Source organism: Enhydra lutris, unplaced genomic scaffold (assembly GCF_002288905.1).
Source record: "Enhydra lutris kenyoni isolate GAN:26980312 unplaced genomic scaffold, ASM228890v2 scaffoldscaffold3, whole genome shotgun sequence".
Classification (NCBI taxonomy): Eukaryota; Metazoa; Chordata; class Mammalia; order Carnivora; family Mustelidae; genus Enhydra; species Enhydra lutris.
The window spans coordinates 59,629,750-59,756,413 of NW_019154087.1; the positions used below are offsets into that span (position 1 = coordinate 59,629,750).

The window sequence follows — 126,664 nt, forward strand, 5'->3', positions numbered from 1 at the left end:
TAGGCCTTACAATAAAATGCCTTGACATCAATTTAAGCTGTGGTGATGACTGAGACTTTAAGGAAGAGAAGAAATTCCTCCCAGGAAGCAAAGTAGGTACCTGACTGACCATGAGGGAGAAAACCAAATGGAGAGGTGATCACTGAAAACATAAATTTTAGAGGTGCCCCTCTTTATGGTCATCAAAGACAGCTGAGGAATCTGTGTGGCACTGATGGAGAAAGTGCATGTCCCCAGGAGGTATGAATTTAGTTTAATAAATGCCTGTGGCCATGGATCCCACTGGGAAATCCATTTGCCAATGTTTAATTAAATAAGAGCTCTTGGAAGAATTCACTGGACTTCTGAATGAAACCAATTAAATTGACTGCAGAGGTCACATAAGGAAGGTAGAAGTTCCAACGGATGCTTTTTTTAAAGAGCCCAGCACTATGCTTTCTAATAAGTGAAATGAGTCTTCAGTCACTATCAGTAATGACTGGAACTCCAAATGTATAATGAATATTGAGGTATTGTAGTGTGGCTTTAATGTATGTAGAGATACCTGTTACATTAATTTATATTTTGGGTATCTGTGAAGCAAGAGATTTCCAGAGTTCTTTATCAAAGGGAGAAACTCTTAGGCCACAACCCAAGAATATGTAAAAATGTATAGATGGACCAATTAATGCTCTGAGCATCCATGATGAGATAACCATCTAAAGTTTGGTCAAATAGGCTAACCCTTGGGTCTTCTCCTTTAGCAGGGACAACTTAGTTAAGATATGGGAAAGCAGCAGCATTCCACTGAGCTCCATCACATACAGTGATGGAGTCCATCTGTAAAACCTACAAATTTCCAATTCTGTTTACTCAGTTTTGTTCTCCAGGTAGCCAGAGTGTCTGGGAGAGAGGTGACCTCCTCCAACACAATGGCATCTGGCAAGGGACTAAGAAAAAGAGATAAGGAGGACTTGTACAAGTGGGATGTGCCAGAAAGCCCATGTTTGGCTCCATCCTATAGCAGGGAGGCCTTGGTTGCAATTCCAAGTTTGCGAGGTATTGCTTCCATGACCCAAAGTATAATGGGCAATTGAGTACATAAGGTCATATGCTCTGGGTCTATAAAAGTCTCTATTTCCAGGAGATCCCAGTGCGTGGCCAGTAAATGCCACTCTAATAGTATATAGTACAGAGCTAGGGAAGGGTAGTATTTTGTAGCAGAAGTTCATGGGCAATTCATGGACCTCATAGGTGGTCCAAAGACTCTGGGAGTTATAAGAGGAGGTTGTTAAAGCATTTATAGTAGGGAGTCTCTGAAGACACTTATGGGGTGCCTCCTGATTTCAGTTTAGATAGGTTTCAAAACATTTGTTGGAGGGGTCCCCATTTAAGGTGGACTGACTTGCAAGTTAAAGTATCGGTAAGACTTAAAAAACAAAGTAGAATATGCTGCATCCAGACCCCCCCAAAAACTAAAAGTTTTTAGACTTGTATTAATATTGTGGGTGCTATGAGGGACAATAGCTGGGTCATGACATTGCCTGAGATAGAGCAGCCCTCAAAGCTCACAAAATAATTTTCAAGAATGTCATCTGTGTATCAGGACCTTGCACTATGTGTGGAGCAATGGCCCATCCCCATTTTTGTAAGCCACATTGCTAGTATTTGTATGTCCTGAATAAACATATAAAATGAATAAATTAATCTCCCCATAGCTATACATAGATAAGATCTAGCCTTCAAAGACCGTGTGCAATGTCAAGGCTGCTGAGGTACCCCCTGGATACCCTGGTAGAGAGTATTGTGACTAAGAGACTTTTGAAATAGGCACTGAACAGAACATAATTAACTATTTCTATAATGCCAAGTTATTTCGTGGCTGTTGATTGGATGGAAGGAGTAATTTTAACAATACTGAGTATTGATTATGAAGGCCTTAATGAGGAGGACCTTAATGCTGTGGACCTCACTAAGGTTGTGGTAACCCACTGTGAGGAGCCATTCCTTCTTTTCAAGTTTAGGAATATGCCAAACTAGGCTGTTACATGGAGAAACAGTGAGAATGATCATTCCTTCATTCCTTAAGTCACATATAATTATGTCTTATGCTTAAATTCCTGAAAATTATTTGTCAAAGGTATAACAGTTAATACTATATTGTTTTGTTTTTAATTTTTTTCTCTGATAATGATGTGATTGTTGTTTCTGAAGCTTATCTGACATGTGACATTTTAAGGAATTTCAATATTATTTTCCCAGATATAATAGATTATTTTTAACATCAATGCTTTCTTAAAATCATAATGCCAGCATCTTTCATTACAAAGAGAATTCATTCTCTACGAAATTTGTTTAGGTTTGAATTGTGTGATCATACCCTCAATATTAAATTTACAAATCATAAATAAACATATGGTATTAATAAATTCATATGTATGCCTATGGAAAAGCATCATGTCAACAATAATTTATTTGCTTCTTTATCCTGCGGAAATAAAACATTCCAACAAAACCAGAGACGCAGGTATGAAATTAAAACGAGCTTACTGGATCTGTGATATTTCTTTTTAACACCTGTTGATGAGTCAATGAGAGGAAATACAGGGGGCTAAAGATATGCCAGCTCTGTAGAAATTCTTTCCCAAAATAGTGCTGAGCAAATTGTTAGTTCTACAGAAGCAGACAATGAACAGACCTCAGGATTTTGTGTGGCAGAGCAACTGTCTTCAATGATTGGAATTTTTTTAATACTTAATTCCTTCTTTGGTCCAACAGCTGACTTCCTCCTTTACCATGCTTTTCCTTCCTTTCTGTTTTCCCAAGGAGTGACAGCCACATTCTTTTACATTAGAATTTCTTTGGTAAACAGCTCCAGAAATTGTTATACAGCTGTCCCTAGTTGTCTGGCAGAGACAATTCCACTTGTGAGTTTGACATTTCCTTACTAAGTATCTCCATGAGGCATGTACAATGCAAATTTTAAGAGAAAATGAAGGCTATCAGTTTTTATTTAGATCAGATAAGTTTGAAAGCCATTTTTAAATATCCAGTTACTGTGATAGTTGTGCCTTTCTCCTCTAGTGAAGAAAAAAAATTAAAAAGCCTCATTCAGGGGGCACCTGGGTGGCTCAGTGGGTTAAGGCCTCTGCCTTCAGCTCAGGTCATGGTCCCAGGGTCCTGGGATCGAGCCCCGCATGAGGCTCTCTGCTCAGCGGGGAGCCTCCTTCCTCCTTTCTCTCTGTCTGCCACTCTGCCTACTTGTGGTCTCTCTGTCAAATGGATAGATAAAATCTTTAAAAAAAAAAAAAGCCTCATTCAGTCAAGTTTTTTGTTTCTCTTTATATCAACTCAATTTAAAACATTAAAATCTTCAGTCATAAAAAGGTCTACATTTTTTAATCATGTGCTCACATTGTAAGTACATGTGATTTTCTTCTATTTTCCATTAGTATTCTATGAGTTTTTTCTATGCTATTACAAACACTTCAAAAATATCACTTCCTATAACCACTTTAAAATTCCATGAGTTTATTTAGTCATTCCATAAATTAGGGATTTATGTTGTCACCCATTTTTGCTATTATAAATAATGTTCAGATAAACATGATATCATATAGGTCCTCAAAATAGAGTAAGATGGGGTGAATCAAAAGATAAAAACTTTTTAAAGTGGGAGCACTTAAAGTGTGTGAAAGCTGATCTATTTATAGAAGGACCTAAAGATTTGCAATTCCACAGACAAAGCTGGCATAGAGTAGAGGACACTTTCTTTCAGGGATTTAAAATCAATAAGGGTCATTTTTAATGTTCTAGATGAAAACATACTAAATTCACGTGAACTTATTTCCCCCTCTATAATCCAGTTCCCCCAGACTTTCTAGTGATTCATCTGCTGTCTTCTGGATTTGTGTCACTAGGTGGAAGCCTTTCTGGTTTAGTTTTTATGAACAAAGTGGGGAATGGGAAGGTAAACTTTATCTGTGCCTTAGACATTCTTTCAACCCTGTTTTCAGCTTCTATCTCATTCCCACATATATCCATAGTTTGCCAAAATTAAAAGTACTTACAAAGAAGTGCCTGGTGCCTTCAATTTCTGGATTTCTCTGGGGCTTCATAGACAATTCATTTGCTTCTCATCAGCATCTCTTTGCACAGGGCTTTAAGTTTTTCCCTTCTCTTCTCTCTGATTGGTTGATTAATCAGCTGACTAATGTTCTGCTCTCTAATTTAATTAGACCACTCCTTCATCTGTTTATCATTTCCAACAATTTTGTTGGTTTCTGGAATCTTCTACTATCTCCTACTTCCAACTTTATCCTTATAGGTTTGTATTACTATATGTGGGGAGTTCAGGAGGGAAAATCATGTGTTCAACCAGCCAAGCTCACTATGAAACTATTTTACATAAGAAATTCAATCACCTAGATGTCCATCAACAGATGAATGGATAAAGAAGATGTGATACACACACACACACACACACACACACACACACACACTGAAATACTATGCAACCATTAAAAAAACCAAAATCTTGCCATTTGCAAGGAAATGGATGGACTAGAGGGTATTATGCCAACCAAAATAAGTCAGTCAGAGAAAGACAATTATCATATGATCTCTCTGATATGAGGAATTTTTTTCCCTACCTACCCCCCACGACCTCCCCAAAGGGGAGGTCGTGGGGGGTAGGTAGGGAAAAAAATTCAACAAGAAGGGATCATAAGAGACTCTTAATCTCAGGAAACAAACTGAGGGTTGCTGGAGGATGAGAAGTAGGGACAGGTGGCTGGGTTATGGACATTAGGGAGGGTATGTGCTATGGTGAGTGCTATGAATTGTTTGTGTAAGACTGATGATTCACAGACCTGTACCTCTGTAGCAAATAATACACTATATGTTAATAAAAAATGTTTTTTAAAGAAATCCAATCAAATGTGAGTATGAAGTATTTAAATAAAGAAAGCCTCTGTAATTAATTCTAAGTTAACATAACAGAGTCTTTTTAACACACGACTACCTTGGAGACAATGCAGGTTCAGTTTCAGACCACTACAATAAAGCAAATATTGCAATAAAGTGAGTCAAATAATTTTTTAGTTTTCCTAGTACATAAAAAAGTTATGTTTACGCTATGCTATAATCTATTAAGTGTGTGAGAGCTTTATTTTTAAAAAAATGTATATGCTTTATTTTAAAAATACATTATTGCTAAAAAAAAAAAATGCTAACCATCCTCTGAGCTTCCTAGTGAGTTGTAATATTTTTGCTGGTGGAGGGTCTTCCCTAGTGTTGATGGCTGCTGACTAATTGGAGTGGTGGTTGTTGAAGGCTAAGGTAGCTGTGGCAATTTCTTTAAAAAGAAACAAAAACAATGAAGTTTCCTGCATCAGCTGATTCTTCTTTTCATGGATGATTTCTTCCAAAATTGGGGTCAGTCCTCTCAAACCTTGCTGCTGCTTTATGAACTAAGTTTATGAAATATTATAAAGCCTTTGCTGTCATTTCAACAATCTTCATAGCATCTTCACCAGGAGCAGATTCCTTCTTAAGAAACTACTTTCTTTCTTCATCCATAATAAGCAACTCCTCATCTGCTTGTTTTATCATGAGATTGCAGCAATTTAGCTACATCTTCAGGCTCTATTTCTAATTCTAGTTCTCTTGCTGTTTGCAGTTCCTTCCTCCATTGAAGTCTTGAAACCCTCGAAGTTCAGAGTTCAAAGTTCAACTTCTTCCAAATTCCTGTGAATGTTGACATTCGACCTCTTTCCATTAATCATGAATATTCTTAATGACATCTAAAATGGTGACTCCTTTTCAGAATTTTCAATTTACTTTGTCCAGACCCATCAGAGGAATCACTGTCTCTGGCAGCTATCGCCTTACCAAATGTACTTCTTAAGTAATAAGACTTGAGAGTCAAAAGGGCTCCTTGATCCATAACCTGTAGAATGAATGTTGTGTTAGCAGGCATGAAAACATTAGTCTCACTGTCCATCCCCATCAGAGCTCTTGGGTGATCAGATGCATTATCAATAAGCATTCAAATTTTGAAAGCAATCTTTTTTCTGAATATTAGGTCTCAACAGTGGGATTAAAATATTCAGTGAATCATGCTGATAACAGATGTGCTATCATTCAGGCCTTGTTATTCCATTTATATATAATATATATCTATTATAATTATATTATATTATATTATATTAATATTATAATATATATAATAATATATTATATGGATATATAGATATATCTATATATCTATATATATATATATATAGTGGCTGATTTGATCTTCTATCCAGACCACTAAAATTTTCTCCATCTCAACAATAAAGCTATTTGACTTTCTTATCATTTGTGTGTTCACTGAAGTAGAACTTTTAATTTTCTTCAATAACTTTCTTCTTTGCATTCACAACTTGGATGTTTGCTTGAAGAGGCCTAGCTTTAGACCTATCTTGGCTTTCAACATGCCTTTCTCACTAAGCTTAATTGTTTTAGCTTCTGTTTTAATGTAAGAGACATGACCTTTCCTTTCATTTAAATACCTAAGGACCATTGTAGGGTCATGAACTGGCCTAATTTTGATATTGTTGTATCACAGGGAAAGGGAGAACCAAAGAGAGAGATAGGGGAATGGCTCATCAGTGGGACAGAACACACAACTTATTAAGTTTGCCATCTTATATGGGGCAGGGTACGTGGTGCCCCAAAACAATTATAATAGCAACACCAAAGATCACTGGTCACAGATCACCAAAACAAATATAATAATAATGAAAAAGTTTGAACTATTACAAAGAATTACCAAAATGTGATATAGGGTACTACTGGAAAAATGGCACCAATAAACTGGCATGATCCAAGGTTGTTATTACTCTTCAATTTGCAAAAGATGCAGTGTCTTGGAAGTGCAATAAAGTTAAGTGCAATAAAACGAGGTATGCCTGTGTATTTCTGCCTCTTAGATATGGTTCTGCTACCAGATGTCAAGACAGAATTGTTTTTGTTTTTATTGCCTATATTTGCTACTTGAGGTATTAAAATATTAGACTACATTACAAGGAGATGCTACAGAATAGGTGAGATATTGGTTGTGGAGCGTTTTTACAACTACAGGAAGGTTTGTACTCATCATGAACAGGTCTTACCTGACAGAATATATTTAATCGGACACCCTCTGCTGGCTTATGACCTCACATTTATTAGCTATATAAAGAAATCTTTGACCACACTAATCTTAAATTTATGTTATTTATAAGTATTTGTAATCTCATTTAAGATATTGTTAATAGATGAAGTAAAATGGAAAGATGAGTTGTTACAAACAGAATTACATCAATTAGAGAATTCCTTCAGCTTTTTATCTTGACCCTTTTTATCTAAGACAGAATCTGAGAAAGCACAAATTTAAAGAGTAAATAGTTTCCTGTAAAAAATATGCAAGTTGTGTTTATCTACTCATTCAATCATTGATTCTTTCAACAAACATTATTTGGATGCTCTTGATGTGCAGGCTACAATGTAGCAAAATGGTTTAAGTTCCATGCCTCTATGATTCCTGTTTCATCATCTTGTTATAAACTGTGTCCATAATAATCATCATCATTATATGATCATTTTTATGTTGATGTGAGTAAAATGGGTAGCTATTTTTAAATAGCTACAGAATTACCATTTTAAGGCAATCTGCCACTTGAGTTAAATTTATAAGCAGATAGCAGTAGATTATAAGAGCATTCCTTATAAGTGTCACTTTTTCTACTTGAAATTACCCATTGTACTTTTAATTGTTTAAGAACAGGTTAGAAGTTTAGAAGGGCACGTTTCCTAGGAACTCAAAATAATCAAACAGTTGTTTTTTGGAAAATTTGAAAAAGAAGAAATTTTCTCTGCAGAAAACTTTACTTAAAAATATTGCATCAAATACAAATTTAAATAACTACTTTATAAATTAAACAGGAATCCCTTGATTGCAAATGACAGAAGCCCACTCAAATTAAGTTAGACATGAAAGGAAAATTTGTTATTAAGATTTTGCAGTGTCTCACAAAATCCAGGAACTGGAATTTATCTGGGTTTCAAGAGCAAATAGTACCATCTTTGCACTGATAATTATATCAGACTATCAGCATCAGTACCTAAGACACTGTTACAAAGAGTAAAATATTCTCATTCCTATCCATACCTAAACTCTCTCAATGGCCAGGGATATTGCTCCTGGGATCATCCCCTCTCTCCCATTGTGACATATTAAATAATGAGCCCTAACTGTGTCCATGTCTTAATCCCTAGAATCTGTGACTATAGTCTTATATGGCAAAAGTGACTTCACAGATGTAATCGCATTAAATTCTTGATACAAATAAATTATCCTGGATTATCTAGGTAAACCCTAAATATAATCAGAGTATCTTCATAAGGGGGAAGTGGAGAAAGATTTGATTTCAGAAGAAGGTGATGTGACCACGGAAACAGAAGGATTTGAAGATGTTACATTTGCTGGTTTTGAAGATTGAAACGGGGCCATGAGCCAAGGAATTCAAGGAAAGCAACTAAAAGGCTGGAAAATGCAAAGAAACACTTGCCCCTAGAGTTCAGAGACAGCAGAGCTTCCTGGCACCTTGATTTGGGCTCAGTGTTACTCATTTCAGACAACTGGCTTCCAGAACTATAGAACACCTTCTGTTGTTTTAAGCCACCACACTTGGGGTGAGTTGTTATAGCTGCCATAGCAAACTAACACCCTGTGCTTCATTGATTTCTCCCTCTAATCTAATAAGTAACTAATAAATTAATAGCATTCAAGCAAGCTGTTAATTTGGCCTTTAAAAAAATTCACTTAATCTCATAAATGACCCTATTATGGATCGAATGTGTCCCCCCCCAAATTTATACGTTGAAATCTTACCCCCCTGAATGTGATCTGGTATTAGGAGGTAGGGTCTTTGGGAATTAATCAGAATCAAATGAGGTCATAAAAGGGGACCCCTATAAGAGTAAAGAGAGAGCTTGCTTCTTCACTCTGCTCTCCACTATTTGAGGATAAAAGAAGTCAGCAGTTTGTAACCCAGAAGAGAGCTCTCACCAAAACCTAAGTATGCTGACACTCAAGTCTAGGACTTCAAGCCTCCAGAACTGTGAGAAATAAATTTCTGTTGCTGATAAGACACTCGATCTATGGTACTGTCTTACAGTAGCCCAAACAGACTAAGACAGACTCCAACTGTCAGTCCAAATCTCTGCTTCCTTTTTTGTGGAAGCCAAAAGTTGAATTTATTTACTCGACTCGACTCTACTTGCTTCCAGTCTCTCCTTAACTTCATCGCACATTTATCTTGATCATTCTCTTATTAAACTGTTTATCAAGGAAAACAACCTCCACTTGCTAAATCCATCCACATCCTACTCAAAGGTCTACAAGGTTGATTATTCCCTCCTTTAGAAACACTTTCTTCTCTTGACTTATAGGACATGACCCTCTCCTCATTTTTCTTCTATCTCACTGGCCACCCTGTAGTCACTATTTCCAGCTCCTCCACTGATTTCCGACTTTACAGTGTTGGACTGAACCCAGTCTCATCTCTCTTCTATTTATACTCACTCATGGTGGTCTAACCTACACTTGTGACTTTATATATTATTTAATTACTCACATATTTTTACCTCAAGCTCCAATCTCTACGTTCAATATATGTTCATTTGAATACTTAATAGGCTTCTCAAACTAAATAGTTCCAAAACAGAACTCTTCATCCTTCCATATCCCCATATCTGCTCTTCTCTATTTTACTAAATAGTTCCCACCTCAACACAAGGAAAAATCCTACAGGTCACTTTTGTTACCCCTCTTAATCTCATATTCCTTGTATAACCTAACATCAGATTCTTTCAATTTTACTTAAATTTGGCCAATTATCTGAAAATGCATCCATACTTAAGCTAAATACGGGTGGCTAAATACCACACCCTTCCAATTGCATCCAACCTAATCTAAGCCCTATGACTATCATGGTAGTATGCCTCCCTTCTTATCCCCACATTTTGTCTATTTTCATAGTCACCAGAACCATCTTTTATAAATGCAGATCAGATTATTTCTATAAACTGGCCAAAATATTCAATGCTTTTCTTTAGTATTTAGATTCTACTACCTACAAGCCCTACATTCTATGGTCTTCCTGTCCCTCCACATTCATCTCTTACTATAATTTTTGCTATGCTACAGCTCTGCTGGCCTTTTTTTCTGTATCTTGAATTCAAGTTTATATTTTCCTCAGGGCTACTGAGCTCCTCCTCCTTATGCCTGGAATTTTTTTCCCCAAATGATTGTATGACTTCTTTCTTCTCCTATGTACTTGTTTGTTTATTATCTGCCTACCCCAAAAGAATACAAACCCCTTAACAGTAAGGAGTTTTTTCCTATATATGGTACTTATTTATGTCCAGATTCTAGATCAATGTCTGACACATAGGAGGTGGTCAATATATACTTATGAATAAAGGAATGAACTAGAGACTCAAATTCTGTCAATTTTCTCTCTATGAAGTATTTGTTTTTACTATTTTTCTTCTTTGTGCCAACCAATCAACTCTATTCTGATCCAGAGCGGAGAGCCTTTCATTTCACAGCTTCTTCCAGCAAAGAAATATTATCCAGTTTGGTATTTCTGTGTCCAAAAAAATCCCAGAGAAGGAATTTGTTAAGAGAGAACTTTCACATTATTAAAATAAATGGAATATATACAAAACTGTGAGTTCTCTGTGAAATCTCTCTGTTAGATTGCTCTTTAAGGTTCCTAATTAAAAAATAAAAGCAAAGCAAAACAGAAAGGGGCCTTCCTATTGACTTATTTCAAATGAAGAAATATAATTATGATTGGAAACAACTACTGCCAATAATATACACCCAAAGAGAGGTCTGGGAAAAGGTTATTAGGAAGACTCCTCCTCTTTGAAAGAGATCCTGTACCCTCTATTATTCTTCCAAAAGAAAAGTTAACATTGGCTTAGGTATCAGAAAAAAAGTCTTTGTCTCTCAAACAAAGGCCAAAGCTAAGAAGTTAAAAAGTAACATGGTAAAATATTAAGTTCATTTTGGGTACAGGATTAAACAAAACAAAACAGAAATCCCTATGGTTTTCAGGTGTCTGTTTTTCTAAAACTGTTGTCTCTGTGCTTATATACTTTTTTTTTTTTGCTTTAATTTTTAAAGCAGTTTTAGATTCACAGAAAAATTGAGCAGAAGGGACAGAGATTTCTCAGATAGTCTGGTCACCATATACACATGCTTTCTTCAGCTATCAAAAATTCCACACCAGTATGTATTTGTTATAATCAGTGAGCTTACACTGACACATCATTATCACCCAAAGTCCATAATTTACATTAGGGTCCACTCTTAAGTATTAGGTGTTTTATGGATTTAAACAAATGTATAATGATACTTATCTACCCCTATAGTATCATATAGAGTATTTCATTGCACTAAAAATCCCCTGTGCTCTATCCATTCATACTTTCCTTCCCTTTAACCTCTGGCAATCAACGATTATTCCATTGTCTCCACAGTTTTGCCTTTTCCAGAATGTCATATAGTTGGGATCATATAGTTTACTCCTCCTCTGATTGGCTTCTTTCACTCAGTAATATGCACTTAAGTTTCCTCCTTGTCTTTTCAAGGCTTCATAGCTCATTTCTTTTTAGTGCTAAGAATATTCAATTATCTAGATATACTGTAGTTTATTTATCCATTAATCTACTGAAGGAAGGACATCCTGGTTGTTTCCAAGTTTTGACAATCATGAACAAGCTGCTATAAACATCCATGTGTAGGTTTTTATTGTATATAAGTTTTCAGCTCCTTTGGATAAATACCAAGGAGTATAATGGTGGGGTCTTCTGCTAAGAGTATTTTTAGTTTTATAAAAAATTGCCAAACTGGGTGGCTCAGTTGGCTAAGCGACAGACTCTTGATTTTGGCTCAGTTCATGATCACAGGGTCCTGAGACTGAGCTCCAGGTTGGGCTCCATGCTTAGCGGGGAGTCTGGCTGAGATTCTCTCTCTCCTTTTCCCTCATTGTCCCTTCCCCCACTCATGTTCACTCAATCTCTATAAATAATCAAATAAATAGATAAAATCTAAAAAAAAAGTTGTCAAACTGTCTTCCAAAGTGATATACCATTTTGCATTTCCACTAGAAAAGAATGAGTGTTCCTATTGCTCCACATATTTGCCAGCATTTGACATCCTTAGCATTCAAGATTTGAGCCATTCTAATATGTGTTTAGTATATATCATTATTGTTTTAATTTGCAATTCTTTCATGTCATATGATGTTGAGCATCTTTTCATATGCTTACTTGCCATTTGGATATCTCCTTTGGTGTGTTGTCTGTTCAGGTCTTAATTTATTTTTTAAAGATTTATTTGTCTGAGAGAGAGAGAGCACACCAGTGGGGAAGGGACAGCAAGAGGAGAGGCAGAGAATCCTCAAGCAAACTCCCAGCTGAGGGCAGAGCCCAAAGCAGGGCTCCATCCCATGACCCTGAGATCACAACCTGAGCCAAATCCAGAGTTGGGCACTCAAAGAAACAAATCATCATTAAAACTACACTGGATGTTTCATTTAAAGACTGTCTATAAATACTGATTATAGTACTATAAGCAACAGAAGAAAATATAAAAGCAACATGGAAAATTGCCATTTAAACTCTTAATTTCAGAATTTGTAAATGTCAAAAATAGTTTAGGCAATATAGTATTTATAATTTATATTTAGTCTAATTAATTATTATTTAATTTAATTAATAATTAATTTATATAACATATTATGTAATTTATATATTATTTATAATTTATATTTATAATTTATATTTATAATTTAAACAATATATTAGGCCAGACTTAGGTTGGTAGAATTATTTATCTGATCATTATCTTTAGCAAAGTTCCCATTACTTCATTCTATTTATTTCTTTTTAAAATTTATGTAACATCTTTGTAGAAAAACAATTTATAGATACTTTAGAACTTTACTGAATGTCCATGTCATTCATTTTAACACATTTTTGGCTCTCTTTGGAGGAATCAAATGTCAGAAGGAATGTATAAATCTGCTGGCAGAACTAACACTACCACTACTCAACAAATTAATATTTGCTTAATCCCTGTTTCTCTGTGTCTAGAATAACTAACATTTAATTTATATTTTATACATGAAGAAAGTTGACAATCAATTGGTGTATGTAATATAAACGCCAAGAAATAAGGATCAAATTTTTCCATTAATGGACATGTCTATAATATACTTATTTCTATGATTTTTGTGGCAAAAACACAAAAGATCTATATACTTAAGTTTTAAATGCATAGTAAAGTATGTTAACTAAGCACAAAGTTATACAGAGATCTCTAGAACTCTCTCATCATTCATGACTGAAATTTTAAATCCATTTTCTATATAGCTTTTTTGCCCATTTTTTAATTGAGTTGTTTTCTTATTGTTGAGTTTTAAGAGGATTTTTTTTTCTTTTTGGTGTATTTTGGGTAATAGTTTAGCAGATGCATCTTTTTGCAAAATTTTTCTCCCAGGCTGTGGTTTGTTTGCCTTTACTTTCTCTTGCTGGTATCTTTCACAGAGCTTAAATTTTTAATTTTAATGAAGTCCAATTTGTCAAGTATTTCTTTCACAGATTGTGCTGTTAATGCCATATCTAAAAAGTCATCACAAAACCAAGGTTATCCAGATCTTCTGTTATTTTCTAGTAGTTTCATAGTTACGGGGTTTACATTTAGGTCTATAATCCATTTTGAGTTAATTTTGTGAAGGGCATAAGGTCTGTATCCAGATTCATTTTTTACATGTGGATGTCCAGTTGTTCCAGCACCACATGTTGAAAAGACTATCTTTGCTCCATTGTATTTCCTTTGCTCCTTTATCAAAAATTAGTTAACTATATTTGTGGGCATTAATTTATGGGAACTCTATTTGGTTCCACCATTCTATTTGTCTATTCTTGTCAATACCACTTCTTAATTAGAATAGTTTTATAGTAAGTCTTGAAGGTAAATAGTGTCTGTCCTCCAATTTTATTTTTCTCCTTCAATATATTAATTCCTATTCTGGGTCTTTTACCCTCTTTATATAATCTTTAGAATCAGTTTGTCAAAATCCACAAACTTTCTGGGATTTTAATTGGGATAGTTTTAAATCTATAGATGAAGTTGGAAAGAACTGACATCTTAATAATATTGAGTCTTCTTATCCATGACCATGGACTATCTCTCTATTTATTTATTCTTTCATTTCTTTCAACTTAGTGTTGTAGTTTTTTTCATTGCAGATCTTGGGCATATTTTATTAGATTTATACCTAAGCATTTAATTTAGAGGGGCACTAATGTAAATGATATTGTGTTTTTCATTTCAAATTCCTTTTTTTTTTTTTTTTTGCAGGTATATAGGAATTAGATTGACTGGCTTTTAGATTGACTTTTTATATTAACTATATATCCTGCAGCCTTGCTATAATTGCTCATCAGTTTTCAGCTGACTCATATTTTCTACATAGAGAGTTGTCATCTGTGAACAGGTCTTCCTTCTCAATCAGTATACATTTTATTTCCTTTTCTTGTATTATTTTATTGGATTGCACTTCCACTATGATGTTGGAAGAGAGTGGTGAGACATGCTTTCTCTGTACCTATTGAGATAATCAAGGGATTTGTCTTCTTTAGCCTGCTGATATGATGAAGTACATCAACAGATTTTCAAATGCTGAACCAGCCTTGTTTAATGGTATAAAATCCATTTGCTCATAGAATATAATTCTTTTTATACATTGTTGAACTTCCTACTATTTAGTTGAGGATTTTGTCATCTATGCTCATGAGAGATATTAATTTGTAGTTTTCTTTTTTTATAAGGTTTTCCTGTTTGGTATTAGGGTAATGTTGGCCTCACAGAATGAGTCAGGAAGTATTCTCCCTGCTCTGTCCTCTGACAAGGATTTTAAAGAATTGGTATGGTTTCTTTCATAAATGTTAGAATTCACCAATGAACCCATCTGTACCTGGGGCTTTCTGTCTTGGGAAGTTATTACTTATAGATTCAATATATTTCAGAGATATAAGCCTATCCGAGTACCTATTTCTTCTTGTATAAATTTTTTAAAGATTTATTTATATATTTTAGAAAAAAGAGAAAAAGAACAGGGGAAGGGGCAGAAGGAGAGAGAGAAAATCTTGAGCAGACTTCCCACTGACACAGAGCCTGATGAAGGGTTCTACCTCATGACCATGAGATCATGACCTGAGCCAAAATCAAAAGTTGGACAGCTAACCAAGTGAGACACTGAGGTGTCCCTCTTTCATTTCTAATGTTAGTAACTTTTCCTCTCTTTCATTTTTACTTAGCCTGGCTAGCAACTTATTGATTTCATTGGACTTTTCAAAGAACTAGTTTTTGATGTCATTGATTTTCTCCATTAATTTCCTGATTTCAGTTTCATTGGTTTCTGTTCTAATTTTTATTGTTTCTTTTCTACTGATTTCTTTGGATTTAATGTGTTCCTGCTTTTTATAGTTTCCTAAGGTAGAACATTAGAAAATTGATTTTAGAAATTTATTTTGGAAAAAAAATTTTTTTTTATTTTGCAACGTAGGCATTCAGTATTATAGATTTCCTTCTGAATCAATGGCTTTACCGCTGCATCTCATCATTTTTGATGATTAGTGTTTTCATTCTCATTTAGTTCAGAATATTTCTTAATTTCTCCCGAAATTTCTTTTTGGACTTTTGTATTATTTAGAAGTGTGTCACTTACACATATTTTGGGCTCTTTTAGGTATTTTTATTACTGATTTCTAGTTTAATTCCACTGCAATCTGAAAACAGACTTTATTTCTATTCTTTTAAATTCATTAAAGCATGTGAGTGGCCCAGAATGTAGTCTACCTTGGAGGATGTTCCATGTGAGCTCAAGAAGAGTATGTTCCATGTGAGCTGTTGTTAAATGAAGTAGTCTATAAAGATTAATTTCATTCATTTGACTGATGGCATTTTTTAGTTCACATATGTCCTTACTTATTTTCTGCCTACAGGATCTGTCCACTTTTAATAGAGGGATGTTGAAGTCTCCAACTTTAAGAGTGGATTTTCTATTTCTCCTTACAGTTCTGTCAGTTTTTGCCTCACATATTTTGATTATCTGTTTTTAGACACATACACATTAAGGATTGTTATATCTCCTTGAAAAATTGACCCCTTTCTCATTATGTCATGCTCTTCCTTATTCCTGATGACTTTGCTTGCTTTAAAGTTTGCTTTATATGAAATTAATATGGCTACTCTTGCTTTCTTTTAATTAGTGTTAGTGAGATATATATTTTTCCATCCCCTTACTTTTAATCTATGTGTCTTTATATTTAAATTGGGTTTCTTGCAGACAACATATACTTGAGTGTGATATCTTACAATATACTGTCTTTTACTATTGTATTTTGACTATTGACATTCAACATGATTATTCAAATAGCTGGATTACTATCTACCATATTGTTACTGTTTTCTGTTTGTTCCCCTTGTTCTTTGTAGCTATTTTTGTCTTTCACTCTCTTTTTGCCTTTTGTGATTTTAATTGAGCATTTTATGATTCCATTTTTTCTCCTTTCTCAGTTTATTAGTTATATCTCTCCTTTTGCTCCTTTCATTGGTTGCCCTTGAGTTTGAAATACATATTTATAACTATTCCAAGCCCAATTCCAAATAACATTATGCAGCCTATGCATTATGAATACCTAATAATAACAAAATAATCCCAATTCCTCCCTTCTGTCTCTGTGTCATCATTGTTGTGCATCTCACTTATATATAAGCACACCTATATAGTCATACATAATTGAATACATTGTTACTATTATTATTTTAAACAAAGTATTACCTGTTAAATCAATCAGGAACAAGAAAATTTTATTTTTTAAATATATTTTGATATATTCTACTTCTAGAAAATTATTCCAAGTAAATAATCAAGTTTATGGAAACTATTGTTGTACAAGGTAAATATTAATTTATTATTTAGGATCCTTTCAATTGTGATAATAATAATTACCTCATCTTTGTTTAAGAGGAAAAGAACAAAACATTATGTTGGAAAGGACTGACAAAGATTCTCTTTTTTAGCAAACTCTAGCCAGGCTCCCTTGAGCACTCTTCTCGACTAGACTTAAGCTTGGTCTATAAACACTTGAACAAACTCTAACATAGTTCCTTTTTTTTTTTTAGGGAAAATTTCATATTTTTAATTAAAATATAATGTATTATTTCAGGGGTACAGGTCTGTGATTCATCAGTCTTACATAATCACCACAACATGTTCCCTCCCCAATATCCATCACCCAGCCACCCCATCCCCCAGCCTCCTCCCCATCAGTAACCCTCAGTTTGTTTCCTAAGATTAAGAGTCTCTTATGGTTTGTCTCCCTCTCTGGTTTCATCTTATTTCATTTTTCTTTCTCTTCCTCTATGATCCTCTGCCTTGTTTCTTAAATTCCATTTGTCAGTGACATTATATAATTGTCTTTCTCTGATTGACTTATTTTGCTTAGCATAATACCCTCTAGTTCCATTCACATCATTGAAAATGGCAAGATTTCATTTATGATGGCTGCATAATATTCCTCTGTGTGTCACAAAATAATTTTATAACCTCATTTATTTCTTCCTCAAAGCTATTCCTTTTTCTATGTAGTTCTAAGGTTTTTACCTGTATTATTTTCTAAAAACTTATTTTAACACCTCTCATTGTCTACTGACAAATTACCTCAACTTTTGTTTATCTAAGAAAATCTTTATTTCTCCTTCACCTCTGAAGGATAATTTTGCAAGGAACAGAATTCCAGGTCAGTGGGTATTTTCTCTCAACAATGTAAATATTTCATTTCACTCTCTTCTTGTTTGCATACTTTCTGAGATATAATTCTTATTTTTATCCCTCTATAGACAAAATGTTGCTTTTTTTCCTCCTGCTGGCTTCTTTCAGGATTTTCTATATATATTTGCTTTTCTATCATTGAAAATTATATGCCTAGGTATTGGGGTTTTTTAAAATGTTTTAGCTTCTTGCTGTTCTCAAAGCTTCCCAGATCTGAGCTTTGCCATCTGACATTAATTTGGGGAAACTCTCAGTCATTATTGTTTCATATATTTTTCTGTTCCTTTATTGCTTTCTTGACCTGGTGTTCCCATTTTGCATATGTTACAGCATTGGTAGTTGTCCCTCACTTCTTGGATATTCTGGTGGGTTTGTATTTTTTTTTTCAGTGTTTGTTCTCTTCACTTTTCAGTTTTGGAGACATCTATTGATATATCGTCAAGCTCAGAGATTCTTCCTTAGTTGTATCCAGTCTACTGATAAACAGATCAAAGTCATTCTTCATTTCTGTCACCATGTTTCTTATCTCTAGCATTTCTTAGCAGTACCTTCTTTGGATTGTCATCGCTCTGCTTACACTGCCTCTCTTCTCTTGCATGCTGTCTACTTTACAGCTCTTAGCATATTAATCATAGTTGTTTTAAATTCTCGGATTGATAATTCCAACACTGCCACCAATTTTGGTTCTGTTCCTTGCTCTGGCATGTTAATTGTTTTTGTTTGTTGTTGTTGTTGTTGTTGTTTGAGTTTTTTGTTTCTGTGGGGAGGTTTGTTTTGTTTTGTTTTGCCTTTTAGTATGCCTTGTAATTCTTTCTTGGTAGCTGGAGTGATGTAACAGCTAAAAGGAGCTATTCTAAATAGGTCTTTAGTAATGTGGTGGTAAAGTGCAAGGGGAAGAAAAGCATTGTACAGGCTGATGATTAAGTCTCAGTATTTTTGAGATCCTAGATTAGGTCTCAGTATTTTTGAGATACTAAGCATCTGGACTGTGCTCTGCACAAGCATTTTTTTCTTCCTCCCATAGGCAAAACAAGATGGCTTAAGTGGGCTAGAGTAAAGTATTTCCTTTCCTTCAGATAAGTTACACTCTGATAACACCCTTAGCAGGTTAGGCTATGGATAACTAATTTCTCCTGAGGGCAAACCTTGTTAAAAACTGCATGCTCTGATCTATTTCAAAAATGGTTCCTTTTCTTCGCATCCTGCCAGAAACATTGGAGATTTTCCTCTAATATATACAATAAGACCCTAGTCAAGCTCCTGGATAGAAGACTTACAAAAGCATGGAGGAATCATCCTATTCCTGAGTCCCTCTGGATTTTAAACTCAAACTTTCTCACACCACCAGTCTTCAGCAATCTGTAGTCACAATGAAGGTTCTCTTACCCACTCTCCAGAAATTTGTAGTCACAATAAAGGTTTTCTTACCCCAGTATCGTTTCCCACTGAGGTTTCTGCTTTGGTACTTGGGTTCGTTGTAATTCTCTGTATTTGTCTGACTGTTCAGTTTGGGAGACAACACTTTTGCCTGTAGCCTTACTCTTCTTAGATATCCAAAAAGATTTTGGATTTTTTCAGTTTATTGTTTTTTATTTGTTGTTAAGATAGAGTGGAAGCTTCCAAGCTCCTTACAGGGGGGAATAGGAAACTGAAAGTTTCCATCCATTTACTCTTAATCTATATGTATCTTTACATTTAAAATGGGTTTCATATAGAAAATTCATATATGATTCTTGGTTTTGATCCACTCTGACAAACTCTGTCTTTTAATTGATGTACGTAGACCATTGATTATTTGTTTATTTATTTATTGGAATGGGGGTGGGGAAAGGCAGAGAGAGGGAGACAAAGTCTTTTTTTTTTTTAAGATTTAATTTATTCATTTGACAGACAGCGATCACAAGTAGGCAGAGAGGCAGAGAGAGAGAGGGGGAAGCAGGCTCCCTGCTGAGCAGAGAGCCCGACGTGGGGCTCGATCCCAGGACTCTGGGATAATGATCTGAGCCGAAGGCAGAGGCTTTAACCCACTGAGCCACCCAGGCACCCCAGGGAGACAAAGTCTTAAGCAGACTTCTCTGCACTAAGCAATGAACTTAATGTGGGTCTCCATCCCATGACACTGGGATCACAATCTGAGCCAAACCAAAAATCAGATGCTCAGCCAAATGCACCACCCAGGCACTCCTAGACCATGGATGTTTAAAGTGATTATAGATATAGTTGGATTGATATTTACCACATTTGTTACAAAGAGTTTATTTCAAGAAAAAAATTAGGATTAGCCAAAAGAATAGTCACAGCAAATTTTGGCAAATGCCTAATATAAACCAATTATGGATAAGTTTTTAATAATTATAGGTTTTCTATTTCTAAACAGGGTGAAACACTGGTGTTTCTCTAAGCCTATGTAATGTAAGTAATCTCATACTATAGGTGTTGTCTTGGTAAGATATCCTGGATCATAGGAGAGGTTATTTCTTTCTCCCAGAGAAACAAATGTTCTTTGTTCATGGTCTGGGTCTAAAACATATTTTGTAGTCTGTAGCTTAAGACTAAGGTGCAGACAGATCATAATGAAAACTAAATACCTAATGCATACATGTATACAAATTAGCTAACAAAGTTAGCACAAAAAGCCTAAAAGTAAATAAATTAAGCATTCTTTATCTCTTTATGAGTATCCAGTCCCTTATTATGTAAAGTACAATAATATCAAGTTATAAGTTAATTATTTTCTTATATATAAGAATATATATAGATATATAATAGCTATGACAGATATAATAGATACAAGCATAGAATTTGTATCAACAACCTCATTTACATAAAAAATTCACTTAATGATGGAAATTAGGGAGAGTACATGCTATGGTGAGTACCATGAATTGTCTAAGACTGATGAATCACAGGCCTATACCCTGAAACAAATAATACATCATATGTTAGTAAAAAATTTTTAAAATTAGCAAAACAAGAAATTCACTTGAAGTTTGCTACTTAAAACTGTCTTAAAACTGTTTTTTATATTTTTAAGAATCATATTTCCTAATTTATAAATCAACTGCTTATAAGGCTCACTGGAGAGATTTCTTCTCCTTCATACCTTCAGGGTACTATATTCATTTGTCACAGCCTTAGTAGTATTTAAATATTCATCTGCTTATGTTATGGTTATAATTTCCTCCTCCTCCTTCTTCTTCCTTTTTATTTTTTAATTATGACACTACTGACAAAGTAAAAATCTTTTCTCAGTGACATATAAATCCTTCACTACCAGGATATAGAAAAGTATACTTTTGTCTCTATGAGAAGAACAAATAAATGTAGAAACTAAAAAAAAAAAAAAAAAAAAACCTCTGTCAAAGTTATTAGAGAACCAGTTGAATCCACATGTTCTGCCTTCAATAGGAAAGGAGTTTATAATTATGCTAAGCAGCTGTTTTAGTTCAGGCTACTATAAGTGAATACAACAGATGGGTGACTTGAATAACAAATATTTATTTCTCATGATTCTGAAGGCTAGGAAGTCCAAGGTCAGGGTGATTAGGTTCTGGTGAAGGCCTGCTTCCTGATTTATAGATGGCTCTCTTCTTACTGTAACTTCACATGATAGAGAACAGAAAGAGGATAGTGAGCTCTTATGTCTCCTATCCTAAAGGTACTAGTCCCATTCTGAGGACACCACTCTCATTATCTAATTAACTCCCAAGACCCACCTCCTAATAACCTCATATTGGAAGTTAAGATTTAAACATATAAAATTTGAGTGAACACAAACATTTTGTCCATAGCAGTGGCTTTCTTATAATCTCAGATGTCTTCCTACATAACTAAATTACTATTCAGAATTGATATGGGTCTTTTGTGATTTATGGATTATTAATGAAAAAATTTAGTAGGTTAGAAACATACTCAAAACTTGACATTGTGGAACTAAATTCTGCTAGACATTAAACATAAAATTCTGCTAAATGTAACATTACCATTTCCTGAGTCACTACTCTATCCCAATCATTTTTCATATATTATATGTTGTCATTTAATCTCAAAACAACTAGAGGTATGCATTTTTACTCCTATTTTGCCAAAAAGGAAGCTAAGTTATATTTCATAACTTAGCCAACATCTTTCAGCTGGATAGTCAAGATAATATTGAATTCAATTCTGTTTGACTATAAAATGAAACATTTTTCCATTTCATTGCATACATTCAAATATATCTTTCTAGCAAAGGGATGAAGACCACATAATTGGGCTTAAAAATTCCCACAATGAAATTCTGAGTGATTTGGACAGATTTTAGTTTAAGTGTGTTGAAGTTTTTCACAGAAGATTTTGACTGTTTAAATGCTAAGAGCACAGTGTCTTGTTAATCATCACATAGTTCATTCGAGTAATCATTATACAGTAGAAAAAAATAATAAAACCCCTACATTTTGATTGACATTCATTATAAGGAGATTGACAGAATTAATTACCCAGAAAGCCATGCAATGTAAATATGTAAGGAAAATGCATAATATGATAATAAGATGTATATTTAACCTATAAAACCCTTACAGAATACAACACAGGTGTTAAGAAAATATAGAAATTCTCTTTCATGCAGTTCCCAAGTTTACTTCCTCTAAACTTGCACTATACATTTGAAAGACCACAGAATCCATGCTGTAGCAGAAATTATTCTACTTCTATTTTTCTTTGCATACATATATCCTTCAAGTCATCTTTTGGATTTCCTAAAACTGACCACTATTTTTGAAATTCACAGTCACCAATTAAATGAAAGAAATTTCTGTCCTTATCCATATTTTAGAACTAGGAAGTTGATGTGAACAAGAATGGAGACAGAAGTGAACAAGAATGGCTCTCTTGTCCACCTGACATTATTCAAGCATTGAAAGCAATTGTGATTTGGTTTTGTTATCAAACTCTGCTTAAAACACTCTCTTACCATTCCATTTTTAACCTATTTAATACACTCTTACTTATTCTTTAAGATCTGGTTGGAAAATTACTTCTTCTACAATGCTTTCTCTGATTCTAAGTATGAGCCTTAAAGTTATTTGTGTTAACATAGTACTTTGTGTGGTACTTATCACACATGGTTGCCTATAAGATAGTTTCTGATACTGAAGTATTTGGAAGACTGCCCCAACATAGACATACTTTAATAATTTAGTGGCAAATAAAAATAATACTGACTAAACAAGTTATTCACCCTGTTCCAACTCCTAAAATATGTTTAAAGCCTTTGGAGCTTCTCAGGCTGCTCAAAGTGGTTGTAGCTTTGTAAACTATGAGCCATTCAGTAATCTACTAAGGAGAAATACCCCTAGTGGGCAAAGCAAGGCCTTCCTAAGACTCTTACTCTCTATAGAGAGTTTTCCAAAGGCTCTGACTTAACTCAGGACAATGAAAGCCACAAACATATTTTCACAAGCAAGGCCTCAAAATAAAGGTTCTCAAAAAAGTTGAATTTACTCAGAGTTCCAACTCTAAGATCATGAAAAAGGAAGATCCTGAACTCATGTCCTCCAAGGACATACCAAATCTATACCTATTTATGAAGGAACTCCTCCTATGAACTGAGGGCTGAGATAGAGCGACCACATGGAGTATGGCAAGAGAGATGGAAACATGATAATGAAGGGAACAACCCCCACTACTATTGCTGTGAATTGCAATGGGAGAATTAATACTGAAAGACCATGAGCAGATCCGCCTGCTCTGGGACACACACACACAACACACACACACACACAAAGATGAAGTTTAAAAAAGCAGCACGCATATAAAAGAGCCAATCCTAGAACTCCACCAAACAGCAGGAGATCCATTGGAACTCTCTCTGGGTAAGAGGGGCTGGTGAGCACCACAGTTCATTTTCCCTCCACCTTGATAGTATGAACATACCAAGGTGACAGACGCACAAAGCACCTTGGTATACTCCAGGCCCAAACCACATCAGTACCAGATAACTTGCTAGGATACCCACAGCACACACAACGCTGGGATCTCCTGGCTCATGCGTGATTCAACTACAGCCAACCCTCAAGGGTGTCCCCTGCACGGAGCACCCTGGGAACCCCTGGCCCATGCCCACCTCAGTTTCAGCTGTTCCACCAAGGTACACCCTGTGTAAGCAACCAAGACTGCCCCAGTCCAACACCTACTTCAGCTTCACCTGTCCTGCTAGGGTGTTTTCTGCTCAGAGAGCCCTAGGACCACCCCAGCCCATGACAACTTTGGCTACAGCCACCCCATGAGGTCAGCCCCAGCCATCCTATGAAATCACCTCCAACACATGCCAGCCACAGCTCTAGCCAACCACCCTAAGTTAAAAGACCAACACAGGGCGCCTGGGTGGCTCAGTGGGTTAAGCCGCTGCCTTCCGCTCAGGTCATGATCTCAGGGTCCTGGGATCGAGTCCCGCATCGGGCTCTCTGTTCAGCAGGGAGCCTGCTTCCCTCTCTTTCTCTCTCTGCCTGCCTCTCTGTCTACTTGTGATCTCTCTCCGTCAAATAAATAAATAAAATCTTTAAAAGACCAACACAGTCTACACAGGGAACAACCATACATGAGACCATTCCTTCAAGTTTAGAAAAAGTAACTGTCCCACCTAATTCATACAAACAACACAAAAAGAAAGCAAACCACAAAGACAGAGGAATATGTTACAAATGAAAAACAAAGACAAAACCTCAGAAAACAGAGATAAGCAATATGTCTAATAAAGAGTTTAAAGTATTGATCATGAAGATGCTCACTGGAAGGGAGAGAAGAGTTGGAAAATTACATGAGAACTTTAACAGAAATATAGAAAAAAATAAAAACAAACCATTCAGAGTTGAAGAATACAACAACTGCAATGAAAAATACACTAGAGGGAATCAACAGTAGTTGATGCAGAAGAACAAATCTGGAAGACAGGTTAATGGAAAGCACCCAAGCTGAATAGGATAAAGAAAAATGAATTTTTAGAACTGAGGATAGAGCAAAATGGCAGAGGAGTAGGAGACCTAAATTTTGTCTGGTCCCAGGAATTCAGCTAGATAGTTATCAAACCATTATGAACACCTACAAACTGAATAGGAAATTAAACAAAAGAATAGCAGCAATTCTATGAACAGAAAAGCGAACACTTTCTGGAAGGTATGATGTGTGGAGAAGTGAATCTGAGGTGATATTTGGGAAGATAGACCGCAGGAGGAGGGAGCCTCTGTCAGCTGGCTACTGGGAAATGACAGCTACATAGCACAAAATCGGAAGTTTTAGAAGTTGGCTCCCCTGTGGAACATTGCTCCGGTGACTGAGCTTAGGGGGAAGAGTGGAATCTGCACTGCGACAGTGTGGTCTCAGGACCCTTGGGGTCACAGAAAGATCAGGGGTGCCTAAGTGTGACAGAGCTCCCAAGTATTGGAGCAGGGAAGACAGAACCAAAAACAGAGCCAAAGACAGAGCCAAAGAGTGGGCTCTCAGTTCAGGGTTCCCATAAACCATGGTCTGTGGCAGTCAGGCTACTGCTCTTTGAGCAGGGACCCAAAAAGCAGCATATCCAGGGAGACCCCCCCTTGCTCCCAGGGAGGAGCAGCATGGGAGTGCACCACAGGAATCAAATGGGATTCGAAATTCAAAATGGGGTCGTGTGCCAGAGATAGAAATATTTGGTAACAGGCTGGGTGAGCAGAGAATGCAGCCAGAGACCAGGGAGACAGAAGTGACTGACAGCTTATCTCTGAGGGCTCACTGAGGAGTGGAGCCCTGAGGAGTTCTTGGCTCCTCCAGGGCCAGAGATTCGAAGGCCACCATTTTCATTCTTGTCCTCCAAAGCTGTATGGAAAGCTTTTAGGGGGGGAAAAGCTACTGAGAGCAAACCAGAGCAGATTACTTAGCCTGGCCCCAGCAAGGGCTGTGCAATTTTGCCTCAGGCAAAGACATTTGAGAATCACACAACAGGCCCCTTCCCCCAGAAGACCAGCAAGAACATCCAGCCAAGACCAAGTTTATCAATCAATGAGAACTGCAAAACGCCAGGACTAGGGGAATACAGCACATAGAATTCATGGCTTTTTCCCCATGATTCTTTAGTCTTTCAAAGTTAATTTTTTTAATTTTCTTGATTTTTTCTTTTTCTATGTTTTAAAATTTTTTTTCTTCTTTCCTTTTCAACCAAAATCTTATTATCAATTCCTTTTTTAAAATCTTCTTTAATTTTCATTTTTGCAGTCATATTCTAACCCTTCATTATATTTAACTTTACTTTTGTGTATATATATATATGTTTTTCTTTCTTTAAAATTTTGGGACACAGTTTCTTCTAACAGACCAAAATATACCCTAAATGTAGTGTATGTTTTGGTTCTAGTCTCCAAACTATGATCACATTCTCTCCTCTTTTTTTTTTTAATTTTTTTCTCTTTTTTCAACAAATTTCTCATCTTATCAATTCCTTTTTTAAAATCTTGTTCACAAAAAAAAAATAAATAAATAAAATCTTGTTCACTTTTCATCTTTACAGGCATAGTCCTTCCCTTCATCATATTTACCCTTATTTTTGTATCTATATAAGTTTTTCCTTTTTAAAAATGTTGGGAAGAAGTTTCTTCTAACAGACCAAAATACACACAAAATCTAGTGTGTGGCTTTGTTCTATTCACCAGCCTGATCATAGTCCTTTTCTTTTTTCTTTTTCCTTTCTTTTCCCCCAATTTCAGGTCTCTTCTGATTTGTTTAGCATATATTTTTCTGGAGTCGTCAGAACCCTTTTAGCATTTTGTTCTCCCATTCATCTATTCTTCACTGGACAAAAATGACAAAATGGAAAAACTCATCTCAAAAAAAAAAAAAAAAGAACAAGAGGTAGTAACAACTGCCAGGGACTTAATCAATATGGACATTAGTAAGTTGTCAGAAATAGAGTTCAGAATGATGATTATAAAGACACTACCTGGGCTTGAAAAAGGCATAGAAGATACTAGAGAATCCCTTTTGGGAGAAATAAAAGAACTAAAACCTAACCAAGTCAAAATCAAAAAGGCTATGACTAGATGCAATAAAAAATGGAGGCTCTAACTGCTAGGATAAATGAGGCAGAAGAGAAAATTAGTGATATAGAAAACCAAATGATGGAGAATAAAGAAGCTGGAAAAAAGAGAGATAAACAACTACTGGATCAGGAGGGGAGAATTCAAAAGATAAGTGATACCATATGACAAAACAATATTAGAATAATTAGGATCCCAGAAGAAGAAGAGAGAGAGGAACAGAAGGTATTTTGAAGCAAATTATACCATAGAACTTCCCTAATTTGGGGAAGGAAACAGGCATCAAATTCCAGGAGGCACAGCGAACCCATTCAAAATCAGTAAAAAGGGCTTAATACCCCATCATCTAATAGTAAAACTTACAAGTCTCAGTGACAAAGAGAAAATCCTGAAAGCAGCTCAGGACAAGAGGTCTGTAACCTACAATGGTAAAAACATTAGATTGGCTACAAACCTATCTATGGAGACCTGGCAGGCCAGAAAGGACTGGCACAATATATTCAGAGCACTAAATGAGAAAAATACGCAGCCAAGAATACTATATCTAGCTAGGCTGTTACTGAAAATAGAAGGAGAGATTAAAAAAAAAAAAAAAAAACTTCCGTATAAACAAAAACTAATAGAGGGACACCTGGGTGGCTCAGTTGGTTGAGCGGCTGCCTTCAGCTCAGGTCGTGATCCCACCATCCTGGGATCGAGTCCCACATCAGGCTCCTTGCTCAATAGGGAGCCTGCTTCTCCCTCTGCCTGTGCCTGTGCTCACTCTCTCTGACAAATAAATAAAATCTTTAAAAAAAAAAATAATAGAATTTGTGAACACCAATCCAGTCCTACAGGAAATATTGAAAGGGGCCCTCTAAGCAAAGGGAGAGCCTAAAAGTAATAGACCAGAAAGGAACAGAGACAATATACAGGAACAGTCACCTTATAGGCAATACAGTGGCACTAAATTCATATCTTTCCATAGTTACCCTCAAAGTAAATGGGCTAAATGCCCCGATCAAAAGACACAGGGTATCAGAATGGATTTTAAAAACAAAAACAAAAACAAAAACAAGACCCAATGATATGCTGTCTACAAGAAACTCATTTTGGACCCAAAGACACCTCCAGACTTAAAATGAGGGGATAGAAAACAATTTATCATGCTAATGGACAGCAAAAGAAAGCTGGGGTGGCCCTATATTAGATAAATTAGATTTTAAGCCAAAGACTATAATAAGAGATGAAGAAGGACATTATATCATACTTACAGGGTCTGTCCAAAAAGAAGATCTAACAATTTTAAATATCTATGCCCCTAACATTGGAGTAGCCAGTTATATAATCCAATAAATAACAAAAGGAAAGAAACACATTGACAATAATACAATAATAGTAGAGGACGTTAACACTCCCCTCACCAAAATGGACAGATCATCTTAAGCAAAAGATCAACAAGGAAATAAAGGCTTTAAATGACACACTGGACCAGATAGGCTTCACAGATACATTCAGAACATTCTATCCCAAAGCAACAGAATACACATTCTTCTCTGGTACACATGGAACATTCTCCAGAATAGATCACATCCTGGGTCACAAATCAGGTCTCAACCAGTACCAAGAGATTGGGATCATTCTCTGCATATTTTCAGACCACCCTTGAAACTCGAACTCAGTCACAAGAAGAAAGCTGCAAAGAACTCAAATACATGGAGACTAAAGAGCACCCTACTAAAGAATGAAGGGGTCAACCAGGAAATTAAAGAAAGTTTTAAAAAATTCATGAAAACAAATGAAAATGAAAACACAACTATTCAAAATCTTTGAGATGCAGCACAGAGGAAATTTTATAGCAATACAAGCCTTTCTCAAGAAACAAGAAAGGTCTCAAGTACACAACCTAACCCTACACCTAAAGGAGCTGGAGAAAGAACAGCAAAGAAAGCCTAAACCCAGCAGGAGAAGAGAAATAATAAAGATCAGAGCAGAAATCAATGAAAGAGAAACCAAAAGAACAGTAGAACAGATCAACAAAACTAGGAGCTAGTTCTTTGAAAGCATTAAGATTGATAACACCCTGGCCAGACTTATCAGAAAGAAAAGAAAAAAGGACCCAAATACATACAATCATGAATGAAAGAGGAGAGATCACACCAATACCAAAGAAAAACAAACAATTATAAGAACATATTATGAGCAACTATACACCAGAAAATTTGACAATCTGGAAGAAATTGATCCATTCCTAGAGACACATAAACTACCACAACTGAACCAGAAAGAAATAGAAAACCTGAACAGACCCATAGGACCAGAACAGACCAGCAAGGAAATTGAAGCAGTCATCAAAAATCTCCCAACAAACAAGAGTCCAGGGCCAGATGGCTTCCCAGGGGAATTCTACCAAACATTTAAAGAATTAATACCAATTCTTCTGAAACTGTTCCCAAAAATATAAATGGAAGGTAAACTTCCAAACTCATTTTATGAGGCCAGCATTACCTTGATCCTAAAACCAGACAAAGACCCCATCAAAAAGGAGAATTACAGACCAATATCCCTGTTGAACATGGATGCAAAAATTCTCACCAAAATACTAACCAATAGGATCCAAGAGTACATTATTCACCATGATCTAGTGGGATTTATTTCTGGGCTGCAAGTTGGTTCAACATCTGTAAATTAATCAATGTGATACAATACATTAATAAAAGAAAGAACAAGAACCATGGGATGCTCTCAATAGGTGCAAAAAAAGAATTTCACAAAGTATAGCATCCTTTCTTGACCAAAATGCTCCAAAGTGTAGGGATAAAGAGTACATACCTCAACATCATCAAAGCCATCTATGAAAAACCCACAGTGAATATCATTCTCAATGGGGAAAAACTGAGAGCTTTTCCCCTAAGGTCAGGAACACAGCAGGATGTCCACCAACACCATCGTTATTCTACACAGTACTAGAAGTCCTAGCCTCAGCTATCAGATAATACAAAGAAATAAAAGGCATCTGAATCAGCAAAGAAGTCAAACTCTCACTCTTTGCAAATGATATGATACTTTATGTAGAAAGCTTGAAAGAATTCACTCCAAAACTGCTAGAACTCATACAGAAATTCAGTGAGGTGTCAGGATATAAAATCAATTTACAGAAATTAGCTGCATTTCTACACACTAACAATGAAACAGAAGAAAGAGAAATTAAGGAGTTGATCCCATTTACAATTGTATCCAAAACCATAAGATACTTAGGAATACTCTCTCTCACTGTCTCTCTCTCAAATAAATAAATAAAAAGGAATTAACCCTACCAAAGAGGCAACGAATCTATAATCTACTGTCTATTGCTACCTGGAGAAATCTACACATTTAAAGCAATCCCTATCAAAATACCATCAACTTTTTTCACAGAAATGGAACAAATAATCCTAAAATTTGTATGGAACCAGAAAAGACCCCTAGTAGCCAGAGGAATGTTGAAAAAGAAAACCAAAGTTGGCAACATCACAATTCCAAACCTCAAGCTCTAGTACAAAGCTGTAATATCAAGACACTATGGTACTGGCACAAAAACAAACACATAGATCAATGGAACAGAATAAAGAACCCAGAAATGGACCCTCAACTCTATGGTCAACTAATCTTTGACAAAGCAGTTAAGAATGTCCACCGGAAAAAAGACAGTCTCTTCAACAAATGGTGTTGGGAACATTGGACAGCGACACACAGAAGAATCAAACTGGACCATTTCCTTACACCACACACAAAAATAGACTCAACATGAATGAACAACCTCAATGTGAGAGTGGAATCCATCAAAATCCTTGAGGATAACACAGGCAGCAATCTCTTTGACCTCAACTGCAGCAACTTGTTCCTAAATACATCACCAAAGGCAAGGGAAGCTAGGGCAAAAATGAACTATTGGGACTTCATCAAGATAAAAAGCTTTTGCCAGCAAAAGAAAGTCAGCAAAACCAAAAGACAACTGACAGAATGGGAGAAGATAATTGCAAATGACGTATCAGATAAAGGTCTAGTATCCAAAATCTATAAAGAATTTATCAAACTCAATACCCAAAGAACAAATAATCCAATCAAGAAATGGGCAGAAGACATGAACAGACATTTCTGCAAATAAGACATCCAAATGGCCAATAGACACATGAAAAAGTGCTCCACATCCCTCGGCATCAGGGAAATATAAATCAAAACCATAGTGTGATACCACCAGTCAGAATGGCTAAAATTAATATGACAGGAAACAACAAATGTTGGCAAGGAGATGGAGAAAGGGGAACCATCTTATGCTGTTGGTGGGAATGCAAGCTGGTGTAGCCACTCTGGGAAACAGTATGGAGGTTCCTCAAAAAGTTGAAAATAGACCTACCCTACAACCCAGCAATTGCACTACTAGGTATTTATCCCAAAGACACAAATGTAGTGATCTGAAGGGGCACATGCACTGGAATGTTTATAGCAGCAATGTCCACAATACCCAAACTATAGAAAGAGCTTAGATGTCCATCAACAGATGAATGGATAAAAAAGATGTGGTATATATATACAATGGCATATTATGGAGCCATCGAAAAAATGAAATCTTGCCATCTGCAATGACGTGGATAGAACTAGAGAGTATTATACTAAGCTAAATAAGTCAATCAGAGAAAGACAATTATCATATGATCTCACTGATACGAAGAATTTGAGAAATAAGTAAGAGGAGCATAGGGAAAGGGAAGGCAAAATGAAACACGACAAAACCAGAGAGGGAAACAAACCATAAGAAGACTCTTAATCTCAGGAAATAAACTGAGGGTTGTTGGACTGGAGGGGGGTGGGAGGGATGGGGTGACTGGGTGATGGACATTGGGGAGGCTATAGCTATGGTAAGTGCTGTGAATTGTGAATTGTGTAAGACTGATAAATCACAGACCAGTACCCTTGATATAAATAATTCATTATATGCTAATTTAAAAAAGAAAGAATTGAGGATAAGTTAAGGGATGTCTTGGACAACATCAAGTAAACAAACATTCACATTATAGGGATACCAGAAGGAAAAGAGAGAAAGGGGCAGAAAACTTATTTGAAGAGTAATAGCTGAGAACTTCCCTAACTTTGGGAAGAAAAGAGAAATCCAGGTTTAGGAAGTACAGAGAATTCCAAACAAGATAAACTCTAGGTGGTTAGATGCAATAAATGAATACTACTGAAGTTGCAGTTGCAGGATACAAAATTAATACACAGAAATTGATTGTTTCTATACCCTAATCACAAAGTAGCAGAAAGAGAAGTCAAGAAAAACAATTCCATTTACAATTTCACCAAAAAGAATAAAATATCTAGGAATAAACTTAACCAAGGAAGTGAAAGACTCTTATTCTGAAAACTATAAAACACTGACGAAAGAAAATGAAGATGACACAAATAAATAGAAAAATATTCCATGCTCATGGATTGGAAGAATTAGTATTGTTAAAATAACTATATTAAACAAAGCAATCTACAGATTCAATGCAATCCCTATCAAAATACCAACAACATTTTTCACAGAACAGAAACAAATAATACCAAAATTTATATGGAACCACAAAAGACCCCAAATACCAACAGTAGTCTTGAGAAAGAACACAGCTGGAGGTATAACAATCTCAGATTTCAAGCTATACTACAAAGCTGTAATAACCAAAAGATACTGGCACAAATACAAACACACAGACAGTGGAACAAAACAGAGAGCCCAGAAACAAATCCACACTTATATAGTCAATTAATCTATGAGGGCAAAGGATGCAAAAATATAGAACGGGGACAAGACAGTCTCTTCTATAAATGGTACTGGGAAAAGTAGAAAGCTATCCAAAAGAATGAAACTGGTCTACCTTTTAGCACCACATATAAAAATGCACTAAAAATGGAATAAATGCCTTAATTTAAGACCTGAAACCATTAAATTCCTGGAAGAAAACTTAGGCAGTAGTTTCTTTGCATGAGCCTTAGCAATATTTTTTTCTAGATATATCTCCTCAAGCAAGGGAAACAAAAGCAAAAATACACCAAAATAAGAACTTTTGCACAGTGAAGGAAATTATTAGCAAACAATAATGTAACATACTAAGTAGAAGATATTTGCAAATGATATATCTGATAAGGTGTTACTATCCAAATTATATAAAGAACTCATACAACTCAACATCAAAAAAGCCAACTGATTAAAAAATGGGCAGAGAAACTGAATAAACATTTTTCCAAAGACATACAAATGACCAATAGACACAAGAAAAGATGCTGAACATTACTAATCATCAAGAAATGCAAATTGAAATAACAACATGCTGTCACCTTACACCTGTCAAAATGGCTAGAATCAAAAAGACAAGAAAAAACAAGTGTTGGCAAGAATGTGGAGAAAAAGGAATCCTCATGCACTGTTGATAAGAATGCAAAGTGGTGCAGCCACTGTGGAAAATCCTATGAACGTTCCTCAAAGAATTAAAAAATAGAAATATCATAGGATGCAGTAATTCCACCACTGTGTATTTGTTCAAAGAAAACAGAAACAATAATTTGAAAAGCTATATGCATCCCTTTATTCATTGTGGCATTATTTAAAATAGCCAAAATATAGAAGCAATCCACGTCCATTGATAGATGAAAGGATAAAGATGTGGTATATATCTATATCTATATATATGAGAATATTAGCCTTAAAAAAGGTTAAGATTTTGCCATTTGTGCAACATGGATATACCTAGAGAGTATCATGCTAAGTGAAATAAGTCAGACAGAGAAAGACAAATGCCATATGATTTCACTTATATGTGTGAAATCTAAAAAACAAAGCAATAAACAAATACAAAGCAGATATAGAACCATAAATACAGGGAATAAACTAATGGTTGCCATGAGGGAGGAAAGTGGGAGGGATGGGCAAAATTGGTAAAAGGGAGTAGGAGATACAGGTTAAGTTACAGAATGAATAAGTAATAGAGATAAAAGGTACAGCATAGGGAATATAGTCATTGGTATAATGGCATATGGTGACACATGATAGCTACACTTGGGGTAAGCATAGCATAACATATAGATTTGTTGAATCACTATATCATACACCTGAAACTAACATAACATTGTGCGTGAACTATACTTCAACTAAAAAAAAAAATTAGACAAATTTAATTTTGGATTCAAGTGTGATGAATAAGTTATATTATCAAATTAAACAACTGTGTGCAAAAACTGTAAGAATAGTTTTAAGAAGATGCTTGTTGTTGTTAAGGGTTGATTGTGTCCTCTCCTCCCCAAAATGCATTAAAGTCCTAATCCCCAGTATGTCAGAAAGTGACCCTATTTGGAAATATGGTCATTGAAGATCCATTAAAATTAAGTCGTACTCTAGTAGGGTGAATCCTTAATCCACTATGACTGGCACCTTTGTTAAGAGAAAGTCTTGCAAACACAGACATGCACAGAGAAAAAACAATGTGAAAACACAGAGGAACAGACAGCCATGCTCCTGGAGTGATGTGTCTGTAAGGCAGGGAACACCAAGGACCACCAGGAAACACTAGAAGCTAGAAGAGGAAAGAAGGATTCTTCCTTAGAGCTGTTAGAGAGAGCATCATCATACTCACATCTTGATTTTGGACTTCTAGTTTCCAGAACTGTCAGATAATAAATTTCTGTTGTTTTAAGCCACTTCAAAAATAAATAAACATTCTTTTAGATGTTACATAAGCAGACACTTGAGCATCACTGCTTTACATGAGATGTGACTATGTGCCCTAGAAATGAAATGAGAGCACAAGTGTCAATCTGTATTGTTAGATATTATCAAAATGGAATTTATTGCTCACAGTTCTGATTAACCCTAAACCCTTCTGACACTCTAACATTTTATCCAGAACCTCTCAGAGTTTTGAGTGATTTGTACTCTACCCCATAGACTCCTGTCCAGAGGACTCACTGGGGACTTGAGTGGTAGCACTATGAAGTCTATAATCAATATAGGAGAAATGTGAACTAATTCCTCTTGCTTTTCCCACAGCAAACGTGGAGTGCTCAAAATGAGAGAAAAGGGGGTGTCTGGAAATTTTCTACAAAGGAGCAGCGTCCCTCAAGCCGACATAAATGAAAAAAGAACGAAATCACTCTGGCTTCCAGGCCATCATTCTCATGGACACTGCTACTAATATGCCTGAACATGTGCCATGTTTGGTGGCTGAGGTCTTACAGAGGCTAAATAGCAGAGGAACTCCATTCTCTCATAAATATGTTTTATCCATCAGATGCATTCTCCACTTACATGGTAGACAGTGTCAGGCTAAAGCAAATCACTGTTTGTATTCCCTGAGAGACAAATGGTGAAATGACCAGTCTTCCTTCTTTGCAATTCATTAAATGAGGCACAGTTGGGAGTCTTCACATCTTTTAACCTGTTAAGTCTCTCTATATTGGATGAGTCACATTAGATCTTAAAATCAAAATTGTTAACCCTGTAAAACTTACTCTAGGTCATGCCACAGTGGATGACATTCATCATGTTTTTTCTGTCATGTTCTCATTGCTCCACATAATTGACTACTTTTGTTCACGCTGTTTCTTATATCCATAACTCTTAGGGAAGTACAAGGCTCATCTTTGTCCTTTACTCCAATTAAGAATATAGTAACCCATAGGGGAATCCACGAATCATTTCCATAACTCAACTATTTACATTATTGTAGCTTTTTCTCTATATTTATTTTCCCTAGAAGATTCTGATCTAAATTTCTAGAAAAGGAAAATAATAATAGAAGAAGACAGTGATATCTGTATTAATAGAACTTCCTGCAAAAAATGTTCTACTCTGCTATGTCCGAAGTATAAATCATTAGCCACATATAGCTTTTGAGCACTTAAAATGTGGCTAGTGCCACTGAAGAATTTTATTATTTATAATGAAATTTAAGTAGTGACTACTATAAGAGTGACTACTATAAAATGGTCTCTTATAATGTTATACAGTATTATAGCTTAGACTTATATAGTGTTTACCATGTGCCATGCACTGTTTTAAGAACTTAACACTAATACTCTCACTTAATTCTCCAATGGGGAGAAGTAATGTTATTCCCTTTCATCTCACGGAAAATGAAATTGAAACACAAAAGTTTCAGTAACTGACAAAAGATAGCATAGCCAATAATTAGCAGGGATTTAGACCCTGTACTCTGCTTCCAGAGTCTACATTTGTAACCATAAGCTACCCTACCAGGAAAAAAAAAAAAAAAAAACAGTGACAGAAATAGTATCTATTTTTTTTAGGGTTTCTTTTTTTTTAATTTTTAAATTTTTTTATAAATATATAATATATTATTAGCCCCAGGGGTACAGGTCTATGAATCACCAGGTTTACACACTTCACAGCACTCACCATAGCATATACCCTCCCCAATGTCCATAACCCTCTCCCTACCCCCCTCCCCCGGCCACCCTCACTCAGTTTGTTTTGTGACATTAAGAGTCTCTTATGGTTTGTCTCCCTCCCATTCCCATCTTGTTTCATTTATTCTTTTCCTACCCCTAAACCCCCCACATTGCATATCCACTTCCTCATATCAGGGAGATCACAGTTGTCTTTTTCTGATTGACTTACTTCGCTAAGCATAATACCCTCTAGTTCCATCCACGTCGTCGCAAATGGCAAGATTTCATTTCTTTTGATGGCTGCATAGTATTCCATTGTATATATATACCACATCTTCTTTATCCATTCATCTGTTGATGGACATCTAGGCTCTTCATAGTTTGGCTATTGTGGACATTGCTGCTATAAACATTTGGGCGCACATGCCCCTTCGGGTCACTACGTTTGTATCTTTAGGGTAAATACCCAGTAGTGCAATTGCTGGGTCATAAGGTAGTTCTATTTTCAACTTTTTGAGGAACCTCCATGCTGTTTTCCAGAGTGGCTGCACCGCTTGCATTCCCACCAACAGTGTAGGAGGGTTCCCCTTTCTCTGCATCCTTGCCAAGAAATAGTATCTACTTTTATAGTGTCCATTTTCTCCTTCATCTCCCACATTTGCTGATCTAATTTTCTAGCCTTAATATGTAGGCAACCTTCACTCAAAATGGTTCATGAATGACTTATTTTCCTCTTCCACTATCAAGTTAATGTTTGGTAATCATAAAGTTCCTTTCTTTGGAAAACAAAAAGCATTGTCACACTCTGCAGAGGGTCTGAGCATTAAATACTCAAGGTAATAGAGCTATTCTGTAATAAGCTCCTTCTACCAGAGACTCTCTAAAGCAAAGTTATTTACTTTTTAAATTATTCCAAACTGGAACTAAATTTTCCTTACTGATTCTTGACAAAGGAAGTCTATATTCATTTCTCATGTTCACCAACTTGGAAGCAATTAGTAGGAAAAAAGCAAAGTCTTCTAACACTTTTCAGTTATACACATGTAAAGAAAGCAGCCTTAAAATCCTCCAGGAGCTCATCAAGGGTCAACTACAGGCAAAATATTTCTCAGAAAGACCTCTCCTTTTTTTTTTTTTTTTAATTCATTTGAGAGAGAGAGAGAGAGAGCATGCAAGAGCACAAGCAGGAAGAAGGGTCAGAAGGAGAGGGAGAAGCAGACATCCCCCTAAGCAGGGAGGACAATGTGGACTCAATCCCAGGACCTCAGGATCACAACCTAAGCTGAAGGCAGACACTCAACCCATTGAGCTACCCAGGCACCCCAGAAAGTTCTTGTTTTTTTTTTAATTTATTTAAACAATTAACTGCTTAGTAAAATGATTGATTGCATCATTGTTTTATAGGTTAATACTCATTTACTGAAATGAGCAGTTACTTTATTCATCTGTGAAATTAAGGTAAAATTCTATTTGGTTTCAACCAACATCTATAAATACAGGTAACTTTCCTCTTAAAAATCTACCTTGATTCTATCTAATCAAAATCACCATTTAACTAGGATGCATGCCCTAAACTCATTTTAAACTTATATCTACCGCAAAAACTTGAGGGGCATATTTAGAGAACAAGTAACAAGTTATTACAGCACTAAGAGTATTACTTCATTATTTAGTTCTGCTTATGCACCAGTGCTGTGCTGCACGTTTTCAAGCACTTGTATTTTACTGCAATTAGTATTTAGAACAACCTATGGAGGTGGCATTTCATCTACATTTTATAGAAGAAAGATCTAAATCCCAGAGGTAAACTTGCTTTAAGTTAGGCAAGGAGTAGGTAAAGAAATAGATGTAGCTTGTACTGTAATCTAGATTAGCTTCCAAATTTCATACCTAAGCACAAATTCTTTCAGAATCAAAAGCAGTAGTTTCTTTAATTGAAATAGCATAAATGGAAAACTATGACATTAGAAATATTCTGTTTTTTTCTGCTACAAGTACTGTTTTTATTATTCACTTAGTATTTTCTTTAATTTATTCACACCCTGCACTACTCCAAGAATTAAGGTATTTTATACAGGTGAAGATAACATAAGATAAAATAAATCAAAATATGGTAAAAAGAAAAAAAAAAGAAAGAAAAAGAGCATAAAACAGGCCACAAATTGTACTCAAATATTCCTAGCAGCCACATGTGGAAAGAAAACCTCATCAGTTAACATACACATTTCACATTGTTTATGAAATAAACAGTTATTTCAGCAAAAAAACCACTAAGAATCTCTCAGTAAACTCACAAAAACACCGTGTGAGGGGTGCCTGGGTGGCTCAGTGGGTTAAAGCCTCTGCCTTCAGCTCAGGTCATGATCCCAGGGTCCTGGGTTCAAGCCCTTCATAGGCTCTCTGCTCAGCAGGGAGTCTGCTTCCCCCACCACCCACCTCTGCCTCTCTGCCTACCTGTGATCTCTGTCTGTCAAATAAATAAATAAAATCTTTAAAAATTTAAAAAAAAAAAAAGAAAACACTGTGTGAGTATGACGAATAAAGCCTCTGGCCAAATCCTTACATTGACAGTGTGACAATTTTCCTAGGGCTCTTTTTCATCTGTTTCTCTCTATCCATGCATGAACAAAGGCCAAAGAAAAGGACACTAAATTCAATTCTGCAGTAGGGCCAAAGTAATCTGTTGATATGTAATTACTCAGTATTACACAAATATTACTGTTATACCTTCCATTTTCCTGTTTCTGTGCCAGTGCTGAGCACTGTGCTAGGGGTACGTGTGCTACTTATCATGGACAACCTTGTGCTGTGAGCCATCTTCTCCCACGTGCGTGCCACACATTCCAAGCTAGGGGGTAAGCTCTTTGAAGGCAGCGATCATGTCTTCTAACTTTGATTTTTACACACAGTTTTCACATAGTCATTACTCAATAAATCTTTGTTAACTGACAGATATAAAAGTGTTATTCCCAAATTGTGGCACATGAAACAAATAAGTACACGAGAGGATTTAATATGACACATAAAGCATTAAATAATATTGTCAGTTTTAAAAAATAAAAATTCCCCCTTCCCAAATCTCTTTAATGCTTTAGTATCCCATTTGTAAAGGTGATTAGTTATCAACTTACAGATATTCTTTTTCATTTTATCAACACTATCACTAAAAGAGTATCAAACGCAGTTGTTCATTAGCTATTATACTTTAAACCAACCAAAATGATATATAAGGTGATACAGAACAATGATATATAAAAGATCACTAGTTTCTACTACATCTTCATTCATAAACACATTTTCTTCATACACAATGCTCTCATTATACTTTCCAAAAATAAGATAATGAGTCAAAAGCTATAGGTGCTGGTAAAAAAATTACCTGAACTCAGTGGAAAGAGACTGACAGCAGTTCTTTCTAGGACCACCTGGTGCTAACATCCTCTGGGGGAGCCAAGAAACATCATAGTGAACACCATTCAGCTCTTCTTTTAGCCTAGGAACAAGCAACATATGGATTGAATGCAATCCCTCACCACCACCAGATGAAAGCTCACTGATCTTGTTCCATCTCCATGAGAAATCATCTCCATGAGATGGTAACAGAAGATCAAGGTTAGATGGCCCCCTTTCCTTCTTCTCTTGTTGCCTCAGACTTCCTGTCATGGTTGAGCAATTTCAGTTTCATATGATATAAGCTACAATAGAACAGAAATAAATTGTTCAATTGCACAGGTCAACTTGCTGTTGTTATTGCTACCTTAAGAGCACAAAGAAAGTCTAATGTAAATGCACAGCTCAGAATCTTAACCCTAGTCGTCTAAAAACTTTAAAAAGCCTAAGTCTTTATATCTATCCCCAGACATGAGTCAAGATTTAAGAAGATTTCAGAGGTAGAGCCTTGCAGAAGTCATATGGGGTCAGAGCACACTGTAGTGGTTATGTTGCTTTCCAGTTACTCCATTAATAGCTACTGAGAACAGAGGAAGGCATGTAGCCCAAAATGATACTTTTGCCAAGTACTCCTAGCCACTGTACTCACAGCCTGTTAAAGTTAACCTGTCTAGGGAGCACCTGGCTGGCTCAATCAGTAAAGGATCTGACTCCTGATCTCAGGGTTGTGAGTTCAAGCCCCATGTTTGGCAAGAAGCCTTGTTTACAACAACAGCAGCAACAAAAAGATAATCTGTCTGGAACCTCCCTAAGAAGAGTAAATCATTAAAAAAAAATTTACAAAATACTATGCAATTAGAAAGTGATTGGGAAATCTATGTTGAAAACATGAGAAAATCTAGAAAGTTTTAAAAATTATGTGTCTTCATAGTGTATCTATTCTCTAGGCTTGGAGTCAGGTATGGAGAGAGGCCTGAAGGGCAGGAATGTGTACTATAACATTTAGTTTGAGTCAGTGCAAAGCACATGAAAAGTTACATAATAAATTTCTATTTGAAAACTTCCATGAAATAGAATCACTTCAGCTATTGATCATCACAGCTCAGAGTCTATGAAATCATTTCCATTCAGCCACTCACTCGGGCATTCAATCTACAAATTTTTCAGTGAAACACTATAGCTAAAAGCATTAAGCCTTGCAATCAGACCATCTGAATTTGTATCCTAGCCAGACAATTACTAACTATGAGTTCTTCAGCTATTTAACCTCTCTCTCCCTCTCTTTCCTCATCTATAAATTGAGGATAATCATAGTATACTTATTATCAAGATGTTATGAAAATAAAAAAAGAACTTTTTAGTAGCAAGTACTGTCTACAGTGTTAAATGCTCAGCATATAATCGTCATTGTTATTCTACAAAGGTATATATTGAGCAGCTTTTAGATCTAAGGCACTGTGAGCTAGCTATTAGATAATCCAGAGGTGAAAAAGCACAAAATTTTCCATCATAAAGTTTGGAATCTAATTTTTTACAAAAAGATAAAGAAAAAACAAAACAATAACAGCAGGCTAACCATCATTGGTGTTGTTTTTTAAAACACGAGTCATATATAAGCATATATAAGATTACTTCCAGAAAGAGAGATCATAGAAAGACTTCCGAATTCCCTCATTAGCAGAGACATGGAAGATGAATAAGATCTATAAATCTATAGTTTAGCATCTGGGGTGAAGCATTCTAAGTACAACATACAATACATATTGTGAGGATGTCTTCCAGGTGAAGAAAGTGAATCTAGGCTAGAGAAGACCTTGAATGCCAATGTAAGAAGTATGAAATGTATTTGTTTCCAGTAAAAACACATTGAAGGCTGTTGAATAGAAGATGGAGAGGATGAGAATTATATTTTAGGAAAATGAATGGAAGAGTAGAATCTTGAACACAGCATAATGAAAAAACCACCCATTGGCTAATGTCTTTGTACCTTTGAGAAGCAAGTTGAACCTAATCATCATCATCATCATCATCATCATCCAGTCAGGGAACAGGATGGAAAAGGAGGAGAGAAAAGCAAAAGAAATTAATAAATCCTCACACATTCACAATTCAGTGTCCCAACTAGGATATCATAAATCTTCCAACTTACCAACCAAGCATGAAAAAAAGTTATGTCAATATTTTCATGTTAGTAAAGGGTGTCTCTTCCTGGGACGCCTGGGTGGCTCAGTCATTGAGTGTCTGCCTTTGGTTCAGGTCATGATCTTGGGGTCCTGGGACTGAGCCCCGCATCAGGCTACCTGCTCAGCAGAAAGCCTGCTTCTCCTTCTCCCACTCCCCCTGCTTATGTTCCTTCTCTCGCTGTCTCTCCATCTGTCAAATAAATAAATAAAATCTTAAAAAAAAAAAAAAAAAGAGGTGTCTCTTCCTTATTTAGACTATTTGGCAACCATTAGATTCTGACATGAACAAGGGGTGTCCATACAGTTGTAGCTGCTCTATTAGTCATGGAGAAGCTAAGAACAAGCAAAGTAGGTAAAGACAAATCTCTAGGAAAAACATAATAATTAGCTAACCAAAAAACCCAAATTAGAATTCTCCATTACTTTCTCTCTAGAGGTAATTACTAAACTTTGAATGTCACAGATAACATTGAGATTCTAATGCAATCTAGAAAAAAGTATACACTCAAAATTGTTAGGGAGAAATGCAGTCTCCCATGAATGTTTAGCATCCATGCTTAGCATGAATGATTACCATCTTCATGTCCACTGACCCAAGATTATCTATTGTAAAAAACATATGTTGAATTCTATGAAGATTAATTGAACCACTTTCCAGTTGTGAAATACATTAATCCCTCTAATAGGTAAATATGGCTTTATACTTAAAATATGTAGTGCAGCACATGAATGAAAATGATCAAAATAAACATCATGTTTTATAGAACCCATATGCTTCTCTAAATCACTGTATCTCTCTTTGTAGAGCACTGAAGAGAAAGAATGTCCAAATTAATGGACATATAACGATTGGAATATAGATAACTTTAAAGGAAAATATAAAAACCCTTATACTTCTTCTATATCAAGCTTACCAAGTCTAACTTCATATGACTGACTTGTGTGCAAGTAGTCATTAAGAAATTGGAGACACAGACTTTATTTCAGAAATAAATTTTCTTTTATAATTTTGTCTGCCTGTTTCTAATACTGTTCTACTGATTGTAGCCACCTTAAATAATAAATATGCAGATTATTTAAGCAAAAAAATGGAGCCAGTTACCAATAATTTAGGCACCTTAAGCAAAGGTAATTCCTTAGGTCTAAAAATTTATGCTTAAGCACCTGTGCTTAGGATTTAAATTATAGGAGCTTGAATTCTAGCACCATCACTTCCTAGCCATGGACTCTGGACAAGCTTCTTAACCTATCACTAGGAGGTCTGCCTCCCCTCTCAGACTTCATCCCTAAATGAATAATCATCCATGAACTCACAAAAAATAATATAATTATTACATCAACATTTATAGCAATTACGGCCCTACTAAACCTATACTTTTACACACGACTAACATACGCAAGAGCGCTAACCATGTTCCCCTCAACAAATAACATAAAAATAAAATCACAATTTGAAAACACAAAAAACATAATTCTTTTATTCCCACTCATTTCTTCATTTTAAAATGGAGGATAATAACAGTACCTTCTTCATAAGGTTGTTAAGAATTAAGGGAATTAATATATCTGCCATGAAGGAAACACTATATAAGTATTTGTTGTCATTGTTGCGATTATTGTGATTGTTGTGTGCTAGGAAAAGCCAAGTCTGGTACAAAAAAATACTTGATATCCAAATAATATAGCTTTGTTGTTCTTATGACCACCATCTATAGGGTGGAACTATGTTAAGAAGCCTCAAGGTCAATGGCTGTGTCCAGTTATTTCCCGTGGCTTTACTTCTTGGATAAGAACAAAGAAAAATGAAAACAATATCACTTCAGATGACACTTGAGAATTTTTAGAAATTTTTATACACAGTTTCAGACCTGGCTGTGGGAGATCTTGATTTTCTTTTGGGGAAGAGGTGGTCCTTCTCTCTTCCAGGAAATATATATTCAAAAAAAATTTTAAAGAAGTGATAGTTGCTGAACTTTCAAAGACAAGGTAATAAATTTATCTGAAATTTATAAATGTTATAGAAATAACCCTTAAAACCTCAGACCATATAGATAGTATATAATTTATTCAAATCATAATAACCATTCTGTCCAAAATGAAACCTACACTTACTTAATGAGAAGCTTAGGATTTCTTACAGTAGCTGAAAAAAAAAACAAAGGAATACTGGATCATGATAAAGAAATGCTCCCCAAATTTTCCTCCAATCTCTCTGCCAAGAATTATGAACCTAGTAAAGAAAAAAAAAAATCTATCAGTTGAAAAGTTGATTTGCAAATGGTAAAAGGAAAAAACACAGAAGAATGAAATAGTCAGGCAGTTTCATATGATTGCTCAAGCCTAAATAAAGTGCATGGTGATTCAGGCAATACAGACCACTGATATTTAACTCTTCTTCAATCTCAACTAATATATCATTAATTCATATAAATTCCAATTCTGAAAACTGAGGAAACTGAGGCCATGTTTCCCTCTCCATTCCTACTGGCATTCAATCTACCACCACCTGGATTTCTACAATAGCCTCCTGACTGTTTTCTTTGGTTCCACTCTTCCTCTATACATGTCATATTGTAGCCATAGAGGATTTTTACCATAAAATCAGGCCATGTCATTAATTGAAGCCCTGCAGTGTCTTTCTAAGCATATAGAGCAAACTGCAAACCACTTAGCTGGAAGTGTTTCACTCTGACACTCTTTGGCTTCTACTGGCTGTGGCCCCTGGAAAGCCCAGACATGACAGGGGTAGGACAGAAAACAGGTAAAGGTCTTTATTCTATTATCTCACTCCCTAGGAGGTCAAACTTGGCTGTCTATGTTCTCCCATAAAGAGCACTGCCCTTAACAAAGAGGCCATATTTACAAACCCTCTCTCTTTTTGAGTTCCATACTGCTTCCTCCTCTCTTTACACAGTAACAGCAAGGGGCTGGTACTATTTCTGGATTACCACATTTCCCTTGTGGTTTTCCTCACACAAACATCTGTAAACAGCCTGTATAAAAACACTTCTCTAAATACTATGCAATTTGCAATATGCAATCTGTTTTCTGTTGATACACTGGCTGACACAACAAAATAGTGTTAGCAGATAGTTACTAGATAGTTTCAATCACACAGCCCCACATTTTTCAAATTAGAAATTATTGGGCATATGAACACTAGGACATCGACCCAGAGACTTAATACTGAACCTATCTCATCAAATATAACATATCTAATTGTTTTCACCCATTTTTAGCAATGAAGAGTAAGCAGCAGAATTTCAAAGCAAGCAGGCACCATAATAAGTATCTAAAAATATAAACAATTAGGGTAGCTAACTATACTGAGCATTTATTTTGTCAGGCACAGTAATAAGAAACTAAAAACTACAAGCTGATGACCCACTATATATACTTACAGATAATTAGGATAGACTATTGCCACTGAGGAAAGTTTCATTTGGATCCAGTAATCTCTGATATTTATAATTTACGTCCTTCTATTTGTGAGCATTTAGATTAATGATACTGGAAAAGTGTATGCTCTATAATGGTTGCTTTACAATTTGCTTAGTCTTAATTGTTTACCTACAAGTCCAGTAAGGGGAAAAAAAATCTCTATGATTTACCCAACAACAGAAATGCCATTATTTTTAAAACAAGTTTATTATGAATATTCTTAAATATTATTTATAAGAACAAGAATTATAAATGGAAAAAAAGAACCTAGGTAGTTATTGTATAATGTTTCAGGTTTATTAAATCTATTTGAATCCCTTTACAAATTAAAATGCGATATAATAACCTATCACTTGAAATTTCATGTAAATGTCCTTAGGGAATGATGATCCTAGTTCTCACTCTTTAGAGTAGAACAACTTTAACTCTTCCCTGTAACAATTACATTTCTTATAAACTCAATGAAAGTATTTCCACAAGGATTTGTGACTCTGCAGATTCCCAATAAAAGATAGATATAGATATATGTGTGTGTGTGTGTGTGTGTGTGTGTACTGATAATAATAATTATAAATTCATTAATATGCCATACCTGACAGTTTAAGGTATTATAATGGTAATCTCTTGTGAAAATACCACATAGAGCTCTGCCACAAGGTTAACTTTTTGGTAAAATGATTCTCAACAGTGCTGCTACTTGACCAAGGGTCTGACCAACAAGAAAAAAGACCCATTAGTCACTTAAGAGAGAACAGACATAAAAACCTCAAACAACAATAGACTTTGTCTGCCAGTGTATTGTTCGATGAGTCTCAAAAGCTTAGTCCCTTTCTTGTCCCTCAGTATTAAATAGCTATATTTGAGTTACTTGACTAAACAAATAAGCTTAAGTGATAACACTCAGTGAACAGTAAAATGGAGATAAACAAGGCTTTATCCAAAGGAAAATCCAGGAAAAGATCCCCATACATCAGGAAAACCTTCCCACAAGATCAAGCATAAAAAGGTGTGAGTCAGTAAAGGCAGATGCTTCTGAATCTAAGCATAAAGCCTAATCTGAGAGGAGACATCAAGATCTGAAGACCTTTCTCTTGCCCCTAGTTCTAAGGAAAGTGATATTACAGCCTTTGAAACTGAAAAAAGAAAATGCAACTTAAAAAATAAAGTGACCTAAATCTACCACATGACCATATGAATTATTTTTAAAGGAGAGATTGAGGAATGAAAGAAAATTCAAGTCACTTCAGTGCTACTTTTATTAGTGTAACATACACAACTATCCCTTCATTGCTCTCCTTCAGTACTTTCTCCATGCAGTAGTAGGAAGCACAGGCTCTGCGTAAAGACCTTGAGCAACAATCACTGCTGCTCATTCATAATTACCCACAACATCAGGGAGCTCACTGCAGGATTCAGAGCACCATCTTTTGTCAAGAACGTGAAGAGAATTTTACCAAAACAAAGAGGATATCATTTGTATTCTTCTCTTCTTCACCTAGATTATGCTATATCCAGAACTTTGAATCTCTGAAGATTAGGTGTGGTAAACATTCAGAGAAATGATTGAGGAGAATGCCTGATTCCTGAAGTCATCACTTCAGAAAAGAAAGTTTGTTTTACATTTTGGCCTGGAGGGAGGGTTTTCTTTCTGAAAAATGGAAAGTGAGGCTGTGTGAATCATCCTTTTTAGTTTTCTAATTATTTGGTATTTCATAAGTACAGAAAAAGTTTTGCAAAATTGAATTCCAATTAGTAAGGCCATGTTAGTCTAGCTTCACATATAGATAGATATCAGTATATCTTTTCCTGATGATGGAAATAAAAAGGCCAAGAAGGAAAAAAGTCAGTGATTCATCATTCTCTAGTTACACTCTTTGGACACAGAAGAAAACCATCTTCTACCTTTGAGGACATGTGAGAATGTTTCACCAGACATTCATCACTAGGACCCATGCTTATACCATATCAAAATGATGATGACTTGTCAAAGAATCTTAATACTATCTGATTGCTGTATGATACGCAGAAGATGGGAAAACATACCTACCCATCCACCCTCTTTGCTCAGTCCCCTTCCAGAGACATGCTAGAGTGAACTGATTAGAAAAATTATAATGTATGTAGGAATAATGAAGAATGTGTGAGTGTCTTGTGATCCATAGTGAAATGAGGAACTGTTCCTCCTGCTTTAGGAAAAACAGAAAAGTAGTTTCTGACCTCCTACATGGATACATTTTATTCTCATTTGCTAATCAATATTTTTCAATTTTAAATAAATGTGTTTAAGAACAACTAAGATAGTGGGAGTCCAACATACAACTGTCTATGGAGCCTTCACATCTTTCTCTTCAGTTTAAATGTTTTAGCCATTTTCCCACAACTCTTCTATGTAAATTCATGACAAAATTGATCACTTTAGAAAAAGTTAACTTTCTAAAAAATGCCTAAATTGGATGATGATAGTTTGTATCACTAGCAATCAAAAAGCAAAGAATGCACAATCAGAATTATCTTTCTTATCCATTCATAGACAATATTTTTGGAACCTAGATATGAACTCCCAGTTTAGACCACCCAATTTGCCTGTACATATGTACACCTACATAAAAGTTTTTCTGTTATTATCGGCAATATTTGGAAGCTCCTCTAGGCTGATGCAACTCAAAGATGTCTATGTGACTCAATCAAAGAAACCAGAGGTGGGTTTTTTTTCCCCTTAAAGCCTTTACTTTGAGACATGATGGAAAAATCTTACATGCACACATAGAAAAGTAAGACATGATCACAGTTAAAAGTGAAGACAATGTAGGAGCACCTGGTGGCTCAGTCAGTTCAGTGGCCAACTCTTTATTTGGCTCAGTCATGATCTCAGGATCCTGGAATCAAGCCCCACGTCAGGCTCCATAATGAGCAGGGAGTCTGCTTGGGGATTCTCTCTCTCTAACCCTCTCCCTCTGCTCCTCCCCCCACTCATGTGTGATGAAGACAATCTAACCAGAAAGCTTTAATGCCTGTAAGATAATGTTAAAGCTTAAGTTCTGAGTATGACGTGCTATGAGAATGAAAGGAATAGTAATTAGTATTCCTTGCCTTCTTCACTCTCTTCTTCAACAGAATCCACACCAACTTCCTCATAGTCCTGCTCAAGGGTAGCCATGTCCACCCAGTTCTCAGAAAACAGTTCCTCCATGCCCTCACCCACATACAAGTGAACAAGGGCATATCTGGCATATGCAGGTCAAAGTTATGAGCCAGGACAGCCCAGGTCCCAGCAATGGTGGAGGTGGTGCTCAGCATGCACCCAGCTCACTGTACTTTGGCCAGGTCTCCACCAGATACCATAGTGTGAGGCTGAAAATTAATGCCAACTTCGAAGCTAGTGGGGTACCAGTCCATAAACTGGATGCTGCACTTGGTTTTGATGGTAGCAGTGGTGGCACTAACATCTTTGAGAACCATATCACCACAATACAACAGGCAGTAAGCCATGTATTTACCATGGCAAGAGTCACATTTCACCATCTGGTTGGCTGGTTCAAAGCATGCATTGGTGATCTCTGTTACAAAAAGCTGTTCATGGTAGGCTTTCTCAGCAGAGATGATGGGCATATGTGAGCAGAGGGAAGTGAATGTGGGGATAGGATACCAGGTTGATCTGGAATTTTGTCAGGGCGCCACCAAATCTGAGGGAGGCAGTAATGGTTTATATATTAGATGAAAATTCATGGGCACCTGGGTGGCTCAGTTAGTTAAGCATCAGCCGTCAGCTCAGGCCATGATCCCAGGGTCTTAGGATCAAGCCCCACATCGGACTCCCTGATCAGTGGAGTCTGCTTCTCCCTCTCCCACTGCCCCTCCCTCCCCAGTTCATGCTCTCTCTCACTCACTTTCTCTCAAGTATATAAACAAAATCTTAAAAAAAAAAAAAAGAAAGAAAGAAAGAAAAAGAAAGGTCATATTCCACAAGCTTGTAATTGACCTTCTTGATGAAACAGTTTCAAATGACATTACACGAAATATAAAATTTTATGTAAATACAACATGTAAAGACACAGTAAAAAGAAGCTGAAAAATCACACTAATTTGAAAACACAATGATTGTTGTCATTACCTGCCACATGTCAGAAATAAAACCCAGGACCTTGGAATCTCGGTTTTTTTCTCTCGTCTCACATCAAGTAATGGCCCATATATCATAGTGTAAACCAAGCTGGTCCAGTATCACTTCAATATTTATTCTTCATCTCTTGTTATCTGCTATTATTTTAACATAGAGTTTTATCTGAAATCATCTTAAACACAAAATGGAAAAAACATTTAATATTTACTGAGCACACCCACACATAACACATTTTTACCATGTTGTCAAATGGTGTAATATTTAAGTAAGATGAGTTTTATCACCTAAACCATCATTTTGGGATAAATAAAAAAGCAGATATTAATGTTAAAAACAAAGTACATCTGGAATTGGAAGCTAGTAGCCTATTAAAGACTATTCTTGGTTCTCACAATTTGTAGATACAGTGCCATAATCGAGTAGAGGATTCAGTCTTATTACTAAGAGGCTTCAAAGTGTCATCTTGAAATCATTTGATATTTAAACTCTGATTCCACAAAGTGTCCATACAAATTTTCTAATTCTAATATGCTTCAAATTTTGGTAAATGGGTTACCAATGAATAGTCTCAAATCTGCTATATTATAAATTAGAATCAGTAAATATGTTCAGTTGCTAACTACATATAAGATACTTCATTAACACCAATTAATTTTTCTACTGTATTAAAATTGATTAAAAATTAAAAGTAATGAGACTTTACATTTACCCTCACGGCTGGATTTAAAGAGTCAAAGCATTAAAACCTAAATTCTTTTTTTTTTTTAAAGATTTTATTTATTTACTTGACAGACAGAGATCACAAGTAGGCAGAGAGAGAGAGGGGGGAAGCAGGCTCCACACCAAGCAGAGAGCCGGATGCGGGGCTCGATCCCAGGACCCCGAGATCACGACCTGAGCCGAAGGCAGAGGCTTTAACCCACTGAGCCACCGAGGCGCCCCTAAAACCTAAATTCTTAAGGCTTTGGCTACAAATTGATTATGTTCCTCTTCTAAAATCTCTGGGTATTTCTCCAGGAGCAAATAGATCCTTTTTATCATTTGAACAGCTAGAGTTAACCTTTTCAAATTTTGTCTTGTTAAAAAAAACAATAAAATTGTCATAAAGAGCATCAGTAATAATTTCTTTATCACTTATGTCAATAATCTAGTCAACCAATCAACTTAATCTGATTAAATTCAATTCTGCTTGCCTTTAGCAGAGGTTTTAGAGCACTAAAAAAAAATAAAATAAAAAAAATAAAAACAAACTTGGAGTGCTTACGTGCCTCAGTCAGTTAAGCATCCAAATCTTGATCTCAGCTCAGGTCTTGATCTGAGGGTGGTGAGTTTGGGTCTACATGGAGCCCACTTTAAAAAAAAAAACAAAAAACTCATGATTAAATAAAATTAATATTCAATCTACCCACACTTCCCCATCATCTTAAATAACTTCGAAATGGCTGTGTAAGTGTACACCAAAAAAAAAAAAAGGAACAAATTTTGTGATTCATAGCAGAAATAAGAGTCACTTGCACTCAGCTCTAAACAGGTTTCTACAGGAAAATAACATAATAACCTGCACATAACATGCATATCTTCTTTTCTACATGCACAGAAAAAAATCTTTTGACTTTAGTTATCTGATCAAAATAGAGCAACATTTTCCAAGGCCTATTCTTGGCCATATACAGTATTTGCTTTTAAGGAACAATCAGCAGAAATTCTGAATCATGGAGGGATAAGATAGAAACTCACCATATCCCAATCATTCTGTACAAACTCTCATGTTCCTATACAGCCTCTTTATTTCTATACAACTACTAAGTATTTAATATAAAGTCAGGGATGTTGTAATGCCCTCTCTCTTCAACAAGTATTCCTGGAATATCTGCTTATGCAGAAGGTGGATGTATGCTTTAAGAAGGTACAAAGGCATTTAACATAGTTCCTATGTCCAGGGACTTTCAGTCTAGTGGGTGAAACAAGGGATTGCTCTTGACCTAGATAATTAAGAAATAAATTTATAATTCAAAGTCCAACAAGGGATAGAGGCAGGAGGGTTCCACAACTGAAGTAGTTGAGAAGCTTTCATGAAAAAAGATGGACCATAAACTGAATTTGGAGGATGGATAGAATTTAGGCAGCTGAAGACAAGGAAAAAGGTATCTATAGAAGAGACTGATAATTGCTACCTCCTTATCTCCATATCCATTAACCCATTCTTCCCTATCACTGCCTATATTAAAGGACAGGGCAATGGGCCCAACAAAAAGCCTGTATTTTCTAACAACCCTGTGGGTATGTATGGCTTTGTAACAAGTTTGGCCATTGAGACATAAGCAGAAATGGGTGGAATTTCTAAGAAAGCTCCTTAAACAGAAAATACAACTGAAATTGTACACATTTGCCTTTCTTTTCCTCTTCTAATTTTATTCTGAAATATGGTCATAATGGCTGGAGCATCAGCAGCCAATGAAATAACCTTAAGAATGAAAATTCATCTATGGATTAGCCTTAAGAATAAAACCACACACCAGCTGTGGTGGAGCATGATAGAGGAGCCTATGTCCCTTGTGACACAAAGAGTGTCCACAGCAGCAATAAACTCCTTATCTCTAGACTTCCTTTTCCTAAGAGAGAAAAAAAAATTCTCTTTTTAAAGCCATTGTCAACTCTCTGTTAGTTACAATCAATGCCAATTCCTTATATAACATTATGGATAAGTAAAAGTACATAGGGTAAGGCTTGGAGACGGACATTAGCATGGTACACGTGGACTGAGGGACCAGCTTTGCTGGATAACAAAATGATGAGCTTCAAGGGTGAATACTGTGAAGAGTCATGTGGCCCTACATACATCCTTGAAAAAGTAGGTACTACTCAAGTAGGTACTACTCAAGACAGGATGATTAAGTAGAATTACTTGAAAAAGAATTGTCAGTTTGGAAATGAAATGACATGTGGTAACTTCAACTACTATCAAAATTACCTCTCTATTCAGTCCCATTTTTCTCTAAATTTTCCCTTAGCTGTCACTTTCACATTTCAATCTTCAGGAAAATAAAGAATAAAAGCACAGGCTATCTGAGTCACATGAGTAAATAATACCTGAAAATAGTATGCATACACTTCTCATATATATTTCACAAAAAATGGCTCTACTACCTGTTGGACACATTGATAAAATAGATCATGGGGAATCACAGAAACTTTAGGGAGCATGTAGAAGCAGGCAGGACCCATTTCTGCTCAACTCTCTCTGCTAGACCATAGTTTGTAAATGTTTGTTAATAGACATCTACTGTCCAGTAGCTACAGCTCTCAAAGGGTTCTGAAAACCATTCCCTTTCCCTATTCCTATCAAGAACTATAAAAGGGCTGAGATTTCCACCTATCTGCAATCTACTCTGACTTAGTCTCATGGATGCTGGAAAAAAGACATGAGATGCTCAGGTCAGAAACAAATAACTTTATTATTCACACTATAACCAGCACAGCATAAACACTGTGTGTGTTAATTCCCTGAGTCTATGTTCCACAAGGGAGACACAGGGCCCATGTACAAGCTATATTCATAGAGTGGGTTTATGTCACAACTAAGAAAGGTACTTAAAAAAAAGCTTTAAAAAAACTCAAGTCTTTTTTTTTTTTTTTAAGATTTTATTTATTTATTTGTCAGAGAGAGAGAGGGAGAGAGAGCGAGCACAGGCAGACAGAATGGCAGGCAGAGGCAGAGGAAGAAGCAGGCTCCCTGACGAGCAAGGAGCCCGATGTGGGACTCGATCCCAGGACGCTGGGATCATGACCTGAGCCGAAGGCAGCTGCTTAACCAACTGAGCCACCCAGGCATCCCAAAAAAAACTCAAGTCTTTTATAATGGGCTGCAAGAAAACCTACACCTTTGCCCTGGAGGAAGACATTATTTTTATTACACTGGAGACTAAACAAACCTGGTCTTTAGAAGACAAAATTTCTATTTCCCAAGTCTGTTCACTATACAAGATCCTTAAAATCATAATCTAAAACAAAAGCTGTCAGTGCTTTTGCTCTCGGGGCATGCAGAACAATAAGAGACATATGGAGAATCACTTCTCAACAGCAAATTTCACATCTCCCAGGTAGTGATGGCTTCTGTTCATTGATGCACCCTGTTGCCATTGCTGTGCCTCATCTGCTTTGATGGTCCCCTGAATGCTGTCCACAACTTTGGAAAGAGTCCTTTTTTCACACTTTCTTCAATTTCTTTTTGAATGTGCCATTTTTCCCCATTGAGATCCCCTCTCTTAACCTCTGTGTAATGCTATTATCCATCTGCAAAACAGGGACAATAATATCTTAGAGGTTAGTACTTTGAATAAAATGAGATAATATATGTAGTTTTAGCATAATCTTGCATTCCATAAATATACTAGAGTCATTTTTAAAAATTTTTTCCCTTTGAGTCAGACTTTGCATTTTGTTTTGTGATTTTATCTTTTTTAAATTTTAAATCCAATATAATTAACATACAGTGTTATATTATTTTCAGGTGTACAATATACTGATTCAACAAGTCTCCATATTAGTCAGTACTCATTGCAATAAGTGCACTCTTATTTCCTATACCTATTTCTCCCACCCACCTACCTACTTTCCCTCTGGTAACCATCAGTGTGTTCTCTGTATTTCAGAGTCTGTTTTCCAGTTTGTTTTTTCTTTGTCCATTTGTTTTGTTTTAAATTCTACATATGAGGTGGAATCACATGGTATTTGTCTTTCACTGTTTCACTTAACATTATCTCTACATCCATGTTGTTACAAATGGTTAAGATCTCTTTCTTTTTTATAGCTGAGTAATATTCCTTTGTATATATACTACATCTTCTTTATCCTTTCATCTATTGATGGACATGGGTTGCTTCCATAATTTGGCTATTATAAATAATGCTGAAGTAAACATAGTGTGCACAAATCTTTTCAAATTTATGTTTTTTGTTTTCTTTGAGTAAAAACCCACTAGTGGGATATAATTCTAATTTTAATTTTTTGAGAAATCTCTATACTGTTTTCCAGTGGCTGCACCAATTCACACTCCCACCAAGAGTGCATGACTGTTCCCTTTTCTCCACATCCTCACCAACACTTGTTTCTTGTGTTTTTGATTTTAGCTATTCTGACAGGTGTGAGGTGATATCTCATTGCGGTTTTGATTTGTATTTTCTCTGACAATGAGTGATGGTGAGCATCTTTTCATGTGTCTGTTGGTCTTCTGTATGTCTTCTTTGGAAAAATGTCTAGTCGTGTCTTCTGCCCATTTTTCAATTGGATTATTTGGGATTTGTGAGTGTTGATTTTTAGAAGTTCCTTATGTATTTTGGATACTAACTCTTTATCAGATATGCCATTTGAAAATAATTCTCCAATTCAGTAACTTATCTTTTAGTTTTGTTGATTATTTCCTTTTCTATGCAGAAACTTTTTATTTTGATGAAGTCACAATGGTTTTGCTTTTGTTTCCCCTGCCTCAGGAGACATATCTAGGAAAAAAAAAAAACTGCTACAGCCAAAGTCAGAGAAATTACTGCTTATGCTCTCCTCTAGGATTTTTATAGATTCAAATCTTCCATTTAGGTCTTTGAGTTTATTTTTGTGTATGGTATAAAAAAAACTGGTCCTGGGCGCCTGGGTGGCTCAGTGGGTTAAACCTCTGCCTTCGGCTCAGGTCATGATCTCAGGGTCCTGGGATCGAGCCCCGCATCGGGCTCTCTGCTCATCGGGGAGCCTGTTTCCTCCTCTCTCTCTCTCTGCCTGCCTCTCTGCCTGCTTGTGATCTCTGTCAAATAAATAAATAAAATCTTTAAAAAAAAAAAAAAACTGGTCCGTTTTCATTCTTTTGCATGTAGCTATCCAGTTTTCCCAACACCATTGTTAAAGACACTGTCTTCTTCCCATTGCATAGTCATTCCTTTTTTGTCAAAGATTAACTGACCATATAATCATGGAATTGTTTCTGGGCTCTCTATTTTGTTCCATTACTCTGTGTCTATTTTTGTGCCAGTACCACACTGTTTTGATTACTACAACTTTGTAGTATAATTCGATATATGAGATTGGGATACCTCCAGTTTTGTTCATTTACAAGGCTGCTTTGACTATTTGGGGGTCTTTTGTGGTTCCATGCAAATTTGAGGATTGTTTGTTCCAGCTCTGTGAAAAATGCTGTTGGTATTTTGATAAAGATTGCATTAAATCTATAGAGTACTTTGGGTAGTAGCGATATTTTAACAATATTTGTACTCCCAATCCAGGAGCATGGATTATCTTTCCATTTGCTGTTTTATAGTTTTCACATGTTAAGTCCCTTCATCTCCTTGATTAAGTTTATTCCTAGGTATTTTATTATTTTGGGTGCAACTGTAAATGGGACTGTTTTCCTGATTTCTCTTTCTGCTACTTCATTAATAGTGTATAGAAGTGTAACAGATTTCTGTACATTGATTTTGAATCCTGTGACCTTACTGAATTCATTCATCAGTTCTAGTATTTTTTTGGTAGAGTCATTAGGGTTTTCTATATATAGATCATATCATCTGCAAATAGTGAAAGTTTTACTTCTTCCTTACCAATTTGGATGCATTTTTTAAAGATTTATTTATTTGACAGAGAGAGAGAGAGAGAGCTTAAGCAGGGGGAGTGGCAGGCAGAGGGAGAGGGAGAAGGAGGCTCCTTGCTGAGCAAGAAGCCTGATACAGGCTTTCATTCCAGGACCCTGGGATCACGACCTGAGCTGAAGGCAGATGCTTAACCTACTGAGCCACCTAGGTGGCTACAATTCCAGTACTATGTTGAATAAAAGAGGTGAGAATGGACATCCTTGTCTTATTACTGATCTTAGGGGAAAAGTTCTCAGTTTTCCACCATTGAGTATGACGTTTGCTGTGGGTTTTCATATTTGGTCTTGATTATGTGAGGTATATTCCCTCTAAACCTACTTTGTTGAGAGTTTTTATCATGACTGGATGTTGTACTTTGTCAAATGCTTTTTCTCTACCTATTGAAATGATCATGTTGTATTTATCCTTTCTCTTATTGATGTAACATGTTGATTGATTTGTGAATACTGAATACCATTGCATACCTGGAATAAACCCCACCTGTTCACAGTGAATTTTTTTAATGTATTGTTGGATTCAGTTTGCTAATGTTATGTTGAAGATCTTTGCATCTATATTCTTCAGAGATATTGGCCTTTGGTTCCCTTTTTTGGCAGTGTCTTTAACTGTTCTTGGTTTCAAGGTAATGCTGGCTTCATGGAATGAATTTGGAAGCTTTCCTTCCCCTTCTATTTTTTGGAATAGTTTGAGAAGAATAGGTATTAAGTTTTCTTTAAATGTTTGATAGAACTCACTGTCTGGTGACAGTCTCTGATGCCATCTGGTCCTGGACTTTTATTTGTTCTGAGTTTTTTTATTATTGATTCCAATTCATTGATGGTAATTGGTCTGTTCAAATTTTCTATTTCTTCCTGATCAGTTTTGAGAAGTTACATGTTTCTAGGTATTTTTCCATTTCTTCAAGGTTGTCCAATTTGTTAGCATACAATTTTCCATACTGTTCTCTCATATCCTTTGTATTCTTTGTATTTCTGTGGTGTCATTTATTTCTCCTCTTCCTTTTTTTTTTTTTTTAAGATTTTACTTATTTATTTGACAGAAAGGACACAATGAGAGAGGGAACACATGGAGGGGGACTGAGAGGGGGAGAAGCAAGCTTCCTGCTGAGCAGGGAGCCTGATGTGGGGCTCAATCCCAGGACCCTGGGATCGTGTCCTGAGCCAAAGGCAGATGCTTAATGACTGAGCCCCCAGGCACCCTTATTTCTCCTCTTTCATTTGTGATTTTGTATTTGAGTCCTTTCCCTCTTCCTCTCTCTTATGAATATGGCTAAAGGTTTATCATTTTTTTAAATCTTTTCAGAGAAACAGTTCCTGTTTCCTTGATTTGTTATAGTGTTTTTTTTAATTTCTCTTTTATTTCTGCTCTAATCTTATTTCCTTCCTTCTACTAGTTTGTTCTTTACTTTTCTTTTTCTAGCTCCTTTAGGTGTAAGGTTAGGTTGGCTTACTAAAGTTTTTTTGCTTTTTTCTTTTAAAGATTTTATTTATTTATTGGACAGAGAGAGATCACAGGAGAAGGCAGAAAGTCAGGCAGAGTGGGAAAGCAGGCTCCCCACTGAGCAGAGAGCCTGATGTGGGGCTCCATCCCAGGACCCTGAGATCATGACCCGAGCCGAAGGCAGAGACTTTAACCCACTGAGTATCCAGGTGCCCCAAGATTATTTTGCTTCTTAAGGTAAACTTGTATTGGTATAAACTTCCCTCTCAGAAGCACTTTTGCTGTATCCCAAAGATTTTGATCCATTGTGTTCTCATTTTCACTTGTCTTCACATATTTTTTTTAAATTTCCTGTTTGCTTTCTTGGTTAGCCCTTTCATTGTTTAGTAGCATGTTATGTAACCTCCATGTGTTTGTGTTCTTTCCAAACTTTTTCCTGTGATTGATTTATATTTTCATAGCATTGTGATCAGAAAAAAATGCATGGTATGACATTGATCTTTTTGAATTTGTTGAGACTTGCTTTGTGTCCTAATATGTGATCACTTTTGGAGAACGTTCCATGTGTACTTAAGAAGAATGCGTTTTTCTGCTGTTTTAGGATGGAATGTTCCAAACAAATCTGTTAGATCCATGTGGTCACAAGTGTCACTCAAGGCTACTGTTTCCTCATTGATTACCTGTTCAGATGATCTGTCCATTGATGTAAGTAGGATGTTAAAAGTCCGCTTCTGTTCTTGAAATTCTTTCAATTACTTCGTTATCAGCTTATGTTTTTAGGTGTTCCCATGGTGGGTGCATAAATACTTACAATCATTATATCTCCTTGTTAGAGAAGTCCCTTTATGATTGTGTTTTAAAGTCTATTTTGTCTGATATAAGTATTGCTACTTTCCACTTTCTATGCAATTCCATTTGCATAATAAATGCTTTCCCATCCCTTCACTTTCAATCTGCATGTGTCTTTAAGTCTAAAATGATTCTCTTGTAGGCAGCACATAGTTGAGTCTTGCTTTTTTCCATTCCATCATCCTATGTCTCCTGATTTGAGTGTTTAATCTATTTACATTCAAAGTAATTATTGATGTGTACTTTTTTTTTTCTTAAAGATTTTATTTATTTATTTGAGAGAGAGGCAGTGAGAGAGAGCATGAGCAAGGAGAAGGTCAGAGGGAGAAGCAGACTCCCTGTGGAGCTGGGAGCCCGATGCAGGACTCAATCCCGGGACTCCGGGATCATGACCTGAGCCGAAAGCAGTCATCCAACCAACTGAGCCACCCAGGCATCCCTACTGATATGTACTTCTTGCCACAAAGTGTTTTGAGCCCTTCATTCCCTGGTGATAGAGACTCAACACCAACAATCTCTAAGCAGACATCAGACAAAGAAGTGGGATAAAATTTTCTATTTAAAAAATAGAAATCCCTCACTAGATGTGGAATTTAAGAAATAAAACAAATAAGCAAAGGGGAAAAAAGAGAAAGAGACAAATCAAGAAACAGACTCAACTACAGAGAACAAACTGATGGTTACTAGAAGGGAAGTGGGTGGGGGATGGGTTAAATAGGTGATAGGTATTAAGATGTGCACTTGAGATGAGCACCAGCTGATGTACGGAATGTTGAATCACTATATTGTACACCTGGAACTGATACTGCATTGTAAGTTAACTAATTGGAATTTAAATACTTAAAAATACTCAACATTCCAAAACAGAAGAGAGAAAGAAGAGAAAGGAAAGGAAAAGACAAGACAAGACAAGACAAGATCCCAATAGGCAATGGATGACCCACATACTCTTGGAGGAGTTGTAATTTATTCCATCTCCCCAAAAGCTGGATCTAACATTTAATTCCCATTTTGCCTGAATTGCGGTGTATACAGCACTTCATGAGAAGGAGGAGAGGCAGGGTGGCCTGTGCCCTCAAACCACATGTCAGGAGCCAGCCTCTGGGGTAGGGGGAAGCTAAGCAAGGTCTCTAAAGATGACTGCAGATGGGGGTGACTTCTGAACACTCTTTTCACTCTGGTCCTTCTGCTTAAAGTAAAGCCTGAAACTCTGCCCCAAAATGTCCCATCTGGTCACCCTCAGCCAGGAAGAGGTGAGATCTGTGGGATGAGGTAGAGCCTCTACAGCCAAAAAAGCAGGTGTTCCGGGGAAACACAGCTTGACGGACCTTTGAAACAGTTCTAGGAGACAGACCTCACAGCAGTGCCAAGAACCTTTTAGGGTTATTGGTGGATGATTTACCAATGTTATCTAGAAAACCTTTTGCAAAAGTCCTCTATCTCTAAATGACATGCACTTCCTTGGAGTCTTTTTGCTCTTAGTTTTTTTTGTTGTTGTTGTTAGATTCAGATCTGGTAAGGAAAAGGAAAAGTCCAGTGCTCCATTAAGAATTTCCTGAAATTGAGGCACCTAGGTGGCTGAGTCAATTAAGCATCTGCCTTTGGCTCAGGTCATGACACCAGTGTCCTGGGCTTGAGTCCTGCATCAGGCTCCCTGCTAAGCATGGAGTCTGCTTCTCCCCTGCTGCTCTCTATCTCTCACTCATTCTCTCTCTCTCAAATAAATAAAATCTTAAAAAAAAAAAATTTCTGAAACTGGCAGAAAGGGGAAATATTTTCATATTGGGGGGGGGGTTCCTTTCCTAATAATAAAATTTCCTTTATTTTAGACTTTATTTTTCATTCCCCAAAATATTTCCATACCCATTCAAATTTGGTAAGGCAGCTATGATAAATGCCTTTAGTCATCAGTTTGGTATGTGCTCTCTCAAATATTTAGCATTGCCGACCTCAGAAGGGAGTTTTAATGAAACAAATGTCTTTCTTTAATTCCCAACCATGAGACCAGGAAAAATGTACTGAAGCCTAATGAAATCCTGTCAGTGAATGATTGCCAACTGGTATCTTCACAAGCAGCAGCATCTAACAATTTGTTCAATTATAAACATAGTTACATTACCTGATCCTTTTCTGCATGATCTTTTTCTTTTTTTTTTTTAATTACAGGCATTTTATGTGTGCCCACAAGTATATCCCTGGGTAGGGGACAGAAAGAATATTCCCTTAAAAAGGAAGAAAATAGGTATAGAGGAGACTCATTCTTACAGAAAGGAGACTGTTCTTATATCTTCAATCTAAAATAAATCCCCAATAGATCAATGGTATAAATAATTTAAAAATGTTTAGACACCTTTCAAAATTCATGCAAAATAACAAAGCTGATGAGTTCATTAGACCAATTTTTACCAACTATATGTAAAAAGACTTCCATTGAAGTAACCAAATGTTTCTTTTAACTTAAATTCAACATTTCTTATTAATTCTTTTTATATTTTCTATTTGTTTATTTGACAGAGGGAGAGGGAGAACACAAGCAGGAGGAGTGGCAGGGAGAGGGAGAGGAAGAAACAAACTGCTGAGCAGGGAGCCCGATGTAGGGCTCAATCCCAAAACCCTGGGATAATGACCTGAGCCAAAGGCAGATGCTTAACTGGCTGAGCCACCCAGGTGCCCCAAAATTCAACATTTCTATTTTTTTAATTTAAAGATTTTTATTTATTTGTCAGAGAGAGAGAGAGAGGGAGAGAGCGGGCACAAGCAGGGGGGACAGAAGGCAGAGGGAGAAGTAGGTTGCCTGCTGAGCAAGGAGCCCAATGTGGGACTCTCTTCCAGGTCCCTGGGATCGTGACCTGGGCAGAAGGTGGCCACTTAACAGACTGAGCCACCCAGATGTCCCTCAACATTTCTATCCATGCTCCTAATCCTCTCATGCCTTAGATTCTTTATCAGATAAGTCTATCTTCTAATATCATAAGGAGGATAAAATTACTAAATTCCATGTAATTTTCTCAGAATTTCTAGTGTCAAATAAGTAAAATAAAAACTCATTTACGGGGCGCCTGGCTGGCTCAGTGGGTTAAAGCCTCTGCCTTCGGCTCGGGTCATGATCCCAGAGTCTTGGGATCGAGCCCCACATCGGGCTCTCTGCTCCACAGGGAGCCGGCTTCCTCCTCTCTCTCTGCCTGCCTCTCTGCCTACTTGTGATCTCTGTCAAATAAATAAATAAAATATTTTAAAAATTAGAAAATAAAAACTCATTTATAAGCAAACATAAGAAAGAAAAGCAGGGGAAAAAAAGCTCCAAGGAGACAAACATACATCAGGTTAAGGAAAGTAAAATGATTTTTAAAAATTAGGTAAAATATATAGAAACTACCTGTAATATTTCAGTTAGCTCTACTAGAGTCCTCTTTTCACTGGGTAGTTTGAGTTACAATGATTTTTGAAGAGATTGATTCTAATAATTTTCCATAAAATTGCTCATTACTCTTATTCTTTTTCACAAAATCACGAATGTATTGGTCTCTAGATTTTTCTGAAATAGAAAGACTCAAAATACAGAAAGTACTTAAAATCATTACAATTATGGATATATCTTCACTATCCCAAACCAAATCACCTTCTTTTATTATTATTATTATTATCATCATCATTATTATAACTCCAAAACAATAATTTAGTCTACCTTTGCTAATGAAGTCAGATTATAATATGTTAAAAAATAATTCTTTATCTAAGGAAGAGAGACATCTGCTCTGCTAAAGTCCCACACCAAGAATACCAGCACATGCAAGTTCACTGAGCTGAAGGAAAAGATAAATCGTCATGCTGGAAAAAAGCTGGAAGGTGGTCCCAAGTTCTTGAAATCTGGCGATGCTGCCGTCATTGATATGGTTCCTGGGAAGCTTATGTGTGTTGACAGCTTCTCTGACTATCCTCCTCTGGGCCATTTTTGCTGTTCTTGATATGAGACAGACAGTTGCTGTGGGTGTCATCAAAGCAATAGACAAGAAGGCAGCTGTAACTGGCAAGGTCACCCAGTCCACCCAGAAAGCTCAGAAGGCTAAATAAATATTATCCCCCAGGACCCGCCACCCCAGTCTTATCAGTGGTGGAAGAACAATCTCAGAACTGTTTGTGTCAATTGGCGATTTAAGTTAAAAGTAAAAGACTAGTTAATGAGGGGCGCCTGGGTGGCTCAGTGGTTAAGCCGCTGCCTTCGGCTCAGGTCATGATCCCAGGTCCTGGGTTCAAGCCCCGCATCGGGCTTTCTGCTCAGCAGGGAGCCTGCTTCCTCCTCTCTCTCTGCCTGCCTCTCTGCCTACTTGGATTTCTCTCTGTCAAATAAATAAATAAAATCTTAAAAAAAAAAAAAATGCTTTAAAAGTAAAAGACTAGTTAATGATAACCAATGCATGATAAAACCTTCAGAAGGAAAGGAGAATGTTTTGTGGCCCATGTTTTGTGTTGTGTATGTTGACTGAAGTTTTATTAGTTTTTAAAATCAGCACATTTTAATGGAAACAAATTTACCAAAAATCTGTTACAGAATTTTAAGATCTATTAAAACAAAAGTTTAATGAGAAAAAAAAAACAAAACCCTTGGACATTACCTCTATCATTTGGTAGGAGAAGAGGCAGGTAGGGGCAGAATCAAATAATTTATCCATTTAGAACAAAGGTCAATAAACTAAGACGCACAAGGCCAGGTTTCAAAAACACCTATATTGGTGGGGGGGGTGGTTCCCCTCTTTGGCATCCTAGCTGGTTACATCTTAGATGGTTATATAAGTACCTGTATTATAGTCTCAATTTTGTCTCTCGGCTTGCAAAGCCTAAAATACTAAAACAAACTTGCCCTTAGAAAAAGTTTGTCAACCTTGATCTAGAATATTCTGACTACCATCAGCATTCCCAAAAAGAAAAACCACCACTCTGGATATAGCCAGAGGTTTAGGAGCTTACAGCTAAGAGAAGCTACTATCAATTATCTTTCACCATGTAGAAATTCAAATGGCATAGAAAATTTCAGCAAGCAAGATTAAACTCACTCTAGACCTAAGGAACACTTTTTACAAACAAAAGATACAAATGAGCTTGAGTTATTGTTCCTTTGTTTTTTTTTCTGTACCTATATCTATATGATCACAAAGCAAACCTTTTTGGAAACATATACAAAATCTTGATAGCTAGTTATATAAGTGGGTATTTATATATTCAATTAGCATGCTCACTATATGTATTTATAGATTTTTTTGGAAAGAGGTTGTATCAGTCCTGAGAAAAGTGAGAATAAACATGTGATTGGAAAGAGATATACTAAAAACAAAGAACAAACTAGAAAGAAAAGACTCCCTAATCTATTTTCTAAAGGCACATTTTTAACGGCTTCATAGGCTTCTCTTTTTGCAGGTTAAGTCCCTCCTTATTATTGAGTTTCGGTGGGCACAATTATGCTGGTATTTATCAGCACCCAATCAAGTAGACAACCGTTAGCATGAAAACAACTGAAATGTCTAAGAAGGCTATGGTTGTATCAGCATTATTTACTTCTGGGAATAGACAGACTCCTAAAAGCATAAATTATCTTTCTTACTTATAACAACATCTGATATTGTTAGTGGAAATACCATGTATGTGTACTTTCTAATAAAATGAATACTGTTGTATTTGAAATAATAGATAGATCTTCATGCAGACACAATACACACTAGGCAATACAGTGTGATTTTCTTCCAGATCATATACTTTCTGAAGTACTTCTATTATATATATACTAATCTCATTCAAAATATAATTTTTATTTATAATATAATACTTTTTCACTGTTCAATGAAGAGCTGAAAAGGCAATTTATTTAAGCTCGATTTTAATATGGTCAAAGAACTCACCATCAAAATGACACAGTCATAGTCATGGCCAGGTCATCACTAAGGGGTCTGTAAGCAAGCCAGTTCAAAAGTCCATCACAGTCCTTTTGTATAACCAGTAAAGTAAAAACTGGATCATCACAAAAGATGTATGTATGTATGTATGTAATAAATTTATATATTATTAACTCTATTAACTCTAACCCATTTCTCAAACAGTCCCAACAGTATTCAGTATTTACGAAACTGAATATAGGTGGAGTATTTTTATTATAAGTTTAAAAATATACAGACTTTTACCTGGTCATGTTCAAATCATATTAAAATATTAGATATTATATTCACTTCAATATATTATATATTATAGTCACATTATTGTATCTAATTTGCTATATCCAGATACATAATACACAGGTATTCTGATGAGACATTCATTGCACAAGTTTAGTTTATAGCACTAAATTCGGCACTTTGTTAACTCTCTCTCTTAAGAAAAGGGAAATCCTTCATCATGTCTCCAATAAACTTTTAACTACAGGAGACATCACTGGAATAAAACCCAAATGAGTCATCTTTCCCAAGAAGATTTTTGTAAACAAATATAAAATTAAATTAGGAGGAAATACACAACTATCCTTTAAGAAGTTTTAATGTTATTTTCAAATCTCACAAACACAATATTTTACATGCATTTGATTGATGTTTACCAAGTTAGATCTTCCCAATGATGCATTCCTTACACCAAAAATTCTGGAGCAAGGCAGAATATAAAGAAATAGGATAAAGCCATACAGATAGGTAGGTATGTAGACAGTTGCAGATAGATCAACAAATAGACAGAAAAACACATGGGTTTTTCATTTCCAAATACTTGTTTTTATTGTTTCCTATGTCATGGTAAAGAAATAATAGCACTTGAAAAGAGTTGCTCAGAACTGACCCATACACAGGCCACCAAGAAAGTAAAATGACAAAATAAATAGAAAAAGATTAATAAATTGTTTCATCCATCATAGAATACTCTTCAAGGCCTCCTTGAATTTTTAGTTTCACGTTTCCTACATATGGCTTATATGCTGAATATGGATGATGGATTAATGGGATTTTTTTGTACATATCAAAATTATAAACACAAATTTTAATCTTTCTCCTCCCTCATTCCTAAAATTCTGGACAATACCCTTCTATCAACATATCTGAATTTTCCATTTGTTTTTCTCTTACATCTCTGATATTCCTCTGGGACCATTTACTTCCTTCTAAATTACAACCTATACAAATACCTTTAATGAGAGGGTGATGCTCAATAACTCAGTTACTGAGTTGTGGTGTCTGAAAATATCTGTTATTTCACCTTCTTAAATTGGACTTTTTCTGAGTACACTATCTGCCAAAAACGGACTTTTATTTTGTTTTGTTACTTAAAAGACATTACTTCATTTTCTTCGTTTCTACTGTTGCTGTTAAGTCAACTAACAGTTTAACTTTTTTTTTTTTATTTCACAGAGAGAGAGAGATCACAAGTAGGCAGAGAGGCAGGCGGGGGTGGGGGGAAGCAGGCTGCCTACTGAGCAGAGAGCCCCATGCAGGGCTCAATCCCAGGACCCTGAGATCATGACCTGAGCTGAAGACAGAGGCTTAACCCACTGAGCCACCCAGGGGCCCCAACAGTCTAACTTTTATTCCTTTATAGGTAACTGTTTTCTGATTCTTTGAAGAACTTTGTTTTGCTGCTATTGTATAAAATGTCTTATTACATGTTTGTGTGTGTGTTTGCATATTTAATGTGAGATTGACTAAGCATCTTGAATTCAAATATTCATGTCTTCCAATAAGTCAAAAAAACTTTCAGTCATTATCTTTTTGAATATTGCTCACCCTAATACTGCCTCTGTCTTCTGCTTCTGAAACTCCAGTCAGACATGCGACTGACTCTAGGTATCCAAAGACTTAGGGATATTAGAATGTTAGAGTTGCTTTATCACATAAGATCTGTTCACCCTCCCATGAAGACGCAGAGGACACAACTTTTACCCCAGCTGAGAAATAAAATTGTGAGGGTAGCCCCAGCTATCTTGAATAGCTGCAGTTATTCTTCTCTGAAGGTCAGAAATTATTATGGAAAATGCTTACTAGAACCGGAATCCCTAAATGGAATGAGGATAATTGTATCCTGGGTGGCAGGGGCTTACTGGCAGCATTTAATCCCCACAGACAAGGTAATCATGGGTACCAAAATAGACAGTGGAGTCAAAGCAGTAATCTGAATAGTCTTATTCACAGAAACCTGTGACACAACCAGTTGATCACGGTGTTCCTAAATAAGATGGGCAGTCTACTAAATTCTAAATTGATCTGTGTAAGTTTCACCAGTTTCAGGATGCAACTTGGAACAGACTCAGCAACTGGCAGAATACTTACCATTGGTTCCCTGACCTGTGGAATGAAGTATATTATGAAGTCACTAAAAAATGCCTATACTTAGAAAAACAGTGAACCAAAAACAATACCGCATTCCTACAGAGACTGCAGAGAGGAATGCCTCCATCAAAGACTTGAAAGATAAAGACGGGATTTTCATCACGTTTCCATTCGGCTTGACTACCTTGCCTATACAGAAAACAGAAGAATTTTGAAGACTGATGCTGCCTTATCATAAATTTATTCACGAGGTGACTGAATGAAGCTGCTGTTCCAGATGTGGCTTTACTAGTTAAACTTATACAACTTTGGTAACTTATATGTTCCTATCGATCCGGCAAATGATTTTTGTTCTCAATCCTGTTAATAAAGACCACCAAAAGCAGTTTGCTTTCAGCTGGCAAAGCCAGCAATACTCCCTTACTGTCCTACCTCAGGGATATATCAACATTCCAGTTCTATGCCATAATTTACTCCCTAGGGAATTTGATAACTTTTCTCATCTACGAGACTTCATACTGGTCCATTACATTGATGCTATTATGCACATTGGACCTAATGAGTAAGAAATAGAAGGTATCTGACATACTGATAAGCTGTTTTCATATCAAAAGTGGAAGATAAATCCAACAAAAATCTAGGGACTTTCCATCTCCGTGAAATTTCTAGGTGTCCAACAACGCAGGGAATATCTAGGTGTCCTTTCTAAGATAAAAGGTAAGTTGTTGCATCTAGCCCCTGCTAAAACCCAAAAAAGAGGCACAATGTTACTGAGCCTCTTTAGATTTGGGAGGCCACATATTCTTCATTTCTGTGTGCTACACTGACCTGAAAAGCTGCTAGCTCTGATTGGGGTCCAGAATTTAAAAAGGCTCTAAAACATGTCCAAGCTGCCAAGCAAACTGCTCTACCAATGAGACCATATGGTCCAGTAGATCTGATGGCACTTGAAATATCACTGAGACATACAGACACCATTAAAGCCTTCAGCAGGTCCCTATAGGTTAATCACAGCATAGAACCTTAATATTTTGGAAGAAAGATTTGCTACTACACCTTACTAAAAATTAAGTACTTAATTTTGGGCCACCAAGTTACCATACAACTTGAGTTTCCCATCATGAACTAGCTGACCCAGGAAGCCACAAAATTGAGCATGCGCAGCAGCACTCCTTCCTCAAATTGAAGTGGTATATACAGGATTAAGTTACAAAAGGACCTGAAGGTACACGTAAAATGCATTAAAAAATGGCTGAAATGGCCACTACAAAAGCCCCTACTCTGTTGTATTTACTTGTCCCTGCTGGCCTGCAACAGTGACCACATCGGTCATTCCCTACAACCAGCTGGCTGAGGAAGACAGAAATCAGGTTTGGTTTAGAAATGGTCCTGCATGGCACACCTGGGTGGCTCAGTGGGTTAAAGCCTCTGCCTTTGGCTTAGGTCATGATCTCAGGGTCCTGGGATCGAGCCCCACATCGGCTCTCTGCTCAGCAAGGAGCCTGCTTCCCTTCCTCATCTCTCTGCTTGCCTGCCTACTTGTGATCTGTCTGTCAAATGAATAAATAAAATCCTTAAAAAAAAAATAGAAATGGTCCTGCACAATAAGCAGGCACTACCTGAAAGTGAACAAAAAAACATGAAGATATTTGTGTCCCATGTGAATGTTCGCCAACAGGTGACCTCAGCAGAGAAGGATTTTAAAATCAAGTAGATAGAATGACCCATTTTGTAGATCCCAGTCAGCTTCTTTCTTTTGCTACTTCTGTCATTGCCAAATGAGCTCATTAACAAAGCACTGTGCTGACAGAGATGGAAGTTTATATATAAACTCATCAACATGGACTTCTACTAACCACAGCCACTTGGCTATAGCCACTGCTAAATGCCCTATCTTCCAGGAGGAGAGACCAACACTGTCTCTGATATGGCACCATTCCCTGATGGCAGGTAGCTGATTACACTGAACTGCTTCTATGAATGAAGTGGAAATTGTCTGTTCTCACTGGAATAGACACTTATTCTGGATATAGATTTACATTCCCTACACATAAAGCTTTTTCCAAAACTACCATCCTTCAACCTAAAAAATTCCTTATCCACCATTCTGGTATTTGACACAGCATTGCGTCTGATCAAGGAACTCACTTTGCAGCAAATTAAGTGCAGCAATAAGCCCATAACATGGAATTCACTGGTCTCACCACATTCTCCGTCATACTGAGGCAGCTGGTTCAATAAAATGGTCAAATTGTCTTTTGAAACTCAGCTACCATACCAGCGAGGTAACAATACCTCGCAGCTCTAGGGCAAGGCTCTGCAAGAAGCTGTATAAACTCGAAATCAGCGTCCAGTACATGGTACTATTCTCCCATAAGCAGGATTAACAAATTCAGAATTGAAGGAGTAGAAAGAGAATAGCTCCTCTAACTATTACCCCTAGTAATCCCCTAGCAAACCTTTTGCTCCCTATTGTGGCAGCCCTGTGCTCTGTTTGTCTAGAGGTCTTAGTTCCAAAGGGAGGAATTCTTCTACCAGGATTGGTAGAAGAATTCAATGATTCCATGATTCCATTGAAATTAAGACTGCTATCCTGCCACTTTGGGTTCCTAATGCCTCTGAATCAACTGAAAAAGAAGGAATGTATTGTGCTGGGTGCTTCAACTGATTATGATTACAAAGGAAAAATTGGACTGCTACTACACAATAGAGGTAATAAAGAGTATGTCTGGAATATAGGAGATCCCTTAAAGTATCTCTTAATGCTATCCTGCCATGTGATTAAAGTCAAAGGGAAACTGTAACAACTCAAAAGACGGGTCTCTAATAATCCAAGCCCTTCAGGAATAAAGGTTTGGGTTACTCCATGTTGTAGACTGACTTGTGTTCTGGAACAAGACACATTACGTCCTAATCCCCAGTACCTGTGAACATGATGTTATTGTGAAATAGGGTCTTTGCAGATATAATCAAATTAAGATGAGGTCAATCTGGATTGGAGTGGGCCCTAATCCAATGAGTATTGTCCTTTTAAGGAGAGAGAAATTTGGACACAGGAGAAACACACAGAAATAGGAAAAATAACATCCAAATATGGAGGCAAAGACGGGAGTGATGCATCTATAAACCAAGAAAGCCAGGGATGCTAGCAATAACTAGAAGCTAAGAGAAAGGTATAGAACAGTTTTTACTTCAGAAGCTTCAGGAAGAAACAAACCTGCAGGTGCTTTGGTTTCAGACTTTTTCCTCCAAAACTGTAGAGAATAAACTCCTCTTGATTTAAGCCACCAAGTCAGGGTATCTTGTTTTAGTAGCCCTAGGAAACTAATACCTCCCACCTGGCAAAGAATCTTAACCAGCTGAAGCACCTTCTGAGAGCAAAGGGAACATGGATTAAGTAGTAGAAGATTATGTAGGTAATAGAAGAATGTAGTCATAAATACCAGCTATAATCACGTCATGTCATCAGAAATGAGGACAGTAATAGTTATGAATATTTCTTCCATATTTTGTTATAAACATGTATATATATTAAGCAAATATTTTTTTATTTTCTTATTGGTTTATATACGCTATATTAATAGTTAACTTTGTATCACAGTATTTAAGTTGCAGTATATCAAAGCAGAAGAGTGAAAATCTATCTACTATTATTAAATTTATTTCATTTTTTAGGTCTACCTATAACAGGTTCCATAAAAAAAGATGGAAAAATATTGAATTAAGTCATTTTGAGAATTAAAATGAAAAACTAAGACAAAGCAATAGGAATTATTGTTAACTCCTTAAATTATTGTTAACTCCATACTCTGTATAATATATGCATAAAGTCTGAGATTATCAGATTCTTGCCCCAATGAAAGCACAACCTAGACTCTTATTTTCCAGGAATGTATCATTAAGGATTTAGAAAAAGACTGTTGATCATTCAAGCCTTCTTCTAAAGCCATCAGAAAATATGTTTTCCCAAGAATAATTTCCAGGCTCTTGATAAGCATCGAAAAAACCCTGAACACCAATGTTAGTATTATATTGAAGATGGTGACTTAAAGCAGTACTCAATGAAAGAAGTTCAGGAAAATCAAAATATACACAGTCTACTGTGGTGAGGAAAATAAGTACATTATTTTGAAATAATCATTTAGTGGTTGTTAATTGTGTTAGTTGGAGAATAAAGGAATATAGGATCAAACCAAATGTGGCCCAATTGTTTTGCTCTGAATTCTAGATAAGGTCTAGGTTTCAATCCTTAAATATCAGTTCACAAGTATATGTCATAGGTCAAAACTTGGACTTAAATCAAGTGTCTTCTATATTTAAGCAGGCACATACTACTTAGAGTACACAACAATTTCACTTCTCACCTTCCAATTCTTTTTCTCTCCAAATTTAAGAGAGGATAAAAGTAGCAAATGGATGAATATATTTTATCACAATTTGGAAGCTAATGTGGTCTACTCTCAATAAATAAATAAAATATAATGTTCCAGGTAATGCATCTCCTCCTTAAAGAATATAAGTCTTTAATCAAAAGATCAAAATTGCCATTTTTAAGTGAAGTAGTCTAGATTGTCAATTACAGAAGCCTTACTTTTCTGTATCAATGAAAACACTGCTTATATCTTTAAATAATGTTAAAACAAACCAATTGAAAAAAAAAAAACCTATAAATAAAAGTTGAACAAATATACACCAGAATTTTTTTCTTTTATTTAAGTAAGCTCTATGCCCAATATGAGGCTTGAACTCACAACCCTGAGATCAAGATTTGCATGCTTTCCAAGCTGAGCCACCCAGGCGCCCCTACACCAGAATTCTTAAGAATAAAATAACTGTTGCTTCTGGGGATGAGAGAAATTCTGTATTTGGATTGAGATCTGCTAAAACTAGAATCTATTCAATTTTTAATTTTAAAAAGCTATATATATATATTACCTGATTGGGGATATTTAACATAAATAACAAGTAACAACAAGCCTAGTACCTCAGCTGAATTTGCCACTCTACTGAGCTGCAAATGAAACCCCTGCTGACTTTTAAAGTCTAAAGTGCTTCCTAGAATTTAAGGATAGGTGGTTAGAGAACAAAAAGTCTATCAATAAAATTTCCCCTCCTTTCTCGTATTCTGGGAGTCCTTAAAATAAACATCCATCATAACAAAATTATATATGTTAATGTATATAACATACATGCATTATATATAATATATATAAGAACACTGATGTATACCTACTATTTCTAAAATAACAAAACTAAAATACCACATAATATTTTTTTTAAGATTTGTTTTCTTTTTTTAAGTAACCTTTATAACCAACATGGGGCTTGAACTTAAAACCATGAGAGATCAAGAGTCACATGCTGTACTGACTGAGCTAGCAAGGTGCCCCAAAATACCACATTTAAATCTTTATGATGAATCCAAATATTAGCATATTCTTTAAAAAAATAATTTTAGCTATCTACCATTCTGACTTAATGACACTTCCAGAACCTGTTATATACTCTTTTCAAAGGGGTGCCTGGGTGGCTCAGTGGGTTAAAGCCTCTGCCTCCAGCTCAGATCATGATCCCAGGGTCCTGGGATCGAGCCCCGCATCGGGCTCTCTGCTCAGCAGGGAGCCTGCTTCCTCCTCTCTCTCTGCCTGCCTCTCTGCTTATCTGTGATCTCTGTCAAATAAATAAATAAAATATTTTTTAAAAAAAGTCTTAAAAATACAGGGTACATGGGGCATCTGGGTGGCTCAGTCAGACTCTTGATCTTAGCTCAAGTTTTATTCTTAGGGTAGTGAGTTCACACCCCACTTTGAATGGAGCCTACTTCAAAAAAAAAAAAAAAGATGGTACATTCACATTCACCAAAACATGCCATATATTGGGCCATAAACAGAGTCCTAATATTTTTTTGAAGATTATTTATTTATTTATTTATTTAAGAGAAAGAGAGTGTGTGTGCACAGAAGTGGGGATGGGGGCAGAGAGGCAGGGAGAGGGAAAGAATCTCAAACAGACTCTGCTGAGCACAGAGCCCAATGTGGGGCTTGATCCCATTACCTGAGATCATGACCTGAGCTGAAACCAAGAGTCTGATGCTTGACTGAGCCACCCAAGCACCCCATAAGTCCTAATATTTTTAAATAATTGAAACTATAAAGAAATAGTTTTTCTGTCCACAATGTAATTACATTAGATATAAGAATAACATACTTAGAAAAAAATATAAATTAAAATAACACACCTCTAAATAATTCATTGTCATGGGGCGCCTGGGTGGCTCAGTGGTTTAAAGCCTCTGCCTTTGGCTCGGGTCATAATCCCGGGGTCCTGGGATCGAGCCCCGCATCAGGCTCTCTGCTTAGCAGGGAGCCTGCTTCCTCCTCTCTCCCTCTCTGCCTGCCTCTCTGCCTACTTGTGATCTCTGTCAAATAAATAAATAGGGGCACCTGGGTGGCTCAGTGGGTTAAAGCCTCTGCCTTCAGCTCAGGTCATGATTCCCAGGATCCTGGGATCGAGCCCCACATCAGGCTCTCTGCTCCGAGGAGAGCCTGCTTCCTCCTCTCTCTCCCTGCCTGCCTTTCTGTCTACTTGTGATCTCTCTCTGTCAAATAAATAAATAATAAAAAAAAAAATTAAAAATAAATAAATAAATAAAATCTTTTAAAAATAAATAAATAAATAAATAATTCATTGTCAAAGAGAAATCACAAGAGATGTTACAAAATATTTCTAATGAAGTAGTGAAGAAAAAACAGATGCAAATTTGTAGTGTGCAGCTAAAGCAATGCTTAGAAAGAAATTTTAACTATTCATAATAGTGTAGAAAACAGGACTTGACTTAAGCTTCCAATCTAATAAGGCAGGGGAAGAAAGAGTAAAGAAATTCCAAGAGAAAGAAATAATAAAGATGAGAGGAAATCAATAAAACTTTTCAAAAACCAGACAAACAATAGAGAAAACAACAAAGGCAAGATTGGGTCTTTGAAAATATCAACAAAATTAACAAACCTCTAAGTAAATAAATCAACAAGAGAGAAGCCACAAATTAGTAACACAAAGAATAATGGGGCACCTGGGTGGCTCAGTTCGTTAAGCATCAGCCTTCAGGATTGAGCCCTGTATTAGGCTCCCTGCTCTGTGGGGAGCAGGCTTCTCCCTCTTCCTCTGACCATCCCCCTCCCCCTGGCTCATACTCTCTCCCTCTCTCTCACACTCTTTATCTCAAAAAAATAAATAAAATCTTAAAAACAAAAACAAAGAGTGAAAAAGAGAACATCACTAAAATCTTCAAACACTAAAAGGAAAATGTGATAATACTGCAAACCAATTTTGTGCCAAAATAATAGACAATTTAGATAAGATGAACAAATTTCTTGACATGGACACAAGGTGATAAAGAAAGTTTAAATGGCCCTGTATCTATCAAAGAAATTGACTTTGTTATCAAAAATCTTCACACAAAGGAAATTCCAAGCCCAGATGGTTTCACAGGAAATTTTATCAAATTTATCTGAGAAAATAATAACAATGTTACAAAGGCTCTTTAAGAAAAAAGAGAAGGAATGACTTCCCAATATATTTTACTAGCTCAGCATGATGCTGCTACCAAAACCAAAGACAATATAAAAAAAGAAAATTACAGATCAATGTCCCTCATGAATAATATATATTAATATTAACAAAGTATTAGGGGACACCTGAGTGGCTCAGTTGGTTAAGCGACCAACTCTTGATTTTGGCTTGGGTCATGATCTCAGGGTTGTGAGATCAAGCCTTACACTGGGTAGGCAGAGAGCTTGCTTAAGATTCTCTCTCTCTCTCTCTCTCTGCTCCTCCCTCCCCTTTAAAATATACATATACCATATATCATATATATGTGTGTGTGTGTGTGTGTGTATACATATATATGTGTGTGTGTATATATACACACACACAAGTATGTATATAAACAAAATATTAGGAACCCTAATATTAACAATGAACAATTAATATATTAGGAAATCAAATCTAGCCATTATAAAAATTAAATAAAAATTTAATAATTTATTAGTTAAATAATTTTTATTTTTAATTTAATATTTATTATTTAATAATAATTTAATAATAAATAAAATCTAATAATTAAATAAAATTCATGAACATATATACATATTAATATTTTTTAAATATTAGGAATCCTAAAATTAACAAAATATTAGGAAATCAAATCCAGCCATGTATTTTTTAAAAATTGAATGTCATAACCAGGTAGGATTTTCTCAAGAATAAAAGATTAAATCAATTCAAAAATCAGTCAATGGATTTCACCAAATTTTTAAAAAAGGAAGAAAAACATAACAATTTTAATACATGTAGAGAAATCATTTGAAAAAATTTAATACTTGTTTATGAAAAAACAGAAACCTAGAAATAGAAAAGGATTTCCTCCTTCTGATAAATAATATCTACAAAATAACTACAGGTAGCATAATACCTAATGGGGAAATACTGAATGCTTTACTTTTAATATCGAGAATGAAGTAAAGATGCCTACTCACTCTACGTCAGCTATTGGAGCTTCCAGCAGTGGAATAAGGCAAGAAAAAGGAAAAAAACATAAAATCAAAACAAGAAAAAATAAGAAAATATTTGTTCACTGAAAACATGTAGAAAATCCTAACAAATGTACAAATGAGTGACTAAAATTAATAAACTGGATTAACAAAATTACAGGATATGAAGTCAATAAACAAAAATCAATTATATTTCTACATATTAAGAGCAAAAGAAGGAATTATTTTTAGAAATTTAATAGATAATATCAAGAACATTAAATATTTATTAATACATTTAACCAAAGATTTGTAAGACTTCCTTACTAAAAACTGCAAAACAAGAAAAATTCGAGATCTAATAAATGGAAGTGTATAACCTGTTTATGAATTGAAAAACTCTATACTGACCTAAGATTTAATGAATATCAGTTATAATCCTATCAACCTTTTATAAAAATAGAAATTGGCAATTTGATTGTAAAATTCGTGTGAAAGTACACAGAACCTAATATAGCCACACCTGAACAAAAAGTACAAAACTGATCTCAAGACTTTGTATTAAGTGATATTGATTAGGACACTGTAGTACTAGTAAAAAAAATAATATCCAATCTCTTGTTGAAACAGAGTAGGGAGGCCAGAAATGGACTCATGCATGTAGCTATTTGAATTTTGACAAAGAAACCAAAGAAATCCACTGAAGGGAGAAAAATTTTCTCATCAGTTGATGCTGCAATAACTCAACCTCAATCTCTAACTCAAACCACATTAAAAAAAATTAATTCAAAAAAATCACAGATTCAAATGCAAAGTTAAAACTATATATTTCTAGAAACAAATATAGGAGAATATTTTTAGGATTAAGATACAGACAATGATTTCTTAAGCAGAAATACAGGAGCAATAACTATTAAAGCATGACAACTTAGATTTCATCAAAATAAAGATGTCTGATCATCTGAAGATGGCATTAAGAAAATGAAGTGGCAAGCCACAGACCAGGCCGTATGTGCAACAAGATACATGAAAAGGGACTGTATCCAGAATATATTAAGAACTCCTACAATTCCCAATAATAAAAATATAAGGTACTCAAAATGCATGAGCTTTACAGAGAAGCAGAACTAGGACTAAAATTAGAACCAAAAGTTACAGGAGCATTGAGCAGACGTGTCAATATCATACCAGAAGCATTGGAGGGCAGGTTTGGGATGCCAATTTTTAAAGAGAAAGTTGCAATGATGAGGAAGAGCTTCAAAGAAGTACTGGGAATTTGGGAGAAGTTAGGGAATACCATAAAGGAGGAAGTTGTTGGTATTGACCTAATTACCACTGCATTTTTTTTAACCATGGCATATCAAGTGACTATGCAATGAGAGACACCTATCAAAGACTGAATGTCATCAGATGTTCCAAATCACAGGCAGGCACTACAGTATCCACTGAATGATGGAAATGAAACATTAAAGATCATGGCCAAACATATCTAATGGGCATAAGTTACACAAACAGATACCACATGTCACCTCTGTTGTTCTGATGCCTCTCTCTCAGCTCATACCTATGGCCTAATATGGGGTCCCCTACTCCTAGCGGAAAGGGGAAGGGAAAAAGCCTGAGCTTGCTTCTTAGTTTGTCAAATCAGTATGCTGTTGTAAACCAAAATGAATGTTGCTGCATAACAGGCTCAAGTAGGAGTAACCATGACAGAGGAAAAATCCTCCTGGTGGGCATGGCTCTAGCAGTACTTCTGGTCATCAATTGAGTATGTAAGGAAAAGTGGTTGGATATAAAGATATACACATATTCTTAAGCAGCAGCAAATCATTTGGCTGGTTGGTCAGGGCCCAGAGAAAGCAAGGTTGAAAAACTGGAGAAAAAACAATCTGGAAGAGAAGTGTGTGGCTCAAACTATGCAAGTGGATACAAACCGTACAGCTCTTTGTGTCTCAGACACACCCTTAAAAGATCATTCCCTAGTCAGGAGCCTAAACAACTAAGTAGACAGGATGATACTCTGTCTTCTGCCTTCTAGAGATTGCACAATGGACCATGAACAACGTAGTTACAGTAGCAATGATGGAGCTATGCAGGTGCCCAACAGAATGGGGACACTTCCAGCACAGTGATTTGGTTACTTCCACTGCTGCATATCAAACCTAATAGCAGCAGAGACCTAAGAGCCCTTGACAGCAGGGGAGTCTGTTTCTGTTTCCCTTTCCCTTTCCCTGTTCATGCTCTCTTTCTCACTCTCTCTCATTCAATAAATAAATAAAATCTTTTTTTAAAAATGAGATGGGATTATTGGGAAAGATACCTCCAAGGAAATGACATTTCAGATAAGACCCGAAGAATGAAGCAGCCATGAAAAGGGCAAAGACAGAGCATTTCAGGAAGAAACTCAAAACAGCACCTAAGCAGGGATAAGGCTTGGTACACTCTAGGAAATGACAGAAGTCAGCTGTGACTGGTGCAGAGGGAAATAGAGTGACATGAGCTGAAGTTGAAGAGTTAGGCCAGGGCTGACTCATCAGGACAGGACATGGAATAGGAATTTCATTCTAAGTATAATCAAAGTTCAGTGTACAATGAAAAGGAGAAGTGACATGATCTGATCTTCATCTTCAAAAGATGACTTTGGCTGTTCTTTGAAGGACCGCTGTATGGAGGGCAAAAGTGACAGTAAAAGAGAGAGGTTTTAAAGAGAAAAAAAAGAGAAAAGACAGAGATGGTAAACATAATCTACCATTTCAAGAAGCTTGTTCCTTTTAGGAAAGTATAGAAATAGAAAAGTAGGTAGAGGAGAGTACAAAACCCATGCCAGTCTTTTTTTTTTTCTTTTTCATGCCAGTCTTTTTTAACATGGAAAAGACTTGAGCATGTTTGAGGCTTGGGCAGACAGCAGAGAGAGGGAAGTTTAAGGAAGAACAGAAAATAGATGAAGACTTTCAGTTCAAGACAGTAGGATGAAGGACACTTCTGCATCCCTTCCTCCCAAGATGTCATTGAAATTTCAGAAAATGTACTCATGTTAAATATATATACTCACAATTTTATAGAAAATAAAGAATTCCTGGACTATAGAAATATAATGGAGTAAAACTGGTAGAGAAATAGGAGGAGAGAAAATTATAGCGCCATAGTTCCCAAAAGTGGCAACACTCTACCAGCGACATTCTAGAATATTCTGCAAGTGACACTGGTATTTAATGCTGGGGAAATACTATACAAATCATAGATAGTTTCAACTGTGAAGAATTTCCCTGTACCTTGTACATGTTTTGGATGCCTTGCTGGACATTGATGTAGATTACAAATAGACTTATAATTTTCTAAGCCTAGAATTAAAACCTATATTACTTATAAGTACCAAGTTTGTTCATACATTTTTGATATAATGGAGTTTATACAATCTTATGTACATCAAAGAATATTATCCTTTATTTTTTAAGATTTATTTGAAAGAGAGAGAAAGAGAGCACGTGTGGACTGGGAGGGGCAGAGGGAGAGGGAGAGACAGAATCACAAGCAAATTCCCCTTGAGTGTGGAGCCAACAGGGGCTCTATCCCACGACCCGGAAATCATGACCTGAACCAAAATCAAGAGTCAGACACTTAACCAACAGAGCCACCCAAACACTCCTACTGTTTGTTTTATTCAAAATAGCAAGAGTTATTCATCATTTCAAAATATTATGGCATCGGGACGCCTGGGTGGCTCAGTGGGTTAAGCCGCTGCCTTCGGCTCAGGTCATGATCCCAGCGTCCTGGGATCGAGTCCCACATCGGGCTCCTTGCTCAGCAGGGAGCCTGCTTCTCCCTCTGCCTCTGCCTGCCACTCTATCTGCTTGTGCTCACTCTCGCGCTCTCTCTCTCTCTCTGACAAATAAATAAATAAAATCTTTAAAAAAAAAAATAAATAAAAATAAAAATATTATGGCATCCACTGTAAGAGTACCCACAGTATTTGAAACACCAATATGGTCCATTTGTAGCTGTTAAATTCATGGTGATTCTAATAGAAGTATAGCATATGAATACATACTATTCTTGATTAGTCATGCTCAAAGATTTCCATTATAAAAATATATGTTATAAATTACTTTTCAGATATTTCTGCTAATTTTTAAATTATGTATGAGGATATGGGGTCCTAAACACAATCTACCAGGAGACTTTCCCTAAAACACACATTTAAGAGTCCACAATTAGAAAACACTAATTTAAGAGTCCATAATTAGCTTTCACTCCTATTTAAGGGAGAAACAGGTTAGGGAAACCCAAATCAGTCATTTTACTAACCACTGCACTTATTTATACTATGAATATAAAAGTAAGGATCATCAGACAGAAAATAAACACCAAATATAAAGAGAAAAAAAATAAATAAGCAGACAGAAAAACACCTAATTTGTAAGAAAAGAGATGATTTAGAGTCAGAAAAGAACTATAAAAAATCCCAACTAGTAGTCACATAAAGAAACAAAAAGATACTGAATTTATGAAACAGAATCTTACTGCTATTGAAAAGAAAAAATACAGGAACAAAAAAGTGCTCTTGAAAATTAAAAGTATGACTACAGATATAAAATAAATTAGTTTGATGAACAATAAAATTGAGTCCCAAGATGGTAAGCTAATCTCCCAAAACAAAGAGGAAAAGACAAAGAGGTAGAAACCAGGGAAATATTCAGACATTTGAAAGGTAGATTGAAGTGTATAATCCACTTAACAGGATATCCAGGAGGAAATAACTGGGATACCAAACGAGTGATAAAAATAATCAAAAATATGGGGCACCTGGGTAGCTCAGTGGGTTAAAACCTCTGCCTTCGGCTCAGGTCATGATCTCAGGGTCTTGGGATCGAGTTCCACATCGGGCTTTCTGCTCAGCGGGGAGCCTGTTTCCCTCCTCCATCCTCTGCCTGCCTCTCTGCCTACTTGTGATCTGTCTGCCAAATAAATAAATAAAATCTTTAAAAAAATAAAAATAAAATAATCAAAAATATAATGAGAAAATGTAATTTTAGAAGACTGATCTAGGGCTATAGAAAGATACGAGTCCCTAGATTTTAAAGGTTCTTCAAAAACGAAGTAAATTTGATTATGAAAAAGAAACCCTCAACTAGACACATCCTGGTAAAATTTCAGTGCACCAAAGATAAAATCCAAAATCTGCCAGACATTTTAGCTACAACAGAATGGAAATAAGAAGCAGTATGGCAAGGCAAATGAGAGCATGAGCTCTGAAGCCAGGATGCCTTAACTGAACTGAAATCTTAATTCTCCATCTATTAGGTTGTATGAACTGAGGCAAGTTGCTTATTCTCTCTCTTTGCTTCAGTTCTCTCATCTGCAAATTCGGAATAATATTACTATCCTAGAGTAATTACCAAGATAAAATGTGCTAATACATAAATTGCTTAAAGTATAGTTTGAGCTGATTTAAGTAAGCTCTTCTATCATCATGATCAACACTGAATGCTCTGACACATGACGAATGTCTTTTATGTTCTCTAATGCTTTGAAAAGTCTACAGTAAGCAAGATTTAATAATAGAGGATATATTTCCTACTATTCAGGTCTAATCACAACACTTAACTCCATAATGAATATATATATATATATATATATATATATATATATATTTAAAAAATAATAAAAAAACTATAAAATTATATATAATTATATATATTATATATAACTAGTATATATATATGTATATATATATTTTTTTGTTAAGTTTTAAATTAAATATATAGGCAAATAACAATGAACTTAATTTATTCAGAGAATGCAATGTAAATATTTTAAACACTGACAATATAAAAGGACCAATATAACCAACCAATTGGGAAAAATAAAAAGAGAACACTGGTAGAAAAAAAACTAAATACGTTATTTCTATCATTTTTTTTTTTTACAACAGGGAGTCCAGAGATAGCATCCAAAGAGGATGTTAAAGACTGAATGCTTATATCTCCCCCAAATTCATATGTTGAAGCCCTAACCCCCACATGATGGCATTTGGAGATGGGGCTGATGGGAGAGATAACAAGGGTTAGATAAGGTCATGAGGGTGGGGTCCTCACGAAAGGATTAGTGGCCTTATAAGAAAGAGACAGCAGAAAACTCTTCTCATGCTACACCCCCACCTTCACCCTATCTCCTGTGAGGACACAGTGTAAAGGTAGCCATCCACAAGCCGGGAAGCGAACTTTCACCAGAAACTGAATCAGCTGGAGCCTTGATATAGACTTCTTGGACTTCTCAAGAGAAATATTTTTTTGTTGTTCAAACCCACATGGTCTATGGGATCTGTTATGGCAGCTATGGTAGACTAAGACAAATGACAAATAAAAAAAATAAAGATTTAAAGAATCAAATATCTATCCCATATTTCCCATACAAATTGTATCTCTGATTAAGCAAATAGTATGAGGGGCAGTTTGTCTTTATAGAAATAACCCAGTTAAAAAAAAAACTGAAAAATGAATGAGAAATTTATATTATCCTCATTTTGAAATGCCTAATGACTAATAGATTTAGATATTGAGCACCAGGTGCTAATATCACAAAAGTAGAGAAAGCATGACACCTGTCTCTGAATGGAACAAAACTCCATCTATTAAGAATCATTGAAAAAAAAAAACTGATCAGGCCTCCAATGACAAGAATAAGAGAAAGACAGAAAGGAAACCCGCAGATTAAAAAACACTTAAGAGTCCTATCCACTAATTGCAACGGGAGAACTTTATTTAGATTCTGATTGAAGTAAAAAGAAAAAATAGAAAAAGGATCTTTTGGGTAGTAAGTCCACCAAAATTCATATTTCCCTTTTTACAATTTAGAGCTGTCACTAAGAAGTAGTTATCTGGCCAACAACTACATTTTCTGACACTTTTGTATCTGGAGGTGGGCATAAAATTATTCTCACTAACGGCATGTAAATGGAAATTATGGTAGGACTCCTGAAAAGTAGGTATGCCTTGTCTACTGTCATTTCCCTTCTAAAAAGCTAACTGCAGAGAACATTAAGACTTGGGAGGAAAATGGAACCACAACATGGGAGTTGAGCTACTAAATTATCATCAAAGGTTGTCCACTAACTAAGAAACTCTGCTTTGAACCCTAAGAAGAACATGATATAAGTTTCTATTATGTTTTGCCACTGAAATGTAGAGGTTCTAATTGTTACAAAAGTTAGTATTCCCTTAGTTATTACAGAAAGTGACACAGAAGTAGGGTACTGCTGTTATATAATTGTACAATATTATAGTTCTTCTACTCTAAAAAGTCATGAATTACAAGATGTAGCATTATTTTATGTACCACTAAATTGTAATACAGTTAAACTACAACATACCATAGATTGTATAGACATCCTCTTTTCAGAGATGTGTTAGAAGAGATGGAGACACAGACAACAAAAATCAGTGAAACATGGTATGTAACTTGGGCCTCAATGGACAAATAATAGGCAGTGAAAAACCAGGCATCTCAGACTCTAAAGCTGAAACCCATGTGATTCAAAGCAAAATACTTGGTAAAAGCTATCTCCTGCAAAACTGGGACAACAATCACAGTCCAACTGAGCCTAACACTCTAAGGAAAGAGATTGGAAAAGTTTATCAGTATCTATTGTCTTTTATTTTCTGATTTTAGAAAGCTAGCACCAAAGAAGAAACGGGGGGAAATGTCTTAGGAAAGAACTGGCAAGTTGGAAAGCAGAGTTAGAAGGAAGAGTTGAGAAGTTTGGGGTTTTTCAAAGCAACTATTTCTGTATCTCAAATAAAAAGTGATAAGACTCGGGGGTTGAGGGGCCTCACTCAACAAAGGCCATAAAGAGTGGGTTAAACAAGAGACTTAGGCTTACTACAGAGATCAGATGAAGATGTTTTCCCAGTTAAGATATCATTTCAAATAAGATAGACTCCACTAATTTGAGAGAGATGCATGGGAAATAAGAGAATAAATGTAAGACCTCTGAATATAAAGAGAACTAACTACAACAAATGAAATCAGAAGCCTGATACTTTTCTGAAAGAATTGTATTCCCAAATACAATGAAGATATATTTAGAAGATGACCTAAGAAGGGTCACGTCAGTAAAACATCAGACCTCTTTACTCACAGGAGTGGGAAGTGAGCATGTGGCAGCCAGGAAGGTAGACTTCAACACCTTCATCAATGTAGCCATGGAAAATAACACACACATATTGTTTGAAGTCATAAAGCTAACCATGGAAAGAATTTTTAAGATATAACTCATATTGGAAAACAGACTGGTAGCTGTGTTTGTGTGTGTGTGTGTGTGTGTGTGTGTTTTCACAGCAGTAAGTTAGTAGACTCTACCCAAAGCCAATAAACCAAGAAACAGAGTTATAAGTATATAATTGACAAGTAACAAAGCAATAGAGTTATAAATAACATCTTTATGGTGGTAGCCTTCAGGAGAATTAAAATTATGAGACTAAATATGGTGAGGGAAGTAATAGAGAAGGGCATTTACTTTTTGTTTTATGTCCTCTTCTGCTAGAAATAAAACTAATCAGTTAGGATACAGCATAAATATGATATCATAGAGCAATTACTAAATGAGAGTAATATGTGCCAATAAATCATTAAGTGAGAAAAGCATGTGCACACCAGGACGACAGCCAAATATGTTTTAAAATTGTATAGGTCTAGAGATGGACAGATGGAAGAAAAAGAATGGATGGATAGATGACTGATAGATAAGACAGATAGATGATAGATAGATAAAAGCTATAGACACATAAACTTCTTTCTGATAGCTTTGGATTCCCAATAGCTTTGTATATAGGGGAGAGGCAGAGACCTTGGAGGCTGAAACCCATCCTGGAATTAATTTAGCAGGCTCAACTACCAGCATCTATATTCTTTTACTAAACTTTAAAATGCAAACCTAAGGTTCATTGAATGACAGGCTACTGCTTTCAGGAGAACTACTCAAAACCATGAAGATTTGCGTTACCTCGATGTTATCTTTTGAACCTCTAATTCTGCCTTTGAAGGAACTTCTTCCTCCTAGCAATATCCTTTGCCTGGCTACTTCTAGAAGAGATTGTTAGGAACTGTTACGATTCTCAAGGCCCCATCGCAGCTGATGTGACATACCTTGAGAAATTAAATTTGAATTTACAAATGCAACTTGTAAATAAAAGAGAAACAAGAGAGAGAGAACACGGGATAAAAGCAGGTTTCTGCGATTAAAAGGGTCTATGTCCAGTACAGGAAGAGGAAGCGGCTTGCTGCTGTCAACGTCTAGATCTTACTGTTTGTGCTCAGATCTGACCTCACTTCGTTTCTCCTCAAGACGCCAGATCCCCAGTGCCCTTTCTTTCAAGGAGACCCCTTAAATGCCTGAACACTCCACTGGGCCCTCTCCTTCAGACGTCAGACTCCTCGAATCCCCACCCCAAACCCTTCACGTGCTCCTCACTGGTGTCCCTTTTCCTTGCCTCTCCCTATACCCCACCTCCTGGAGCGTCCAGTTGCTTAGTGGGCACCTCCAGCTCCCCACACCTCGTGCCCTGAGGGCCCGAGAACAGCCCCAAGCACCTCCATGTTCAATCTGTCCAGATGTCAAAGAATACCTAGAACCTGCATGGGGCATCCCTGCTCCAGCCTCATCCCTATACCTTGACCCCCTTCAGCTCCCAATCTCACCAAGATCCCCGGAGCACCTCCCACTCTTCACCTGGGAACCCGGGAACCAGGGAACCGGAGCCGAACTGAAGGCACAGCCACTGAAGTGCAGCAGCAGGGTGCCGCCTTCCCAGTGCCTTCCAGGGAGGAAGTGACGTAAGAGTCTGAAAGCAGAGCGGAAGTGGAGGCTCCAGGGTGAGCCTGAATGTGGGCTTCTGACAAGCAGAGCTGCTCAGCCACCCTTTTGTACCTAGGAAAGCGGTTTCTGTTTTCCGTCTCCGGGCTGGAACTTTTGGGGTTTCTTTTTTCCCAGTTTTCATGCCCAGAATAGTGGTGCAGGATTGAAAGTTCCCCCCACTCATCGGGTTACACTGAGAATTTCAAAGAGGAAATAGAAGCAATAGTGATCTTTAGGACATGGATGTAACTAGAAAAGGAATGTAGACAGAAATATCTGGAAATCTAAACAAGATTGGTCGAAGAAAATGAAGAGGCTGAGAAATTAAATGCTGGACACTGAACTATGAAATTTCACGGTAAGATGTGGCATTCTTATGTGGGTGCTGGGCACTTAAAAATGGAGTAAAAGAGGACAAGGACTTTGAGTTTCTGTCATAAGAATTTCATTTTTATGAAAAATTTCACATAGTCTTACTGTGCACTGGGAACATTTGTAACGCCAATAATTAATCACAAAGACTTTAAATTGAGGGGGGAAATGCCTTTTATTTTTGTTATGACACTTATTCTTGTTTGCTTTGGGGGTTTCAACCCCAGCCTGGTTTTGCCTTTTAGTGCTCCAGATACTTAATTCCATGATGTTGTGCATATGCTGGGATTCAGGGTGGTAGTGAGGGCCACCCTACTAGAGTTGGGTAGTAAATGGAAAGAATTGGAAGCCAGCAGTTTTATCTTAAAAGAAAAGGTAACTTGTCCACAATAGTAAGAGCCCAGAAAAAGGTTTCTTCTCAAAGCCTAAAGATCAAGTTAGTTTTAAAAGGCAGTGGAGGCACTGATCACTTCTGTTTGGTTTTGGGTTTTTTGATTGAAATTGTTGTTTATTTTTCAATGATGATATCGAGAAAACAAAAGAATCTGAAACTTGGCCAGTGACTAAGTCATGAGTTCATCTTATGTCAGATCACTAGTATCTGGGGCTTACTGGACTTACGTATCATATGAACACATTTGCTAGTAGCAGAAAATTGGGCTTTATCGTAAAAACATTTGCTGAGCTCTTTTGAATGCTAGGCAATATGGTAAGCCCTTACTATGTATTATTATCACATTTAATCATCACAAAAATAACCATGAGGTGCACACTATTATTGTTTCCATTTAATAGATGAGGTAAATAGTCCTAAAGAGGTTAAATTATAGATGCATAGTCCTACAGCGGATTAGCGGTAGCCAAGATCTTGAAATCTGATCTAACTCTAAATATCTTTGCTTAAGCACAATATTCTCTGTGTCTGTTAAATTATCTCATAAAGTGCTTTAAATGTTACAGTATTAGTGCTCCACCCCAAAGCACATAGGATTTAATTTTTATTTCTTTTCTTCACTATTATTGAAATCAGTCCCACAGGTTCTTAATGTATTTTGTCTTTCATGATACAAATTTATCAAGTGGGGATTCCATGAACGTTAGCTACTCCACCCCAAAATACGTACGCAAGACACATAAACTGAGAATTTGGACCTTTTTAAAATTTTCTTTTTATTGTAACTTAGAATGACTCATGTACCTGTATTTCTTTTGCTCTAAATTTTAAAGAAAAACCAAATGAAATTTAGTATAAAAATGATGTAACCGGGGCAGCTGGGTCGCTCAGTCAGTTAAGGGTCTGATACTCAATTTCAGCTCAGGTCCTAGGATCAAGTTCTGCACTGGACATGGAGCTTACTTACGATTCTCTCTCCCTCCCTCTCTCCCTCTCTCTGCCCCTACCCCTTCTCTATAAAAAAAGAAAAGTTCATTCTATATCATATTTATTTAGATTTCAGGTGTATAACCATCAGTACAATATTTAATTTATAAATTATAAATACATATGGTATTAACAAATATATATGTTGTCTCTGTGGTATAAGGGCCTATTCAGCCAGAGCGGCCCCACCCTAGTTGAACTGCCATTTTGTTGTAAAACTTAAATTGACTCCCCCCCCCCCCCCCCCCCCCAGGGGAACTTATTTAAAAGCAAGTCCGGGGAACCAGTCCCAGGTAACAAAGTCCAAATACAAGGGTGGGTCAGGCCACGTGGAGGTATTCAATCAGTGGGGGTGCATACTGTCTCCTAGCTACGAAGGAGTATTGGCCCCACCCTTTGGGCACCTTTTGGGCGCCAATTCTGAACTAGGTGATAGGCTGGTTCAAATGTTTACTAGGGTAAATTGTAATTCAATTGGTCGCCTAGCATCACTGTGGTGTTTCCTGTGTGTGTTACAATCTCATTGGCCACCTGTGTGTGGCCAGGCCCAACCACATGGCCTTTGCTCTATAAAAGTTAGTCTGGAAAGCAGGGAGGGGTCATCCTCTCTATAAGGGGCGGCCCCGACCGGTCTGTTTGACGGTCGGTCTGATTCCTGATGCTTGGCACGAAATAAAGCTTTGCTTGACCTTCGCTTTGTATCAGTCTCGCTCCTTTAATCACGGACCCATTATTGGAGTACCCAATTTTGGGGCACCCAACAGTGGAAAAGCAATTACCTATAAATGTCATAAATAATGTGTTTAGGTTTTCTCTTAAAGGAAGTCTCCTTGATTATGAAATGATAATCAAGTAAAACTATAGTCACACAGTTACAGAAGTCAAATGAGCACACTGTGTCTGTGATATTTCTGCCACAGCCTTTTTCAACACCTGTTAATCAGTCAATCAGAGGAAACCTCAGGGGCTGAAGATAGGCCAGCTCAGTGGAAATTCCTTCCCAAAATAGCAATAGCTGAGCAAATTGCTAGGCCAACAGAAGTAGACCATGGACAGGCCTCAGGATTTTGTATGATAGAGCAACTGTCTTCAACGGTTGGCATTTTTTCAATGTTTAAATCCTTCTTTGGTCTAACAGCTGATTTCCTCCTTTGTCATAGTCTTCCTTCCTTTCTGTTTCCCCCAGGGAAAATAGCCACACCATTCCACATTAGACTTTCTTTGGTAAGCAGCTCCTGAAATTGTCATACAGCTGTCCCTAGTTGTCTGGCAGTGACCACTTTCAAGTTTAATATTCCCTCATTAAATATCTCCATGAGGCATTTAAAATGCAAACTTTGAGAGAAACAGAAGGTTGCCAGTTTTTATTTAGATCAAGTGAGTCTCAAAGCCAGTTTTAAATAGCCAATTATTTTGGTAGCTTTGTCTTTCCCTTCTAATGGAGGAAAAAAAACCCAAATGACTTCAGTTTAGTGAAGTCTTCTTTTTTTTTTTTTAAATATCAAACCAACTCAATTTAAAACATTAAAATTTTCAACCATGCAAAGGTCCTTAAGTTTTTTTAAGTTATAGTCAAACTATAAAAACTATTGGTTTTCTTTCTTTTCCCCAGCATAATATAATGAGCATTTTCTATGTTAATGTAAACATTGCAGAAAAATCAGTTTTTATGGCCACTTCAAAATTCCATGAGTTTACCAAGCTGTCCATATATTGCATTTAAGTTGCTTCAGTCTTTTGCTATTATAAACAGTGCAGAATTTAATGTATTTTTACATAAAGCTTTTCCTGTAGTTAGGGCTACATTCTCAAAGCAGATCTAGGAAAGAGTGGGTCAAAGACTGTGACTTTTTTTAAAATTATAGTTGAAACTGAATATTACATTAGTTTCAGGTGTAAAATACAGTGACTCAACAAGTTTATACTTTATGCTATGCTCACCACAAGTGTAGCTACCATCTAAAGGCCATGACATTTAAAATTAGCCAGATGAAGATGAATGTTCATATATGCAGAATACAGTCCACTTATAAATAGATCTGATGATTTGCCAATCAGCAGGCAAAAGCTAACCGAGGTTAGAAGAAACCATTTTTCTTTAAAATCAATGAAGTTTATTTGTAATTCTCTGAATTAAGATATACTGGATTCAAAATTTCTTTAATTAGTTACGCTCTATTTTATATGCAAAGATTTCAAAAACTTTTACTTTGTAGTAGATGCATCAGTCAAGAGAGGATTTTAAAAGATTAAAATGACTTTAAGCTCATTATGTGGTTAATTTTTTTTCAGCATTTTTTAATGATAAGGTAATGATAAGTTATCCTTCTATGTTGGATAAGTGTAATGGAAGCACATACAAATTTGAAATACAAAAAAGATAATTGAAGGTTTCCTTTAATTTTACCTTCCAGTTACAATACTAACGTACACTGTGCTTGTCTCGCTTAATACTATATTTAAGATCTCTTTTCCATATTACTTCTTATTATACTATATTAGAAAATACATTTTAAAAATTTGTAGTAGTAGCAAGGAAAAACATAAGATGTAAAACAGTAACCGTCAAGATTATCTGATGCCATTTTTAAAAGTAACAGCATATGCACATTGGAGTAACGTCTCCCACGGAACTCTATTCACTATCCCAGTCAGAGTGCCTTTACTCCCCTGGATTAAACACTGTTAACCTTGCAGGAAAACTTTAGAATTGTTCTTTCATAGGCCAAGAAAGCAGGAGAAATTATAGACATAGATATAGTTATACAGATGTAATTACACATAGATATGTTTGATGATAATACACACAGATAGGTATACTGTTTTTATCCTAATTCCATCTCCAATATAGTGTCATAACTGCACACTTAATTATTCATTCCACATTCTTTTTTTTCCAACTTGTGTGAGCTTTGACAACAGTTATTTTTCTGAATGAAGAAAAATAGCAGTCCAGTTTCTTAAACTATAATGAGGAACAGATCTATGGAATTGAACAAAGCCAAGAAATTGACATGTAATTATTTAATATGCACTCCTATTTGAATGTAATGTTCTTCATATACAGGAATAAGATATATCATTCCATTTAAACCCTTGTTCCATTCCTTATTGTTCATCCATAAGGAATCTGTTAGTACTCCAGCGGTCTTGAAAGGCTCCTCCTCTAATACTGTTTCTTTTTTCACAATCATCCTGGATATTTCACCATGCTAATTCCTCTAGATAATCTCTGTATCTGTTTTTCTTTTTCCACAAAAAAAAAAAAAAAATTCTGTTTTAATTGAAATTATATGACATTTGTAGATTATTTTTAAGAATTTTGTTACAAAATAAATTCTTCCCATTCTTTTCCCATCCCACAAAGTTTTGGTGTTTGTTTTTTTTTTTTTTTTTAATTGAGAGTGGTTGTTAAATTTTGTCCAAAGACCCATTAGCAATCTATGGAAATGGCCATATAGCTTTTGTCTTTTGACTTATTAATATGAGAATTAAGTGTTAGATCTTTGGATGTTAATATAAAACCTAGTTGGTCATTCTATATTCTTCTTTAATATACTATTGACTTCTATTTACTAATAAGTTTCCAGATTTTATATTGCTATTCAAAACATCAACCTGTATTTCCTTCTTAGTTCATTTTGATATCCATATTATTCTGTCTTTATAAAGAAATGTTAAAATTATTTTGCTTAAGTTCAACAAAAGCTGCTTTGGAATTTATGATACTGGCTTTCAAGCCCAGAAGTATAAAACTTTTATACTTAGACCCTATAAACCAAGTTGAAAATGAGATTATTTCAGATTAAGGGTCATATCTAACTGTGCCCAAATATCCTTATAGAAACATGGCTTATGGAATCTATTCCTGTACTTCAACTCTACTTTTATTACTGTTATGATAAATTTATTTTTCTCTATTCATTTTAGTGCACATACACAAATTGGCAAATATCTCAAGTAGCAGAAGCATATGATCAAAAGACCACCCACAGGCTTGGGCTACACATGTGCAGCAGATCCACAGCTTATAAAATAAAACTCATGAGGGACAAATCTGAAGTTTGCTGTTTGATAGAGGTGAAAATAATGTTTAATCAAACAAGTCTTTGGGGGCATACCTGATTCTGTGGCATGTATCCAAGTCAGATACAAAGTAAGAGAAAGAAGTAGGAAGACACCGTGGTTTCAAGCACACTTGCTCCTAAGATCACCAGGTAGGCCAACAAGTGGCTCAATAGGATAAATTTGCGTTAAATTGAACATTTTCTGCCTCAATTTTTAGTTTGTTTCTTGATCAGATTTCTCAGTTACTATTTTATTTGCTGCCCCATAATCTCTGTTTGCTGGTAGAGAGTGCCAGGAATGAGGGGGAGTAAAATATTCAGAAGTGGGGGTAAGTAGGCCAGTTCCTTGAGAGTTGGAGAATTTTTCAGAACTTCTGGGGCCTCCAGGAGAGAAAATTTTAAAGAAGGGTGCAGGAGCAAGTCTGCACACTCCTTTTTACACCCCTTCCATCAGAGACGTTTTGATTATCTTCACCTATTGTTTGTCTGAACAACAAAGGTCTGTGTCTTTTAAAAGGAAACTCATAAACCAGTGTACTAAAATACACTTTGTCCTTAATTAACCTGAAACTGTAAGACAGACGTATAGATAACATGAAAGTAGACTGATTTATAGCCTGGAAGTCTCAGTAAAGAAGAAAAGCTAGTATAGTCACTGAGGGATAGGTCTGGAGGATTGAAGTTTACAGTTTTGAAATTGTAGCCTGTCCAAGTATAGCTAATGGAATAAAGGTATGTTAGAGAACCTCCAAGATGACCCCCAATGATCTCATTAGCTGGTATACCCCTGTGAAGTTCATTCTATGTTGGATAGTGCTGACTTGCATAACCAAGGAATATTGCAGAAAAGGTGGAATGTGATCTCCAAGGCTAGGTCATAAAAGACATTGTAGCTTACATCTTGCTCTTTGTCAAATCATTAACTCTAGAGGAATCTAGCTGTCATGACATAAGGAAACTCAAGCTATGATACACAGATGTCCACAGGGCTCCTGCCAACAACAGCATTAACTTTCTAGACACATGAGTGAGCCACCCTGGAAGTAGATCATCCAGGTCCAGTCACACTTTCAGACAAAAGTAGCTATGAGCAACATCTTAATTGCAATCTCTTGATACTCTGATCCAGAATCACCCACCTGAGACCCCACTGGTTCCTGATGCACAGAAACTGTGTGAAACAATAAATAGTTGTTGTTTTAGGACACTAGTTTTTTTCAACAATTTGTCATGACAGAGTAGATAACTAATACATGGTTTAAGAGATGGAGCAGGTCCATTTATGCCATCTGTAAGTAGAAGAACAGACCCGAAGATCGTGAAAGATAAGCAGGTCAAAGAACCAATATGCCACTTGTGGAGTAAATAAACAAATAGATGCTGACAACACCCGGAGTGATGGAAGCACTTGGAGTGCAAAGAATCAAGAGCCCAACTAGATCCAAAGTCGTAATTTAAAAAAAAAAAAAAAAAAAAAAGTGGGAGCAAGATGCGCTTCAAATCAAGCACTTCAAAAGAGCAGGAATTTTTATAACAAAAGAAGGTAATCATTGGAAAGCTGAACTGAGACCCACTAAAGGGGTCACTGATCCCACTGCCCACCCTTGGTACCCATAGAAATGGGCTCTAGGGGTAAATAATAAAAGTACCTGAGAAACTGTATTACTGTGTATGAGCTAATCTCATCCATAATATTAATTAAACCTCATTATAATAACTCAAGTGCCTTTGCCAGGAGTCTTTCCTAAGCAAAAGAAGGGTTTGGTTCTCAGATTCTTACAATATGTTTAAAACAAGCGTGGTTGGGGCACCTGGGTGGCTCAGTGGGTTAAAGCCTCTGCTTTCGGCTCAGGTCATGATCCCAGGGTCCTGGGATAGAGCCCCGCATCGGGCTCTCTGCTCAGCAGGAAGCCTGCTTTCCTTCCTCTCTCTCTGCCTGCCTCTCTGCCTACCTGTGATCTCTGTCTGTCAAATAAATTTTAAAAAAAAATAAAAAAAAAAAAAAACAAGCGCGGTTTGCTACACTCCTCATGATATACAAGAAGAAATCTATTTCTGTACCTTTTTGAATAAAATCCTATCTAACTTGAAAGCCTCTCTCAGGACCATAAGCTACCTTTTTGTACTTTTTCCTTCTTATGACTTTCATCACTTCTCTGTTGGTATAGCAGGATCGAACAACCAGGCAGTCCAGCGACATGTAGAAGAGGCCCTCCCTCTGGTCAGTAGACCAATATGCTCACCACTGAGATACATCGTGAGAGTTACTGTTCTAGCTCCCATTAGAAAGAAACCTCTACCTCTTTCACTGCAGTCCCCAAGGCCGTGATGTTTAATACTCAGTCCCTGCTGTGAACAGGTGTTTGTCCCAACCTGCATGAGGATGACCACCAACCGCAGAACCCACCACCACTCTGTCCTCCTAGGTTCTGAGAACCCAACTCTCTCTAAGTCTGGAACCTTCTTAGATTCTAAGATTCTAAGTCAGAATCTTTTCCTAGAAGCACCAACCCCCATTTCCCTGCAGATAATCCAACAGGCTTGTCTTTTTGTTTTGTTTTGTTTATTTTATTTTATTTTTTTCAGTGTTCCAAAATTCATTGTTTATCACCACACTCAGTGCTCCATGCAATACGTGCCCTCCACAATACCTACCACCAGGCTCCCGCCACCCACCAGCCCCCTTCCAAAACCCTTAGCTTGTCTCTCAGAGACCATAGTCTCTCATGGTTTGTCTCCCCCTCCAATTTCCCCCAACTCACTTCTATCTCCCCATGTCATCCATGTTATTCCTTATGTTCCACAAGTAAGTGAAACCATATGATAATCGACTCTCTCTGCTTGACTTATTTCACTCAGCATAATTTCTTCCAGTCCCATCCATGTTGATAAAAAAGTTGGGTATTCATCCTTTCTGACGGAGGCGTAATATTCCATTGTATATATGGGCCATATCTTCTTTATCCATTCATCCATTAAAGGGCGTCTTGGTTCTTTCCACAGTTTGGCGACTGTGGCCATTGCTGCTATGAACATTAGGGTACAGATGGCCCTTGTTTTCACTACATCTGTATCTTTGGGGTAAATACCCAGTAGTGCAATTGCAAGGTCATACGGTAGCTCTATTTTTAATTTCTTAAGGAATCTCCACACTGTTTTCCGAAGTGGCTGCACCAACTTGCCTTCCCACCAACAGTGTAAGAGGGTTCCCCTTTCTCCACATCCTCTCCAACACTTGTTGTTTTACTGTCTTGTTGTTTTTGGCCATTCTAACTGGTATAAGGTTGTATCTCAATGTGGTTTTGATTTGAATCTCCCTGATGGCTAATGATGATGAACATTTTTTCATGTGTCTGTTAGCCATTTGTATGTCTTCTTTGGAGAAGTGTCTGTTCATGTCTTCTGCCTATTTTTTGATGTGATTATCTATTTTGCTTGTTTTAATAATACATGTAAATCAATATCACCTTAAGAGATTTTACACCTGCAACTTTTAACTTTCTATGTCTATAAAAAGTTTCCTGTGACAAAGTAACACTAAATATAATAAAATTTGGCTATAGTTCCTTGAAAAAGGGAAGGGAAACTTACATTTTCTTTTATTTGTGAATGACCCCACAACAACAAAAAAGAATGAATCACTATAACTCATAATTTTTATTCTGTGACCTTACCATTTAATGCATTGCATGCCTATCTCTTCTCTTTTTAAGAACTGCAAAAATGTTTATCTTTCTGTTATTTTTTTTAAAGTTTTTATTTATTTATTTGACAGAGAAAGATCACAAGTAGGCAGAGAGGCAGGCAGAGAGAGAGGAAGGGAAGTAGGCTTCCTGTTAAGCAGAGAACCCGATGTGGGCTCAATCCCAGGACCCTGAGATCATGACCTGAGCCGAAGGCAGGGGCTTAACCCGCTGAGCCACCCAGGCACCCCTCTGGTATTTTTTTTTTTTTTTAAGATTTTGTTTATTTATTTGACAGAGAGAGAGATCACAAGTAGGCAGAGAGAGAGGCAAAGAGAGAGGAAGGGAAGCAGGCTCCCTGCCTAGCAGAGAGCCCGATGTGGGGCTCGATCCCAGGACCCTGGGATCATGACCTGAGCCGAAGGCATAGGCTTTAACCCACTGAGCCACCCAGGTGCCCCTCCTCTGGTATTTTTTAATTGAAATATAATTGACATAAAACATTATATTAATTTTTTAAGGGGTACAACCTAGTGATTTGATATATGTATATATTGTGAAATGATCACCATAACAAATCTAGTTAACATTCATCATCACACATAGTCCCAATTTTTTTCTTGTGATAAGAACTTTTAAAATCAAATTTCTTAGCAATTTTCAAATATACAGTCTTTCAATAAGAGGAAAATACTAACATGAATGTGCCTGTCCTGAGCATACTCTTTAGATGAGGTTATAAAATTAACCTGGGATATACAGAACTTATTGCTAGATACATTCTGGTATAGAGAAGAAATATATTTGGTTACTCCTGCATAGTTTACTATTACTACAACAATAAAATCTTTTAAAACATTGAGATGAAGTGTGAGTTATATATCTAGCATCCATTTATCCTAAAATTAATAGTACCATTATATATTCATTGTACATATGTCATTTTTAACAACTTGCCTAGTTAGTTTCAGCAGTTCCTTCCATAACTAAAGTAATGTCATGAAGAGGTTACAACCCTTTGATTCCTACAATCTCTTTATATTCAGTTTGCCTTAGGACACAACAGAGATTTTTGTTTAATTTTTGATTAAACACAAAAGTACAGATATTAATGTAACTGACACCCATACTAAGATATATCAAATGTTACCATTTTTTCATATTCCCATCATTGCTATTTTTTAGAAATGTACCACTAGATACACTGGAAACCTCTGTCCCTTCTCTAATCCAACCCCCAGAAATTTCTTCAAGAGCCTCATCCTTTTCATCTGTGTTTTGTGTTCCTGAGACTGGAGATTGTATGTTTTTAATTTCCCAGAGACTATCCCTCCCATCTTCTCCAGGCATAGGAAAGGCTAGTCTCTTGGCTGCCCGAAATGTAAATGAGAAAATAGGGTCTAACTGCTTCTTGGGGATTCTTTGAACCAATTACCTATTTTCAGATCCTGCCTCACTCCCAGAAATAGTTAAAATTGTCAATTAAAATTTTCAGGGAGGGGCCTGGTGCCTACAATTCCTGAGCCTTTCTGGGACTTTGTGGGGCTAATTATTGCTTCTCATAAGCATGTCCTGCAGACATTTAGGTTTTCTAATGTAATTAGATCCCTCATTTTTATGTTAACCATTTGCCAACAGTTTTTTCCATTTCCATCATCTCCTGTCTTCTTTACCAATATTTATCCTTTTGGATTTTTACTATTATCTTATGGGATTTTAGTAAAAAGAAGACAAATTCATCAGTCAGAGGGTTTTTCCCGAGAAATATAAATTTTGAAAACACTTATTAATAAATATAATGGCTGAAACAGCCCACAACAGTACCCAGTTTCAAGAATCGTTTGTAAAGGACCAGTTTTGCCTGTAAAAAAAAAAGTTTAAGAGCAGACCTTCATAAGTTTTCTGCCATCAGAAAAAGAAAAAAACTTATTTGGATAAGAAACTGGATCAAGTGTGATGGTATTATTTAGACATATGAAGACTCAGAGCTTCATTTCCAAATTAACTTAACTGGGAGGTTTTGTGATTATTTTTCCCCCTTAGATTTTGCTTTGCTACCTGACCTCGGAACAGAAACACGTTCTTTTCTTCTTAGTTCTATTTGTTATTTGGAAGTTCAGAATAGTGCTCGCTTCGGCAGCACATATACTAAAATTGGAAGTTCAGAATATTAGAATATGTTACAATGAGATGCTATAAAATAAGTAATAAAATGGTCATGAAACATTTTATTACAACTGTAAGAGGGTTCCTATTTGTGCTGAAAAATACTCATTCAACACTTATTTCTTCCACAAATCTTTGTTAGATACTCATAACGTGCTAGGCCTTGAGCTTATATCTCAGTATTGTAGTGTTTATAAGATTCAGTCCCTATATGTTTATGCCTATTTAATCCTACCATGGACTATGTCTTTAATACACATGATAGTCCTATAATAACTTTTTTTTTAAAAGATTTTATTTATTTGTCGGAGAGAGGGAGAGAGAGCGAGCACAGGCAGACAGAATGGCAGGCAGAGGCAGAGGGAGAAGCAGGCTCCCCGCCGAGCAAGGAGCCCGATGTGGGACTCGATCCCAGGACACTGGGATCATGACCTGAGCCGAAGGCAGCTGCTTAACCAACTGAGCCACCCAGGCGTCCCAGTCCTATAATAACTTTTAATTAACAACTTGAAGTAAGACAATAGTGGAACTCTCCACTCAATTTGGCAGGTGGCTAAATTTTTAAATAGTTAACTGGATTTACTATTTGAGAATAATCTATCATATGACTAAAAGTTAAATATACAGAGCAGAAGTTTATAATAAAGAAGAGCATTTCTTATGAAGGTCCCTTTTTCTACTTGGAATCACGTACTGTACTTTTAATTGATTAAGAATATGTTAAAAGGACAGGTGGTGGTTTTGAGCCACAAAGTCAGAGTGTAGAGGGATATGTGTAAATCCTATGTTTATTATATCTATAAATATAGTTCTTTCTACACTTAGTGCCTTTAATTTCTAAGAACCCAGTCCTCAGACCTAGGGTTGCTTCCCAGCCCACTGCTGGAATTCCTGATCGTGGCAGTCTGCTGAAACATGAGTTCAGTTACCAAATATAGTTGAGTGGAGTAAGAGGACAGATGCAAGTCTGAGGCCACAGTTGCCTCAAAGTGACCAAGGACCAAGCTGTCTTTAATGAATAGGCAAGACCAACCTCCACTCTCCCAGAAAAGAAGAAATGCTCATCTGAAACCCATCACCTTTTCAGAGTCTTCAGAGTAACCAAGGACTGAAAAAGGTTTGTAAGATAGTTCTTAATATACTAACTACTAGGGCAACATTCTTTCAACTTTTTCTTAAAGATGAAAATATAACAGTTTGCCTGAAATTGTAATAGTATTCAGAAGATGCCTTGATTTTTTTTGTTGTTGTTTGGAGAGAAAAACTAATGGGGATTTTGTAGTCTTTCCAAAAGCAGATAATACGTAAGATTTACCTTTATTTCTAACTCTGCCATCAAGGAACTGAACTTTCTCTTATAATCTTAATCATGCTAAATTGTGCTATCAATTCAAAAAGGATTAAATGTAGTTATGGAGCAACATTTGTCAAGATTTTTATGTGTTATGTTTCATAGAAAATACAAGCACAGTTAATTTGAACCTCACCCATACTTAGGCTAAATCCTGAGGGCTTAAAGTTAGGTACTTTAGTTTTTAGTAACATTTTAAGTTGTTAACTATACTTCCAACTTTACTAAAAATCCAAAGATTTTTAAAATCTTTGTTGTGATCGTAATAGATATTTTAAATTCTAATAGATATTTTAAATTATATCTATGCATAAAGGTTACATGCTTATTTATAAAATAGAGCTTACTAAGGGAAACTACAGTCAAATTTAAATATCACAGTATGATTTTATATCGTGTTTTAAGTTACACATGAAATTGTCTTGAATCCAATATATGAGGTTAATACAGAATGATTGGAGGCTCATATTACTTTTTTTTAACATTTGCTAAAAATACGAATCACCTTCTAATTTGAATAACGTGACCACATATCAAGTCCGTTGCCTGACGATAACTATGCAAAATCTGTTTCAACATGTATGTATGGAAATTACATAATAAATATCCTTTCAAATATTTTTTTCTCAAATAACTTGAAAGCTCACCTTGATTATTCAGATTTTAAATATCAGAGACTATTTGACAAATTAGTAACAATGGACAAGATGTAAGAGATTTAGTTAGCCAATAAATGCTCTCTAAATATGTGATTACATATTCCTAGAATACAAATTAGTCCTCTCACATTCTATTGTAATATGGAGTAGGGTCTATATCTTAGGGGCCTTGTCTCAGTTCTGTTTGAGCTTCTCTGTTTTATTGCTAAAACTGAACATTGAAGGGGTCCTATAGCATCCTTCATAATAGAGTAAGTATCTAGATTATACTGGACATAATAACCACTTTAATTTCTTTACTTCATTGAAAAAAATTTAGAGGGAAAACATTAGTCAAGTTTCAAAAAACATGATGTATTCCTAAAGATATACCAACTGAAATATGTAAGGACAAGACAAAGACTCCACTTCGTTATTAATATGTGTGTGGAGGATATCAAAGGGTATTGTGATAACTGAGTTCCATTCAGGAATTTCAGCTATCTGGAGTTAATGGCTATGCCCTAGCTAAATTCTAGCAAAGAAAACAAATATTGAGCAAAGTAACTCTGACTATAATTTGTAACTGTTACATTAGAGAATAGTGAAATAAATTTGGTAAATAATATTTGACCTGCATACATTTGATATTAAAACTCATTTTTTAAATCCATTTCAACCTAAACCAGTTTGACTACACATAATATTCCTTTCCCAAGATTTCCTTTCCACAAATCTTCTACAACTGTATATATTCATTCAGATTTTGTCCTTTTTTTCTTTCTTTCTTATTCTGAAACAATCAGTTGTTTTACTTTAGGACAAAATTATTTTTTTCCCCTTAACAATCTGTATACCTCATACCTTTTCTTACTAAATACACATCCTAGTTTGCTTGTGTAGAGATGGTTGTCTTAATATTTCTAGTGGCTTTAATGACATATGCTAATTAGAATTCTTAACCCTTAGAATTCTTATTTCTAGTAAAAACTAAGGAGTAAGCAATTGTGGACTGTCTATTATGCTAGCATTCTGTGGATTGACAAATTTATAAATAGATTTTATGATTTCCCGAAGTATATTCTTCCTCATAGTAAATTTCTCAGTGTGGCACAAAACATGTTTACTAATAGACCCAAATATTTTTAGTTTCTCTGTAAAAGGAAGCCAAAAGTGGATAAGCTTATGTTCAGTTATTCATGTTTCAGTATTTTATTTTATTTGGAAATGATTTGATATTCAGTGCATATTCATTATTTAATTTATTTCAGTGTAATTTTAAGGTTTTAAGTTACAAAAAGGTTTTTGGAAACTATCTTTTTTAAAATTTTTTAGAAGGGTGGGGAAAAGGACAGGGAGAGAGAATCTTAAGCAGGCCCCATACCCAGCACTAGCCTAACGCACTGAGACAATCCTGAGATCATAACCTAAGCCAAAATCAAGAGCCAGATGCTTAACCGACTGAGCCACCCAGGCACCCCTTTCGAAACTATTCTTAGGTAGACACACCATAAAGCAAAATTATTGTTTAAAATTAAATACACACTCCATAAAACATAATGATTGTTTAAAATTCATTGTTAAACTTTTATCTTATGTCTAATTAACTTGTTGACAATTATGTTTAGATTATTAATGAAAATTTCATGAGTCATTAAGTAGGTAACCATCATGTTATCATTCTTGCTTTCAAATTATGTAACAGAGATAACATGAGATTATTTGACTTTTTTGTAAATCTAGGTTAAATAAAAGTTGTATGTCCCATTACATGTAATGCTGATACTCCTAAAGACATTCCTATTTTAATTAAGCCAACGAACTTAAACTAGCTTTTTTCTTTTTTTTCTGAAGATTGTCCTCAATCATGAGAACTTGAAAAATATTGGGGTTAGTTTATTTGTATCTGACAATATAGTTGATTTATAAAAACAGTTAATTTTCTTTAAGCCAGTTAAATAGAGCTCTTTACAAATTAATTTTGGTGGGGTGCCTGGGTGGCTCAATGGGTTAAGCCTCTGCCTTCGTCTCTGGTCATGGTCTCAGGGTCCTGGGATCAGGCCGCATCTGGCTTCCTGCTCAGCAGGGAGCCTGCTTTCCCTTCTCTCTCTGCCTGTCTCTCTGCCTATTTGTGATCTCTCCCTCTCTATGTATCAAATAAATAAAATCGTTTTAAAAAATTTAATTTTGGCACTGCTATCTGGAGGTAAAAAATTTCATCTGCAACATACCTACAAGAACATGCATATACACAGAGATATATGCAAACAGAGCTCTTAATAGCTTTTGCATTAAAATTCTTAGCTATGAGACAGGTACAATAATACAAAACTCACCAGTTTATAAAAGGACAATTTAGATCTAAATTGTGTTTCTAGAAGATAAAATAAGTTAAAGTTACCCGCTCAGATGGCTTAAACTTTTTACTAATATTTGTGGAGAAAGCTCTTAAGATTTTTTATTTGCCTCCTTTCCAGTTTCCCTTTTTTGTTTGTTTGTTTGTTTGTTTTTTCTCTTCTGATAAGAATTACCTCCCTGAATTTTGTGTTTCAAAGAGATGGCCTCAGTTTCTAGAGATCAGACAGAACATTTTATCTCAAAGGTACAGAGAAAAAATACAAATTCCTCCAAGAAGGACTTTTGTTTCCTAAGTACGAATTTTTATAATATCTACAAGGGTTTTGAGATGAATAGGGGAGGTTTAGAGATTGGTAAAAAGGGTAAGTGGGCTTTTTTCTGTTCTTGCAAAGACTGAATTTGTAAGACCAGTTGTACAAGTTGCCCTCAATTGGTAGTACAGCTGTTTTTAATTCCTCAAAGAGTCTGAATATATCAAGGCACTGATTCACCCATCCAATTTTATTGTCCTCAGTTTCCTTCTCTATAATAGGGAATCTTTAAGATACAAATCAGAAGTTTCTCATGTTCTGGATTTAGAGCTGTTTGTCTTTGGAATGTTTTTCTTTCCCTCTGGGTACATAGTTTTATTTATCTTAGGAGAAAAGGCCTTTGAAAAGTTCTTATCAGGCTCTAAATATCAGCTTTCAGTTTGGCCAACTTTTCAGCATAGAACTACTTTAAAAATCCTCCCAAATATCTTGTTGGGTTTCAACTTGGACAAACAGAAAATATTGCTGGAAGTATTGAACAACTTTATGGACCCAAGAGGTGTCCTCAAAGAGGGTGCAAAAGATACGATAGATCCAAGATCCACAGCCACTCCTAAAGATAGCCCAAGGAAAGTAAGACTTACACAACAGTGTTGAGAGCTGGTTACTGTCAGTAAGGCCCCTGCTGCAAATTGAAGTACAGCCCAAATTTCTGTTGGACCATATTTTTGGTGCCCCAAAATTGACAGTTGCCAAGCCAAATTCTCAGAACACAGGAAAAAACAAACAAAAAGCAATAGTTGTCCTTGGGAGAGAAAGGGTCAATAACCAATGGGTCTGGATTTGGAAGTAAGAAACTGTGCCAGTCAGAGAGGAATTTTACCTTCCTCTCTGACTGGCACTATAGAATACCAGGGAAGCTGATTCTGGTGATAATTTTCACCCTTCACCAGCTTCTGCCAGTTTTCCCAGAATCCTTTCTGTGGCTCCAGAGTGAGTACATTTAAAGTGGAAATTGTAGCCCAGTATTTACCAGAATTTTGCAAGGTTTTCTATTGACTTTAGTTTTAGTTTCCCCTTGGTGGTTTAAGGGATAACTAGTAGCAGTTGACTGGAAAATCTCTTAGAGACCATCAACCGTGGGAGGGGCCCATATGGAAACCCTCTTGGGGGTATTTGGGTTGGTGTCAAGAACTTGTCAAAACCTTTGGGGGCAATCATTTTTCCAGTGTCCCAGTTAATTGCAAGTGAGACATCAATTTCTAGACCAGAGTTTTGATTACAGTAAGAATACAACAGGAAAGGCCCAAAGTGCAAAGCCTTGGGTCTATTGCACTTACAAGGCCAATAATTTGGACTTTTGTTTACACTCTTGTGGTCTCTTTAGAGTAGAAAAGTGGTTCAGATGGAGGATTAATAGACTGAGTACTCAGATTAAGTTGGATAATTTTTCATCAGCCTTTTGCAATGAATCTTTCAATGAAACCATTTGGAATCCTGAACCATTTTGGAGACTTCTTCATGCCAATTACAATAGGTATCTTATTCTGTTTGTTGATTTTGGGGTCCTTGCGTTCAAGGACACTTCTTATATGAAAGATCTTGTCTAATTGGAATGTTCCCCATAATGGCCATTGTAATTCTAAGTTGTTTTAGTAAGATTTTACCTTTTTTTTTTTTTTAAGATATCTACAGTTTCCAAGACTATAGTTCTTAGACATTAAATAAGCAGATGTGCCAAAATGTAGTGTGTTCAATTCTTTGAATATTGATAATCCTATTTCTTTAGCTAAGTCTTGGTTCTCTCAGAGACAAATTAAAACCTAAGAGGTATATGCCACTGGGTTGGGAGTTTTGTGGTGTTTTCAAATTGCCTCATTTCACAAAATTTTCTTGAGGTTGGTGGGTGAACGAGTATCAATCTAACTCATTTCATGACCAATTTATCTTAGTCTGGGAGTCCTAGAATTAGGATCTAAGTGTCAATAACAGCTTTTAAGTGCTCTACTCCTCCCTACCACTTTCGAGACTTTGGCTTATAAGGTTGTCATTAACAATAGATATATTATTCATTACACAAACTATCTTTATAATGGCAGATACCCTGAAGGCTTTTACTTGTTCCTACTTAGATTTTGGTTTTGATGGTCTAAACAGTCTAATTTCTTAACTTATTTTCCCAAGAACCCAAGTAATTTATGCTGTAGACTCACATTAGGCTTTGTGAGTCCCCTAATGACTGCCACCCATTGTAGACTCCCAATATAACTATCCCAGAACCTTTACAGGACTTCCAGAACCTTTCTGGGATTTATTTGTTTGTTTACATATGCTTTTTCTGTGTGTATGTGTGCATGTTTGTGTGTATGTGTGTGTATACTTTTTTTTTTTAAGATTTATTTTTATTTATTTGACAGACAGAAATCACAAGTAGGCAGAGGCAGGCAGAGAGAGAGGGGGGAAGCAGGCTCCCCGCTGAGCAGAGAGCCCAATGTGGGGCTCGATCTCAGGACCCTGAGATCATGACCTGAGCCGAAGGCAGAGGCATTAACCCACTGAGCCACCCAGGTGCCCCTGTATACTTTTTTTAAATAAACATTTTAAAAATAGTTTGGATCAGAGAGCTGAACACAAGGGACAACTGAACACTGTCAGAGTTCAAATCTGACAGTGACTTACCCACAGCCCTCAGTAACAATGAGAGGAACAGAGAATTCAAAGGGTTCAGAAGGCCCTATGCAGCATCTTGTTGTCCTATAGGCCATTACCTACACTTTTAGTTTCCATCCTTGTCACAAAAACTGTTAAAAAATGATTAAACTAGATAATTTAGGTAATAAAACAAGTTTTCTTTAAACACTTTAGTAAGTGGACAGTTTCCTTTTGGAGAACTGCAAAATGGGGTAGAAAGCCAGAAAACTTTTATAGGATAAAAAATGAAGAACAAGGAAGAGAAAAATAGAAAATATCTTGGCAAGAGCTACTTAGTCATCCCTGTTTGAGTAAGAAAGAGTAAAGAAATACAAATAAAACACAGAGTTGGTTTGACATTTGGGGATTGACTGATCGTGTTTCTAGTTAAGCAGAACATTTACAAGTCTCAAAAGTTATCTAAGTTTCAATATGCTAGTGGGGAACCCCAGGCAGGAGTGGCTCCACCGTGGGCCTAGAAAGTTATTTTAATAAAAGGAAGAAATTATCAATAATAACTTTGAAAGCAAATGGACTAAATGCTCCAATCAAAAGACACATGTGACTGAATAGATAAAAAAGCAAGACCCAATTATATACTATCTATAAGAGACTCTTCTCAGACCTAAAGATGCATGCAGATTGAAAGTTAGGCCTGGAAAAACATTTGTCATGCAAATGGAAGCAAAGAGAAAGCTGGGGTGACAACACTTATATCAGACAAAATAGACCTAAAAAACACACACAGACACACAAAAAGGAACATCACATAATCATAATGAGAACATCCAACAAAGGATAGAACAATTGTAAATATTTATGCACCCAACATGGGAGAACCAAATATATAAAGTAACTATTAACAAACATAAAGGAAGAAATTAATAGTAATACAATAATAGTTGGGAACTTTCACACCCCAGTTACATCAATGAATAAATCATCCAGATAGGAAATCAACAAAGTCACAGTGGTTTTGAATGACGTTTTGAAGCAGATGGATCTAACATATATATTCAGAATATTCCATCCAAAAATAGGAATACACATTCTTTTCAAGTGCACATGGAAAATTCTCCAGAATAAATCACACACAGGCCACAAAGCAAGTCTCAGCAAATTCAAAAAAAGACTGCAATTGTATCATGCATCTTTTCCAATCACAACACTATGAAACTAGAAAACAACTCCAAAAGAAAAAAATCTGGAAAGACCACAAATACACGAAGCTTATGTAACATGCTATTAAACAATGAATGGAGAATGGGTTAACCAAGAAACCAAAGAGGAAATCAAAAAAGTACATGAAGACAAATGAAAATGAAAACACAAAATCTTTGGAATGCAGCAAAAGTTGTTCTAGGAGGGAGCATTATAGCAATATAGGCCTACCTCAGAACCAAGAAAAATCTCAAATAACCTAATCATACACCTAAAGTTAGTAGAAAAAAAAGAGCAAACAAAACCCAAAGCCAGTAGAAGGAATGAAATAATAAAGATTGGAGCAGAAATAAATGAAATAGAAACTAAAAAAAAAACACTAAAACAAATCAATGAAACCAGGAGCTTTTTCTTCAATAAAACTGATACACCTTTAGTCAAATTCATCAAAAGAGAGACAGAGAAAAAGAAAGAGGACGCAAATAAATAAAATCAGAAGTGAAACAGGTAAAACAGAAACCAGCATCATAGAAATACAATCATAAGAGAATATTATGAAAAAGTATATGCCAACAAATTGGACAACCTAGAAGGAATGGAGAAATTCCTAGAAATATTCTCCCAAAACTGAACTGGGAAGAAATGGAAAATTTGGACAGACCAATTACTAGCAATGAAATTGAATCAGTAATGAAAAAATTCCCAACAAACCAAAGTCCAGGACCAAATGGCTTCACAAGTGAATTCTACTAAAGACTTAAGAATACTTAATATCAGGGCACCTGGGTAGCCCAATCAGTTAAGCATCTGACTCTTGATTTTGACTGGGGACATGATCTCAGGGTCATGAGACTGACCCTTTGAGATTGATGCTCAGCAGGGAGTCTGCTTGATGATTCTCTCTCCATCTTCTCCTGCTCCTCCCCCTGCTCATGTGCTCTCTTTTTCTCTCTCTCTAAAAACAATAAATCTTTTTAAAAAAAAAAGTATAGTAAATACCTATCCTTCTCAAACTATTTCAAAAAATGATAGAGGAAGGAAAGCTTCCAAATTCACTCTATAAGACCAGTATTATCCTAATAAAAAAAGGATAAAAAGACACTGAAAAAAAAAAAAAAAAACAAAAACCCTACCAGCCAATATTTCTAATGAACATAGATGTAAAAATCTTTAACAAAATATTAGCAAACTGCATTCAACAATACATTAAAAAAAAAATTATCACAGTCAAGTGGGATTTATTCCAGGGATGCAAGGGTGGTTTAATATTCACAAATCAATCAACATGATACATCATATAAGCAAGAGAAAGAACAAAAAACATATGTTTATCTCAATATATGCAAAAGAAGTATTTTACAAAGTACAACATCCATTCATGATAAAAACCCTCAACAAAGTAAATGTAGAAGGAATATACCTCAACATAATGCAGGTCATATATAAAATCCCACAGTTAACATCATACTCAATGGTAGAAAACTGAGAGCTTTTCTTCTAGGATCAGGAACAAGACAAGGGTGTCCACTCTCACCACTTTTATTCGACATAGTTCTGGTAAGTCCTAGCCACAGCAGTCAGACAACAAAAAAGAAATAAAAGACAACCAAATTGATAAGGAAGAAGTAAAACTTTCACTGTTTGCAGAGGATCTAATACTATATATAGAAAACCCAAAAGATTGAACCAAAATACCACTAGAACAGATAAATGAATTCAGTAAGGTTATAGGATATAAAATCAATATTTAGTAATCTGTTGCATTTCCATTCACTAATAATGAAATAGAAGGAAGACAAATTAATAAAACAATTCCATTTACAATTGCACCAGAAATAATAAAATACTTAGGAATAAACCTAACCAAGGAAGTGAAAGACCTGTACTCTGAGAACTATAAAATGCTGATGAAAGAAATTGAAGATAACACAAATGGTAAAATATTCCAGGCTTTTGGATTGGGAGTACAAATGTTAAAATATCCATTATACTCAAAACAATGTACATATTTAATGCAATCCCTACCAAAATACCAATGACAGTTTTCACAGAACTAGAACTCATAATCCTCAAATTTACATAGAACCACAAGAGTCCCCAAATAGTCAAAGCAATCTTAAAAAAGAAAAACAAAACTGGAGGTATCCCAATCTCAGATTTTAAGTGGTACTAGAAAGCTGTAGTAATCAAAACAGTCTGATCTGGCACAAAAATAGACACATAGATCAACAGAACAGAATAGAGAGCCCAAAAGTAATCCCACAATTATACGGTCAATTATTCTACATCAAAGGAGGCAGGAATATATAATGGGAGAAAGACAGTCTTTTCAACAAATAGTTTTCAGAAAACTGAACAACTGTATGCAAAACAGTGAAATGTGAGACATAAAATCTTAAAATTCCTAGAAGAAAACATAGGCAGTAATCTTTTTGATGTCAGCCATAGAAATATTTTTCTAGATATGTTATCTTTGGCAAGGGAACTGAAGGCAAAATTAAATTATTGGGACTATATCAAAATAAAAGGCTTTTGTAAGTGAAGGAAAACGTCAACAAAACAAAAAAACAACCCATAAAATGGGAGAAGATGTTTGCAAATGATGTATTTGATAAGCGGTTAATATCAAAATGTATAAAGAACTTCTAGAACTCAGTACCATAAAACAGATTCAAAACAATTCAAAAATGATCAGAAAACGGGCACCTGGGTGGCTCAGTGGGTTAAAGCCTCTGCCTTCAGCTCAGGTCATGGTCCCAGGGTCCTGGGATCGAGCCTCGCATCGGGCTCTCTGCTCGGCAGGGAGACTGCTTCCTCCTCTCTCTCTGCCTGCCTCTCTGCCTACTTGTGATCTCTATCTGTCAAATAAATAAATAAAATCTTAAAAAAAAAATGATCAGAAAACATAAATGGACATTTTTCCAAAGAAGAACTACAGATAGCCAACAGACACCTGAAAAAATGCTCAACAACACTAATCGTCAGGGAAATGCAAATTAAAACCATAATATCACCTCATTCCTGTCAGAATGGCTAAAATCGAAAACACAGTAAGCAAGAAATGTTGGTGAGGATGTGGAGAGAAGGGAGCCCTTATGCATTGTTTGTGGGAAATCAAATTGGTGCACCCACTGTGGAAAACAGTACAGAGGGATTCTCAAAGAATTACAAATAGAATTACCATATGATCCAGTAATTCCACTACTAGGTAGTTATCCAGAGAAAACAAGAAGACTTTAGAAAGATATATTCACCACTGTTTATTGAAGTGTCTATCCATAGATGAGTGGATAAAGAAAAGGTGGCATATATATACAATGAACTATTCACCCCTAAAAAAGGAATGAAATCTTGCCATTTGCAGCATTGCAACATGAATGGATCTAGAGGATATAATGCTAAGTGAAATGATTTAGTCAGAGAAAAACAAATATCATATGATTTGACTCATGTGGAATTTAAGAAACAAAACAAAAAGACAAAGACCCAGACTCTTATTGTTTTTATTGTTTGTTTCTTTGTTTGAGTTCTTTCTTTTTTTCTTTTTTTTTTTTTTTTAGTGAGTCTGGCTAGAGGTTTATCAGTTTTATCTGTTCAAAGAAACAGCTCCTTGTTTCATTGATCTGGTCTATTGTTTTGGTTTTTTGTTCTTGTTTTGTTTTGTTTTGTTTTGTTTTGGTTTCTATATCATTTATTTCTGCTCTAATCTTTATCTCCTTCTTTCTGCTGGTTTCAGGTGGCTTTTTGTTTTGCTTTGTTTTGTTTTTCCTTTTCTAGCTCCTTTAGGGTAAGATGAGGTTATTTATTTGAGATTTTTTTGCTTCTTGGTAAACAGGTATTGTTATAAACTTTGCTCTTAGAACCACTCTTGCTGCATCCCAAAGATTTTGGACCATTGTGTTTTCATTTATCTCCATGTACTTTTTGATTTCTTCTTTGATTTCTTGTTTGGCCCATTCATTGTTTAGTAGCATGTTATATAACCTCCATGTATTTGTGGTCTTTCCAGATTGTGTGTGTGTGTGTGTGTGTGTGTGTGTGTGTGTGTGTGTGTGTAGTTGTTTTCTAGTTTCATAGCACTGTGGTCATAAAAGATGGATGATATGACTTCGATCTTTTTTAATTTGTTGAGACTTGCTTTGTGGCCTAATATGTGATCTATTCTGGAAAATGTTCCTTGTGCACTTGAAAAGAATGTGTGTTCTGCTGTTTTAGAATGGAATGTTCTCAATTTATCTGTTAAATCTATCTGTTCTAGTCTGTCATTCAGAGTCACTGTTTCCTTACGGGTTTTCTGTTTGGTGATCTGTCCATCAATGTAAGTGAGGGGTTAAAGTCCCCTACTATTTGTGTTACTATCAAATAGTTCCTTTATATTTGTTAGTAGTTTATGTATTCAGGTGTACCCATGTTGGGTGCTTAAATATTTACAATTGTTATATCTTCTTGTGGGGTTGTCCTTTTTGCTATTATATAGTGTCCTTCTTTCCTTTTTTTAGAGTCTTTATTTTAAAGTCTGTTTTATCTGATGTAATTGTTGCTTCTCTGGCTTTCTTTTGACATCCACTTGAATGATAAATATTTCTCCATCCCTTCACTTTCAATCTGCAGGTGTCTTCAGGTCTGAAATGAGTCTCTTGCAGGCAACATGTGAATGGACCTTGTTTTTTATCCGTTATCTCACCCTGTGTCTTTTGATTGGAACATTTGGTCCATTTATATTCAAAGTAATATTGATAGATATTTATTGCCATTTTCTTACTGGTTTTGTGGTTGTTTATATGGTTTTTCCAAAAAACCCAGACTCTTAACTATAGAGAACAAACAGATGGTTACCAGAGGGGAGGTGGTGGAGGATGGGTAAAATAAGTGATGGGGATTAAGAGTACACTTACTGTGATGAACACTGAAAAAGTAAGGAATTGTTGAATCACTATATTTTATACCTTAAACTAATATGACACCATATGTTCATTATATGGAATTTAAAAATAAATAAATGAAAGTTTTATAAAAATTAAAAAAAAAAAATGAAAGGAAGAAGTTTGGTCTAGGAATTGCCTGTGATTCCAAAACAACAAAACAAAACAGTTTTAAGTATTTTTAACTTTTGTTTTCATAGTGTAGATTTTATTTTGAAATATCTTTAGTTTTGAACCTTTGTACCAAAGTTTTTATACTTTTTTAGAAATTGTTTAATTATGAAAATAAACAGAAATTAAAATGCTTAATTTAAATTGTAAAATCACTCAATTTAACTGGTTTTTTAAAATTTTTCAAAGAATATGGAATAAACAACAAAAAATTTTCTTAAATGTCCCACCCCTCAACCCTATTTCTGCCCAAGCCCTACCACAAGATAATCAACATTATCTGGTACATGTTCTTCCAACGTTTTCATGTATTTATTCCTAACTACATATCCTTTTGTTAACAACTTTATTGAGATATAATTGATACACAAAAAACTTCACCTATTTAATGTAAACAACTTCATGAGTTTGGACATACACATGCACCTGTGAAACCACTACCACAATTAAGGTAACAGACATATCTATCATCTCTAAAGTTTCATTATGCCTCTTTAATAGGGTCAGATATTAGCTGACTAATAATCTACTTTAATATAAACATAAGACAGAGCTAAATGCTTATGTCAAATTTCAAGTTCAAGCACAAAAATTTCCTCCACTAGGCAGCTGCTCTCCAAATCCCTATATGATGGACTATAAATTCTTTAATATTACATTTATGTTTTTATTTTTTTAATTATCATATACTGTATTGTTTCAGGAGTAGAGGTCTGTGATTCATCAGTCTTACACAACACATAGTGCTTACCACAATACACCCTCCCCAATGTCCATCACCCAGCCACCCCCTCCCCCCTTCCCCATCCCCTCCAACAACCTTCAGTTTGTTTCCTAAAATTAAGAGTCTCTTATGGTTTGTCTCGCTCTCTGGTTTCATCTTGTTTCATCTTTTCCTCTCTTCCCCTGTGATCCTCTGCCTTGTTTCTAAGATTCTCTGTATCAGTGAGATCATATGATAATTATCTTTCTCTGATTGACTTATTTTACTTAGCATAATACTGTCTAGTTCCATCCATGTCATTGCAAATGGCAGGATTCCATTTTTTTTTTGATGTCTGTGTAATATTCCATTGTTATCCATTCATCTGTTGGTGGACATCTAGGTTCTTTCCATAGTTTGGCTATTGTGGACATTGCTGCTATAAACATTGGGGTGCAGGTGCCCTTTGGATCACTACATTTGTATCTTTGAGGTAATACATAGGCATTTTTAAATGCCTGTTGAAATGTTATTACACCCAGGTGCCAGGGTGACTCAGTCAGTTAAGCATCTGACTCTTTGATTTCAACTCAGGTCATGATCTCAGGGTCGTGAGATCTAGCCTATCTCCCCAGACCTACAGCACCACCACAACCACCACCACCACCCACCCACCCACCCACCGTGGCCCCGGTCAGGCCTCACGCTGAGCATGGAGCCTGCCTAAGATTCTGTCTCTTTCTCTCCTTCTGACCTTTCCCACCTCCCCTCTCCCCCACCACACACTCTCTCCTTCTCTAAATAAATAAAGTACCTGGCTCATGTGGTATGAGATACTGAGTGACCCTTAGTGCCTGTCAGCCTTTTTCTAGCATCAAACAGTTTTTCTTTCAAAATCACGGTAGCTTGTCTATGTCTCTACAAGGAATTACATAAACAGATTGCATATGCTCTCCCCTTATCTAAATTCTTAAAGTAAATAGCCATAATATCCCCAACAGAAAAAGGAAACTTTGTGGTTAAATACAGGTTTTAACCCTAAAACTGCCATTTCCTGACAGTTCACCTTTAGCCAAATAATTGAATGTTTTTATGCTGAAGTTTTGGGTGCAGAAATAATAAAAATAAGAAGAAAAATAATGATAACCCCATCAGTTATTCTGAGGATCAGATGGTTCATTCTGTGAAAGTAGGCAATGTACAACACTCGGAAGCTGTTGTATAAGAAATTCTCGGGGCTGGCTTGTATTGTTTGTAATTGAATTCTTTCTACTAGACTCTGCTCTTTCTCATGCATATGCCAAGTCTTCCTCCTCTCTAGCCAGGGAGATCTTGACTGTCAACAACCTAGAGTGCCTTGCCTCACAGGGATCCTGCAGGGGGTATCCCACAAGAATTTTTTTGCTGGCAAAAAAGAGGATTTTCCTAGTTACCATAGATCTGGTTTTCACATAATTATCCCCAAAAGTCAGCAACTCAAAAAACAAATATTATTTATAATTTCTAAATTTGTCTCTCTTTTCTCTTTTCTATTATTTATACATTCATGTATGTTGTAAATCATATATATTTATATTTATATTCAGGATCTCAACAATAAATATTTTCCCAAATACTAGGAAAGTAATTCCAAGACATTTTAATGATAAAATTGCTTGTGTTAAAATGTGTGATAGACAAATGAAATTTTAAAAGTTCAATGAAAACTCATATTTCATAGTAGATCTTGAGAGTCTGACAGAATTCAAACGATATTAACTCAGGGAAAAGCTGTAAACCATAAAATTACACTTAAAAATAATCTATAAATTAAGTAGGATCAAATTCCTTAGAATGAATGAAATATGCCACAGGGGTTTAACAAAATAGGTGACCATGGACGTTTACAATAGAAAGCAATATTTGCTTGGGAAAGTCAAGATGCTGATAAGCTGTCACTGAATTTCAAGGTGGAAGGAAATCTGTAATGCCTCATAGTATTTGCTAACCTTCCTAAACCTTGCTTCACCAAATATTTCCTTAAGTTTAGCTTAAATGTCATGCATAAATGTCAGAGTTCACCTGGAAGAATCTGCCTTCAGAGCACCGTGAGGATACCTGCCGCTGCCTGCATGGTACAAATTGAAAGAACCTAAAGCACAGCAAGCCTGAGGGTATCCTCCTCCTGTTGAGTGCCACCCTCCCACCAGCAGCATGCCTTCCATGACAGGTCTGAAAAACACCAATATTAACATACAACTATGCATCTTATTGTATTTACTGGTTTATTTTGTTTTGTTTCATTTGTACCTTAACTTTCAAATATAATTTGAGACTGCATACAATAAAAGAACTATGCAGTTGTCCAAAATCAATTAAAAGGTTTAAGACCAAACCAAGACCAAATTGAGAATCTGACGTTATCTCAATTTCCTACTTTTGCCTTTTCTCCTTTAGCAGGTTAACTCCTTAGGGCAGAGGAGTCTTACAGCTATGTCCCCAACCTGTAGAAGAGGAGCCTAATACAGTAGGCACTGAACAAAAAATATGTTGACTGAATAAGTAAAGAGAGAAAGAGAGCTAAAAAAAGGGGGGGACTAAAAATATTCATATTTCTATGATCCAAAATTTAACTCTGAGCTTGGTAACATCCATGCCAAGGAGCATCATCAAAGGTTACAGAATTGTGATTGTCTAATAGTAGGAATGCCAAGAAAACAAAATAAATGTTTTTCTGGTTCTGAATTTTTTTCATGAGAAACTTTCTTGGCAGGAACTGAGAAACATAAAAATCGATGTCTTTATAGATAAGGTTTTTATTAATGCAGTGTCAGACCTACCACTGTCTTGTATTAGTGCAATGAGCATGTAATGTGCATTTTATGTTTTCCACATTAACAGCTATTAATATATAGCACTGATTACGTTATCAAGTTCTTACTAGAAAACAGAACCCAGGGGATGAGTAACTATTGGTAAGACAGATGAAACAGCAGGGTAAAGAGCAGAACAATGTTCCACTGAGGACAGCAGGTCCCAGAGAAATGCTGCAGTGAGGTCGGAATGGCTGAGAGCAAGTAGGGAATGAGACGTTTGTGCCTCATGTCTTTGTTTGTATGGCTCTATTTCCTATCAAATCCTAGTTAGGGTTCGATCCATGTTTCAAGTACTAGGCAGTTTCTCTCCATCATGTGCCATGACCCAGACACCGTGCCAAGCATTAGCCATTCAAAGACTGTCAGTTACATCTTTTTCAAGCAGTTCACAGTCTAATGGATGAAGAGTTCTCTAACTCATATTAGTAATTCAGTAAGATGAATGTTATAGGAGAATGCTATGCAAAGTGTCATGTTTGGAAGAAAGAGAGAATTACACTGACTGAGGAATCAGAAAGCACCAAAAGAAAGTGAAATTACATAATGTTTTTAAGGATAAACTGGAGTTTGAAACAGAAAAACAGAAAGAGTAAACTATAAAATACGCAGGGCCAACAAAGAGCCATTTCTCCCATGGGGAGGAAGCTAGGCCTATGCAAATTTCAAAAAATTAGAAAATGGCTCTGGTTTATCAGAGTTTAAAGTCAAATTATTAATAATGGATGAAGAATCTACAAAAGAGAAAAAGATGAAAAGGAGAATTTCCAAGCAATTCAAATTTCTTCTGAGGACGGAGACAGGGGACAGAGAAAATTTAAAGATGTAGGAAAATACTTTATTCCTCAGAATTTCAAAAATCTTTCAATTCTACCTGCTAAATTGGAACTTGTTAATGTTTAATGGAACTTGATAATGTTTATCTCACTTCTTCATTCATTAAAGACAGTATAATTGGGGCACCTGGGTGGCTCAGTGGGTTAAGCCTCTGCCTTCAGCCCAGGTCATGATCTCAGGGTCCTGGGATCAAGCCCCACATTGGGCTCTCTGCTCAGCAGGGAGCCTGCTTCCTCCTGTCTCTCTTCTGCTGCTCTGCATACTTGTGATCTCTCTCCCTCTGTCAAATAAATAAATAAAATCTTAAAAAAAAAAAGACAGTATAATTAGTTCTTTTCACTGTATTTCACTTTCTGTGTCTATTACACCAGCATAGAATTACCAAAAGCGCTGTTTTGAAATAAAACATTAAATCTCAGGGAAATAATGGAGATGTTTGTAATTATATTTCTTTTGATTACAACATTTTAATTATGGGCTGTTGACTGACATGAAAATCTCTGAAGCATGATTTTCCCGTGAGTTGGGCCACCTGGAAACCTCCCTTGTTCATCCACGTTGAATGAGCATTTTCCCTAGACCATGTGCATGTTCTAGCAGCAATAACTGGGTTGCAGATTAAACCCAAACCATATATGCTATAGAACTATTATTTTCTTTTTCACTGTATAAGCAGTTTTTAAGCTACACCTAATCCTCACCACTGGATCCTGTCAGATGGCGCCTCTTTAAAACCAAAATATAAGTTAATAAGCAGGTGATTTAATCTGCCTCCAGCAAACACTCCCTGTTTTAAAAAATGAACTAAAAAGTGTTTCATCATTCAGAAGTTTACTTTAAGCTTCCTCATATAATGTTTTTTACGAAGTTTTGAAATTTATCCTATTATGTTCACTTTGCACTAAGTGTAGTTAAATTAATAGCAGAACTCTGATATTAGCAGAAAACTAATCCAAAATTTTATTAGCCTGATATATTGCTTAGGACTCTTGGTTGTGGAGAGTATAATATATTGTAGTTAAGTCTATGGTTAAGATAATAAGTTCTGAAGTTGTTGTCTGGATTTGAATCTCGGCTCTTCTATTCACATTTTCTGCCTCGGTTTCCTTCTTTGTAAACTGGGGCCTGTTGTGAGAATTTTAAATGAAATCATCGACTTAATGGCACTTGACACAATGCCTGCCTCAGTGAGCAGTATGTTGTTAACCATTATCATTATCAGGATTACTATTAGTAGTGCTCATGCTAGATGAAGTTATTAGGTAGCTGATGTTCTACAGCTGTCAAACTTTTCCTGTAAAAGTCTGGATAAATATTTTAGGTTTTGTTAATCATAAAGTCTCTGTTGCAGCTACTAAACTCTCTCATTGTTCTTCAGAGACAGTCAAAGACATTCACACGGCCACACTCTAAGTGTAGTCGGGAATCAAAAGGCTCTGCCTCTGAAATGATCAATTCAAACATTTCACTATCTCGATACATCCTTCCAGATTCTCATTCACCCATTCCCACTATACCTCCCCTTTAATTTCATTGAGCCGTCAGTCCCTTAAGCTCTTTATAATCAAACTCCTACCCATGAATCCAAATCCAGCATAGATTTTAGAATCCACCCCGCATCTCGCTGATATTCTCAAAAACCTTGTCCATTTCCCTTCCATCTTACCTGTGTGTCAAAACCTAAAACATCTTATCTCCACATCTTCACCTGGACAGCTGAGCTCTGGTGAAGAGAAGTGTGCAATCACACTGATTAATGATAATATAAATATATCACATTTAACTTCAACTAAGTTCTCACCTCTGCCCACAAATCTTTTTTTTCCTTTTTTTTTTTTTTGAGATTTTATTTATTTGAGAGAGAGAGAGAGCGTGCATGCCCAAGTTGGGAAGGAGGACATGACAGAGGGAGAGGGTGAAGCAGATTTCCACTGAGCAGAAGCCCAATGCAGGGCTCTATTCCAGGACCCTGAGATCATTATCTGAGCTGAAGGCAGGCGCTTAACCAACTAAGCCACCCAGGGGCCCTGCCCATAAATCCTTCTTAAGGAAATTTTTCCTTTCTCTACATCAGCTATTTCAAATTGTCTTCTGTCCTCAAAAACTTCCAAATCCTCAGAAATCTCAAGATAGGACCTCCCCTTTCTTTCAATAACAAATTTATGCAGATTCCCCCTTATCCCTTCTTTCTCACACACACACACACAGGCACACACACTTTAATTATTTCTCTCCTTTGACAATGGGAGAACTGTTCCTTTCCAACCGGAAGTTGTTTGTACCATAGTAACCCATTTAATCTCACATCCTGGAAGACCCAGTCTATTCATCTTCCTCACTTTTTTACATGGATCTTCTGCTTCTCCCTCTCTGCTGTCTAATTCCATTGGCACTGAAATACATTCCTGAGCCACACTGTAAACAAATAAACCCACCAGAAATTTATACTTTTGTCCACCAACTACCTCTGTCTCTCCTCCTTTCTATAAACTTCTCAAAATAGTCAATAGCATGTGCAATCTATATTTTCTTTCCTTTCATAATTTCTCAGCATATCTTGAATCTGGCTTCAATCTTTGTCACATACACCAAAATTGCTATTGGTAATGGTGCTAAATGTTCCCAGTTGTTAAGTCAAAAGGATACTTCCTCCTTCATGAGACATTTCCTTGCCCAGCTTCCATAACACCCCAGTCTCCTCGTTTTCCCCCAAACCTCTAGAGGATTGTTTCCTTTTTTTCTCTCTCTCTTCCTTGATGATCTTATTCACCATCTTGTATTACATTGCCACCCATGGGTTAATAATTCCCAATCAAGTTTTGTTCTCTTTACTCATGTACTCTGGACCAGTATCTCAAATTGCCTTCAGACATCAATACCAGAGTTCCCTGTTGCAGAAGGTGTAAATCAAAATTAAGATTTTTTTCTCAAAACTTGTCCCCCAACTTGTGGCATGTGAGTTAATGGCACCTTCCATCCCACTGTTTGAATAAGAAATCTATAATCCTGTCTCTGCATCATCTCTTCAATTACTTAAAGATTTCTGTCCTAGCGTCTATCTGTTGTCCACTGTTGTCCATCTCAATGTCACTTATTCAGGCTTCTGTCATATTTTCTTAATCTACTATCAGTTGTGTTCCTTAGTGGCAAGTGACAGAAATATTCTTTGGTCAACTTGAGTGCAAAGCGAATTATTGGTAGGAGTTACAGCAATTCACAGAATGAGGCCCAGAGTGTATGCTGGAGGCAAGACCAAAAGGCCAACAAAAGGCTCATGTGTGACCACCACTGCCGTGACAGCGCAATAGCCCACGGCACAGCTTCCACCTCCCACCTCTGCACAACCATCGCTGCTGCCCCTCATACTCCATGCTGCTACATCTTTGCTACGACCAGAAACAAAAATGCTTTCTCCATGGAACCTGCCTCAAAGGCCAAAGATGGATGCATATAACTGTCATATGCCAAGACATGCCCAGGCTCCAAGGGGCTGGGAAAGCAAATCTTTGGAGATTCCACATTCTATTATGATAAGTAAGTTTAGTTTCTCACGGAGGCACATAACATGAGGAATTATCCAGAACTAATAAGGAGGCTCAGGTGATGGGGATCCAAAGATAAAGCAATGATAAATATACACAACCCCAAGAATAGAACACAAGCCTTCCCACCAACTTTCTTCTTTCATCTTGCCTTCCTCTTCCTCTGACTCAGCTCCTGAGCTAGGCTACAATCAGTTATCTTTCTAAAATGCAACTCTGGAGCACCTGGCTGGCTCAGTTGGTTAAGTATCTACCTTTGGCTCAGGTCATGATCTCAGGGTCCTGGGATCAAGCCTCAAGTCCCCTGCTCAGCAGGGAGTCTCTTTGTCCCTCTCCTTCTGCCCCTCCCCCTGCTCATGCTCACTCTCTCACTCTCTTGCTCTCTCTCTCTCAAATAAATAAATAAAAACTTTCTTAAATAACAAAAAAATAAAACACAACTCTGGTGATGTTTCTCACATACTTAACAGTCTTCTTTGTCCTCTAGCTGCACCTAAGATAAAATTCAAGTTCTTCACATGGTTCCAGGCTCTCTGACCCCACTCCTGCTTTCTAACTTTTTCTCTGGTGATTTTCCCCGTCTCCAGATACATTTCTGTTTCACTAAACCTCTCTAAGTTACCTGAGTCTGCCAGTACTCTCCTTAGGATCCAAAACTTTGTCTGTGCTTCTGCAAGTGTCCTCTTTACCTGCCTAACTCTTCCTCCTCCTTCACATATCATCCTATAGGCTTCAACTTCCATAAATTTTTTCTTGATCCTAACCCTGTTATCCCTTCTAGGTGCTAACGTAGCACTTTGTTTTCTTACCATAGCACTCAACATACTAAATTATATATATGCTTATTCCTTTTTATATCACCCATAGACTAAGTTCCATGACGGCAGAAACCCGTCTTTTTCAAAACTATACTTCCCAGGAGCCTAGGTGGCTCAGTCGGTTAAGTGGCTGCCTTTGGCTGTCAGGTCATGATCCCAGGGTCCTGGAATCGAGCCCCATGTCAGGCTCCCTGCTCACTGGGGAGTCTGCTTCTCCCTCTGCTTCTCCCCACCTGCCCCAACTTGTGTGTTCTCTCTTGCTTGCTCTCTCTTTCTCTCTTGAAAAAATAAATACAATCTCATAAAATAAAGCATATTTCTCAATTTCCCTCTCACACTGAGTTCAATGCAAAAAATTAATTTCTCTAAGGCCCACAACAAACAGACCAATAGCCTCTCTTCCAAAGAAAAATATATGTTGTAAGAAATGGAAATACAGTCTGTTTTACCTTCAGTATACAAACATACTTTTGGCCCAAGCATCTCTCTCTTCCAGTTTTCATGTCTTCTGAATTAATGCTGCCTGGTGATTTATATCCTCACACATTTTAAGAGTTGACCTTGACCTTGACTTCTAAACCATCTACCATGTTTGCTGGCTGAAGGGTCAAATGTAATTAAGGGCTCTGTTCTGGGAGAAACCAATCTGCCTTCTCAGGACAAACTATGAAAGACTTTGAAATAAGCAATAGAGAACTGATGTTTTTCCAATGGAATACTGGGTGGGGTCTGGTAGACCTTCCAGGGTCATCTGATTCTAATGTGGTCTGTGCCTTTTACTGTCTTTTATTAGGCAATGTTATACCTTTGTAAATTGTAGAAATCTAATAGCAATGCAAATTATACTTGAGCACAGATACACAAATAAGTTTTTTCCAGTAGAAATACTGTTAGTTTGTACTCCATAGAAATGACTCCAAACATTACATTTTATTGCATTCTTGATTGTCTGCGTATATACTTACATAACTATATATGTACATATATATTATACTTACATATATACATATTCATTTACTTTAGAATCTGCTTTGAAATAGTTGTACATCTTACCAGTTTCCTCATTAAGTAGTTAAATAAAATCTTGCATGAATGTTTATTTTGACACTTGTTATATTTGCCATGATTTTGCCTTTTTTTTTCTTCTTTTGCTGTAGCCAGAAACAAACTCCAAACTTTTGACTACCAGTCCACAGATTTGGCTTCCCACTGAGAACCACAACTACTAGAACACTAGTATGTGGTCTCTCCTTTCACCTTCATAAACTTCCAAGCTCCCACCCACATTTCTGGATTTTGAGCTTCAATAAGCTTTGATCCTGAGGGAAAATGGCACATGAGAAGTACAGAATGTCCTACTGTAGTCTTAGTGCCTAATGCAGATATTTTCTTTTTGGATTATTCTGCGCTGGTTAGTAAAATACTTACTATTCACTCCCAGGGAAAATATTAAATTAAAATGAGATAATAAACACAAGTATACTTGATGTTTCTTCCAACTTGAAGAATAGAGAAAAATGATTTTTCCATTTGTTCATTTTAATGTTTCTCCCAAGCTGTAAATTAATAATACTGTGACAACACACACATATACACACATACCCATTACTACTAATGGCAACTCTCTCTACATTGTCTTTCAGAACACAAGAAGTAAATTGGTTTCCAGTGCCTCTGGCCTTCCTGTTGAGAGCAAACAAAAAGTATATGAAGACTATTGAACTATGTCAGAGACTTCCTCCCATGACTCGTTCTATGATTCCCTATCAGACATGCAGGAAGAAAGCAAGAATGCTGACTTCTTCCCTGAGCTATCTGCTTTTCTCAGCCAGGAAGAGATAAACAAGAGTCTTTACCTAGCCCGGAGAGCTATAGCCAGCTCTGAAACGGAAGATTTTGACTCAGAAAAGGAGATCTCACAGATTTTCAACACCTCTCCTGTAAGTGTCTGTGAAAATCCTTCCCGTAAGGAGACCAAATTTGGTGAGCCATCCTCCTTAGGAAGACCTTGTGATAACAGGCCAACACCTGTCCAACCTCTACCAGAACAAACTGACCATATCTCTTCACCTGCTTCAAAGAGGAAACCTGCCAAATCACCCCTGCTTGCCAGCCCCAGCTATATCCGGAGCCTCCGAAAGGCTGAAAAACGTGGTGCAAAAACTCCCAACACAAGTGTGAAGCCCAAACCAGCGTATCAAGGTAAGACTGGCCCGCAGAGCCAGCTATGCGACAAGGCAGCTAATCTCATTGAGGAGCTGACATCCATATTTAAAGAAGCTGCAAAGCCGAGAAATAGAAGCCCGAACGGGGAGTCCTCATCGCCAGACAGTGGCTACTTGTCTCCTAAAAATCAGCGGTCAGCCCTGATGAGTGCCTCAGTCAGCCAGAGCCCCACTGGAGACCAACAGGAGACAGAAGCAGAGGTCAAGTTACCCAAAGCCCAGCATTGCTACCAGGCAGACCAGGACAAGGCAGTGCCATGCAGTAACATCTCTCACCCACAGCCTCAGAATGCATTCCACTTCCCCTCAGCTCCACGGTTCATCCAGAAGCTTCGGAGCCAAGAAGTGGCAGAAGGAAGTAGAGTTTACTTGGAGTGTAGAGTCACTGGAAACCCAACTCCTCGAGTCAGGTAAGAACTTTTTGTTATGAATAGCAAATGATTTGTGTTGACTTTTGATTTTACTCTAATGTGGGATGAGAAGAGATTTCCTGTAGAGTTAGCCCTCTGGGGCCTGAAGTGGTGTTTTCAAATATCTGCAAGGCAAAAGCATCCCAGAATTGCAAATACTAGTTGTGCTAGTTATCACTGGTGGGATGTGTCTGTTATCATGAACCATGTGCTCCTAAGGGGAAGAAAAAGGACCAGACAGGGATAGAGGAACACAAATGGGTTATTAAATAGGACTCTGGAATTAATAGCATCCAAGGAAACTTAAAATGTGCAACTGATTCATTCAAAACACTGTGAAAATGTGTGCATCATTTGAATATGAGGTGCTGAAGGTGGTTGAAAGTGTGGTTAAAACTGGACATTGTTTGGCAGTACAGAGATGAAAGGCATGGGTGCACAGAGGCCAACCACAAGATTAACCCCCAAATATATACTCTGATCTAAGGGCTGAGCTAAGTGGCCACGTAGTCACTGAAAAAAGCACACCCACACACCTTCAATGTGATGCAACCAAGGAAACACATAAAGATAAACCAAGCTGAAACAATGAAGATAAAACAAACTGAAACAATATAGGTCTGTTGCTTATACAAAGGCTCTGGCCACTACAGCATGGGTATAGCAAAAAAATAAATAAATAAATAAATAATAATAATAACAACAATTACGTAAGCATGTGATTAGTTGGAGTCAATATACATACTACACAACCAAGACCATTCTTATATCTAGAGTTCTCCCTCCTTAACTGCAGATTTCATACTTTCTGTGCAAAAAGGTTAAGAGAAGTGACCTGGGAGTCAGACTGCAGGGTTTCCAATCATGGCTCCACCTTTTACCAATTGTGTCACCGAGGCAAGTTTCTTTGTGACTTAGTTTCTTCATCTGTGTAATGGGAATTAAAATAATGCTTACTTCATTCAGTTTTATGATGATTAAAATAATGTGTGGAAAAATAAAACAGTGCCTTGCAGCTCGTGACTACAGCATTAGTATTACCTATTACTTTTATTATTTCTCGTTTCTTAATTTTATATGCTAAAATGAAAATAACATTGCAAGCTGGATTATACTATAAAAATAAGCCATACATTTATTTATTTTTAAAGTTTTGCTTTCATTAATGAAGGATGTTTTACCTGGGTTAAATAAATATTAAAAAGTAAATTCAAAATGACATATCAGATAAAGGGCTAGTATCCAAAATCTATAAAAAACTTATAAAACTCAACACCCAAAAAAAAAATAATCTAATCAAGAAATGGGCAGAAGACATGAACAGACATTTCTGCAAAGACATCCAAATGGCCAACAGACACATAAAAAAGAGTTCAGCATCACTCAGCATCAGGAAAATACAAATTAAAACCACAATGAGATACCACCTCACACCAGTCAGAATGGCTAAAATTAACAAGTCAGGAAACAACAGATGTTGGCGAGGATGCCGAAAAAGGGGAACCCTCCTACACTGTTGGTGGGAATGCAAGCTGGTGCAGACACTCTGGAAAACAGCATGGAGTTTCCTCAAAAAGTTGAAAATAGAGCTACCCTATGACCCAGCAATCACACTACTGGGTATTTACCCTAAAGATACAAATGTAGTGATCCGAAAGGGCATGCGCACCCAAATGTTTATAGCAGCAATGTCCATAACAGCCAAACTATGGAAAGAACCTAGATTTCCATCACAGATGAATGGATAAAGAAGATGTGGTATATATATACAATGGAATACTATGCAGCCATCAAAACAAATGAAATCTTGCCATTTGCGACAATATGGATGGAACTAGAGGGTATTACGCTGAGCAAAATAAGTCAATCAGAGAAAGAATTATCTTATGAGCTCTCTGATATGAGGAATTTGAGAGGCAGAGCAGGGGGTTTTCGGTTAGGGAAGGAAAAAATGAAACAAGATGGGATCAGGAGGGAGACAAACCATAAGAGGCTCTTAATCTCACAAAACAAACTGTAGGGGGTAGGGAGAGGGTGGTTGGGTTATGGACACTGAAGAGGGTATGTGCTATGGTGAATGCTATGAAATGTATAAGCCTAATGATTCACAGATCTGTACCCCTGGGATAAATAATACATTATGTTAATAAAAATAATTTTTAAAAAAATAAAAATAATAAAAAATTAAAAGCTGGAAGTATTAAAAAAGTAAATTCAAAATTGTGAAATTTGGCAAAATAGTAAACTAGACATCATTGGCTAAAAATTGCAATGCTGGTATATTCTTATTAATACAGCATTTCACAAGCCATGAACTTGACATCTCACCTTACATCCACCAAGACACACTTTGCTAGAGTTGGTCTCTTAGTTTGGCAGTTTATTGCTAACAAACATAAAGTAAGCATTAGCACAACTGGCTAAAAAATAGTGCAATTAAAGGCAGGGAATTTTTTTTCCTACCAATTTGTTCAACTAATTCCTCGAATACGTTTTTACAGTAATTTTGCTATATTTCTTTTAAGAAACTGACAGCAGGGGGCAGTCAAAAACTTCTTAATGGGTTCATTTCATTAAAGCTGTCCTAAATTCTGCATTTATGTATCTTTTCCATAAAGAACTTTTCTTATTATTTTGCCTATGATGGAAATGAAATTACCTGATTCTTTTGTATTCTGATTAGATTGTTTTTAACCCACCAATCCTGGGAACAAATAATTCTCTATGATACTTTCACGTCATGTCATTCAAAACAGTTCCACAGGTTCTCATATGGCATATGACTCCACTTACATTTACCTCCAAAATAAGCCCCTTTCAAAAATATTACCGTGGCAAGTAAAAATACCATACCCTTTCAAAAATGATCCCAAAAAATCAATTTAACATCAAAGGATTAATTCAGGTGAGCAGACCGTAATTAGTACATTAAATTTCACTTAAACATTTAATAATTTGGGGGATATCAAATTCATACTTCTGCCTCCTTTCTTTTTACTGGGGTTAAGGGGGCATTAATTTGGTTGGTAACCAAAGAATTATTAACTCAGTTTCCTCATGTCATCTCCTGGTCTACCAAAGTTTATGACCAATGTCCATGAGACATTACAAATTATACCCTTCTAGAGTAATTAAGTCTTTGATAAAATGTTCCATTGTTTAAAGTTAGATGGTCTTTTTTTTTAAATCTTTTTGGAGTTCTTGTTTATTTTTGTTTTGTATTTTGACAGGGGAGTGTGCTGGATTTTCTTAATTTCTGTTCCAAAGATCTTGATACTCTCTTTCATGCATTTGTAGATATAACATATACCTAGGAACACTGAGTTCCTTTCCCATATGAGACATGAGAGTCTAAAGAGATCATCTTCTTTGAAGGAAATTTCATACAAAGAAGAAAACCTTTAATAAAATGTATCCTACCGTGGGGCACTTTAGAGCCTGGCTTGACTCAGTCAGTCCAGGGGACTCTAAACCCAGAGATTGTATGGATCTATTGATTGTTAGGCTACCTCCTAAGGTCCCAGAAGCAGGTAACAGGATCCTCAGAGAGCAGAGGATGTCAGGGGAACCCGAAGCAAGCGATAAGCGGAGGCCTGACAGATGCTGACTAGTAAGCATAGAGACATTCATTCAGTTATTGAAAAGTCAGCAGCTATTGGACAGGGGGGTGAGATGTGGTACAATAGGCAATGGTAAGGTCCAGACTTACTTAAAAGGCCTGCATCACAGGAAAATATGGAAGCAGGTGTCAGCATCCAGGTACAGTGTCTGGAACACAGGGAGAAAGTTCGGCCCTTCAGGAGTTTAGTTAAGGAAAAAGCAAGGCTGTTGTTCCAAAGGACAATAGGACAGGGACAGTTCTGAAGTAGAGACTCGGGTATGATTAAATGAGGCAGGACTTCAGTGCTGGGTCCAGAACAGGAAAACAAATTGTTAGACTGACAAGGCTGGGCTACTAAGCTGCTGGCCTGGAGCTTCTTAAGTTTGGCCTAAATAGAAATCACTTTGGGGTGCCTGGGTGGCTCAGTGGGTTAAAGCCTCTGCCTTTGGCTCGGGTCATGATCCAAGGGTCCTGGGATTGAGGCCCGCATTGGGCTCTCTGCTCAGCAGGGAGCCTGCTTCCTCCTCTCTCTCTGCCTGCCTCTCTGCCTACTTGTGATCTCTGTCAAATAAATAAATAAAATATTTTAAAAAAAAAGAAAAAAGAAACCACTTGGTCTGAGAACCTGGACATAGTGAAACTTAGATAAAGTGGTCCCAGCTAAAGGGAAGATTGGTGAAAATAGTAGGATCAAAGCCAGGCTAGTCATTTCAAGGCTTCTTTACTTCATCCTTCCACAAATATAACTGGCATAGATACCAGTTACTCCACAAAGAAGACTAGGGGAAAAAAATCTCTTTTCCTTCTTTATTCTTGCATAGTTCCAACAAAACCTCAGCAAAAGAGAAAAAGGCTGGTGGAAGAAAGCTTATACATAGTAACTGAGGTCATATATAATTTAGACACTACTCAAATTACACACAAATTATTTGTTAATAATTTGAATTATTACATTAAATAAAATCAAGTCAGAATTTGTTAATTTTTCTGATTATGTCCCAGTATTTCATATTTCTCATGTACTACTTTATAACAGTATAAAAACATGTTCCCTTACATCACTCACCTTGCCTGTTTCTCCACTTTCAACTTTTGTGAGTTGGAGGAAAATTCATGAAGAATTTTAGTTCAAAGGTATCTTTAGTACTATAAAAATGAGATCTCGGGCGCCTGGGTGGCTCAGTGGGTTAAGCCGCTGCCTTCGGCTCAGGTCATGATCTCAGGGTCCTGGGATCGAGTCCCACATCGGGCTCTCTGCTCAGCAGGGAGCCTGCTTCCCTCTCTCTCTCTGCCTGCCTCTCTGTCTACTTGTGATCTCTCTCTGTCAAATAAATAAATAAAAATCGTTAAAAAAAAAAAAAAAA

At 36.3% G+C, this 126,664-nt stretch overlaps 1 pseudogene; it reads right to left on the reverse strand.

The window, feature by feature from the left end:
• Window positions 1-48,460: 48,460 nt before the first annotated feature.
• On the reverse strand, window positions 48,461-118,068 carry LOC111152973 (annotated as a pseudogene).
• Between the last annotated feature and the right edge of the window lie 8,596 nt (window positions 118,069-126,664).